The 140,120-nt window shown below is 39.5% G+C and overlaps 14 protein-coding genes across 25 annotated transcripts; 11 read left to right on the top strand and 3 right to left on the bottom strand.

The window, feature by feature from the left end:
- Positions 1-5,353: 5,353 nt before the first annotated feature.
- LOC115752412 (laccase-14-like) lies at positions 5,354-8,554 on the bottom strand. Of its 2 annotated transcripts, none has more exons than XM_048276064.1 (7): positions 8,452-8,554; positions 7,491-7,645; positions 7,187-7,428; positions 6,943-7,068; positions 6,246-6,831; positions 5,698-6,047; positions 5,354-5,589 (listed from the first exon to the last, which is right to left on the bottom strand). In XM_048276064.1, exons 1-7 carry the CDS (start codon positions 8,533-8,535, stop codon positions 5,450-5,452), a joined length of 1,683 nt encoding a protein of 560 aa, XP_048132021.1. In that variant the 5' UTR covers positions 8,536-8,554; the 3' UTR covers positions 5,354-5,449. The 2 variants fall into 2 exon arrangements, with proteins under 2 accessions (XP_048132021.1, XP_030546438.2); XM_030690578.2 differs by having other exon boundaries at positions 5,359-5,589; positions 6,246-6,837.
- A 20,936-nt stretch (positions 8,555-29,490) lies between these two features.
- On the top strand, positions 29,491-32,561 carry LOC115752411 (laccase-14-like). Its single transcript, XM_030690573.2, has 7 exons — positions 29,491-29,654; positions 30,188-30,342; positions 30,421-30,662; positions 30,775-30,900; positions 31,034-31,622; positions 31,822-32,171; positions 32,281-32,561. The coding sequence occupies exons 1-7, from the start codon at positions 29,571-29,573 to the stop codon at positions 32,418-32,420; spliced, it is 1,686 nt and encodes a 561-aa protein (XP_030546433.2). The 5' UTR covers positions 29,491-29,570; the 3' UTR covers positions 32,421-32,561.
- A 3,431-nt stretch (positions 32,562-35,992) lies between these two features.
- On the top strand, positions 35,993-38,061 carry LOC115752417 (protein NRT1/ PTR FAMILY 2.3-like). Its single transcript, XM_030690592.2, has 3 exons — positions 35,993-36,111; positions 36,652-37,081; positions 37,161-38,061. Exons 2-3 carry the CDS (start codon positions 36,675-36,677, stop codon positions 37,384-37,386), a joined length of 633 nt encoding a protein of 210 aa, XP_030546452.2. The 5' UTR covers positions 35,993-36,111; positions 36,652-36,674; the 3' UTR covers positions 37,387-38,061.
- Positions 38,062-41,890: 3,829 nt separating this feature from the next.
- LOC115752418 (cyclin-D3-2-like) lies at positions 41,891-43,120 on the bottom strand. Its single transcript, XM_030690593.2, has 2 exons — positions 42,577-43,120; positions 41,891-42,473 (listed from the first exon to the last, which is right to left on the bottom strand). The coding sequence occupies exons 1-2, from the start codon at positions 43,048-43,050 to the stop codon at positions 42,039-42,041; spliced, it is 909 nt and encodes a 302-aa protein (XP_030546453.2). The 5' UTR covers positions 43,051-43,120; the 3' UTR covers positions 41,891-42,038.
- Positions 43,121-57,889: 14,769 nt separating this feature from the next.
- On the top strand, positions 57,890-61,908 carry LOC115752436 (subtilisin-like protease SBT5.4). The gene is given in 11 exon segments (XM_030690619.2): positions 57,890-58,145; positions 58,268-58,377; positions 58,463-58,560; positions 58,641-58,805; positions 58,901-59,009; positions 59,286-59,933; positions 60,030-60,275; positions 60,385-60,499; positions 60,606-60,695; positions 60,697-60,820; positions 61,227-61,908. Coding segments are annotated over 11 exon segments (2,346 nt in total). The 5' UTR covers positions 57,890-58,055; the 3' UTR covers positions 61,778-61,908.
- A 1,199-nt stretch (positions 61,909-63,107) lies between these two features.
- Positions 63,108-68,917, top strand: LOC115752404 (probable galactinol--sucrose galactosyltransferase 2). The gene is made up of 14 exons (XM_030690556.2): positions 63,108-63,869; positions 64,024-64,265; positions 64,589-64,679; positions 64,855-64,903; positions 65,003-65,094; positions 65,363-65,470; positions 65,559-65,687; positions 65,907-66,317; positions 66,734-66,875; positions 66,964-67,031; positions 67,472-67,606; positions 67,690-67,904; positions 68,015-68,103; positions 68,186-68,917. The coding sequence occupies exons 1-14, from the start codon at positions 63,547-63,549 to the stop codon at positions 68,462-68,464; spliced, it is 2,373 nt and encodes a 790-aa protein (XP_030546416.2). The 5' UTR covers positions 63,108-63,546; the 3' UTR covers positions 68,465-68,917.
- Positions 68,918-71,650: 2,733 nt separating this feature from the next.
- On the top strand, positions 71,651-74,168 carry LOC115752410 (ras-related protein RABB1c-like). The gene is made up of 6 exons (XM_030690571.2): positions 71,651-71,855; positions 72,121-72,260; positions 72,667-72,749; positions 73,229-73,433; positions 73,541-73,609; positions 73,829-74,168. Exons 1-6 carry the CDS (start codon positions 71,810-71,812, stop codon positions 73,916-73,918), a joined length of 633 nt encoding a protein of 210 aa, XP_030546431.1. The 5' UTR covers positions 71,651-71,809; the 3' UTR covers positions 73,919-74,168.
- A 1,506-nt stretch (positions 74,169-75,674) lies between these two features.
- On the top strand, positions 75,675-85,341 carry LOC115752402 (enhancer of mRNA-decapping protein 4-like). Its single transcript, XM_030690555.2, has 12 exons — positions 75,675-76,750; positions 76,988-77,037; positions 77,114-77,270; positions 77,394-77,612; positions 78,590-78,718; positions 78,896-80,506; positions 81,862-82,221; positions 82,364-82,483; positions 83,317-83,487; positions 83,735-83,899; positions 84,043-84,168; positions 84,756-85,341. The coding sequence occupies exons 1-12, from the start codon at positions 75,986-75,988 to the stop codon at positions 85,062-85,064; spliced, it is 4,182 nt and encodes a 1,393-aa protein (XP_030546415.1). The 5' UTR covers positions 75,675-75,985; the 3' UTR covers positions 85,065-85,341.
- Positions 85,342-86,529: 1,188 nt separating this feature from the next.
- On the top strand, positions 86,530-90,714 carry LOC115752407 (APO protein 1, chloroplastic). Of its 2 annotated transcripts, none has more exons than XM_030690561.2 (5): positions 86,530-86,656; positions 87,011-87,104; positions 88,019-88,092; positions 88,918-89,282; positions 89,409-90,714. In XM_030690561.2, exons 2-5 carry the CDS (start codon positions 87,050-87,052, stop codon positions 90,241-90,243), a joined length of 1,329 nt encoding a protein of 442 aa, XP_030546421.1. In that variant the 5' UTR covers positions 86,530-86,656; positions 87,011-87,049; the 3' UTR covers positions 90,244-90,714. The 2 variants fall into 2 exon arrangements, with proteins under 2 accessions (XP_030546421.1, XP_030546422.1); XM_030690562.2 differs by having other exon boundaries at positions 86,555-86,656; positions 88,002-88,092.
- A 183-nt stretch (positions 90,715-90,897) lies between these two features.
- On the top strand, positions 90,898-93,852 carry LOC115752405 (pentatricopeptide repeat-containing protein At1g09410, mitochondrial-like). Its single transcript, XM_030690557.2, has one exon. The coding sequence runs from the start codon at positions 91,046-91,048 to the stop codon at positions 93,044-93,046; it is 2,001 nt and encodes a 666-aa protein (XP_030546417.1). The 5' UTR covers positions 90,898-91,045; the 3' UTR covers positions 93,047-93,852.
- A 520-nt stretch (positions 93,853-94,372) lies between these two features.
- Positions 94,373-99,535, top strand: LOC115752408 (protein PHR1-LIKE 3-like). Of its 6 annotated transcripts, none has more exons than XM_048275836.1 (6): positions 94,373-94,438; positions 97,975-98,051; positions 98,139-98,193; positions 98,349-98,427; positions 98,512-98,599; positions 98,887-99,535. In XM_048275836.1, exons 2-6 carry the CDS (start codon positions 97,995-97,997, stop codon positions 99,343-99,345), a joined length of 738 nt encoding a protein of 245 aa, XP_048131793.1. In that variant the 5' UTR covers positions 94,373-94,438; positions 97,975-97,994; the 3' UTR covers positions 99,346-99,535. The 6 variants fall into 6 exon arrangements, with proteins under 6 accessions (XP_048131793.1, XP_030546424.1, XP_030546423.1 ...); XM_030690564.2 differs by lacking the exon at positions 94,373-94,438 and adding an exon at positions 94,447-94,919 and having other exon boundaries at positions 98,358-98,427; XM_030690563.2 differs by lacking the exon at positions 94,373-94,438 and adding an exon at positions 94,447-94,919.
- A 2,284-nt stretch (positions 99,536-101,819) lies between these two features.
- On the top strand, positions 101,820-107,833 carry LOC115752409 (myb family transcription factor PHL7-like). Its single transcript, XM_048275837.1, has 7 exons — positions 101,820-102,026; positions 104,053-104,285; positions 105,857-105,933; positions 106,030-106,072; positions 106,188-106,245; positions 106,578-106,647; positions 107,118-107,833. The coding sequence occupies exons 2-7, from the start codon at positions 104,066-104,068 to the stop codon at positions 107,565-107,567; spliced, it is 918 nt and encodes a 305-aa protein (XP_048131794.1). The 5' UTR covers positions 101,820-102,026; positions 104,053-104,065; the 3' UTR covers positions 107,568-107,833.
- Positions 107,834-108,492: 659 nt separating this feature from the next.
- On the bottom strand, positions 108,493-114,350 carry LOC115752406. 3 transcript variants are annotated; one of them, XM_030690558.2, is made up of 13 exons: positions 114,214-114,350; positions 113,264-113,349; positions 113,058-113,181; positions 112,624-112,750; positions 112,418-112,512; positions 112,144-112,267; positions 111,706-111,786; positions 110,935-111,033; positions 110,675-110,860; positions 110,171-110,311; positions 110,046-110,099; positions 109,584-109,712; positions 108,493-109,007 (listed from the first exon to the last, which is right to left on the bottom strand). In XM_030690558.2, the coding sequence occupies exons 1-13, from the start codon at positions 114,252-114,254 to the stop codon at positions 108,795-108,797; spliced, it is 1,500 nt and encodes a 499-aa protein (XP_030546418.1). In that variant the 5' UTR covers positions 114,255-114,350; the 3' UTR covers positions 108,493-108,794. The 3 variants fall into 3 exon arrangements, with proteins under 3 accessions (XP_030546418.1, XP_048131792.1, XP_030546419.1); XM_048275835.1 differs by having other exon boundaries at positions 110,073-110,099; XM_030690559.2 differs by having other exon boundaries at positions 113,058-113,161; positions 113,268-113,349.
- A 16,964-nt stretch (positions 114,351-131,314) lies between these two features.
- LOC115752415 (uncharacterized WD repeat-containing protein C2A9.03-like) lies at positions 131,315-137,266 on the top strand. 3 transcript variants are annotated; one of them, XM_030690587.2, is made up of 10 exons: positions 131,315-131,495; positions 132,496-132,648; positions 132,856-133,023; positions 133,124-133,210; positions 134,167-134,301; positions 134,407-134,517; positions 134,946-135,037; positions 135,236-135,341; positions 136,196-136,282; positions 136,472-137,266. In XM_030690587.2, the coding sequence occupies exons 2-10, from the start codon at positions 132,511-132,513 to the stop codon at positions 136,883-136,885; spliced, it is 1,338 nt and encodes a 445-aa protein (XP_030546447.1). In that variant the 5' UTR covers positions 131,315-131,495; positions 132,496-132,510; the 3' UTR covers positions 136,886-137,266. The 3 variants fall into 3 exon arrangements, with proteins under 3 accessions (XP_030546447.1, XP_030546448.1, XP_030546450.1); XM_030690588.2 differs by having other exon boundaries at positions 132,450-132,648; XM_030690590.2 differs by lacking the exon at positions 131,315-131,495 and adding an exon at positions 131,588-131,604.
- The last annotated feature ends 2,854 nt before the right edge of the window (positions 137,267-140,120 follow it).

The raw sequence follows: 140,120 nt of genomic DNA, 5'->3' as shown, positions 1-140,120 counted from the left end.
GAGCTAAAAAAACCTTATTTCTCCGGGGACACTCGATGATATCGGGTGTAAGTATACCGCTGAAGGTGGAGTGTTGAAGATCTCTCGAGGTGCCATAACAAGAATGAAAGGGAATAAAGTAAGTTCTCTATATCATTTACTAGGAGAGACCGTGACAGGAGCTGCTGCGGTTTCATCGGGTGAGTTAGATTCCGATTTAACTCGTTTATGGCATATGCGTCTAGGACACATGAGTGAGGCAGATATGATGATACCGAGTGATAGAGGATTGTTAAAGAGTCAGAAGACAAGTAAGTTAGACTTATGTGAGCACTGCATATTTGGAAAGCAATGCAGAATTAAGTTTGCTATAGGTATTCATTCGACCAAGCAACTAGTAGAATATATTCACTCAGATATCCGAGGCCCGTCTCCGATTCCTTCTAAAGGAGGTGCTCGTTATATGCCGACATTTATCAACGACTATTCTAAGAAGGTATGGGTATACTTTCCGAAGCACAAATCTGATGTGTTTGATCGGTTCAAGATATTTAAGGCATTAATTGAGAAACAATCGGATAAACGGATCAAGTGCCCGAGAACCAATAACGGCATGGAGTTCCGTGGAAAAGATTTACCGAGTTTTGCAAGAGAAAAGGGATTGTGAGACACCGCACAAGACCTGGGATACCACAACAAAATGGCGTGGTAGAATAGAAGAACAGAACCTTACTTGAGCGGGCTCGGAGTATGCTTTCGCATGCTGAAATAGGCAAGGAATTTTGGGCCGAAGCAATGAACATGGCTTGTTACCCGATTAATTGATCTCCATCATCTGCTATTAAGTGAAGACTCTAGAGGAAGTATGGTCGGGGAAACCCGTTGATTATTCCGAATTACAAGTATTCGGATGTCTTGCGTATGCTCATGCGAGTGATGGTAAGCTTGAGCCGAGGTCGAAGAAGTGCATATTTTTGGGTTATGCACATGGAGTAAAAAGCTACCGGTTGTGGTGCACCAATCCCGCATCACCCGGATTTCTAATCAGTAGATATGTGATCTTTGACGAGACCGTAATACTTTGACAGAGGAGTTCTGAGATACAACCAGCAGAGCGGATGCATCATGGTGTTAGTAGTGAGGTGGAGCTTTAGGTGAAGACTCCGGAGATCTCAAAAGTACTAGATGTTGAGACCGCAGATGAGACCGCAGTTCTTGAATTCAAGGATGTTGAACAACCAAGATAGCCGCAACGTAGTATAGCCGTAGACCGATAGAGAAGGTAAATTAAACCACCGGTACGTTATGCTTATATAGATTTTGCTTATGCTTTGACTGTAGATGACGATGTAGAGACAGATGAGCCTTCGTCTTACTCTGAGGTGATGACTAGTTCCGAGTCGTCGCAGTGGCTAGGGGCTATGAGTGAAGAGATAGAATCACTCCATCGAATCAGACATGGGAGCTAGTTAAAGTACCCAAGAGCTAGAAAATTGTTGGAAGTAAATGGGTCTACAAACGGAAAGAGGGCATTCCTAGTGTCGAGACAGCAAGATATAAGGCGATGCTTGTTGTGAAAGGGTATACCCAAATGGAGGGCATTGACTACAATGAGGTGTTTTCTCCTATGGTAAGGCATACTTTTATTCGTGTTTTACTTGCCTTAGTTGCTGCACAGGATCTCGAGTTGGAGCAACTTGATGTAAAAACGGTGTTCTTCATTGTGAGTTAGAGAAGCATATTTACATGAGGCAGCTAGAGGGATTTGCTATTCCGGATAAGGAAGACTATGTTTGCTTGTTAAAAAAATCATTATATGGGCTGAAACAATCTCCTAGGCAATGGTATAAAAGTTTTGATGCTTTCATGGCTAATCAAGACTATTCAAAAAGTCAGATGGATAGTCGTGTTTCTTTTAGGAAATTGGAGGACGGTTTTTTGATATATCTACTATTATATATTGATGATATGTTGATAGCAAATAAAAATATGTCCGATATTGATGTGCTCAAGAGGTAATTAAGTGCTGAATTTGAGATGAAAGATTTAGGTGCCGCAAAGAAAATATTGGGTATGGAGATTTTGTGTGACAGATCTGCAGGATTATTACGTCTATCTCAAAAGAAATATATTGAGAAGATTGTAGCACATTTTAATATACGATCTCCGAAGTCTGTGGGTACACCATTAGCGAATCACTTTAAACTTTCGGTTAAGTTATTACAGCAAACCGAGGAGGAGGAGAAGCATATGTCTCGTGTTCCTTATTCTAGTGCCGTGGGTAGTATTATGTATGCTATGGTATGCACTAGGCCCGATATTTCACAACCTGTCAGTGTAGTTAATCGTTATATAAAGCATCCAGGTAAAACTCATTGGGAAGTCATGAAATGAATCCTCGGATATCCGAAGGGGACAATAGATGTTGGTATAGTATACCGGAGGGATATTAATGGTAGTGAGACTACTGGTTTTGTGGATTCCGATCATGCAAGTGACTTGGATGAGTGCGGATCTTTAGCCGGATACGTATTTACGCTTGCGGGTGGTGCAATTAGTTGGAAGGCGTCCTTACAGGACTACGTAGCCCTGTCGTCGACCGAGGCGGAGTACATAGCACTAACCTTTATAGCGAAAGAGGCGATATGGTTACAAGGTTTGATCTTGGACTTTGGGTTAGAACAGAAAATTGTTAATATATACTGTGATAATCAAGGTGCGATATATCCGGCGTATAATTCGGTTTATCACGAGCAAACGAAGCATATCAATATCAAGTACCACTTCATCCGAGATGTCTTGGCGAAAGGTAAAGTTATTGTGAAAAAGATTGCTACAACAGAGAACCCAGCAGATATGATGACTAAGCCTGTTCATTTGGCGAAACTCACGCTCCGCTTGAGCACTATTGATGTCTCTAGAAAGTGATCGCCCAATAGGGCGATGGAGAGCAGCATGGATAATGAGTACTATTGATTTGGTTTAAAACATCGAGTCAAAATGGAGAATTGTTAAATATGTCTCGAGTTGAAATCGATTACGGATATATATTGGTTTGTTAAATTGATTTGAAAAAAAAAAAATCTTTAACGGATCAAAAGTTGAGACTTAGGCGTGCACGGAAAACTTCTGCAGATTTCACATTGGCACTAAAAGACAAAATAAGGGGTGCACTTATTTTGTTTATGTATTTACTTGAGAGGGCAAGAAGGTCATTGCCAAAGAAAAGGGTTTTCTTTGTTTTCTTTCTCCCTTGCGGTAGCCGCATGCTATAAGAGGAAAAGAAGACTTAGTGGGGCCATGCTCTCTCTTCTTCTTTATTAATAGCCGCACAGTGAGGTAAATAGAAGGAGCCGTGCAAGTTGAAGGGGATGAACTGCAAGCTCTTAACGTATCCACACAAAGCAAAGGAGGCGTATGTTCGTGTTGTCAGTCATCCGTGAAGCTTTAGACATAGGCGGATTTGTGCGTGAGTTTTATGTATATCCCATCAAGTTGTTTTATTTGTAAACACTTTGGGTTTGGGTATAATCTAGGTACGGAAAACACGAGCGTATTGAGCGATTATAATTCTAATTCTCCGATATATTAGATTATTCGTGCTGGCTCTCCCGTGGATGTAGGTACCGATATTCGGACCGAATCACGTAATCTCTGGTGTTCTTTATCGTTCCTCGTTATTTTTCCGTGCTTTTGTATTGACTTATTTGCAAGATCCCGATTAGTTTCTGCGCGTTAATATTGTAACACATATCTTTGTCAAAAAAGAAAATTGCACGTGGTATAAACAAATAAGTAATTAGTTGTCGGTTGTCAAGATTTATGTACATTCAGACGTGTAGATGTCTTGGACATGATCTAAGATATGTCCAATTGATTGCATGAGAAGGACAGTCACGGGCAGGAAAATAGTGCACGTATTTCATTGATTTATTGCAGAGTGATAATTATATGATAGTATATATTAAATCGGATGCCATTTACTGTGTAAGTAATACTATATGTCTCTGTCATAAATCCTAAACAGAAGTTTTTCAACCCACGTTACTAAAGTTTAATGAAGTTTCTCTAAACAATTTATAAAGGAAGAGTCGATCGGAAATCTCTATAATCATCTTAAGTTGTAAGTATCTGAAATAAACTATAGTTCTTATTACTTGCAAGATATGATTTTGAGTAATTAATTATCGTGATTAATTTTAGAAAGTCAAGTTCACCAATCCACTCAATCTCATATATATGTGTGTGTGTTGGAAAATTACCGGGAATGTCTTAAACTTGTTGCACTTTTGTCAATTTAGTAATTTGACCAATTGAGTTTTAAAACTTTTGACAATTTGTCAATCTAGTGCATTTGGCCAATTTTGGCCAGAAATCGCTGACGTAAACGTTAGTCATCCAACGTAGCACGGCCGACGTTGATGTGGATAATTCTCACAATTTTTAGTAATTTTATAAAAAAAAATTCCTTTCTTTTCCTATCCATTTTCATTTTTCCAGTGACCGATCGTTGGCCATCGATGAGGGCTTGCCTCGCTTAGGCAAGGGTAAAGGTAGCCCTAGCGGCGCTCACCCTCACCTAAGCCAAGGTGGCGTCGCCAGCAAAGGGGAGCCCTCACCAGCACTCGCCCTTGCCGAGCATGTCCTATGTTCGGTGGCCAAGGACCAACCATTGGTAAATACAAAAGGAAATGAAATAAAGAAATTAAATTCAGAAATAATTTTAAAAATTATAAAAAAAAATTATCCACGTGAGCAGCGTCTGTGTCACTCTCTGTCTTGGCCTGATGAATGATCCCTTGCTAGACTCCTTATCATCGCATGTCCATCGTCGCCGGCTCTCTCGTACAAAGTTGCTGCCCATCGCAATTCTTGGCCTCGCCAGAGCCTTGTCAATTGCCGCTGTGTGTACCCCTCCGCCGCCAGTCACATTGCAATCGAAGTCTAATTTCGAACCTCTGTCTCGTTGGATAGTACAAAAGCTTCGCACTTGCATAATATTTTTGAAATAAAGAGAAAAGGTACCAAAAGGTCTTTAGAGCTATCTGTCGTAGCCAAATCCCCGTATCCATGATCGGTTTGTAAAAATAAAATATTGTCTCACATTTTACATGGGTTCCTAATGGATCCATAATAGATTAGTGGCGACTCATGAATAAACTGAATTGCACGTTTAATTGATACAATTAAAAATCCAAAGTTGTGATTGGTATTGGCTTGGAAGAACACGGCAAGCAATTACTTATTAATCCTTTGGTGTCCACTTTTAGGAAGGTCGCAACACACTATCCGTTAAGTTTCTCAACTCATCATACAAATGCATTTCAAATCACTTGTCGAAGAAAATTACATTATTCTGAAGGGAGAAAGAATTTCTCAGAGTGTGATAATTGAAACTTATTAGAATGATCCAACATTTCCAATCTTCGATGAAATTGTAAGAGTGAACTAAAAGCAAACAACGTTATGATTATAGCCCAGAACAAGGAGGCATGTGTTCGGGCGGCGGGAGCATCTTCTGATCCTTGTCCGGCCCTTCTCTGACGATGAGGACTGTGTCCATTCCCCAGCTCGCATGGCGATCTAAGTGACAGTGCATGAACCACACCCCTGCAATCACTCAAAAAAGACCAATCTGTCAACTATGCATGCATACATAAGGCTAAATCCATTCAAACTTTATGTTTCTTTGCCTTTCAATCGAGGGAATCATAGTACCTGGATTGTCGGCCTTGAATCTGATTGCTGTCCACCCGTTTTTGGGGAGTCCGACAGTGTTAACATAAGGCGGATCCACTGTATTATACTCTGATATATAGGTGTCATTGAAGTTTCCATCTCCCATTCCGACGACATAAAAGCTATAGCCGTGTAAATGCATGGGGTGATTCTCCGCTGCTCCGAAATTGGTCCCCTGAAATCTTATTTCGACCTCCTCGTTATAGTTAATCATCAACACTTCGGTACTCACGTTGGCAGCTTCCCCTAAAGCCGAAACATTCCCTGTGTAGTCGAACACGAAAGGAGGTTTATCTGGAAAAGTTTCGTTGTAGACTCCTTTTAGATTGCTGCACACACCAAAAACATATTGTTACAGAGACATTTAGATGTTATTTATGCTGTCGCTTTAAGACAATGAAGGTTTTAACCGGTTAAATTGGTTCGATTTGGAGGATATTTAAACCTGAATCAACTCTATTGGTTTGAGAAAGATATTCAATCTAAACAAATAGGATCGAGATTTGTAGGTTGAGCGATTTACGTACTTGTAGTATGCTTGGAGAATGCTAATCGACGGAGCCCAAAAACTTATGTTGTTCAAGCTTGCCGAATGTATTTGCCCTTGTGGACCGGCACATGTTTGATTAGCAGGACATGGCTGCTGATTCACGGACACCGTGATCGTAATATTCCTAGTAATGCTGGTCGGAACCGTGGAAGGATGTTCTTTGCTGTTCAAACTCCTCAACCGGATAGTGAAGTTTCCGGCGTCGCTCTTGTTGGTAAAACCTGGAAGCTCAGGTAGCGCGGGAGTCTCCGAGTGGTTATAATTGCGGTTGTATTGGAGTATTCCCCTCGTGACATTTTCGTTGGACGGGGCATTGGTGTCCACGAATGGACTGAAAACCATGTAGTAGCGACCGGGGGTTTGGTTCGCGGTGACCAAAACGTCCATCGTTTGACCAGGAGTTATCATAAGGTAATTGGTATTAAAGGGCTTCAGATAAGCTCCGTCCATTCCGACCACAGTGAGATTATGCTTGGCTATGCCAAAGAACATCTCTTCGTTCATCCCGGAGTGGATGATCCGGAAGAGATACGTTTTTCCTAGCACAACCGTTATATTGTACGCCGAACCTACAAAAGAAAAGCTAAAAGCTTCACTACATATAATTGATGGAGATATTAAATTTACATGTACTATATAATAGTTTTGATGGTAGAGGCCATCAGAATTAGTACCATTAGAGCAAGTATAAGTGTCTCCTGGTTGACCATTGATGGTATAGGCCACGGACAAGTCTGGATCGCCTCCGGAAGCAAGAGCCTCGTCGATTATGTCCTTTGTATCTCTCGCATACCATTCAGCTGCATCATGCCAAATTATAATTTTGGTAAGAAAACCAAAACAAATTGTTATTTGTGCGTGTGTTTGACCGAGTAAAATGCTTGTTCCCGTCATTGAAGTTAGTTGAAAGTAGCATACCGATCACGATTGTGTGTTGTTCGTCAAACTTGTAAGGGTAGTTGGTGTTGCCGACAGGCAAAATGATTATAGGCCCATGTACAGTGGCACGTGTCCGGTCGCTGTGAGCGTGCCACCACAGTGTGCCTTCTTCTTCGGTGAGTATGATTTTCTGAAGGAAGCTTGAGTTGGTAGGGATCAGGCACTGCGTGACGTACTCCGGGCCGTCCGACCAGGGATACCTTATTTGTCTCACTCCGTGCCTGCAAGTGTGTACAATATTAGAGAGAGAGAGAGGGGGGGGAGATGATGGATTTATTATTACCAATGAATGGTGACTCCATAAGGTCCTATGTTGGTGACATTAACGTAGATGGTGTCACCCCTGTGAGCACGGATCTCCGGCCCAGGAAACAGACCGTTGACGGTCAATATGGTCCGGTTTGTCTCGCACAACATGTCGATAGGTGTCTCCCTCACCTACAACAAATAAAAAATCATCCTATAAAACTTTGACCATTATACATATGAAACAATCTCTCTTATTAAATCGATGCAGAATCATTTTGGCGCATCCTTATCTGCTAGTAACATTATTTAAGCCAAAGCCACCGGCTGAAGTTTCTTATAGAGTAAAAGACTCCATTTGGGGTTGGAAGCCATATCCGAAATGAATAAGTTGATAAATCATGTAACTGTACAAATTGCGATATCACTACTAAACTGTCCAGAAGTTGAAATCTTCGGAAAAATTCATGTAGTTTGGTATTTAAAACCAAAAGTAGTAATACTCGGGCTCAAGCCTAGTCCAGGACTTAGCTAGCTGACGACGTTTATGTAAAGATCGTTTTTGAAATAAGGATATTCTTACGTTGAATATCCTAGTATGATAACATATGATCTAAGGATTACGAGATTACAGTCAACTGTAATACGTCTAAACGAGCCTAAAACTTATAACAATTGTCCGAGAGGTCACTAAATGTTTTATGGCATGAGAAAGACACACTTAGGGCATGTTTGGTGATGCTTCTGTTTTCCTATTTCCGTTTCTTTTTTTTGGTTGCCGAGAACAAAAAAAAATATAAATCTGTTGGGTTACGTTGGTTAATTTTTCTGCTCCTGAAAACACATCAACGGCCAAGAAACAAATTTGGAACAGAAAAAAAAAAGCAAAAAAGAAATTAATTATAAAAAAATCATTTCTGCTCAGAAATTATTTTCAGAAACAGAACTGTTACTAAACAGGTATCTAATGTGCTAAAATAGCGGATGTTGATACTCACCAAGAAATCATAGCGGAGGACTTCGCCTTGAGCCATGCAAAAGAGCAGGGTCAAGGTGAACGCAAACCCTAGAAATGTTCCCATCGCTTCTCTCTCTCTCTTCTTGTGACCTTCCCCTTCCATGGAAAGGGGCTATTTATAGGAAACTTCTTCCAATGTTTAGCAATGGTTGCTTCACTAACGAAGCCACCGTAGTGCCCACAGAAACGTGTCCTATGATCTTACCACATTAAACGTCTCTTTCAAAGGCTCGAGCTCATTTTTCCCTTGTTCTTTTGTCAAATGAAAGCATAAGAGAAAAGTGTTTTTTTTTTTTTTCAATTGGTTCATCGAAAGTAGAAGAGAAAAAGAATAACTCGTGCACATTTCTAGTTAATGTTCTAAGTGCTCCAGCGAAAAAGACAATGCAGACACCTTGCACATGATGTTTTCTCTTGTTTGAGGAATCTTTTGAGGCCATTTGTTCGGTCAGCTTCGGCAACCGAAAAAAGGAAACTTTTTAACTGTCAAAGAGGTGACTTTCCTAAAAGCAGGGAATTGGCTATGTAACGATATTTGCGTGACTGTTATGCTCACGGTTTATTTTTTGTCACATAAAAATTATTTTAGGGTCCGTTTTTTCAAAAATTTGTGGATCACAACATATTTTTTGCTCTAGAAAAGATCGCCAACTCCCTCCTAGCTGCCTACCTGATCGAGGTATGTAGTACCGAGGCATCCTCATCTCTACTCCTAGTTTTCTAGAATATTAGTTCTTTTTAGTCGGTGTGTATTTTTAAAAAAAAAACTTAAAAATTTGTTAGCCGATTGAGCGATCCGTTAGTCCGGTCCTCTCTAGAATCGGGAACCGCACCGCCCGTCATAGAATGTGCAAACGTAATTGGACCAAACACCTGTGGTCAACCTTTTTTACAGCATTTAATGGACGCCCCGACAAAGCCGTGGATGTTCTAAAGCAAGGGAAAGCTTCAAAGAGAGCACTTTTCAACAAGGCATGCCTAAAAATTTGACCGTACTGTTGTTGGAACACAACAAATAAGACAAGAAAACCAATAGGATACTGAATTTAACGTGATTCAACTAGATAGGATCCACTTCACGAGAAGAGTGGTAGAGCGGCATAAGATTTTACTGTGAACCAAATGATACAATGAAAATTTCAACCATACTCGAAAACTCTTAAGGTACTTGATTCAGCATCCCCAAAGAGTTTTGAGGCTCTAATGTTCTTTAGGCAAATGCAAATAAGGTTTGGTTTATTTTTTTGGAGTATTTTGGGGAAATGCAATTTGCATTTCCAAAGACCTTTATCCCAAGGCAAATTTGGAGGTGTTTTGGAATGCTGCATTTTCGATATGTAAATGAAATTATTTTTCCTTCCAATTTTGCCATCGCCCATCATTAAGTGAAACAGATTTTGCTTTAAGTAGACCTTGTTAATCATAAAGGGCTCTTCGTACATGTTCGACATGACATTAATCAATGCCACTATGGTATGCTCTTTCACAATGTTAAACGCGATGTTACAAACCAGCATCAGCCGAATAACATCCAAAGTTTATATATCTAACAAACACAAATCAACTTGCTTCATCAACTCTAGTTTCTTCCCAGACATGGTATGCGTAAAAAATCATCCGGTTCAAATAACCACAATCTGCATTTTTCAAAAATCAAAATCCTACCCATCATACCTATCGATTTTTGTTTGGCTTTCTTTTGTTGCCATCGATTTGCTTCAACACAACTAACTTGACTCTGATACCAACTGTTGAAAAAAAAAAAAAGTGATAAATAATAACATGAATTGAACAAGGAAATAAGTCATAGACCAAATTTATGTGGTTCAATTGACAGGAGCTATTCCACATCGAAATGAGCACAAGATTCCACTATAGAACAAGCAATAAGATAGAGAATACAATCACATTCAAATCACCCGACGCTATCAATGCTTTCATCCGTCAATTAGACTCAATAACTTACACAATGTTTGGTCGTCACAATTCATCAGAAAATAATATTCTGGTCTTAGAATTGTATACGATCTTAATATTAGATTTTCACGATTTCAAACACTCAGGATATAATCCATGAGCATGCCACACCATTGATTGTTGTGGCCAAAAGCTCGTCTTGGAGGCTCTTCACAAATAAAACTCTCTTTTTATATAGAAAAGATTTAAATCAAAACTAGCAAATCTACTTTAACTAGAAAACTTACTTGAGTTGGGTTTCCTTTATGGACTCAAATACGAGATATATTTTCGAGACACTGCCTTGTCTACATCAAAGACATTTTTTTAAGTAATTTAGTTTACATGAACGTGGTAATATTATTATCCAAGAAAACTTTGAACCATCGCGAGAGTAATCCATTGTTACGAGACCTTTTACTTGGAAACTTTGTGAAGGCCCTAGAAACTCAAGCCATGAAGGGATAGATACCGACTGATTCTGAAAATTGCTCATCAAAGCATGACTTATTTTGGTCGGCAGATTGACCAATAGAGACGAAAGGAAAGGAAATTGTGTGATCACATATTGAGGCTTTATATGTTTCTTGAAAAATGGATGATTTGAAATTTTTTTTTTTTTAAAACCTCACATATTGAGACACCATTTCAATTGACCATCCTATCACATGATGATAACAACGTTAAAACAAGCAAAGTTACTCGGGAAGATTGAACATGAGCTTTCGTTGTCCTATTGATGAAGCTTGTTCAAGTGGAAGTATCTCATGTAATTGCCAATTTAATCATCAAAGTAGGTCATGTGGGGGCTATTGGAAGATAAGCGTAACATGGCCAATTTGTTAATCACCACAATCGTGGACTAAATTAACTAGTCGCATGCATTGCGAAGACCTTGTTCTTTACATTTATTACAATATTCAGTGGACCGACTAGGTACAATGGACAAGGTTCTGTTTCATGTGATGGTTATATTTTCTATAATGACACATTCCAGGGTAAATAATGTAGAATCAGACAACATAAACGAGCTTATCCTAGTCGAAGAGAAGCCAATGATCAAGTCCTACGTTTTCCTGGCCAAAGAGCAGAAAGTTCCAGTACAGATTCCTTTCTTATTTGTGAAAAGCCCAAAGAGAATATGACTTTGACAAGAAACGTTGCGTGCATGAAACGGATTCTAGAAGGAAGTTTCAAATGCCGAAGCAGCAGCCTTCCGGTTCAGGAAATTGACGAATTAGGTAGTGGACCGGCTCGCTAGTCACGACTAGGATTTTGCTTCCGAGCGATGGGTGTGAAAAGATCACTTTTACTCTCTCGCGACGACATATTACATGACTTATATACAGGCCTTGTAGATCAAGTCCATCTCTATCATTGATCATCTATAAAAATATGCATGCGATGACTTTTCTAGCATTACCACTAATCGTGACGTGTAATATTGTTCACGTATTGTTCCACATCGCTTCACAACGGATCTTAAATACTCTTTATATTCATGTGATCTCTATCCACCTAATGGCTTAAAGTTTTGGGATTAAACTTTATAACATGCTATCAGAGTTAGTGTTAGTCTTTTCACGAATGTGCGTCCATCACCCATTAGTCAAATTCTATGTGCCACTTATAATCCTATTTGCACGTGAGAGGAGGTGTCACGCATCTCTTGACAAAAAGCTCTAAATGTTATTTATATTCATATGTTCTCCATCCACCTAACAATTTAAGCTTTTGAGTTGAGTTTTTCAATAAATAGAATAACAAGATAAGCAACACGACAAACGACGTGCAACATATTAACAAGATAAGCGATCTCTTTAGCCTCACTAGATCCACCCCTTTAAGGTGGTAGCAAAATAAACACTCGTTCCATCACAATTGCAATTCAAAAGGCTGTGATTCTTCCTATCAAATTTAAAAGAGAAGACGTGCCCACCCGCTATAGATAACTGGGAATCACCTTTTTCATGGACAAAATACTTTTGCGAGTCTCACGTTTACAAAAGAAGACCCACGTCTTATATCGAAAAGATTTGGATATGAAATAGGAAACTTAGTTTTAAAAGGGAAATGCTTTCATGACATTTTGACAGTACTGTAAATTATTTCTAATTATAGATTCACACACCATCACCGCTTGTTTTGCATAAAGCACTCACTGATTAAAAAATACTTTGGTAAAAAATAATAACAATACTGTTAGACTGTCAGGGTAGCAACTCCCGTTTTAAAACTTACTTGGATTGAATTTTTTTTACGGACTCAAGCTCGAGATATATATTCAACACATTGCTTCGTGTATGCCAAAAACAGTTTTTTTTTTAGTAATTTAAGTTAATGTCATAAACGTTGTTGCCTAATACTATCATCCAAGAAAAGTTTAAATCACGAGAGGAATCGATTTTTACGAGGCCCTTCACTTTGGAACTTTGTGATTGCGTGGCGTTGTCCCAACAAAATTGCCTAACATGCACATTTGTACACGTAAGATAATGCTTGGCTAGAAACTGTGTCGGAAATGTAAATCTTTGTTGTAAATATTGGTCAATAATAATTCCAAATATTCCTAAAGAAAGTAACAATGAATGCCGAAATGTCGCGTCCGTAAATCTTAAGGGCATATCTTTTTACTTTTCTGTTAATAATCTGCGGAAATACTTGGGAGCTGGGCTTGTTTTCTGAGGAAATTTTCCAAAGGATTTGATACCATGTAGGATGAAGGAGGATCTTTGGGTGAGGATGGAAGTGGTGGTGATGATGGGACTGTTTCCTTTGCTCTAGTTATTTTGTCTCTCTCAAGTTGTTTGAGACGTTCTCGAAGAACCAAAGGACTTGCTTGTGTGGCTAGAGGTTTGGAAGAACTTAAGAGATCTGCAAATGAGGAAGAGGAAGGAGCAAGAGATGCTGGTTGCAGAGCTGGAGTAGCAGAAGGGAATAGAAGAGATTCGGACAAAAGGGGTTGTTGATCTTGAAGAATCTAGATTTGTCTTCCGAGCTTTTCGATCTCGGGAGCTTGGTCTTCCAGATAATGATCGGTGGGAATCTGCTTAGTTTCTAGCGGATAAAGCCTTTTCTGGAAATCTTCTAACATCTTCTTGGACATAGCAGTTGTGTTATCGACTCGTTCAAGTCGAGTGTCTATCCTTCCAAGGACCACGTTCCGAGCCAAAGAATTTTCTGTTTGCCGCTTAAGACAGGTTTGAGAAGGGGTCGGTCCTCTTCGTCGCCCTTGAGCATCCACATCATTGGAGGCTGTAATCTTTGGAGCATGATAATATCTTTGTGATGGATCCGAGAATCTTTCGGTGGGAGGGAATTTAACACCGCTGGATTCGGGGTTCGAGACTCGGAGAGGAGGAAAATCTTCAGCTGAAACATACGAGATAGCGTGGAGAACTGGAGGTGGTTTTGGTTTGGGAACACGAACGGATGGTTGGGGAAGATCAATGGGATAAGAATGCTTCTTTACCCATTTCTGGATTGGTTTATAAAAGGGTGAGGTAACAGATTGGCTTGAGGATGGAGGTGCAGGAGGTGAAGGTTGTTTTTCCGAACAAGAAGGAAGTGGAGCAATGATATGAGGAGATTTAGGGGTGCCATAACCGACCATGAACTGCCATCTTCCATCATCTTCACCTAACGGTCCGACAGTGGAATCACCATAAAGATATCTCCGGTAGAGGGAATCTTTTTTCTTCTTCCTCTTGGAAGAGGAAGTACTACCATCATCTTCTCGTTTACGGCGGGAAGAGTAGGAACAATCAATGTCCCAAAAGCGGTGGCCATCGGGATCCTTGAAGTATTGAATCGGTCATCCTTTCGTATCAAACGAGTTGACGAACTTCTTAGGATCTGGATCTTCGCTCTTGATCGGATCAGTAGTACATGGAGTGAAACACAAGATGGTAGGAAGTGAAGGAAAAATGGAAGTAGAATCTTCGTTTTCCTTTGCAAACTTAATAGTGACAGTACCATCTTTCTTTTTGGTAAACCGGGGTTCAAAAGATTGAACCGGCCTGGTGTTTTCATGCGGTTTCTCGTAATTAGTGACCCAACCGTCAGGGAGAAGTTTGACTAGCTGGTCTCTAGGGATCTGACGAGGAACATACGTGCATGAAGTTTGGTCGTGATCAACAAAGATAAGCAAAGCATCTTCCGAGGTGGGAAGATTAAGGTCTATGGCATGGTTTTGAACTCTGCAGATCATCCGATAGTAAAGAGTAGCGGCTATAGCACCAGGAGCTTGATGTGCTCCTGTAATTTGCGATTGAACCTTAAGGGCAGAAAGTAAGTTCGGATCAACAAGGGCCATGTTAAAATTTGGGAAAAGGGTGACAAAAACAGTGCCGGCATTCAAGGTAGTCTGAATGGTTCCGATGCAAGCATGTTGATAGTCAAGGAATCGAGTGTCAAGAAGAGCAGCTCGAGCAACCACCGGTAACCCTTTTCGACCATGAAAGGAAAGAGCAAGATGAATAGCCCCAAAATGAAGATGAGTGTATCCATGTTGTGCCCACTAGAGAGGGAACTCAGGACGAATCTGAAGAGTGACAAACTGTTCTTGTTGGGTAGAGAATATATGGTGCTGATCAAACTTGGAAGACCGAACATGCTCCTTAACCGTACGAGGGGTATGTTTGATAAGATGTTTTATGGAATGGATGGGAGAAAAGGAGGAAGGCCTGGAAAAGGCAGAGTAAGGGTTCATGAGAGGGAGTTGAGTTTCGAAATCTTACTTGTCTTCGTTGAGGTAAGAAACTTCATAGAGGTCATCCATACGAGAAGCGAGAGATTTTCTTAGTTCAAAGGGAGGAGAAAGAGACACGGGAGATTGAAGTTGAACAGGTGCAATTTCTGAAGGAGATGCCATGAGGTTTGCAAGGTTCTTCTCTCCTTTCAAGAAGCTCTAACTTAGAATCATAATCTTAATCTGGTCTTGACAAGAATGGCTCTGATACCAAGAAGGAAGCGGAGACGAGATTCGATTAATGACTTTTAGAGAGCGGTCGTCACACCTAGTAGAAATTTTTAGGGCCTGCATGGTAACCATTCTCATTTTCTGATTCTCATTCCGATCTAGAAAACCTGATTCCGGTTCAAATGAATTTTTTTATTCTCATATTGAATGAGTTTTAGAGAATCAGAACGTGTTTGATAACTACACAAAATTTATTTTTCAAAAAAATGATTCTTTCCCTACTTTTTTTTCATTTAAGTCAAATAACTATGCAGTTAATTTATAAAATTTTATCCTAAATTAAAGACTAATTTTCAATGCACACTCAAATAATTTAAAATACATTTATTTTTTAGCATGTCATGAATGAAATACAAATTTTAATACATGATGTTTAAAGTTCTTTAAATGTTACGTTTTCTAAATACATAGAAACATCTTGTGATGCACGGCTACCAAGATGCATGTTGGATGCCCTCATCCTCTGCAATATTCTTTGTAGGAGAGTGAAATCTATGAAATTTATGAAATTTAGGCCCAACTTTATGAAAATAAGGTCAAACTAGCATAATTTAAGCTTTTTCTATTTTTTAGGATTTTCTAAATTTTTTGTTATTTTTTTAAAAAATTTATTTTTATTTTTATTTTTATTTTATTTTTATTAGGTAGAGGGGAAAAAATGACGAGAAAATTACAAGAAAAAAGTGAGAGATGTGAGACTTCATTCTGTTTGCTATTTTCAAAAGTTATTCTTTTCCCAGAAGCAACTTTTTTTTACTTACGGATTTTACTCTAAAACCGATTTTGATTCTCCAAAACTAATTCGGGGAACGTAATCAGAATCAGAATTATTTACGTTACCAAACAACATTCTCATTTTTTACTGTTCTGGGATAGAATCGGAGAATGAGAATGGTTATTATGCAAACCCTATACACTCCCGATTGCACAACATCAATAATAAATCCAAATGAATAATCACATATTAAGACTATATGTTTTACAAAAAATGAATAATTTAAAAAAATATCTTCTTTAAAATCCTCGAGTATTAAGGCACCGTTTCAATTGGCCATCCTATCACATGATAATAAGAACATGAAAACAAGCAAAGTTACTTGGGAAGATTGAACACGAGCTTAGGTCGGCGTATAGATCGAGCTTGTTCTAGTTGGAATTACCTTGCGTAATTGCCAATTTAAATCATCAAAGTAGGTCATGTGGGGGCTATTGGAAGATAAGCGTAACATGGCCAATTTGATAATCACTACACCCGTGGACTTAATTAACTCGTGGCATGCATTGCAAAGACCCTGTTCTGTTCTTCACATTTGTTGCAATATTCAGTGGGCGGACTAGGTACATTGGACCGTGTTCTCTGTCATGTGATAATTATATTTGCTATAGTGAGACGTTTGAGGGTAAATAGGGTAGAATCAGACAACATAAATTAGATTCTCATGGTCAAAGAGAAGCCAATGATCAAGTCCAAAGTATTCCTTAGCAAGAGAGCAAAAAGTTCCAGTACAGATTCCTTTCTCCTTTATGAACTGCAAAAAGAGGATATGACTTTGACAAGACAGCTTGCGTGCATGAACCGAATACTAGAGGGCCGTTTCAAATGCCGAAGCGGCAGCCTACCTGTTCAGGGAATGGACGAATTAGGTTGGGAACCGGCTCACTGGTCACGACTAGGGTTTTCCTTCCTAGCGATGGGTTTGTAAAGATCACTTTCGACTCCAGCAATTTGAAATATTTTTGCACGACTTATTTGCAGACCACATAGATCAAGTCCCCACTAATCACAATGTGTAATATTGCTGGAATATTATCTCATATCGCTTGACAACGGATTATAAATACCTTTTATATTTATGCAATCTTCATCCATTTAACAGTTTAAGTTTTTGGGTTGAAATTTCTAACATAATACTAGAATTAGCTATATCCCTTTAGCGAATGTGCGTTTACCCTCCATTAGTCAAATTCCACTTGTAATTCGGGTTGCACGTGATTGGAGGAATTGAAGTATTGTCTCGCATTGCTTGACAACAAGTGCTAAATGTTTTAGTTTAGATTTTTTAGTTGGACTTTCTAATAAATAAGATGACAAGATAGACAACACTACCGCAGCATATTAACAAGATGGGAGATCTCTTTAGCTTTTCTAGATCCACCCCTTTAAGGTGGTATCAAAATCAGCATTAGTGAGATCTCAATTGGCAATTCAAAAGGCTGTGATATTGTCTATTAAATCAAAAAAGAGAAGGCTTTTCCACCTGGAAGGCTGCAATAAATAACTAGGAATGACCTTTTTGAAGGACAAATTACTTTTTGACCCGCTGATGCACGGGTGAGACGTGCATCAATTAGCTTTCCTTAGAGAGTGATCAAAGGAGAAGTCTAGCTTTAACACGCTAGATGAAGGCTAGGGCTGTAACCCGCTCATGGTTGATTCCAACCAGGTAGATGCAAACAAAAGTAAGACAGATAATTAAGTCAAAAAGGACTAATCAATTGGTTAAAAAATCTCCGTCGTCTTGCCAAAAGGATCTCCTCGAACTCAGCTGGTCATGGACCACACCTTTGTCTCCCTCCAAATTATTACGTGTTGACTAAATTGTCAGACGAAAGGGATTGCACGTGCCTTAAAAAAAAAAAAAATTCATGTAGCTTTTGGAAAAAGGAATGACAGGCATTTGATCTTGCATTCATACGGCACTCATTTGAGTACCGTATAATTATTTTGAATCATTTAAGTGTCATAACTTTTAAAAAAATATTTGCTCAAGTGCTATGACTCTCAATTAATCACACAAGAACAAAAAAAAAAAAAAATTATGACATTCAAGTGAACATCGTATATAAGTTATGATACTTGAGTGAACGTTGTAAGAAAGTTAAGTTATTTGTGATGTTGTATTTCCTTTACATACATAGTAGAAGAGTAAGAAGAAGGTTTTGTGTGCCAAAAAAGAAAAAGAAAAAAGAAAGGTTGATGACATAGAAATAATGGAGGATTGGCTTATTGGAGTTTATGGTGGTTTTGGCACTGTCCCACTGAATGGAATAAGTGCAATCACTCCAAACGCATGAGACGTTGACCGACTTAGATGAAGATAGACATCCTTGTAACAGAAGAATTGAATGGACTACATAGAGCTTAAAATTAGAAAAAATTACCCAATCAATCTTATTTATTATAAGGATATCAATTCAGTTTTAAACTTCTCAATTTTAGCGATTTCCTCTCAAAATCACCGACATGGCAGCAATGATTGGACTTTCACACTAAGAATTCCTGAAAAAATTGACTAGAAGGACTACATTGGATTTTGCAAAAAGGAATATAACTAAATTGAAAAAATAAAAATTTAGAAATAAATTAGCTTATGTACAATATTATTTAGGACTGATTGGATAATTTCCTCCTTAAACTTATGAAGGAAAAATTGTCAAAAAAAGTTTTAAATTTTTTGCATTTTTATCAACTCAGTCATAAGCCTCCTAAACCTTTTAACATTTTTCCGATCCTATTGAATGGAAATCGCTTATGAAGATGCTAATCATCCTACGTGACACCACCGGCGCTGATTTAAATAATATTTTAATAATATTTTTATTTTTTCAAATATCTTTTTTTCTTTTTTTACTGTTTTTTTTTCCCTTCCCCCTTTTTCTTTCTTTCCAACAACCGCGCCGCCCACCCCACCACCACCACTAGCACCACCACCACGAACCCCCTCCCTCTTCTTTCCCCTCCTTCTTTTCCCTCCGCATCTTTTAGCATCCAATGATGAGGAAGCCTGCTTTAGGCAGATAAACCGGACACGTCAATTTTTCCTCCATATCAGTTGCACAAGATTAGAGTTCATAAAGAACAGTTTACAAGCAGAAGGAAGCTTGAATTCACTATTCCGGTGCTAACATGCAAGACTAACGTGATATAACAAGTGAGAAGCCCCAGCGCACAATCTCATACATGCAATCGAGGTTAAGTTTAAGAATTATTCTTTGGTTTTAATTTTAGCAGATTCTTTTGGATAAATATTCTCTATATGAAACTATTATCCCATGGAAATAATATTGACAGCACACACCCATCAACATATATGTCGGACAAGCTTTGAATCTCGTTGTATGTTTGTGATCACACCCTGCATCTTGTGTTTAGAAACCTAAAGCATTAGTTTCACGCATCTAAGTTTCGACTAACATTATTCTTGGTGATGAATCATCTAAGCATCATAACAAACTGAGTTTCTAAGAGCCATATTGCATCTAAATAGCTCACAATTACAAGCTTCTTTCCTTCCGCTAGCTCGAATGTGTCGAGTCGCGATATGATTAGTCACTTGCACATGCGGTTAGAAAAGTCTATTTAGATTTGTTCCTAATTATATCATATCATATTATATATACTTTTTAATTTCCTTGTTACATCAGTTATGCACGAGAAAACTGTAGGCAATTAATTATCTAGTTATACAAGGAATAGAAATAATAAACTATGAAGGAAACTAGGGCTCGCACGTGAAGATCTGCCCATCAAACTCAAATATGTAGAAACATTAATGGGCTTGGATCCATATCTATACAAGACTATAAAAGCCCATGCTTATTATATAGTTATTTCACTTTTCTTAGCAAAGAGTTTTTAGTGAACTTGACTTTTGATGTGAAGTATAGTTTATTTCAGATCTTTACAAATTTAATATGGTTATCAAGATTTTCCGTCCTCCTTTTGTAAATTGTTTTTTAATTTAATTTAAATAATATTTGAAGAAGAAAATAAAAAGAAACGCCACGTAGCAAAGATAAATTAATTTACAAATGTCACATCAACATTTTTTTAAAAATAAATTGTCTGTGTTAACGGAATGATTGATTATACAAATTTGACAAGTTTTATGATGTAATTGCACTCTTTGAAAGTTCTAAAATTTAATTGTATTTTCGCAATAAGATTTAGGACTTTCAGTGTACTTATCCCTACAATCAATTGCTTCTTGTGGAGGAAGGAAAATATCTTATTTCCATGGCAAAATAGTTTCATTTTAAAGAATATACGACAAAAGAAATTGCTAAAACGAAAGAACCATCCGAGGATAATTCTTAATGTTCTTGAAGAGGGACCCTCAAATCAAGGGATGTTGACCATTAAGCTAACCATGATGAGTTAACTAAACTAAAAGATCTTGAGGATGAGGACCCATCTTGAAGGTGAGGGAACGTACATTGTACTTCCTGGTACTGTGTTCCCAAAGGTATGAGCATGTACTACTTAGTTTTCTAGTGAGATTAAAAGCAATGGAAGTGTAGATCTCCTTCATACTCTTCTTCTCTCGCTTTTGTCATGGCACATCATGCTTCTCAATTATCTCCCATCTCATTTATATGTGCGAGGTCTCTCGAGTTAACACATATCGATCCTCTAGTTTGTATCTGACGGAATCAGAAGGTAAGCTTGTTGTCTTGTTTTTCACCGGTTCAATTTCTTGTGCTACCCCTATCTTGCTTGTTCATGTCGGGTGGTACAGCTGATACGTTCTTAATTGACCATATGGTGCAGTTTATACTACTTGCTCATCGCCCACATAGACAAGCCAATAATGCACGTCCCGGACCGTGTGCTGTGGCTCCTCACTCGTCGTACCGCGTGAGCCTCATGTAGAGCCCGCATTGAATTGTGACTTGGACATGAATCGGATGCACTCAATTCACAAATCTCTTGTCTTTAGGATATCTATCTTCATCGGCTAAAGTACATTGCAAGTACCAAAATTTGACCTTAGTGCCAAAACTTTCAAAACGATCACTTAAGTGCCAATTTTTTTTTAAAAAAAAAAACTCAACTCGCCGGAGTTAATATTGAAGTGAGCGTTTTCCAAAAAATTTAGAACTTAAGTGATTATTTTAAAAGTTTTGACACGTAAATGATCATTTTTAAAAAAATTTAGCACTTAAGTTATCGTTTTGAAAGTTTGACACTAAAATGAGCATCATACATAAGTTTTGGCACTTGTAGTATACTTAAGCATGTATTCATCTAAATCAACACACTGGCAGTGTATCGAATTCAACATCATTCAAAAGGGCTTAAGCAATTAATTTATGGTTCTATATTCTTCACTTTCGCCAAGTGGGTCGATGTCTAATGCGTTTTGAGCGAATATACTATTCATTCCATATGCTCTTATTCAATTTGTAATTGCATGTAAGATTACACTTCTTTTGTGAATCGATTTTTTCAGATCATCAACCTTTCTGTTGTCTCTCTTCTTGGGCAGACCCAATCAGCCGGTGCATTTTATTCCTTTGCCAAGATCTCACGCAAGCTTTTTCTTTGTCATGTGCAATCCCTTTTGTCAGACAAGAAATCAATTATTCAGCTCTAGGCATGTCTGAGTTGATAATTGTGTTACACATGTACCACGTGCTTACATAATGAAAAGTGGAGTATGCCAAACATTTTGGTCATGATTTGGGCACTAAGTGATTAGGAGGGAAGAAAAAGGCGGTCCATGACCAGCTGATACCGAGGATATCATTTTAGGTAAGAAAAGGAGTTATTTTAAAAGATTAATTAGTTCTTTTTAATTATGTATATATAATATGAAATTGATTTGGTGTGGAGCAGTTAAGATACCTTAATTAGTTCATAACTCATGAGCTTAAACTTTTGAGTGAAGGTAGGTTCACCTAGTTTTATTGACGAGCTCGGATTTGGGCTTCCTCTTAGCGTTCTTCCCGTCTTAAGGTATCGGGCTTTTACCGTGTACTCTCAAGTATTAGAATGGTTGATTGGTGACCTACTCCCAATATGTGTCGGGTTTGATGAATATCTCCGAGAAGAGATCCGATAAGAACGGCAATATGTTAACGGTTATCTTGTTATTACGTCACATGTCATCATTAATGATAATGCTGCAGAAGTCGTTGCATGCATGTTTCTATAGTTTCTATAGATCATGTAGACCAACATCATCTCAACCATTGATGGTTGAGTCCACATAATCAATGGTGGAGGTGGAGTTGATCTACATCATAAGTCATGCAATATTTCATAATGTTAGAGTCAAAGGGTGGAAATATTTGATCTCTACACACCAAGTTGAGCAAAACCCTAGTTGTGACTAAAGAGCCGGAAGGCTGTTGCTTCCACATTAGATCTGCCCTTCTAGGATTTGGTTCTTTCACACACTGTTTCTTGTCAAGGCCATTTTCTCTTTCACTAATTCATACATATCATTAAAAAAAAAAACAAATATAAAAAGATCTTTTTCTTTCCGGCCAATAGAAACTTGGACTGAAATTCATTGGCAAATGTATAATTACCACACGAATCGAACATGGTCAATTGTACCTAGTCGGGCCACGGGATATTATAGTAATCAAATCAAAGAACAAGGTCACTGCCGTGCATACGACAAGTTAACCTCGTCCATGATTATAATGATTAACAGGTTGGCCATGTCGCGCTTATCTTCTTTTGCCCCCAGATGACCTCCTCAAATAATTTGATTAGCAATTACGCAAGATAATTCCACCAAAACGAGTTCGATCGATATGACAACGTAAGCTCGGTTTTATTCCTAACGACTTTGTTCTTGTCTTAGCGTTCTCGTCATCATCCGATAGTAGCATCGGCAACGCAATTGAGGACGACGGACCTCAATAAACACGAGATTCCGATTAAGTCGTAAAAACATAATTCCTCGTGAGCTTAAATAAAAATAATAATTCCTCGCAAATGATAGAAACTAGTGGCATTTGCGCGAAGATTTCTATTTTAGTCGAACTAGTTGAGTGGGTTGCTAAAGACGTTTTATTATTCAATAGACTGATGTAAGCTCCGGTATATTTTTCTTTTTCCTTTTTGCCATGATAATAAGTTCCATTGGTCTTCCGCTACTTTTGAATTTCTTTTCTGGTAGTGCGGTGACTAATTAAAAGCTACACCACTGTTTTCCATCTGTATCTAGAATATTATATATAACCAAGGATAATGACATAAATAGTTCTTAAATTTTGGATCAATATATAATGTGATCTCCACACTTTAAATTTATTCAACGTGGTTCCTAAACTGTAGCCCATTGTGCAGTTTGGTCTATAGACTTTTGGTACATGTTCAATTTAGTCATTAGATTGTATGAAAATGTTCAATATTGTCATTCCATTATTTCCAGTTTAGGGTCAAGACGGAATATTTTCGTACAATCTAAGGTTTAAATTGAACATGTATAAAAAATTTAGGAACTACATTGAACAAATTAAAAGCTCAGGAGCCACATTGAATAATTTTAAAGTTCAGTGATCACATTGCTTATTGAGTCAAAATTCAGGAATCATTAGTTTTATCTATCCGACTTTTAATTAGGACGGCTGTAGTGTGAAATGAGTTCGTGTGCTGTGCAGGGGAGATGTCGATTGAAAAAAATGATTGCTTAAGGAGTGGATGACAGGGCAATGGAATGGTGTCCAAACGCGCTAGGAAACTTCCGTAAGATAGGGATCTTCTTCCGGTTAAGGAGGGGCTGCCGTGGGAATAGCATCAATTTAAGTAAAGTGTCTACACGCCTCGAACGTACTCATTCCATTTCGTTCTTCCTGAATTCTTCCGTCGATTCGCCGGCGGAGGCAAATCTCCGACGAGGGAGGTAATTTGGTATGTAACGAAAGACGTTCCCGTCCTCCCAAACCGATAGTTTATTGTGTCAAAGTTCGGCTCGTTAGACGAAAGAGAAGATGCGCAATTAGATAATCTGTGACGATTCATTTGGAAGGATTTATTGATGTCGGGCAGTGGGGAGTGTATAAATTGTTCTACTGGATAGGGGCAGAGGCTGTGATGACCGGCCTCTAAGGCTTTATTTGTTTCGATCTAGAAAATATTTTTATATGAATGATCTTTTTTATCACTCAACATAATTAGCCAACGAAATATGTATTGACATCGATAGAAATTTATGTCTAAAAATGTTTTATGGACGACAGAAATATTTTTCACTCGCTCATTTTTAAAAGCGAAATAAGCAACTGGTTTTAAGAAAAATATTTTCTAAATTATTTATACTTCGCAAATGGACGGATCCTAAGAACCATTCACTTTTGGATCTATAGATGTGGCGTCCTCTCAAGGAAAAAAGTAATTTATTTGTTCCCATTCACACCTATGTTTTCATCAAGATTTAAAATTCCGTCCATGACATATGAATTTGACGGTTCACTGTCTATGCATCAATCATGCGGATCAATACAACTTTTCGTTTCCTTTCATATTCAATTGTCAATCGGCTGTCCCATGTAGGGTCATGCAATTTTCAGAGTCCCTTCGTGGATTTTTCTTTCTCGAATCTGCTTTTCTTTGGGACTCTTAAGGATTGTTATACACCAATATTCACCGAAAATTCGCGTTTTGGTCGGAAATTGCCCACGAGATCGTCGTAAAAACTGATTATTTTCGCGACGGGTTCGTCGGATGCTGAGATTGCGCAACGACGTTTGTGTCATTAACTTAAATTACTCGGAAAAAAGACCAAATCTTTAGAGTACATGATGCAAATGTTAAATCAACATCGCTCTCCATGTTTTTGGCATGTTCCGTTGAAAAGTGTCTCGAGGGAATCATCCCCAGCTGTAGAACGTCCACGGCATGTCGGCGAGGGGGGTCCGCTTAATTTTCGCAAAGAAAGTTGACAACGAGACTAAACCCTAATCAGATAATGATTATCCAGACAGCGTGCTTATCAATCGAATACTGTAATTAGCTTCTCGAACACATTTTAAATGAGCTTTTTCTGAGTCTCTGATCTGGATCTACTTCCTATGCTTTTATGCCGACAGTAATATAAAAAAATAATATTTCGCCTTAAAATTACCCAATCCATTCTAAACATATTGCCCGAGTACTAACTTAGTTGAAAATTTTCAAATCTTATCAATTTAATCCCGAATCTTTGCGTAAAATTCAAATGCAGTCATTTCCTTTAATTTCTCTTGGAAATTGCTGACCTGTGTTGGAGTTGGCGAATGTTTCTTGGAAATGTTCCAACGACAAGTGACCAATGCGCACGGAATGCGGGAGTTCGAGGGCAGCGCCCGACACGGGGTCCTTTACGCAGGGCACTTTTATTTAAATTGGCTCATTTATTGAGGGATTAAAGGTATTTCGAATAGGTTTAGGTTTTGGGCTTATTTATGGCATATATATTTACTCATTTTTGGCTGATTATTGTAATGAGTTGTGCGGTTGTAAACCTAAATCATAGTGAAATCTCTTTACTGAACGTAGCCCTATTTTGGGGTGAACCTGGATAAACCGTGCAGCGTCTAATTTTCTTCTATTATCTATGTGATCGTTTTGAATCGGTTTGTGATACGACCCTTACATCCTGAGGGCCCAGTCATCGTCGGGGATCTTACGAGGCACACTACTATATCAGCAATTTTTTACGAAAACCGATTTGAAGGCCCAAATTGACAAAATTAAAAAGATTATGACTGAATTTGCATCCAAACAATAAATTTCGGATTGATTGGACAATTTCCCTGATTTCCTATACGCTGTTGTTTTGCGTAGGAATTGACACAGTTTGGTCTTAGCTTATATCCTACTGTATAGACCTCACAGGAACAATTGGTAGAAGTAGCCAGGACTGTAAAGCCATTATTTCACATCGGAAAAAATAAACCAAACATGCTTTTACATTCCTATGTCTTGCAATTTGCAAAGTGAGAAGAAAAACTGAAGATGGTTTTCCTAATTTTCTTTCTGATTCATTTTCGGGAGAATGGTGATATTCGTGCTTTATTTTTACTTCAATAATTTACGCATTCTTAGGCAAAAACGAAACAGTGTCCACGCAATCTAAAAGATGGTCAGGTCAAAAGAGTTAAAGTCAGACATTTTAAGGAATGATTCAATTTGCAAAACTTTTGCTTAAGCTTTTTAAAAGAAAGCTTCGTTTTTTGACCGATGAACCTGACCCAAACAGATGCTCCGAAAGGCTCCTCTTAAACAAGAGAAATCATCATAGTGTAAACTAGTTCCCGTAAAGATTAGGAGTGATTGGTTCCCGATCGGATCCGGTCCATTCTGGAATTGTGAACCGGATTGCGAGGACCGGTTCTAGAGGTTTCAATGACCGAGAAACGGGCCGGATGGTCTTGGAACCGGATTGACCAGTCCGGTCCGGTTCTCGGGCAATCCAAATCAGAACAATTACGTTTCATTTTTTATTTGTCGTTGAATTTTTCTTGTTAATTACATACTCATTGGACCACCTCTCGTTAATTGTGTCGCATTGTTGCTAAACCAAAAAGTCATACTAAGCATCCTAAGCATCTTAGGTTTAAGTTTAGGTTTACATTTAGGAAATATTTCTTGTTAAAAAAAAAAAACATTAGTCGGTCCGTTTTCCTCCTAGAATCGGGAATTGGACCGGAACCCCCCGAGAAATGGACCGAACCGACCAGATCGATCGGTTCATTATGCTCAGGCCCATAGTAAATATCCCATGATTATTCATTCGGCTTCAAGGCACAAACTTGCCTTTTGGACTGGGCTACCTATAGAACATTATCAAACTAGAGTTCTCTACGAGTTATGGGTTTTTTCAATCAAAAAAAAATATATTACCGTTTAGGGAAAAAATAATACCGTTTGGGGTCCGGACTGGCCGGCCAACCGCCTGGCCCTCCCGCCGCCCCAACCCCCGCGATTGCATTCTAGCAAATTATCTTCTAAAAAAAATTATAAAAATTCTCAAAAATTAGTAAATGGCGACAATCAACTGGCCATGGACGATCAGGTATTTTCGCCAATGACTTTAAAAATGACGATTTGCCCTTCAACAAATTGTCTTCAAAAAATTTAAAAACTAAAAGGCCATAATCAACATGTCAGCACGATGATTTGACGAACTTTAAAAATAACGGTTTACCATTCAAAAATGTCGCAAAAATTAAAAAATCAAAATTAATAAATGCCACAATCAAACCATAGACATTGTATTTTGATGACTTTAAAAGACGGTTTGTCCTCAAATTGTCTCCCAAAAAAATTTAAAAATCCAAAATAGTAAATGGCCACAATCATGGCCGACTAATTTTAACCTTAAAAAGACGATTTTGCCCTCCAAATCTTTCAAAAAATTAAAAAATCTCAAAATTAGAAATGACCATAATCAACCAGACATTCAGATTTTGCCACGACTTTAAAAATGACGGTTTGCCCTCTAGCAAAGTTTCCAAAAAATTGTAAAATCTCAAAAATTAGAAAGCCACAATCAACCATGGACGATTAGTATTTGGCCGACGACTTTAGAAGTGACGTTTGCCCCGCAAATTGTCTTTCAAAAAATTTAAAAAAATCTCAAAAATAGTCAATGACCATAATCAACCTAGGACATATTTGCGACGACTTTTAAAATACGGTTTTCCCTTCTAGTAAATTGTCTCCCAAAAAATTTTAAAAAGAAAATCCACAATCACGGCCAGATGATAGTTTGTTCCTCGGCATTTTTAAAAAGGAAATCATTATTTTGTTAAGTTTTTAATAATAATTATTTTATTTATAAATTGTTTCTTTGAAGCTTATTTTATTGGGTAATTAATAAGAATATTGATAAAAGAAAGTTAGATATATGAAAAATATGTTATTTTCATAATAGATAATAATCGAACCAATACATGTACTAACGATGTCGTCTCCTACCGACATCCCGTTGCAACGGGCCTCTTGCTCGCGGGTCTAGTATGACGACGAAGAGGGAGGAGGAGGATGCGACAGGAGGATGAAAGAGAAGGCATATCTTGGAAAAATACCCCAAACATACATATCCTCTAGAAGCCCAATAAAAAGTAGGAAATCGGACCAACGAAGAGAAAAAAGAGATCCCCGGAAAGGGGAAAAAAGGACGAACCGCAGGAAACCGTCTAGTCTAATCATTGTATGAACGAAGGAAGCACAACACAGAGCAGGAGTCCTCCGTCGAAAACTGTCATCGAGGCCCAACGGGTGTCGCGTAGGGTGGGGTGGGGCATCACGTTAGCCGCCTCTCCTCATCGGGCATATAGCATGCCCAGCTAAACGAAATCAAAGGAGAGATGAGCTTTGGAGGGCGAAACGAGGAAGACCATGGATGCTTTCAACAGAACCTCGGCTCAAGCAGAGCCGAAGGCTAGGCTGTGAAAGGCTATACACCTCACGTCAATTAAAGGGAAGCACCCGAATATAACGGGAAAAAACCCGCCTTGCTTGCGCTTGCTCGGCACTATAATGCCGAAGAACCCCGCACCCAGTCCGAGCCGGTCCTAGTCAGCATTAAGACTACCGAGCGGGTCTTGCTCCACTAAGACGCCGCGACCTCAAAACGTAAATAAGTTTTTCCCCAATTTGGTAAATTTTTTTTTTATGCAATTTGAAAAAAAGCCCACGAGTTATTCTTTCTTATTTGTTTGCTGTATTTGGTGAATCACAAGGAGAACCACTTTTCTCTTGTGCTTCTTCTTCTTCTTCTTTTGTGTGTGTGTGTGGAAAGATACAATTTTTCTGCTGAGCAGAATATCTTGACTAACTAGTGGCTCTGTTTACCGTAGTATCATGGGACAGGTCGACCTGTGTCCACGAAAGAACCACATGGGAGGGGGTCGGGAAACTTGTTCGGAAAACGTTGACATCTAGCGTCTCCAGAAGAGAACAAAACAGGAATCGATAACGAGTCTTGCAGTAGTTGATGAGCGCGTAAAGAAAATGTTTTCTTTCAGACTCTCTCTTTCTTGGCGGTTGTGACTAAGCAAAGGCAAGAGAAAGTTCAACCGCTCCTTCCTCTGCGGTGCTCTTCAGCCAATCTTCTTCTTCTTCTTTCTATTCTTCGTGGAGACACGAGAAAAATGAGCGCGAGCCTTTGAAAGACGAATGCTCGTTCTTTTTTTTTTCTTCTACCTTCTTTAATTTTTATTCGCTGTGATGTCAGAGGACACGTTGTTTTGGTGGCAACACGACGACGCCGTTTTCATGTGGGGGCAGACGGGGAGCGTCTCGGCAGAGACCACCAAGCACCGACAGAAGTTCCCTATAAGAAGGCCCCCCTTCAATGGAAGGTGAAGGTCACACAAGAAGAAAGAGACTGATCACAACACAAGTTTAGAGAGAGAGAGAGAGAGAGAGAGAAGAGATGGGAAGACTTCTAGGGTTTGGGTTCGCTCTGACCCTGCTGTTTTGCATGGCTCAAGGCGATGTCCTCCACTATGATTTCGTGGTGAGTATGAACGTCTCCTTCCTGTGCTCTTTTAAGTGCGCCTTTTCTTGGCCAGACGGATCATTTGTTACAAGTTTTAGACTCCTTTGGAGACGCTACAGTCGAACCACGATCTCATAATTCGTAGATGATCGTCTTTTTGCGGCGATGATCGTCGCATCTAAATCTCTTAGCTAGCTAAATCTTGGACTATGCTCGAGGCCGAGTGTTACAGCATTCATATACCAAACTACATGCGTTTTTTTTTTTTTTCTTGATGATTTCAACTTATTGAATGTTTGGTAGTAATCCCAAAATGTCTAAGGGTGCTATGATTTATTTTACTTATTCTTCTGGGAGAAGGTTTCCATTTCCAACCAACCCCATCTGGACTCTTCCTTCCAGAAGAAAGTGCAGACGCGGGCCTTTGAATTGATTGATGTTAGTCGTAGATAGTGGCGCACCAAAAGGGCTCTACATCAATTTAATAAGAGAGATTGTTTTAGATGTATAACGGTCCAAGTGACATGGGAGGATTTCTTTATTGGTGGCAGGTGAAGGAGACACCTGTGGAGATATTGTGCGAGACGAACCGGACCGTATTGACCGTGAATGGTATGTTTCCTGGGCCGGAGATCCGTGCTCACAAGGGCGACACCATTTACGTCAATGTCACCAACACAGGACCTTATGGAATCACCATTCACTGGTAACAATAATAAATCCATCCCCCCCCCCTCCCTCTCTCTCTCTCTCTCTCTCTCTCTAATAATGTACACACTTGTAGGCACGGAGTGAGACAAATAAGGTATCCCTGGTCGGACGGCCCAGAGTACATCACACAGTGCCCGATCCCCACGAACTCAAGCTTCCTTCAGAAAGTTACACTCACCGAAGAAGAAGGCACGCTGTGGTGGCATGCTCACAGCGACTGGACACGCGCCACTATCCACGGCCCTATAATCATTTTGCCTGTCAACGGCACCGATTACCCTTATGAGTTTGACGAACAACACACAATCGTGATCTGTAAGCTATTTTCGACTTACTTAAACAACAGAAATAAGTTTTTCACTCGCACACGCACAAATAACAATTTGTATTGGTTTTCTTACCAAAATTACAATTTGGCATGATGTAGCTGAATGGTATGCGAGAGATACTAAGGAAATAATAGACGAGGCTCTTGCTTCCGGAGGCGATCCAGACTTGTCCGTGGCCTATACCATCAATGGTCAACCAGGAGACACCTATACTTGCTCTAATGGTACTAATTCTAGACTTGAGTGTGATGATATATGCTATTAATATTAAAAAGAAATAGTCTTAATCAAAGTTAATGAAATAAAACTTTTTTACCTTATTGATTAATCCTTTTTTTTTTTTTTTCCCTTTTGCAGATTCGACGTATAATTTAACGGTTGTGCAAGGAAAAACATATCTCCTCCGGATCATCCACTCCGGGTTGAACGAAGAGATGTTCTTCGGCATAGCCGAGCACAATATCACTGTGGTCGGGATGGACGGAGCTTATTTGAAGCCGCTTAATACCAACTACCTCATGATAACTCCCGGTCAAACGATGGACGTTTTGGTCACGGCGAACCAAACCCTTGGTCGCTACTACATGGTGTTCAGTCCATTCGTGGACACCAATGCCCCGTCCAACGAGAACGTCACGAGGGGGATATTCCAATACAGCGGCTATAACGAATCGGAGACTCCCACGTTACCCGAGCTTCCGGGTTTTACCAACAAAAGCGACGCTGGAAACTTCACTATCCAGCTGAGGAGTTTGAACAGCGAAGATCATCCTTCCACTGTTCCGACCAGCATTACTAGGAACATTACGATCACGGTGTCCGTGAATCAGCAGCCATGTCCTGCTAATCAAACATGTACCGGTCCAGACGGCAGTATGCATTCGGCAAGCTTGAACAACATAAGTTTTTGGGCTCCCTCGATTAGCATTCTCCAAGCATACTACAAGTACGTAAATCGCTAGACCTACAAATCTTGATCCTATTTGTTTTGATTGAATATCTTTCTCAAGGCGATAGAGTTGATTCGGGCGTAAATATTCTCTAAATAGAAGCAATTTAACCGGTTAAAACCTTCATCGTCTTAAAGCAAAGGCGTAATTCATCATCTAAATGTGTCTATAACAATATGTTTGTGGTGTGTGCAGCAATACAAGTGGAGTCTACAACAAAACCTTTCCGGATGAACCACCTTTTGTGTTCGACTACACCGGGAATGTTTCGGCCTTAGGGGAAGCTGCCAACGTGAGTACCGAAGTGTTGATGATTAACTATGACGAGGAGGTCGAGATAAGATTCCAGGGGACCAATTTCGGAGCAGCGGAGAATCACCCGATGCATTTACACGGCTATAGCTTTTATGTCGTCGGAATGGGCGACGGAAATTTTAGCGACACCTACATATCAGAGTATAATACAGTGGATCCGCCTTACGTCAACACCGTCGGACTCCCCAAGAACGGGTGGACAGCGATTAGATTCAAAGCCGATAATCCAGGTACTATGACTCCATTGATTGAAAAGGCATATGAACATGTAGTTTTCGTGGATTTAGACTTGTGTGTGAATGCAAAATTGACAGATTAGTCTTTTTCGGGCGCTTGTAGGAGTGTGGTTCATGCACTGTCACTTAGAACGCCATGCGAGCTGGGGAATGGACACGGTCCTCATCGTCAGAGACGGGACGAGCAGCGACCAGAAGATGCTTGCGCCTCCCGGAGATATGCCTCCTTGTTCCGGATCGTAATCAGGATGTTGTTTGATTCGAGTTCTTAGGACAAAGGCTATAGATATCCTTCTGGGAATAAATCATCTGAATCTTGTATCGGACTTTGCAGTAAAGCATCATCAGTCTAATAAGTTTCGATCGTAACATTTGTTTTGGCAAGGCAAAAAGTTTTTCTTCGATTCCATGAGTGATTTGAAATTGTATCTGTACGGTGCCGACGATGAATCCAAAAATAATTTATAGAGGCGAAATTTTCAATGATCGTTTCAGTAAGTTTGTAGGACAAATTCAGCATAGTTAAATAAATTTATTATGTAAACTAACATATGTGTTCCACAATGTCATAGCCAAAATGCATGCAACTTTCAATCTTGACATGAAAGAGTCAATACAAGCGGAATCATTAATGACTGGATCTGTTATCCATTGAGAAAGTTTTAGGTAGTCCTGTCCCCATCATATTTGCATAGTCCTGAACCACTCAGTGATTCGGTAGGCGCCTCTAGCGGAGAAATAAGATGGGTTGTGTCAAACCGTGGATGAGAGTTTGCGATTCTTCCGGTTCCCCGCTTCGCTAAGGTTTTTCGACTATAATGCCACTAAAATATCTAAGTGTGTGTATATGGATAATTAAATGAAATAATATTTAGTATTCTAAAAAAAAAATATTGTACAAAGTAGGTTTATATTGGTTAAATTAAAAAGTTTAGAATTTAATTTACAACTAATTGGGTAATTATCTCATCTTGTGCCCATGTATTGGCCAAAGCCCACACAGGTCTCTTCATATTTGAGTTCAATGGCCCAAATCTTAAAACACTTGGCCCATGTTAAAATTCTACACTCCAGTCAAATTACCCACACTGAGGTCGATTGTCATTTATTCAACTTTGGAACCAACAGGCATGTTAGCTCGCTCGCGAGATATGGTGGCAAAGGGCCTATTATTTATTATTATTTTTGGATTGACCGGAGCAACAATACAATTTTTGTGGCTCAAATTTCATCAATGGCTCATATTATTTTGGCCCATGAGAAAAAGAGGAGAGAGATGACCACCGGGTAGACCGCATGTAAAGTATAGTTTTGAACTAGGCTTTCGTGTGTAGATGACAATTAACGTGAGCACATTTCAAAGGTAACATGATCTCTAGCGTTACCCGGCATTCCTTCATATTTATACTGGGCTTACGAAATGCCAAGCCTGCATTGTTTCGGAGAATCATAGTTATGTCAGTTACTGTTACTTGCGCTTGATTGAAACATGATAGTCTATTTTTCCTATTGTCCCCACAATGTAGGGTTTGGACTATAATGCCACTAAAATCTAACACCTTGTATATGGCATGTTTAACGAAATAATATTTAGTATTCTAAAATGCAAATTTCATCCCATCGTAGGTTTATATCTGGTAAATTTAAAGAAGTTTAGCTAGATTTAAGTTACAAGAAGCTTGGGTAATCTATAGACTCATCTAGATGCCACATGTTGGCCCAAGAAACTAAGATTGTCATGCTAAGCATGCTTTAGGGTTCAATGGCCCAAATCGTGATGCACATGGCTGATAAAATCTACAAAACTCCAGTCAACTTACCCTTACTGAGGTCGATTGTACATGCTATTCAACTTTGGAACCCACAGGCATGTAAGCTCGTGAATTTGGTGGCAGAATCGGACCCTTTGTCGATAGTACGATGTTCGAGAACTATGCAACACGTTGGTTAGACGAAGATGGCCGGTGGCCCTTGCCCAGAGAAAGAGAGGAGAGAGATGACCACCCTCCCTCGCGCGAAAGTATAGTTTTGAACTAGGGCTTTCGTCGTGTAGATGACAATTAACGTGAGCACATTTCAAAGGTAACATGATCTCTAGCATTACCCGGCATTCCTTCATATTTATGTTAGACTTACGAAATGCCAAGATTCCCTATTTCGAAAAAAATCATAGTTATTTCACATGTACTGATACTGAATTTGTATGAAAATCAAGATTGTCTATTTTATAAAGGCTGTCTGATCCCCACAATGTAGGGTTTGCAGCCCTTCACCTAAATCTAATACCTTTCGGCCCATGTCTAACGATAAAGCATCGAGTTAAAATCATGCAATCTGGTCACATCTTAACTCTAATTTAGTGGGCTAGTCAAGGAAAGAAGCTTGTAACTTAGACTAATTAGATGCGACATGGCCCTAAAAGCAACCTAAGATTGTCATGCTAAGCATGCTTTAGGGTTGTCGAAACACGTGATGCAGGGTGTGACGAAACACAAACCTTAGCTTTCATGAGCATTGAACCACAGTTCTTTTAATTTATAATTATGTTAAACTTCTTAGTTTTAAATCCTTTAAAAAATATGAAGAGCATATGTCGAACGAATCTTGATATCAAAAAAATAAATACCTAAAAAAAACGTCCGATCCCTTCTTTGCGGCCTTCACCTAATTCCAATACCTGGGCCATTCTCAAAAGCATTGAGTTAAAATATGCAATTAGTCACCAATATGGGAGATGAGTCATCAAATTATACTTTTTCAGACTCATTTCACGAATTATGGAGAGTAGAATCGATTTACAATGCACGAAATTGTGTTTAAAATGCGTTTTTGTTATGGTCTCACGTTTTCGGTTCCGGGATTTCTTGATATATAATTGACTTGATTTGATAAAACGAGATTTCGGTAATTTCCGGTGTAGATTTCCTTTATGCTTTTGGGAATGCTCCCCGCAATAAGAGCTGTTACCATCACTTCACAACTCACTACTACCATCCATCACTTTTATTCTATATCAACAGCCTAAATTTCCCGAATTTACTTGCACACATCAAACCTGTCGAAATGGCGAGCTTCGACTTGAACATAGAGAAGCAGGATGTCGATGCAGAAATCTCATATTCTTGGAGCAACAAACGAGCTGGTTGGATCACTTTCCCCTTCCTCGTGGGTTGGTTTCTCTCTCTGCGTGTGCATGCGCACTAGATTTGTCACCAACATTTAAATCTCATTTGCAGAGTTATGCAAGGGGTTCATCCCATAATAATGCATGCATTTCACATATTATATCGTCCCTGACAATACTGTTAGGAAATTATTTCCCTTTGTGAAATTGGACTTACATCTGAAGCATTAACAGTACATTAATCTCAAGAACTGGAGTCTTCACACCAAGTTTGACTATACATTTCCTTTTTAGTCAGAAAACTTATGAATTTGCCATTTGTGACAGTCTTAGATCGAAAGTTTGACATGGCGGGTTAGTTCAATTTATGCAGGGGCATTGGTGTTCCTGGGGGTAGGTGGAACGGGGTGGCTGATGAACTTGAACGTGCTTCTCATCGAAGAATTCAACGCGAAGAGCATCGACGCGGCGCATATTTTCAATGTCGTCAATGGTTGCATGAATTTCCTTCCCCTTCTTGCCGCGATCGTCGCCGACTCTTTCCCCGGCTGCTTTTGGGTCGCCTCCATCTCATCTTCTATTGCCGTGATGGTAATGAATCAAATCCATAACAGCATTTGAGGAAAATCAAGAACATGAATGCGTTGTGATATCCCTAATTGATCATCATCTTTCTTTGCTAACATTGTAAGGAGTACTTCTTTTATCCCTAACAACGACCCTGGCTCCATTGAGGCCTGACCCCATACGTTGGCAAATCGAGCTCCTGCGCAACCCCATCGAAGCTTCAATTTGGGGTCCTTTACGCGGGTAATGTAGGAGCCAAAAGCGTTGCAGAAATTTGGAGGTTTCAATGCGAGAGAGAATTCGAGTATGCAAATATGAGAGTAGTATTCAAATAGCCTTTGCTAAGGCTTTACACAAAGAAAAATACAAGCTTTGCTCTAAGCTTGAGTACAAATTCACTCTCTCTAACTCTCTCCACTCTAAGGCTACACTATTACAAGTTTAATTCTAGTACCTATTTATAGAGGAATTCCACCCCCAAGGGACTCCAAAAATTTGCCGACTATAATGTGAACACGAGGAAGCTCCACCGGCTTCAATTTCAGAACAAAACTGCCGCAATTTTTTTTGTTATCCCATCCACTTGCCGAACTTCACCGCCGAAGAGTGTGAACGAAGAAGATGCTGCCACATGTTTCCATCCAAAGTCCACTTGCATGCGAGTTTGACAAGTCAAACTCCCTATCCACCGCCAATAACAAGAGAAAGTGAACTTTGGTGCATCTACTTTTTCTTCTTCTTTTTAATTTTCTTTCCAAAAAATCAATTTTATATTCTCAACAGGTATAGCCCTAGCGACTCTCGGCATGTCGGGAACGAGGCTGACCATGGTGACTTTGGGAGCGAACCAATTCCAAACCCAGCAAGACCAATCCACCTTCATCAACTGGATCTTGGGCTTCCAGTTTGGGTCTCTCATCGTTGGGAGCACGGTCATTGTGTACATCGAGGACAGCGTGAGCTGGGGCCTAGGGTTTTGGCTATGTGTCGCCGTGAACGTTATTGGCCTCGCTATTTTCTTGCTCGGAAGCCGGTTTTACCGCCATGGCAAGCCCCGGGGGAGTCCGTTCCTGACCTTAGCTCGCGTCGTCTTTGCTAGTATCCGGAAGAGGAAGATCACGGTCACATCCGACGATGCCGACAATTACTACTATGGACAAGACAGAAACAGTGAGGCAAAGGTTGTGCTCGTACAGCCTCGAAAGAACTTGAGGTAAAGACATGAGAATGTTAGACGTGCACTTTCTGAACTCCAGTGAAAAAATTTCGTTTTCCTTTTGACCTTTTGGCAGGTTCTTCAACCGCGAAGCCTTGAAAACCGAAGGAGACGCCAAGTCCGATGGCTCCGAAGCGAAAAGCCGGAGGCTATGCACGGTTGGCGAAGTGCAAGATCTGAAAACCCCAATAAGTGTGCTGCCATTATGGTTAACCGCCATATTCTTGGCCACTCCAATGGCTGCCCAAAGCAGCTTGACAATCCTCCAAGCTCTCGCGACCGACCGCCACTTAGGACCCTGATCCGAGATCCCGCCCGGGTCGGTCCTTGCCTTGACCACCGTCGCCGCGGTGCTGTCCATCGCCATCACCGATCGCTTCCTATGCCCCATGTGGCAGAAGCGGATGGGCTCGGCCCCGTCTTTGCTCCAGCGAATTGGGGTGGGCCACATTTTGAATGCGCTAGGAATGGTTATATATCTGCACTAGTTGAATCACTCAGGCTCCAATCAGCCCCACTCCAGTAACCGTCCCATGCCGGCATCAATGTCTGTCTTGTGGCTATTCCCTCAACTTGTGGTTGTTGGGTTTGGTGAGGCGTTTCATCTGCCCGGACATGTCACGTTCTATTACCAGAAGTTCCCGAAGAAATTCTTTAACAACGCGACCACTATGATCACCACAGCAGAGGGGATCGCCTACTACCTGAGCACCGTACTGGTCGATCTGGCCCATCGGCACACGGGATGGTTGCCGGAGAATTTGAATGACGGGAGGCTGGACCTTGTGTACTAGACTCTGGCTGGGGTTGGGGTGGTGAATTTTGGCTATTATTGTACAATTGCTAGGTTCTACAGAGATGGGGATGGCAGTAACTCCTAGCTAGCGTGAAATTTGTAAAAACTAATAATGTCACTTGCAATGAACAAGAATGAGAGATTGGACCCGACAAGCTAGAAATTCAGCGTTATGCTTACCAAAAAAGGGAAAAATTAACATGTATTTGATTAATTAGTGACAGTTTTCGTTGTTTAGGTATCAACGCTCTGAAATTATTTGAACGTTGTGGGAATTTCCTTCGCAAAGTACTTGAATTTTGTGTCATCTTGAAAATTATTAATAAGTTATATTTGACTATTCATTAGATGGAGAGCAAAATTTTATTGCTCGGACTAAATTGGTACTAATACAATTGTTTTAGGACTTTTCTTATACTTTTCCCTAATTTTCTAAGACAAGTCAATTGGCTAATGTAATATGTCGGAAGTAATTTATACTTACCTACATTCGTTAAATTCACAATCTTTTTAATTGGGATATGTAAATAAAAATCGTTTCCACTTGGCCGGGAAAAGCACTTTAAGGAAATAATATACTTTTTTTTTGGTCCAAGGAAATAATATACTTAAAAAGGTATATAACTTGTTATTGCAGGTTATGAGCTGGAATATGGTACACCATTAGTACTTCAACCTCACCCAGGATGGATCGGTGTACTACGATTGTAATGAACAAACAAGTTATATTCGTTCTGCCGATACTAATTCATTCCTAAACCTTTTTAAATTTTATCAATTTAGTCCTAATCATTTACACAAAATGTCAATATAATCCTTTCGATGAAGTCTCAATAGAAATCCCTAACGTGGCGGTTCATTCATCGTTGGCCATCTTACGCCACACACTGTTACCTCAATGATTTCTGATGAAATTTTTTTTAAAGGATAATATTTATAAATTTCGTAAAGGTTTATGATTAAATTAATAAAATTAAAAAATTTCATACTAAATTGATATTCGTGCAATTGATTTGACAACATTTCATAAATAATATACGTCATGTGGGTGGGTGTATATGAACTCTACCTCCACGTTACAATTTATGGGTGGGTTGACGTACAAGGTGTATTAATTCACTGAGGGAAAGTCATCCCTCTGTCAAGACATTGGAGCACTTGTACGGTGTTAATTTACATGTCCATGTGTGTCTCCATGTTAATCTCGGAATTGCAATAGTTGAAGTCACGTTTCTTATATGCAAGATTTTTACCTTCTCATCATATACCTATATAAACACAACAAGAAATAATCACAACAATAATAATTTGATGTCGCCTTTCTCTTGTCCGCTCTTTCTTCTTCTTCTTCTTAGTGGATTGATTAGCCGCAATGCCGATCGGCGCCCTCTTATCTGCGCTGACGCTAGCCTTGCCATGCCGTCACCATTGCCGCAAAGCCCTCACGAACACCTACCCATAAGTTCAAATTAGCTTAATATGCAATCTATTAAATTTGAATTGTAGTCGAAATAATATGCCAATTAAACAATCTTTCTTCATGAATATAAATATCATTTGTCATCTTGAAAAGGAGACTAGTGTTTTGTGGTTTAAGTTTTGAAATGAATTGACACTAGCAATATTCTCGTGCATCCCCAACCTTTTCTATAAAAATAAAGGCAAAAGGACATCAAAAGTGCTAAATTTTATGTACGACACTCGGTTTAGTGCCATTTTTTTTCGAAACACTTAAGTGCCAATTTTTTTTTTTAAAATGATTATTTTAGTGCCAACTCCGATCAACCCGACTGGAAATTCTACGTGACATTTTTAATGGCTCACGCTTTTTTCACTTCCTTTATAGCTTTGACACTCCTTTTTTCATATGTTTCGATCATTCTATCATTTGTGTGGCCCACCACTTCTGATATAATTTTATATGATTCCCTTTTATTTTCAACTCTTTTGTTTCGTTTTTTCTATTTTTCCCTTGCGGTTCCACTTTCCTCCTCCAATATTACCTTCCATGGCGCAAGAAGTTCCGATCTTTTGCTCGTTTCTTTCATAATTTTTTTTTTTCCATTTGTTTCGTTCGTGGGTTCTTCATCTGCATCCACATGGGTTTTATTTGCCACCACCCAATTGTGTCTAATACTGTATGTTGCGATTCTTGAATTTGTTTTCTTTTCCCTTTCTGTGTTTCTTACTTCTTCGCCTGCAGCTTTGATGGAGAAATTTATAGGGAAGTTTTTTTTTTTTTTTTTTTGCTTCTTGTCGAGAGAGCACTGAGTGTCAATTGACTTTTAGAGTTTTCTTGGTACCAAGTTCAAATCATGGCTTGAGGATGACGATTTTTTTATGCCTCTCTGGCACAACAGGGCTCTCTTCGTATAGAATTTTCTTGATAGCAAGTTCAATTCATTGCTTCAGGCTGAAGATGATTAATGCCCCATCCATGAAAGGTAATCTCGGAGGAGGAAAGGGGCTCACGCTGGGGAGGTCATCGGTGAGCCCAATGGTGCCGACAAAAGTGTGGAGGAGGACGGAATTGGCATCGTAGATAATAAATAGAGAACGTCAAGAGGGTTTTTAGGAGGAGTGATGATGCGGATGTCATTAGTAATACGTTTCTGGATCGATTGGATCAACACAAATCTAATCGGAAGGCGAAACGGTGATGCAGCTAGAACCAGCGGATCGGGTCGACGATGTCGGATTAAGCTCAAATTCGGTAGGCTAAAGTAAAACGGCGTCCTGATCAATATTCATGGCCTTTGGCTATGACTAACGATGAATTTTGGCCGTTCGAGAATGTCTAGATGGGTTTTCCTATTTTTTTTAGTATTTTTCGGGCTTAATTTTATTTCAGTGGCACTTTTGTAATTTTCCGTTTTTTGATATTTTGATTCCTAATTGGACTAGGGTTAGAATAACACCCTATAAAAGATGTTTATCATGTTTTTTGAAGTAGATGATCAATAATATTCATAGAATTTTCGAGATTTCTCTCCTTTAGCAAGGATTTTCTTGCGTTATTCGCTGAACGCTGCGTCAAGTGAGAGGCGTAGAAGGGAATCTCGTGCAAGAGAGAGACAGAGGAGGCTTGAGAAGGAAGGAAGAAGAATAGGAAGAAAGTGGCACCCGTAAGGGCAAAAAATGTAGAGACAAAATAAAAGGGTCAGCCAAAAAAAAAAAAGAATTTTATAAAATTATACCGGAAGTAGTGGGCCGTGCAAAGGATAAGATAGTCAAAACACACACAAAAATACATGTTAAAACCATAAGGGGAGTGAAAAAAGCGTAAATCTTTTTAATTAATAACATAAGCCCGCATGGCTCACCGGAGAATTCAATCAAAATTAAAAAAAATTATAAAAATATATAAAAAATTAAAAATTAAAAAATAGTTAAAAAAGCAACACCAAGATTTGCAGCATTTTTATCTGCAAAATGACAATCGCCGGCAATGGCAATCTCCAGCATCTCTGTCTGCAAAAACATCAGCGAAAAATTTGCTCGCTAATTTGTATTGAAAAAAAAATAGAAAAATAAGCTAAAAGAAAAAAAAATGAAACAAAATAAAGGAGGTTACATTGGTGAGGACTTTCCCACGTGGATTCATTTTTTATTTATAAATTCCATGTCATTAAAATGTTTTAATTAAAAATGCCATGTCACTAAAATATTTTAATTATAAATGTAACGCATATTTTTTGGTCGGAATCTTTAGTCGTTGGCATTCAAGTGATCGTTTTTTTTTTCTCCAATTTGGCATTTAAGTGATTCGGCGAAAAATTTTGGCACTAAAGTGAGCGTTGTACACAAACTTTAACACTTCCGGTGTTCTTCTACCTAAAAACAAAATGAAAGAAAAACGCACATATATAAATCCGGATTTAATACGTAGTATTTGGAGAATCTAATTTGTGATCATTGGAGCAATCATAATGTTTGCGAGAACATAAACTATCGTGGACGACCGACCATGCGAAATGATGGCCCGTCCAGCTCTTGGACGACCCTGGCCACCAAGCGGGCCCCTAACCAAGAAGTGACCGGCCTGCCGGCCAAGACCTGGGTGCCTGGAACTTGCCCAGAAGCTCACCTCGTGTCCGACTCGATTCATATGACTTGTAAATCCTATTTTGAAATCTTTGTTCTACACAACTTGGAATTCTATGCCTCTATCGTGCGATGACAATTCAGATGGGCACTTTTAAATTGCAGTTCACTTACTAACTCATAACACTCCTCGAATGTTCCCCCAGCCTCGCTCCACTTGAGACTATTGCAAAGAGCATTCCGGTACCGACCGATCTGACCGTCCTCATATCGCATCTTCTCCATCGAACGGCAAGTCACAACTGCTGCGATCACTGAAGGCCGGTGATGGAGAAACCTCGAATCGGAGACGAGGGCGAGGAGAGAGAGCTCGAACAAGGTCAAGAATTGATCCATCTGCGAGCTGGTGTGGAAGTGAAGCCTTCCAATGATGTGATTGAGGAAGGAAAATGGAGTGACCGAGTTCATCCTCCACTCGAGCTTAGAGAGCACTAGGAGCTCCATTCTTTGGACCGTCTTAGGCTCAAACTTATAGCTTGGCCCCTCAACCTGTGGGAATAGTATGGTGTTGAATTATTATTAAAATTACTAATTTTTAAGGCAAGCAGAATGACGAGCAAAAAAAAAACAAATTCACAAGATTTCAACATACTTGAAGAGCTGAAAGAGTTGGAACATGGATCTCATTAACTTTGGCAGCCAAAGAGAGACAAGCAACAGCCACCAACTGCACCATCCACGGCTTCATTTCCGCAACCCGGATGTTCGCGAGAAGCCGGTCATAATAGTCCACTGACAGGATCTCCGTCGTGCAAGAAAATGCGTAGTGCCGACACACTCGATGCGTCCACTTTATCGCCTCTCTACGAGCCCTGTCGAGAGCCGAGCCCTCTTGAAGATGTTCTCGGTAAATGCAGAATAGCTGCGCGGAATGTGCTTGCTCTTCTCTGGACAAGAGGCTTTGAAGCTCGAGGCCGTCTTCTTCTTCTTCTTCCTCTTCAAGCTTCTCTTGTTTCATGAATCGGTCGTGCCAACATGGCGACGATTCTTGGTCGCTTTGTTCTTTGGTTTGCTCTTCCATGAACCAATGTTGCTCACTGCAACGAAGATTCGGACTATCACACATGAGATTGGCGTGTTCTGATTCGGCTGTGTGATTCTTTCGAGCCCTTGTCTCTTAGATCTAGCTTTTCTAGTCAATACCTTTTGTGGGTCAACCTTCGTTAATAGATATAAATTCGTAAACATGAAGTAGATATTATATCTTTTAATTAGGTGGGTACAAAGAGACTTGTGGCTGGGAAATCATTAATTGAAGAGTTGATAGGGGTACCACACACGTGAAACCCAACGACATATGTAAGTGATAGTCGAGCCTTTTATCAACGTGGTCCATCGATCGACACATGTTACGAGCGCATAACGTTGACGAGAAAAAATATATAAGAAGACACATGGAAAGTCCTTTCAAAATCAGAAAGCGAAAACCCACGGTGTCGCATCAGGCAATTTCTTTCCTATCAATTTTTAGAGTTACAAGTTAGAGCTACAAAATATATTACCCCAATATATAGAAGGAGTCTTGGACATACAAAATTGTGATGGCAATTACATGTATGTGATTAGCAATAGTAATTTTCTTCTTTACATTAACGTGGATAATAATTCAACTCAATGTGTTTTGTCCTTAAGTGAAATATCGGATTCTTTGCAAGTCAAATAACACTTTAACTGTCATTGGGGAAAAAAAAAAAACCACTATCTTGCTCCTTGCCTATATCCTTCATAAAATTCTTTAACCAAATCATCTTCTCACTAGTTTCGGATATAGCAATATACTCTACTTCAGTAGTTGAAAGGGGCACACACTTTGAAGTCCAATCATCCAATCAATTGCAATGTCACCTAAGGTAAAAACATAACCCGAGGTACTCTTCCTATTGTCCAGACCATTATTAAGATCTGCATCGACAAAGCCTTGTGAATTTACACTGCATTTATAAAACAAAGTGTTGTACTTGAAATGCCTCCCAAGTGTCTTAATAGTAAATTTACAACTTCAAAATGCTTCATTCCTAGATTAGTCATATATTTGCTTGCAACTCCCACTACATGAGGTATGTTTAGTTTGGTATACTCCATAGCATACATCAAACTGCCAACAACTAAGGCATATGACACCTTAACCATGAACTCCCGCTCCTCATTTGTCTTCTGTCTTCGGAAAAAGTGGGAAGGGGAAGGGGTCGCAAGAGAGGATTATGAAATGGTGCAACGCTGCCGCCGCCTCTCCCCCAAAAAAAAAAAAAACTTTAGGGAAGGTTGCCTCGCCTGGTGGTACCCTTTGCCTTGCTAGCCCTTGCATGGCAGTCGTAAGGGCCACTACTACCACGAAGCAAGGGCTACAAACCTCGCCAATAGCTTGGCGGGGGTAGCCTACCCTTGCCGGCCACAAAGAGTGCGGCACTCCTACCCATCACCTTCGATAAAAATAATGCCACATCGGTTCTGTTGAAAAAATGAAGAATTGGTAGAATTATGTCACATGGATTTCCTGTTCATGAAAAGTAACAAAGTCAACCGAATGACCAATTTTGAAAGATGACAATAAGTTTTAGGTTTTACATGACCCAAAAGAATAAAATTAAAATGACGAATCTGTACAGTCATTGGAATTCCTACGGTACTTGTTGCTAAAAAATTTGACCTACATGGGGAGGAGAGGGACGAGGAGACAAGTGAGGGGCCAAGCATTTAAACGGCAGACCGTGGATTCTGTCCCACATGGGATCTATCATCTAACTACCAACTATTTGTATTTTTGTTGCAGCATAAGATTCCTCTCCAATGAAGATTTTAATGAGCTGAGTACTAAACACTTGTTAAATCAATAAATTAACAAACTGCAAATTTTGATATAACTATACTCTAAATAGCATCGACACCAACACCAACACGTCATTTCTTAAAAAATAAAGAATTTCAGTACATTACGACACATTGTATATTAAATATATATTTTATATATACTTAATAAATTGTCACGTATATATAAAAAAAAAATCAGCATTGAGTTTCTTCTTCTTCTTATGTTAGGAATTCATGATTAGGTTTTTTGGAGTTGGCTGGATATATTAATTTTGAGGTGGTCTAGTATATGACCTAAGTATATATATTTTTAATAGATTTACATTTGTACCCCTAATATATTGAAAATACTAAAATTGACCCATGCGTGCTAAAATAGTATGTCGAAACGATGGGCTCGTGTATTGCTGGCGTGTCCGGAGCGCCGACAACATGTTGGATGTCCGATATCTATTAACTACTTGTCACTAGAGTGTTGGAGAGTGTTGGACATGTATTGGACACCAACACGATGGAGGCCTCTTGAAAGTATCGATACTTACTAGATTATAATGCAATAAAAAATAAAAATAAAAATAAAAATAAAAATGTATTAAATGCTTCTTAGGTTAACTCGATCTTTATAATTTTGTTTTTGTCCCATGAATAAGACCTTTTCAAGTTCCGATTACTCGTTCTTTCGTTCACAAAGAGCGGGAAAGATTTATTCTTGGGAATCGTGACCTGACATTTCTTTTTGTCCTTTAGATTTTGGGACATTATTACGTCATATGCGTGACGATCTCTCCCCATTAACCCATGACCTCGGACTCACCGAACTTTTTTGTTTTTTTGGTCGAGACACCTAACTTTTTTTGCACGAGTGAAAAATTGTCGATTCCAAAAAAAAAAAAAATTCGTCAAATGAGTGGCTCTCCCTTTTCTTTTCTTTTTTTTTGGGTCATAGACTTGCTCTCCTTTTTTCCGATGACAAATATATGATTTCAACAGTAAGATTATTTAAATGACCGTTAATACTACAAAAAATCTTAAATTGATACACATGTGAATAAAAAATTCAAACAAGTATAATTGTGACAAATCTATCAAAAACTATTTTTCGACCACCAAAAATTTCAAAACTAATATACTTATGATAAATTTACCTTCCGTTAGTTTCATTACATCTTTACCGTCAAATTATTGAGATGGATGATGCGTGGCGGTTGACGGTGCACTAATTTGGGATTTTTACCATATGTTTATTACGGATATATCAATTTGGAGTTTTTGGTAGTACTAATCAAAGTTAACGGAAACTAGTGGATGGTAAAATTTTCTCGATATACCAATTTAAGGTTTTGGGTGATCAAAAAATTAATTTTGGAGTAAATTTGTCACATGTGTACCAATTTAGCTTTTTGTTAGTCAAAAAATAATTTAAAGGTAAATTTATTACAATTGTACTAATTTGAAATTTTTTGTGGTAAAAAAATAGTTTGGGATAAATTTATCACATGTATATCGGTTTGGGGTTTTGATGATTAAAAAAATAGTTGAGGTAAATTTGTCACGGATGTACTAATTTGGGGTTTTCGTGGTATTAATACTTAGATTAATTTTCGGTGTTAAAAAAGTTATACATTCACTTCGTGTAAATTATTTTTATTGCGCAAATAGTAGATTTAATAAAAATCTTAATCAATAAGGGTTGCAACATTTAGTAAATTTGTGTCTATCTTCTCTACACGTATTGATCCTGGTGGCTTTGTGGAACCCACAAATATAGGAAAAATATAAAATAAGGGCTTGAAGTACCATTGTTTTTTCAAATAAAGTCATAAAGTAGACATTATTTCAAATAAATGTCCGAATTCAACAAATCGTCTCAAATAAGGCCCTAAAGTGGCCAAAGTAGTCTCAAATGAGAATTTTTAGTCAATTGATGAGCATGTGACTATTTTGTCATCGAAATAAGGGGTATTTCATAAAAAAAATTCTAAGTATATAATTTTTTTAATCTTTTGTTTTCCATTACTTTCCTTTTCTTTTATTTTTTTCCTTCCCTCCTTGGTCAAAGCCAGCCATTGACAGCCTTAGGCAAGGGCCACCCTAGCTAGCTCGGGCAAGGGCAACCATCGCCAAATCCAATGAGGGCAACCCTTACCCCCACCATCCAAGCAAGAGCCATCCTCGTTGGATTTAGCAAGACCAACAAGGGCAGCCCTCACTTAAGTTCAGCAACCTTTGTCGACCCGGCGGAAGGAAGTGGAAAAAAGCAAAAGAACATAAATATAAAAAGGAAAAAAATTCAAAAAATTAAAATGATGAAAATGCCCTTTGACCTACAAGGTCAGACCTTTCTTTGATATTGATATGACCATTTTATGTCCTTATTTAAGAAAATTTAGCCATTTTAGACTCTTATTTGAGAAAATAGAGGCATTTCAAGGCCTTATTTGAAATTTTCCCATAAATATATAATCTCCTTCTCTCTCTTGCACAAACAAACAAAATCAAATTTGCCCATTGACGCCCTTATTTATTTGAGGGAGAAATTACCTAATTAGTTTTAAACGCACTGTATAAATACCAATTCATTTATAAGCTTTTCAATTTAGTTAATTTAGTCCTATTCCTTTGCATGAAATTTCATTATAGTCCTCTCAACAAATTTTTGCTGAAAATCATTGATATGACCATCCAATTATCGTTGATGGTCCTATGTAGCACACCATCACGTTAACAATTTTCAATAAAAATTGGTCGGAAGAACTACATTGAAATTTTACTCAAATATTTAGGATTAAATTGGAAAAATTGAAAATTTTGTGACCGAATTGATATCCGTATAATAATTTAGGAATAATTGGACAATTTCCCCTTTATATGAGTGGTGTCTTGATCCCATTCAATATTTTTTCATTTACTGTTCAAACAAATATCAATTTTATGCTACTAATATTTTTTTTTTTTGTTTCCGACCAATTAAACTTGTTAAATGAAAAATGGGACTCGAATTAGTCATAAAAAGCCTAGGTCACAACAAATAAACATTTCCAAACGATGAACTATTATCAATTTCAGTTACTTAAACGACAAAAAAAGAATAATGCAACACTAAATTCCAAGGATTTTTTCGGCTTATTTATTTTTTGCAAATAATAAATATAATTCCTCACAACCGTTGACTATTGAAGCCATCGTAATACAAATATTAACAAAATTTTGTTATTATCTCTAATGACAATAACAGTAAAGCAGGAATGCTCTTAATTACGAAAGGCTATGTGATTCAAAAGAAATAATGAAGTCTATATATAATGATTCAATCTTGAGGGCTGTTACCTGTGGCCAAATGTTTGTATTAAGTTTCTCTTACAAAAGAGGGGTATTTTTTGTAAATGAGAAGCGGTGAAACTTTCTCCTTTTAATAAGTGGGGAACATAAGTATTAGAACAATCCAAATAGTTAAGCTTGAAACTACGTTTGGTAGATAGGAAGCCAGGATTTTATTATCTTATGTTTGGTTGATGTCCAAAGATAGGATAAGGCAATATATAAAAGGGATATAATCTGAATTAAATAATTTCATGTAAAGGTGGGATAAAAATTGATAGGATATGTCGCGTACTTATCTCTCTTCTCTATTCCCTCCTCCGCCACCCATAACTTTCGCAATCACCCACAGCCTCCCACCGAACTCCATCGCATCACAACCAATGTGGCTCGTCATGGTGACAAGCTCAGCTTGATCTTAGCCATAGAGGAGCTCTATAGCCAAAGAGGAAGCTCCTCCATGCCTGACCTCGACTCGACCTTGGCCATGGAGGAGCTCTAAGGCCAAATCTAAGGCACCAGCTAGCGTGCCCTTTCATCGTCACACCGCCCCACCCTTCCCAGCCAAATCTAGAGCAATAATCGGTGTCCCCCTCTACATCGTGCACCTTCATTGCATGAGCAGCCACACCTTCATCTGCCACACCTTCGTGCGCTGGCCTCGACCTCAGCATCGGCCTTGAAGTAGGGGTGGCGACCAAACCAGTGGTTGTTGAAGATTGCAGGCAAGTGATGTAGATGGAGGAGCGACTGATGATTGTTGAAGACTTTCCATTATGGTAATGACCGGGAAACTTGGACGTTGCGAGGGCTCGAAGATCTGAACAGTGCACACTCAATCCGTGAAGGGCGAAGAGGAGGAGGAGGAGGTGGAGGACGGCAAGGAGAGTGTGGTGGGATTTGCCAACAGCAAGAGCCATTACGTCTGCATTTTATTCGTCTGGATGGTGGACATTCAATTCAGCTTGGATATCTGTATATTTGTCCTACATCACATAAGACATTAGAAATCCATATGCATCTGACCTGTATAATGTCCGCCCTAACCATCTTCGACAACATAAAGTATTCAGATGACTAAATATAGTCTAACTGTTATTTGCCGGGTACCATGCTATTTAGTAACACTTCTTTTTCCTTACTACAAAAAATAAAAATTTACTTCATTGGTGACATTTAAAGTTCTCATCTTGTGATAAAAATCATGAAACTTACGGTTTATGTTCTCTCGAGAAAAGAGTTACTTGATGAAAGATTATTGATACGTTGGGGATCAGGTTCTTCCCTAGACTTTATGGTTGATAAGATGCCATTCATACATCAACTTCTTGGGAAAATTACCTACTTAATCATAAACTTATTGTATGGATACCAACTCAGTGCTAAACTTTTTCATTTTGCTAATTTAGTCTTGAACCTTTATGCAAAACTCTATCGTAGTTCTTTTGATCAAATTTCAGCATAAATCATTGACATGGTGGCTTAATTATCACTAGTCGTCCTACGTGGCACCCTTCTACGTTAGCAATTTTTATAAAAAAAAAATAAATAGCAATTTTGGGTACTTTTAGGTGGTGATTTCACGAGAAATAATCACCCTTTTAAATGTGTAATATGATCATAGAAACCTTAAAGGTGTTCCATTAAGAACAATTTAAGTGATTACAACAATCTTCTCTATGTTTTTTTTTCAACTATTGAAACCTAATTAGAAATTCAAACTCAAACAAAACTTTATAGAAACCCTTATGTTCTACTAAAAAGAATGATAATTCGTTTTTAGTACGTAACCTAAGAAACTCAAAATTATGTGAAAATTTTGAGCTCGACGCGGAATACATTTCATAGCATAAAAACCACTATCATCGTAACAAACACATAATAGTACACAGAAGAGGTTTCAGAGGAATAATCATTCCTCTCATTTTTCGTCTTTTTTTTTTTTCAATTAATGATACTCAAGCATATTTTAAGAAGAGACCCCATCCTAGGCTAAATCTAAGGTTGTCCTTACAAATCAGTAAGAATAACAGGTAAAAAATCATTCTACAAACTTCCTATATATGCTACAACATACAACTCATGCCAACACTCCCCATCAAGTTAGTACATAGATGTCTTTGATACCCAACTTGTCAAGTGAGTTGTGGAAGATCCTACTTGAGACAGCTTTTGTAATTATATCAGCCAATCGGTCTTCAGATTTAACAAACGAAAATCGAATTATCTTGACATCAAGGTTTTGTTTGGTAAACTATCTACCTACCTCATTGTGCTTAGTACGATCATGCTAGATTGGATTATGAGAAATATCAATAGATGCCTTATTGTTGCAAAACAGATTTTTTTTTTTTTTTTACTTGAAAGCAAAGCCAATTTCCATTATCAATCTCTTAAGCCAAAGAAGTTCACAAAGTCTTTGGTCGTTCACTTGAGCTCGGCCTCCGCACTTGATAATGCTACTACTACTTTAGCTTTTTCCTTCTCCATGTGACTAGATTTCCTCCTATAAAAGTAAAGTATCTTAATGTTGGTTTTCTGTAAAAAAACAAAATGCTCCCTGCCCAATTTGTATCTACGTAACGTTCTTTGAGAACTAAAGTCCTTTCCATGGGGCAGACTTTAAGTAGCAAGAATCCTAACCACAACGTCCATATAATCTTTACTAGGTAAATGCATAAACTGACTTACTATGCTTACAGCATATGCAATATTTGAAAGAGTATGCAATAAATAGATTAGTTTACCTATCAACCTTTGTACCTCTCCTTGTTTTTTTTTTTTTTTTGGTCGAAATATCTCTCCATGTTGGTTGTTACTGATCTAGACATTCTCTGAGCTTGTGATTGTGAGCAATTGGAGTATCGGTTGGCTTACTATCTAGCATCTCCATTTGTAATAATAAAATCAAGCACATGTTTCCTTTTAAAATATATATTTATATATATACATACACCTTCTTCCAATCCAGCTACTTCACTTCCTAATAAAAACTTGAGTCCCCCAAGATCCTTTATTTCAAATTCTGCCTCTAATTTCTCCTGGAGTTTAGAAATTTCTTCCAAATCATCCCCTATTATAATCATGTCATCCATATGCCCCTATTTATGTGAAAATACAATAGATGAATAGTGATTCATCATTAAAGTTGATACCTTTCCTTGGTGTTGCCCTAGAAATAGTGTATGATTTGAGTTGCTTTGAGAGTAACCATATTTCATCGTAGCCAAGCTGAATTGACCAAACCATGCACAAGGTGATTGCTTTAATCCATACAGAGAACGTTGTAATTTACATACATCATCCGATTGTGAGGGAATACTGTATCTAGGTAGAATATCTATATAAATATCTTCTTGAAGGTCGTAGTGAAAAAAGACGTTCTTGATATCAAGTTGGTGCAATGGCCAATCTAAGTTTGTAGCAAGAGACAACAAAACTTTAACACTGTGCTAGGCTTTGCAACTGGTGAAAAGGATTCTTGGTAATCTATTCTATATGTCTGTGTTTACCTCTTTGCCACTAGCCTTCGCAACCCAAAAATTAGATTTTTAGGTTAATGGATTATTAGGTTAATTAGATGAATTAACTAACCTAATACGGACTCTCCCAAGCCCTACCAATTCGCAACTTAGGTTTGATTTTCAATTTAGGAGCCCCACTAACTATTTTTGGTAGGTAGATTAGATACCTAAATAAAGTACGGGAGAATACTTTATTTTCCGCTAAACGGAGGTTTAGGGTTCGGGATTTGATTATGTTAATTTTTAATTAACACCATTTCGTGCCAAATTTCATGAAAATGCCTTTTCTTGATTGATGATTTGTGATTCCGATTTCTTTTTTTATTTTCGGATTTTCCTTCTTTTTTTTATTTTTGAATTGAAACAGATTGAATTTGAATAAAATTAAACAAAAATGCCCATAATGTCCCTTTAAGTTTTATTTTTTTGCTAAATGCTTCTCTTCCCCAAAGTCCGGGCCAAAACGAGATTTTATCCTACATTCTCGAGGATTGGCCGTATAATATATAGAAATAAAACCACGTCCTCTCCAAAGGGAGAGTCGAGTTTCTATATTCTAAGTCTCCATCCCATTCCATTTGTTTGTTTTTTTTTTTTTTCGAGGGATAGGTCCGGGGAGCATACCTTATCAGGAACATGGTTTAATAGATGTGCAAATATTTATTGAATTTTTAAAACCCTTAAGGGGTTACTGAAATTTTCAAGGATATAAGCTCCTATCCACAAAGGATTTCATATCTTTTAAAATAGGAAAGATTATCTCTTGAGATTTGAGAGGAATTTTTAGATAATTTCCCAGATTTTAAAGATATGTTTGAAATCAATTTTCAATCGGGAGGATCTTATCAAAAATATTGAGATTCCCAAAAAATTCCAACCATTCGAAGATTATCCATAAGATACACCAATTATTTTTCCCTAAAGAATCCGAAAATATGCTCAAGATATGCATAATCATCCACAAGCCAAAAGATATGCGGAAAAATTCAAATTCGATATGCAAAGATCAATCATTATCCATGAACAACCCACCAAATCTCAATTGAATATCACTAACTTATCTTGCCAAAATCGCTTTTATCTAATCAACTTTAGAATATGCAAGATAATCCAAAATTTGAAAATCATGACAAAATAGGGTTTTAATGCAAGCACAATTTTCAGAAAACCAATGATTCATGCCCAAAATCAGCAAAAGAAATTACCATAAAAAAGCAGTAATAACTTACCCTAATGCCTTCGCAAAATTCTGCATGGTTAGATCTCATAAAAGATGAAAAAGGGGCCTTGATTCGGCACACCAACAATATAAACATCAAAACAGCATGTTTTTAACATCAATTTAACCTAAAAGTGTATCGAAATTACCTTGTTTCTTTCTCTTTAAAATCTTCCCCCTTCAAAGCTTGAATTTCACCTTAAGATAGTCTCTTCTTGCCTTGATTCTTGCAAAAAACCTAACACAATAACAAATCCAAGTTAGACCTTCAAAAATTGGTGAAAAGGACCATCGACCTCAATCTGAATGGCGCAAAGGCTGTGAGGATTCTTGTCTTGATTATTTGCAGGTTCGCAAATCCTTCAAAGACGATGAAACAGCATCCCTTCGTGGCATCAAGATGTGGCAAGGATGATGGACGAACTAATGGTGCTGCCATCCACATTCCCCTCTCCTCTTTTCTCATGTGAATGCTTTTTTGTGCATCAAAAAATTGCCATCCCTACCCTAGGCATCAAGATGTATTTATATAGAAGAGTAGGGCTTTGAGTTGCGGGGTTTATTTAAACCGTTATATTGCAAGCTCCAATTAGATGTCGATAGTTTGATCCAAATTTCGGCCTATTGACTTACTCTTAAATTTTCGGCCAAATGAATGAGGAGGAAATGGGCTATTTTTTCATGTTTTATGGGCTCATGTTGTGACTCACCTATACCTTAACTAATAAAATGGGTAATTAATTAAGGCCTTTTTGCAATTTTAAGATCTCAAACGGGCGTTTTGAGTCCAAAATCATAGTAAAAAATTCCGCACCCTCCCTAATAACTTTCTCGATTTTAACTCGGTCGTCCGTTGGAATCATGCTCAATTGACTCATCTTTGGACCTTACCAAAAAAATTAAATATGCAATGCACGAAAATTTATTTTTGGGAAATTATGAATAACTCTCATTTTTATGAATGATTTTCTAAAAATCAAAATTTAGGTGTCAACACCTTCCCTTGTATCGCTCAATGGACCCATTCGCCTAGTGCTTAATGCCACAAGCTCCTAGGTTTAATTTTTTTGCAATGCTTCGATTTCCTCTTTCATTGCCCGAGTCCATTTCAGGTTTTCTAAGGCTTCTATTACCCTATCAGGAACATGGAATAGGGACATATTGAGTACAAATGTCTTGAGAGATCCTAACAATCTCAACGTTGATACATAGTTTGCAATAGGACAATTTGAGTCCCTTCCCCTTTCTTCTACATTTGGTGAGTTTTTTTGGGTTTTTTTTCTCCTTTTTTTTAAAAGGTGACTTAAATCCAACAATGATATCCGAATCATCAAGAGAACAAAATGGGTAGGAGAAACATGGTGCAGCAGAACCTATAGGATGGAGTCTGAAACTCCAACACATCTGTTCAGGCATCTAGTCATCAAGAGATGGATTGTTGTACACTAGGAGCTCATTCATTCCCACCAATTATGTCTTTCATCTTGCATCTCCCAATCAAAGGGAACATTGGATACCGAAAAAAAAGATTCAAACTTCACGAAGGTCACATCCATGGTGACATATATACTCTTAGAGAAGGGTTGTAACAACAATATCCCTTATGCTATGTACCATACCCAAAAAAAAATGCAATGCACCACATACGGATCAAGCTTCGTACGCTGATTTTTATGGAGATGTAAAAAGGCAACACATCCAAAAACTCTAGGGAGAACCATCAAAACAAAATGGTAGAGAAACATGGTGCAATAGAACCTATAGTGGAGTCTGAAACTCCAACACATCTGAAGGCATCTAGTTCAAGAGATGGATCGTTGTAACTGAGCATTATCCCAATACTTGTTCAAAACACGGCCACCAATTAATAATGTACGAGCTGTTTCAAAGATATGTCTATTCTTTCGTTCAGCTACCCCATATGGTGTTTGTGTACAAGAGGTCTCATGAAGAAAACCATGTTGGTGGAAATACACTTGAAAATTTTGATCAACATATTCTTCACCATTGTCAATGTGAAGAATTCTTCACCATTGCTAGTGCCAAGAATTTGACCGTTAGTTCCAAACTATTTTTGTATCATAGTATGGAAATTACGATACACATCCAACACTTCATCTTCATTTTTCATGAAGTATAGTCAAGTCATTCGAGTACAATCATCAACAAAACCAATAAACCATCGAATTCGAGAAATAGTAATGATTGGAGAAGGTCCCCAAACATTCAAATGGATTAAAGAAAAAGGAATTTCACTCTTATGCAGGCTTATTGAAAAAGAAACATGGTGACTTTAGCCAAAATGCACATATCAAACTGAAAAAACTAAATATGATAGACTGGAAAATAAATCAGGAAGCAAAAATTTCACATATAATCAAACGATGGATGCGCCAAGTGACGATGCCATGGCCAAATCTATTTCTCCCTACTACTAGAAGAGTGTTGTTTGTGATTCACCAGTCCGAGACTGAAACCATCTATGTAGTACAACCCTCCCTCTTTTAGTATCACGCCTAATTATCTTCTTCATGAGAATATTCTGAAAAAGACAAAAAATGTGATACATTAGAGCAACACAATTAAGCTCTTTGGTGGCTTGTCCTACTGGCATTAAACTATTTGATAAGGATAGAACTAGCAAGGTATTAGGTAAAGAGAGTGAGGGTGAAAGAGCAATAGTGCTAGCTCTTGTCACAGGATAATTTATTCCATTAGCAATGGCAACACTATGGCATCTTGGTTGTGTAACTTTGACGAAGTTGTTCTGATTGAAGGTCATGTAATCTATAGCCCCTAAATCAACAATTCAGGCACTGTACTCATCTTGATTAGAGATAAATAATGCATAGCCATGATTACCTTCGTCAAGTGTAGTTGAATTATGGGAAGGTTCTACTTGAGAAACCAATGACAAGTGAGGTTCTGCATTTACAAAGGAATCTTTCCCCTTGCCGCTGCTCGCCTCAACTTCGAATTGCTTTTATGCCTTGAGTTCTTTCTACCAATTTGAATACCCATATAGCTTAAAGCATGTCTCACGAGTATTTTCAAGTTCCCACAGTGCGTATAACCACAAATTGGTTGTGTTTTTTGGCTTTGACGCAATATTGCTCTTTCCACCACCTATAGAAAAAAACTGTTTTAGACATCTGCAGCATCAATACATGCTGGGGTCCTACCATGACTCCTTTTGGCGCCATGAAAGCAACATGTGTTGAATTTGTTCCTAACAACGTCACTACTTGTCATACATCCTCCCTTCTGACATGAGTTGTAGTTGAATTACCGAAAGATACATTTTATCTTCCTCGGAAAAAGTACACTAGAAGTGCCATAACTTGTGTACAGCGTTCACTTGAGTGCCATAATTTTCAAAACGTTCACTTAAGTGCCACAACTTTAAAAAATCGTTCACTTGAGTGCTACGTCGGAGCTAAATCGTTCACTTGAGTACTACAATAACTTTTCCGGCGTGCCACGTCAGCTTTCCGGCGTCTACAGTAACTTTTCCGGCATGTCACGTCATTTTTTCCGGTTGCCCCGTCAACATGGTACTCAAGTGAACGATTTTTTAAAGTTATGGCACTTAAGTGAATGTTTTGAAAGTTATGCACTAAGCAAAGTATGGCACTTCTAGTGTACTTTTCTCATCTTCCCGTATAGACAAGTTGTTTCTCTCTATATCAGCAGCACGTACCATAGGATTTGGGCGACGAAAATCAATCTCCCTCCACAAGCCTTGAAGACCACTATAGTAAGTTTCAATGGGTCCTCCAGCTTGTCTCATTTTCATCATACATCTCGTCAAATCATACACCTGAGAAGCATTTGGTCCATATAAAAAAATTGTAGTAACTGAATCCCACACCATCGTCACAATAGAAAAACAGATGAAATTACCTATCAAGGTTGGGTCCATGGAATTAATCAACTATCCATTCAGCGTAGAATCTTCAGTTTTCCACTTTCTAAAGGTTGGGTCTGTCGATTGTGGTTGGGGAAGATCCCCACTGATATATCCCAATTTGTATTTGCTTGAGATACACACCTCAATAACTTGGTACCACAAACCATAGTTGGTGCTGTCCAACTTGATGGCAATCTCTGCTACATAAGAGTGTCGAGTTTTGTGTCCAAAACTGTTTCATCTTGGTCGTCAAGGATCGCTGCTGCAGATGAAACAAATTTTGACACAGAAACTAGACAAGGATCACTGCTGCAGAGGTGCTCTCATTGCATTTCTGGTGGGTCACTAAACCGGTTTGTTCTGCCATGGCTACTGATCACATACAAGGTGGATCACTGCTCTGACACCTTGTAGAATAAAGGAGGTTTCAAAGGAATAATCATTCCTCTCTCTTTTTGCATATTTTTTTCACTGGATGATACTTAAGCACGTATTAACAAGAGACCCTATTCTAGGCTAAATTTAAGATTGTCCCTACAATTAGGGAGTATAACAGGTAACAAATCATTGCACATTTCCTATTTCTGCTACAACTTACAACTCACACCAATAATAATCTCGTAAATTCATATTATAAGCTTCAATTAAGTCTGTTTCCTAGAACTAATCTAGTCTAACCATTGTGGGATTGCTTCAGTGGCTAATCTTCCCATTCGGGAAGAGGGAGGTGAGGGTTTCAAATCCCCATTTGACTTGTATCCTAGAAAATGATAGAATAGAACCAAAAAAAAAAAAAAAATTTCTAGTCTTCTACAGTTCAACAAAAAATACACTAATTGTTTTGTTCTTTTACACATTTATTATTTTTCTACACGTACTCTTTTTATGACAAGAATAAATAAATATTTTTCAGAGATTTTTTAACCATTTGGAAAATCTTGAGTGAAAATACCAAAGCGAAAAGAAATGTTAGGAATCACAAATTAAAGGATAAGCAACAGCATTAAGGAGTGTTATCTGGCTTTCAGTTGCATGTATCTCCTTTGTTGCTCATCCAATTCGATTCTCAGCTGATTTAGAGATCTTTTAGGTGCAAACGAAAATCTTCCAAAAGATAAGAGCTTTTGCTCTTAAATTTGATGAACCTGAACCCTAGCTACAAGTCAGCTATGTTGCTTCTCAAGATTGCAGAAAACCCATCATAAAAAAAAAAACCCAATAAAAAAAAAAAAAAAAGGAAAATTAGAGTCAAATATTTTGCTGCAGAAATTCTTCAGGCCAAAGAGAAGAAGATGGCCATGGGGATCCCTCAGCTACCAATTTTGCTTTCTGCGTTTGTACTCTTCTCTGTGTTTCAAGCACCTGTTTTTGCAGCCAAGAGGGTATTCTCCTTTCTGTTCCTCATGAATTATCAAGTCAGGATCATATACTTGTTCCAAAGACGATGTTTTTACCGTTAATCTGATGGAGTTTGTGTTCTTTGTTCTTCGCCTGCGACGATAAGTCTTATATAGTCTACTTGGGATCGCATGTGCACGGCAAAGAACTGACGACAGAAGTTTTCGATCGTGTGACCCGGTCTCATCACAAGTTCCTTGGTTCGTTTCTGGGTAGGTAAGTACTGTGATCATGCAGCGAAACCTTTGCGGATTACATGTATTTTTTGGTTTGCTTGCCTTATTTTTCTCCTGTTATGCAGTCATGAGAAGGCAAAGGAAGCAATATTCTACTCTTACACAAGACATATCAATGGTTTCGCAGCCATCCTTGAGGAAGAAGATGCTGCGCGAATTGCAAGTACGTAAATTACGTGTACAAACATCAAATAAACAGATGTGGATTTGAATTGAGACGTGAAATAAAATGCTGAATGGCAGAGCATCCGAGGGTTATTTCGGTGTTTCCGGACCAGGGAAGAAATCTGCACACAACCCGTTCATGGGACTTCATGTTGCTGGAGAAGAATGGTGTGATTCACCCAAGTTCTTTGTTGGAAAAGGCCAAGCTCGGCGAGAATGTCATCATCGGAAACCTCGACACTGGTACTACTAGCTCGCCGTCTCTGGTTTCTCCTTCTGAGAGCTAAGTAATGGACTTCCATGCGACTGCATACCTAAATGAATGAGATTTGTTGCAGGTGTTTGGCCGGAAGCACAAAGCTTTAGCGACGACGGTTACGGACCGCCCCCGTTGAAATGGAAAGGGACTTGCGAGAACAACACTGCTGCTGGCGTGCCTTGCAACGGGTCTGCTCTTATACTAGCCTTCGACTACTGATATCAGTAATTATAAGTAATCTAACATCTTGCCGGTAAAGCGAAAGCTTCAGATATTTGCTGGAATACTAGTAAAATGACATTAGTTTGATTGTGAGTAAATGTAGGCAAGTCTTCAAAGTTCACTGTCTAGCATCAACTGTTTATTAAGTGTCAGATCCTCCAACTAACAACTGATGATGAACACGATAATGTACTTTTCCCTTTTTGATTGATTTTGATGTGAAACCTTGTTCATTGCTGCAGGAAGCTCATTGGAGCAAGATACTTCAACAAAGGCTTCGCGGCCTATTCCGGGATCAAGAAGTTCAACGCTTCTTACGAGTCGGCGCGAGACCTCGAGGGCCACGGGACGCACACACTATCAACCGCAGGAGGGAATTTTGTCTACGGAGCCAATGTCTTTGGCATTGCCAACGGGACCGCCAGAGGAGGATCACCCAGAGCCCGTGTGGCCTCCTACAAGGTGTGCTGGACACCTGTCAACAACAGTGGCGGGTGCTACGACGCAGACATCCTTGCAGCCTTCGACGCCGCAATCCACGATCGCGTGGATGTCCTGTCCGTGTCCCTGGGAGGGCTCCCAGGCGAATACTTCAAGGATGGCCTCTCCATCGGCTCATTCCATGCGGTGAATCAAGGGATCGCCGTGGTGTGCTCGGCTGGAAACAGTGGGCCTATTGCTGGATCCGTCACCAACGTTTCGCCATGGGTTCTCACGGTGGGAGCAAGCACGCTGGACCGTGAGTTTGAAGCCTCTGTCGAGCTCCAGACCGGAGTGCAGGGCACACGCCTCAAGGGCACAAGTCTTTCGAAGCCTTTGCCCGAGGACAAGTTCTATCCCCTGATCACCGGCGCACAGGCGAAAGCAGCTAACGCCTCCATGAACGACTCGTAATAATTGCGAAACAAAGTTTTAGATTTGTGATAGACTTGGCTCCCAAGTTGAGTGGTACTGAAATTTCTTTCCATTTTTTGTACAATGTGAAGTATGCTGTGTAAGCCTGGGACTTTGGATCCAGAGAAGGGGAAAGGCAAAATCATGGTGTGCCTCCGAGGCGAGACGGCGAGAGTCGACAAGGGTCGACAATCCTTGGAAGCTGGCGCGGTGGGAATGATTCTCTGCAATGATGAGCTCAGCGGCAACGAGATCATCGCCGACCTGCATCTCCTTCCTGCATCTCAACTTACTTACAGAGATGGCCTCCAAGTCTTTGCCTATATCAACTCCACAGAGTACTCTTCTCTCCCTCAAACATCTTTATTGTCACTTAAGACGTGCTCATAATCCAAAGCAAAATCTTACCAAACACTAGCGTACCTCTTTGTTAATGATTTGGAACAGCAATCCAGTCGGATTCATCACTGCTCCGACGGCACAATTGAACACAAAGCCTGCGCCGTTCATGGCAACTTTTTCGTCAAGAGGGCCAAACATGGTTACGCCGGAGATCCTCAAGGTTCGAAAAAATACTGTCTTGCCTTTAATTTGACAGTAGCATTTCCACTGATATTCTGTGATACAATTCAGTGTTCACTATTGAAACTTTCTGCTTCTTTGTTCAGCCTGACGTAACTGCTCCGGGCGTCAACATAATAGCTGCATTCAGCGAGGCGGTAAGTCCTACGGATTTGGACTTCGACACTCGCAGGGTTCCCTTTTAACACCGAGTCCGGTACGTCGATGTCTTGTCCTCACGTCGCAGGAGTCATCGGCCTTCTCAGGGCACTCCACCCTGATTGGAGCGTGTCTGCAATTCGATCGGCAATCATGACCACTGGTAAATTTTTTCATTGCCTTTAATCTGCAATTCGTACCAGCGAATCGATGATCACATGAACAATGATAGAATACCAGCTCAATATCCATTTGAGAATCAAGATATTAACTTTGTTCTCTACTGTCCTAGAGTTATTTGACAGAAACAATTACTTGAAATCCACATTTCACCAACTGCCAGGAAGCAAAACAAGGGACTAAAGAGATTGTAATAGTGGTCCTGGAAGATTATTCAGTCCTTCATTTTCTTTTATCTAAGCCCTAGAACTTCCATGCTTCAATCATCGGCACCACATGCCGATGGTTGCTGATCGTATGCGCGATCTCAAGACAGAACTAGGATGATTTCACTGTTTTAGTTAAGTTTGAGGAGAGTTAATACTTTCCCATTGTTGTGGTCTTAACAGCTAGGACAAGGGACAACACTAACAAAGCGATGCTGGACGGGTCGAACTTCCTCGAGGCGACACCATTCGACCACGGATCGGGCCACATGCGGCCGAACCGCGCAATGGACCCTGGCCTAGTCTACGACTTGAGCACAGATGACTACTTCGACTTCCTCTGCGCCTTGGGCTACAACCGAACCCTGATGCAGTCCTTTTCCAAAGACCCTTACGAGTGCCCGAAGTCGATCAGCCTCCTGGACTTCAACTACCCCTCGATCACGGTCCCCATGCTCCACGGCTCGGCCACCGTCGCCCGCCGAGTGAAGAACGTCGGCTCTCCGGGCACGTACATGGCGCATGTCATCGAGCCGCCGGGAATTTCTGTCTCGGTCGAGCCGAGGGCGCTAACGTTCGACCGGGTCGGTGAGGAGAAGTGCTTCAAGGTGACATTGAAAGCCAAACATGCTCGTCATGCGGCGGAGTACGAGTTTGGAGCACTGAGATGGTCTGACGGACGCCATTACGTGAGAAGCCCAATTGTGGTTGGTTTTCCTAGTAAAAGAACATGATGATCAGATCACCAAGAAGCAAGAGGAATTAGATATGGAATTAGATCGAATTGCTACTTAGGTCGGAGTAAAATAAAATTATTAGGACATTAATTTCAATTTTCCTAGCTTAATTTGGTGTAAATATGCAATTTGAGATAATTCTTCGGGAGTTGCTTGTAAATTTCATTTATTTCTTCCTATTGTTGCTTAATTCATAAATTAGCTGATTAATGGTTTTCTCTACATAATTTAACCGATTCAATCGAGTGATTGAAAGCACGGGTATGATCATATAGAATTAAAGAGAACGGGATCGGGTAGATTTTCAATCGAGTGGCCGAAAGGACGTATTTGATACGATCAAACAGAATTAGCATCGCAACTAGAAACTTTTGAAAAGAAACGAGATCAGATAGGTTCCATCCATTTCCCAAGTAGAACAGGCAAATTTAGAGGGGAAAATAATCAAAAATATTTTAAACTTATTGTAATTGTGCTAATTTAATCCTCGGTCTTTTTTTGTTGCGAATTCAGTCCTAAACCTTTTGTAATTGTGCCAATTCAGTCCATCTAGTGAATTTTGACCGGCCAACACTAGCATGGATGGCAGCCGGTGACCTAATTTAATATTTTTTTAGTTGTTTTATTTTTTATTTTTTTTTTTTTTCCTTCCCTTTTCCCTCACCTTTCCCCTTCCCTATTCTACCTCTAGCCAATCACCGGACCTCGTTGGCCTTGCCATAGCCGGGTGAGGTGAGGCCATCCTTGCACGTTGACGGTGAGGTCGAGCCTTGCCATGGACCGGCGAGGTCGGTGTCGCCCGGCCAAGGCAAGGCTCGGCCTCACCGGTCCCCGAGGTCCGGTGATCGGTTGGAGGTAGAACAGGGAAGGGGAAGGGGAAAGGGAAGGGGAAAAGGTAGAAAGGAAAAAATAAAAAATATATAAAAAAATTATTAAAATATTAAGTCACCCTGGACATCGGCCGGTCAAAAAATTCGCTAGATGGATTGAGTTAGTGCAATTACAAAAGGTTTAGAACCGAATCAACAATAAAAAAAATTATGACTGAATTGACACAATTACAATAGGTTTATAAATTTTTTGGTAATTTTTTCCGAGAATAGAACCCGGGAGCCGAATTAGTGAAAGGCACTTTTCAATTTTCTTTATCCGAGCACCACATCGGGTCGGAAAATACCTGTTCGATCCGAATTCCAAAGAAACACGCCCGGCCCGGCCCGGCCCGATTGCTCACCCCTTCCAAAGAGTACCACAATTGTCGGCATCGCGCATGTCAATCTCGTGTGAGCACAACCGGAGGTCCAACGAGAAGCTCGGACAGAAGGATGTGATATTATGGGACTGTCGACGTTCTTTCTCTGCTCTTGGAGATGGTTGGCGAACCTCGTCTTGGTGGTATCTGTAATGGCGGGTGGGTTCGAATCAATTTCACTGTCGGAGCATGGTCCCCTTCGACCCTTTGGAGAGACTCCATTGAAGTCCACAATTGACAGTTCAAGGTAGAGTTTTCAGATATTTTGTTTTTAGTCAATTTTTCGAGTTGGAAACTTGTGGACATTGATCAATGGCGGAGCGCGAAAATCATCTTCTTCGTCGTCGTCGTCTTCCCTTCCCTATCAAGTCGCAACCCACTTGCGTCGCAATGTTATTTTTATCTCTCTTGTTTGCGGTCGCCGAATGCTTTCAAGGGTCGGAAGCAACGGACCGGGCAAGACGTTGTAGTAGCTCGCCGAGGACAACGTGGGGCTGCGTGAATTGGGATTGTGATGGTTCAGGCAATGGCTGCGTTCTGTTCTCCACTGAGTTCTCTGCCCCTCAATGCCCGGTTCTCTTCGTTCACGTGCTCCTATCGTCGGAGCTGGAAGCCGATCGCGGGCAGCCGGTCGTCGACGACGACATGGAAGCATTCAATGTTCGTCTGCACGAGGCCTGCGTTGAAAGACGGGGCTCTGAGCGTCGATGGCAAGGAGGTGTTGACGGAAGTGCCGGAGAATGTGGTGGTCACACCGCTGACGAATTCGTCCGTATTTGTCGGAGCTACTTCGAATGTCGAGGGCTCGAGACATGTTTTTAGGCTAGGAGTTATTGAGTAAGTGATTTTGCTTCTTTTCTTGTAACCGAAATTCAGCTGCGTGTGAAGCATTGTAGATTCTAGTTGACTGCATTGAATTCGAAAGATTTCAAGGGTTAATGTAGTAGGGAACTGATGTGAATTCCGTTGATTTTCGTGAATGATGATGCAGGGGCATTAGGCTACTGTGCCTGTTTAGATTCAAGATGTGGTGGATGATACCTCGAGTTGGTGTTTCGGGGAGTGACATTCCAGTAGAAACTCAGATGTTGCTGCTGGAAGTAAGGGAGGAATCAATTTTGGAACCATCTGATGAGCCCAGTTACATCCTCTTCTTGCCGGTTTTGGACGGCGAGTTCAGAAGCAGCTTGCAGGGGAACTCAGCAGATGAACTCGAGCTATGCATAGAAAGCGGTAACTTTTCATCCTCACCTTTGAAGCCATCGTTGCTTTCTGCTTGCAATCCAAAGTAAACTATTTTCTGTCTCTCCAGTCAGCACTCAGCAGGCTCACGTTAGGACATGTTTATATGGATGTATGTATTAACAACTATCACTAAGAAACTATGGAAGAGAGCAATCAGACCAGGGAGCACTCGGTGGGGCCTCGTGTTTCTTTGATGGTGTACATGCTTTTAAACAATGAACATGAAAAGTTTTTCACGTCAGCAGCTTTTTTTTATCTGAATTTATTGCTCTTTTAACTCTAATAATGTTGGGTGTTACAATTCTTGTTAGGTGACCCTGCAATAGTTACTTCACAGTCCCGAAAAGCTGTTTTTGTCAATTATGGAGAAAATCCATTCAACCTGATGGAGGAATCGATGAAGTAGGGCTGCCCTCTGAGCAACCTTCTTGTTTGTACGGGGAATCCAAGTTTTCAAGGAGTCTGATTCATAATCCATAAAGTTGAATAGTGCATAAATCTTGTAAATGAGACCCTTTAAGTTCCAGGACAACTAATTTCAATCTGAGTTAGTCATTGCAAATTGGTTCTTGTGCAGGTTCTTGGAGAAGGAGATGGGAACATTTGCGGTCCGAGAAAGGAAGCAGGTAGTTTTCGTTGAACAACTGCATAGTTATATCAAGTTTGGAAATGGTGGGAAAAGGGTGATCAAATAACTTTGTCTTCTGATTGTTTGTATGATGCAGATGCCTGGAATTCTGGATTGGTTCGGTTGGTGCACCTGGGATGCCTTTTACCAAGAGGTTAATCCTAAAGGAATCAGACAGGGGCTTAAAAGGTCAATGATGCAGATGCCTGCAAAGTTGATGTTGATGTGTTTTGAGGACTTCAGTTTGCTGCATCTTTTATATATAAATGGCATGGCTGTGCTTTCAAAAGAGAGGGGAAATATACCTTTTAAATTGCTTCTCCGAAAGACACTTCCATAAAGTTGAATTGTTGTCCCTTTTCTGCCCTTGAGGAATTTTAATTCTAGGCAACGAAGTTAAGTTTTTAACTTGATAAGTTAGAAGAAAAATGGCCCTTACAAGTTTCCCTCCTTGCAGTTTATCTGATGGAGGCACACCAGCAAAATTTATCATAATAGATGATGGCTGGCAAGATACAAGTAATGAGTTCCAAAAAGAAGGAGAGCCATTTGTTGAAGGGTCCCAGTGAGTAGTCATGCTGTTGTGATGTTGTATGATTAATTGCAAATCTGGAAACTACAACAATGTCCTTCCACTGCTGGTGAATTCGCAGGTTTGGTGGCAGATTAGTCAGCATCAAAGAAAATCAAAAGTTTCGAAGAACTGAAAATGGATCTCTTAGCGAGGCTCCTGCAGATTTAAAGGAATTTGTTTCGGACATTAAGGGAACTTTTGGTCTTAAGTATGACTCAAACTGCTCTTTCTGTTCTTTCTCTATATGTACTTAAGCAAATCACAATATGAAAAGTGAGGAGGTGCCACAAATTGTTTCCGTGATTTAGTGGCCCTACATTTGACGATTGTGATGTCTACCCCATGGTGACCATTTCAGTGACAATGTCGTGTTTGTTGAAACCGATAAATTGAGAGATTTCCTCGCATAACTTTCAACAAATTTCAGGTATGTCTATGTATGGCATGCTTTGATGGGATACTGGGGAGGCCTTCTTCCTGGAGCAGAAGCTACGAAAAAGTATAATCCAGTTTTAAAGTATCCCATACAGTCATCTGGCAATTTGGCAAATATGAGGGACCTTTCTATGGATGCTATGGAGAATTATGGCGTAGGTGCAATTGATCCCGCTACAATATCTCAGTTCTATGACGATCTACATAGCTACCTGGTTTCTCAGGGTGTGGATGGAGTGAAGGTAGATGTGCAGAATATTCTGGAAACAATATCAACAGATCTAGGAGGTCGTGTTTCCCTTACCCGACAATTCCAAGAAGCCCTTGAGGAGTCCATAGCTGCCAATTTCCAGGATAACAGCATCATCTGCTGTATGGGTCAGAGCACAGATTCCATTTACCAGTATATAACTTTGTCGCTGCTATTTCCAATCATATTTTGCTTCGAAATTGGACATTGCTTTATAGCGGGGCAATGACTAGGATGCTTATTACTGATTGAACTAAACTAAGTCCAGAGATGTCCTGACTATGAAAATTGGATAATCTTTCGGTAAACTCATAGATATATCCACTAAATTCAAAAGAAAGTTTATACTTTTATTAGAATGGAAGCAAGTGAATTAAGTACAAACCTCGATGATACTATTTAATTTATACATTACCAGAATTTAGTGAAATATGCTCTTACTCTAATAGATCGCTCGTCCAAATTTTGTGGCGTGGCATGTCTTGGACACTAGTTATGAAGTTGGAATAGAAATACCAGGTATCAGAGACCTTTAATATCTTATTTCTGCTTCATATTTGCCCATGCAGTTGTCAACAAAGTGCTATAACACGAGCATCTGATGATTATTATCCCCAAAATCCGGCAACCCAGACTCTACACATAGCTGCTGTGGCGTATAATAGCATATTTCTTGGAGAAGTAGTTGTTCCAGATTGGGACATGTTCTATGTATGATATCTATTTCCTCTTTGCTGCTACAGTACTGTCTAATGCTTCTGATATTCGCAATAACTATCAACTCTTTTTACATCTTCAGAGCCGCCATGATGCAGCTGAGTTCCATGCTGTAGCTCGAGCAGTGGGAGGATGTCCTGTCTATGTAAGGTGTGCCAAAGTTCTCTTGTAGAGACAGATGTACAAGGCATCAAAACATTGCAAAGTCTCTGTTTAAGATGACAAACTTGGCTCTTTCTGGTCATGCTAACTCCGTACTCTGTCTCTTTCGAAATGTATTTAGCAGGAAGCCTAGGACCTCTTATTCCTTTGTAGTAGCCTAAGAAGCCACATCCGTCATATTCTTAGTTTATGGAATCTTCATTGCTTTGTAACTAGATGATTCCCCTGATGAACATCTTCATGCGTGTGCTAAAAGGTCATGCCTTTTTAATGTATGCATCAAATGTTCAGAAGCCCAATATTCTCATGTTTTAGGAACTTAGAAAGATACAACTCTTGATGTTTGATGGTGATGCATATTTACCACTGCATGATCCGTACTTTTTTTTTAGGTTTTTCTTATTCATATTATCACCATTTTATGCCAGTGATGAACCTGGAAACCATGACTTCGAGATACTTAAAAAGCTTGTGCTTCCTGATGGCTCAGTGCTTAGAGCAAAATACCCTGGCAGGCCATCTCGAGATTGCCTATTCATCGACCCAGTTATGGATGGGAAAAGGTATCTTGATGTTTTTACTGGTAAGATGGACCTCAGTCTCCATTCATTTCCAACCTCTTGATGTCTCTAAGTCTGTTATGCAGTCTTCTGAAGATTTGGAACTTGAACAATTGTACCGGTGTTCTTGGCATTTTCAATTGCCAAGGAGCAGGAAGCTGGCCTTGCACTGACAAGAAAGTCATTGAGGATGCTGCTTCTGAGATATCTGCATCAGTTTCTCCATCTGATGTAGAGTATTTGGAAGAGGTTTCTGGGGATTCATGGGCCGGAGATTGTGCAATCTTTTCCTTCAAGACTGGTATGATGTGACTCCTTTTCTACCTATCTTATATGCAGTAAAAATAACACGAGTACAGTTATTGGCAATGTCCCATTGCTCATGCTCCGGCCTTATATCAATGTGAACAGGCTCTGTACGTCGATTGTCCGTGGAAGAGTCGATGAATGTCACCTTGAAGGTTTTAGAGTGCGACGTCTTAACCGTTTCTCCTATTAAGGTATCTATAGTTGCACCTAGATATAATATTTTGGTGGATCCTTCAGAATATGCACACTCTAAGATCTAATCTGATTATCCAGGTTCACAATCAGAAGGTTCAGTTTGCTCCAATCGGATTGATAGACATGTACAATTCAGGAGGAGCCATTCAAGCAGTCGATATTCGCAGCAAATCTTCTGTTTCTGGAATAACAATCATAGGGAGAGGACCGGGCACATTTGGAGCATATTCCAGCAAAAGACCCAAATCTTGCACTGTCAACTCGGGGGAGAGAGAGTTCGAATATGGAGAAGACAAGTTACTGAAAATAAGAATTCCAGCGAGAACTAGCTCTTGGGACATTGTCATCTCTTATTGAGGTGAATTCCTTTTGGTCCCGCAGTCTCGGAAAGTCTCGGAAGTACATTATCACAGATTCACATCCACCTCCAGCTAGTATACAGATTCGTGCTGGCAGGAAGAAACTTCGAAATAGATGGCCGGAATGACGGGTGCAATGGCAGCCGCCATGGCATAATGAAACTTATGGTGCTATGGAATAGAGGGATTGTGTTGCAGTTGATCAGAAGAAAGTAGATATTGCATATGATGAAGCAGTCTATACAGAATTTACCCCTCATGGAATGGCAATGTTCATAGTGAGGTCATATGGTGCTTTTTTTATTTTTTGGTTAACATTATTTTAATTTAGTCATCTACAGTTAATCTCATTGTCTCAAGATGTGATAATCTGTAGAGGCCCCCTCTTTATTGAATGATCATAGCAGGACTGGATTCTATCATCTTTATCCATTACTTCTAGTTGATTTTTCATTCAAATTTATAATTTGATGTTATCAAAGGCCAAGTAGCACCCATAAACGACACGGTACAACACGATGATACGTTATTTCTCAAAAAATAGAGAATTCTAAGATATTGGAACACGTTGTATATTAAATATAAAATTTTATTGTATATGATAAAATATTGGCAATGAGTTTCTTCTTATTCTATTAGAGATTCACGATTACGTTTTTTTGGGATTGGTTGAGTATATTAATTTTCGGACGGCTAGGTATATGATTAAAGTATATATATTTTTGATAACTTTATATTTTGACCCATAATTTATTAAAAATATTCAAAATTGATCCGTGCTTGTCGAAATGCCTTGTCGGGACATTGGACTTGCGTGTCATTGGCGTGTCCGAAGCGCTAATCATGTGTCCAATGTCTAACACCTGTTGACCACACGCCGAACTCGTGTCGGTGTTTGACACGACACGGGAGGTTTCGAAGAGTGTCCGTGCTTCCTAGATCAAAAGACAAGCATAAGGGATCACTTTGCCAATTATGAAAGGGAAAAGAGTTAATTTCCCCTATCCTAAAACTTTCAATAGATTTCTCCTTTTGTAGATCGAATTTTGAATAAGTCTCGTGCAGTCGATTTCATGCTCACTTGCTCGGAAGGAATCATATATGTTGATAATTCATATGTGTTGCCAACGTAATATGAGGCAATTCATCCATCCCCATACTAAAATTTGGAAAGATTTCTTCTTTTGACCCTTTCGTTTTTATCTCGTCCCCTCTAATATAAAGTTTTTACTTTAGTCAAAATGCTCAATGAATATTTGTACGTATCGTTCTAGACATACTGACAAACGTATTTGTATCGTGAGATGTGCTATGTCCATAAGGAATAATTTTTATAAAACTTTGTATGTTCATTAGTCCGTTTATTTTGTAGAAAATGTATAATTTGATAAACATTTTCCTAAGACATGATCACTTGTATCTATCAAAATAGTTAATCAATTAATAATGTTCAACAATTTAAATCTTAATTTTTTCATGGATGATGAAAATTATTATCTTAAGGTGCGTTTGTTTGAATGAAAATGTTTTTCAAGAATTAGTTCTTTGAACTTTCACCCATTTAGTTTACCGAAAATATCTTAGTCAACAGAAAATTGATGCACAAAATTAAGAAAGTGAGTTCCTAAATCTAAAGAGGTAAAAACACTTTGTGGAATTGCACCTCTCAGATTTTTTTATTTTTCAACTTTTTAATATTTTATATTTAAGTGAATATCATGAAAAACTCCAAACTAGTATACATGTGACAAATTTACCCCTAATTATGTTTTCTATCATAAAAAATTTCAAATTAATACGGTTATGATAAATTTACTCCAAACTATATTTTTTCCTACCAAAAATTTCAAACGAGTACACCCGTAATAAATTTATCATGAATTAATTTTTTGATCACCAAAAACCCCCCAAATGTGTATACTTACGATAAATTTACCTCAAATTGATTTTTTGACCACTAAAAATTTCAAACCGGCACACCGCTGAAAAATTTACCATCCATTAGTTTTCATTGAATTTTACCATAAAATTGCTAAATTGGATTAAATATGGCGGTTAATGGATGTACCGGTTTGGAGTTTTTATCCTCTATTTATCATAGGTGTATTAGTTGGGTTTTTCATGGTATTAACTCAATTTAACGGGGGTAAATTTGTCACAAGTATATTGGTTTGTGGTTTTTGACAATCAAAAAAATAAGTTGTAGTAAATTTGTCAAAGGTGTACCAATTTGAAATTTTTGATTATCAAAAAAATAATTTGAGGTAAATTTATCATATGTGTACCAATTTGAGACTTTTGGTGGTAAAAAAATAATTTTGAGTAAATTTATCTCATTTGTGCTAGTTTAGGGTTTAGTGTGATAAGAAAAATAGTTTGAGGTAAATTTATTTTAGGTGTAGAGTTTGAAATTTATTATGGTTAAAAAAATAGTTTTGGATAAATTTATCTCATGTGTACTAGTTTGGTGACATTTTGGTAAAAAGATAGTTTAAGGTATATTTGTGACAAATGTACTAGTTTGGGGTTTTTAATGATATCACCCCTTATATTATATATTTTTAATTTTATAATTAATTTAATTTGTAAATTAATTTAGTTTTTTACTTTATTTATTTTCTTTTTTTCCCTTTTTTTTTTCTTCTACCCCCATTCACCGGGCCTCGGCGTCGGTGGTCAACCGGAGAACTTGAGGCTTGCAAGATCTTGACGAGCTTGAGCTCGCCTCGAGGCCAGCGAGTGCGGATGAGGACGATGCGAGGAGGAAGAATGGAAGAACCAAGAAAATACAGCAAAAAAATTAACAAAAATAATAAAATTTTTGATAAAAAAATTTAATTTATAAATTATAACTTATTTTTTAGATTAAGATAAAATCACGAGATCGAAATCATTTTCCAAATGAGAGGCAAATATCATATAACAATTTCGACCACATATCATCAAATATCGTGAAATTATAGGCGAAACAAACGCACCCTTGAATTTGAATAATTGAAAAATGGTAAATTCTAGAAATTAAATTTAGTTAGCGCCCCCGTTTTTTTTTTTTTTTTCACTATTCCCTCCCTCGCCTTTGGGGAGCGGAATGGCGGAGAAGCAGGAGAAGACAGCGAGGATCTACGCGCGGAGACACCATCATCGTTTCCTCTGCTGGATCGGAAAACCCCGTCACGAAACCGAGAGGCGACCCTCCTTCGACTCTCTCTCTCTCCCCTTCAAGTACGCGACGCGCGCTCGCAATTCAACTTCGTAACGATCCGAGCTTCCGCTTCTCCGATTTGCGCGCCGGCGTCTCGTCCTCTCTCGCGGCTTGCGGCTCGTGATCTGCTGGGGTCGAACGATGTCCTACGCCTACCTCTTCAAGTACATCATCATCGGCGACACCGGTAATCGTCTCTTCCCGGTTGCGCTGTCCGTCGTGTTGCCTTCGCGATGAGGAGGGGGTTAGGTAGCTTCGGTCCCTTTGTTTTTCAGGTTATTCTGATTGGCGCAACGTGGAGGATGGATTGAGAACCTCTTGATGGCTCGTCGTCCTTGCTTGGGTTAATGATGGCGTTTGATGATTTCTGGGAGTTTGGTACCGGTGAAGTTAAAGCGTCTTTTCAGCATCTCCCGTGTGTTTACTTTGTCGTTGCGCTTTGTTCTCTGCAGGCGTGGGGAAATCATGTCTTCTTCTCCAGTTCACCGACAAACGTTTCCAGCCCGTGCATGATTTGACAATTGGGGTTGAATTTGGGGCGAGGATGATCACTATTGACAACAAACCGATTAAGCTGCAGATCTGGGATACGGTCGGTTAGCTCTACTCTGTGTATTGCTGTATTTGCATAGCACCGTGAATGAAACTCCAGGTGTAAAAATCGTTTTGCAACTGTGGAAAATTTGACTTTTGTGCAGCTGAATGAAGTAACTTCTTCCACTTCAATACAAAGAAGGACCGGTTTGTGAGGGGCTCCATTAAGATTTGAGAAATTGCTGATGCCCCACTGGCTTGTTTGCTGCTGGTTTTTTGTTGGCTCTTGCATCATTGTTGCTTTCGTCAAGCCCCCATGTCCTTTGTCATATTTTGTCTCCCCATCTAATAAAATTGATAACACGGTTAAACTAAGTAGGGAATTCTGTATTGTCATGATATATTTCTCCAGTGTCTAATTCTTGTTATGTTATCTCATGTGAAAATTCAAATACTTTTGCCAGGCAGGACAAGAATCCTTCAGATCTATCACACGATCATACTACAGGGGGGCTGCCGGTGCATTGCTAGTCTATGACATCACAAGGTGTCTTGAACTTGTCTACTTTTACTACTTCTGTGACTGAGCAACTTCTCAGAGGAGAGAGTAATTCTGATTAGTGTCCCTTTCTAGCTTTAGTTTCCGTTGCATATGGACAAATATTGTTAATAGATTGGGAGGGGCCGCGGGAAGGAGCGCGTAGGGGGTTGCACGTTAACTATATCACTTTTAGCCACTCTAGCTTTTCAGAAGCCTTGCATTGATCTTTGAAAGGAAAATGAGAGGAAAAGAGGCCTTCTTATTGGTATTTTTATCTAGTAAGTATAAGGAATGGATGGAGTGCGAGGATGCACGTCTTCTTGAGTCAGCTGACAACTCTCAGCAAAATATATTCGTAGTATATAAATTCAGTGGGGTAGTGATGCTTTTAGTCTTATGATGCCCTCTATTTGGTAGGTCATTTATCCTGACATATCACAGATTGAGGGTTTGGACTTCACAGTACTGCTTGTTGTACTGTTCAGGCGAGAGACTTTCAATCACTTGGCTAGTTGGTTGGAGGACGCAAGGCAGCATGCAAATGCCAATATGACGATTATGCTTATTGGTAACAAGTGTGATCTTGCTCACAGAAGAGCTGTAAGCACAGAGGAAGGTGAACAGTTTGCCAAAGAGCATGGATTGATTTTCATGGAAGCCTCTGCCAAAACTGCTCAAAATGTGGAAGAGGTGAGAAATGTCCTGATTTTACATTGTAGAAAGAGAATAATATTTCCTCATGTATGTCCGTTCAGATGCTTCTTTACGATGACGACTGATTTGAAGAAATTTCGTAGGCATTTATCAAGACAGCCTCGACAATCTACAAGAAAATCCAGGATGGTGTTTTGGATGTCTTAAATGAGGTAAACTCTCTCCGAAATTTGGGGAGACTTTGGAGGTCTAAGACTGTACCTATGTTTAAAATAAAACATCAAAAGAAGTAATTATGTCCATTCAGATCATAGAATGAAAATATCTGCAAGGACCTGGAATCGTTGCATTTACATTGTCAAAGTGTCTTGAATTTCATTTCTCTGCTTTGCTGGTTTTAACTTATTTTGCTTGGTTGGTCCTTGTTGTAGTCTTACGGAATAAAAGTTGGATACGGCGGAATCCAAGGACCTTCAGGCAGCGGAGATGGTCCACCTCAAAGCGGAGGTTGTTGCAGTTAGATGTGACAATCCGATGTGCGCATCATTGCCTTCTTTTAATTTCAATCTCTTATCTCGAAGTACCTTGAGATCATCTGTCATCTGAGAACATAACTTGTAAAGTTGTTCTGGCTCATTTTCTAATGTTAAGTGCAAGATAGTTGAATTATAGATGATAAACTCTTCATCCATTGTCCGTTCTGTTGTAAATGGACCTTCTTTTTTATATCACATATTATCTTTTGAGTTTATTGCACTTAGTTCGAATGGAGTATTGCTTCTCTTTTTATTTTCAACGGTCTATGTTGACTGGTTCCCGTGGAAGGAGTTTTTCCGGGTGTGGTTGTCGATTTGGCTGCTTCTACTGATAAGGCAAGACCTGGATCCATAAGCAGGACCGAGACCAGGACGTTGAGGTCTGGTATTCCTAATTTAGAACTCCTTGTCCAATTCTATCCATGATTTCTGTATGGGGCATGAATGGTTCTGTTCTGGTCTGATTGGGACGGCTAGGCAAAGAAGAAATTAGTTCGTCAAAATTTACCCATATGTGGCTCATGTCTTACAGGTCTCGCACGCTCAGTCAGACGCCATGCTCATGATCATCGTTTATCGTCTTCAAGAACATTAAAACGAAACACGTCCAAGGCATGTGACAACCATTGCAAACTCTTGACAGGGTTAGACAGTGGAAGCCACTTGTGTCTTATGTGGCTTGGCTCCTGATCACATTTGCTGTTCGATTGCCCCTTCACGAAGACAGCCTAGAATCATCTTTCTTTCGTCTTGCTGGTGCACTTCGTGTCATCGGGGATTGTAATTCAGAGTTGGATTGGACAACGATGCATTTGAAAGGCGACTTCCTTTGTTGGAGGAACCCACGTATGTTGAATTCCATGTACCTCAGATTTATTTCGTCGAGCCATCTTAGCTTATGGGTTTACATTGATGGCGGAGGCTTATTGTGTTTCGGGTCCAGGTAGAGTCCAAAGGTCTTGAGCGATCGAACCGGAAGCATCATTAATTTCTGCATTTGCTGATATAACTCGCTGAATTTTTGTCCAGCTTCGCAAAGTTATTGAAATTGGCCTTGAATATTTTTATCCACTTCCCTCGGAGAGCCAGGGGAAATACAGCTATTTTTACGATGATGTTGCTCCTCAATTTGATAGCATTCTCTTCGCTGTCTCCATGTCGGTTCAATGCAAAAGCTTGAGCTTGTGTCCCTTATGTCGAAGCTCTTTGTGTGGTTTGGTTTTGATGCTGTTCCGGTTGAATCATTTCTTTCACGAGCCCCCCCAGCTGCTAATTCTGGGTTTGTATTGGACTTCCTCTGTTTCGTGCCGGCAAACTAAAATCTACCGAGAAAGGATAAAAGACTACACAGAGACTTACAATAGCCAAATTGCTTGTTATAGAAAATGTTCGAAGAGGCGCCAACTCGAGAATTCGTTAGACAACAGAAGTTTATCACACACGGCATCTGCCCTCTACATCGTGTTCATGCAATAGAATCGAAAAGAAAAGAACAAACATCTGAAGCTATAATGTAATGATGTTCACATTATGTTGCCCGATACGATTCACGAATAATATTACTTATTTCGACAAGAAATATGATGTCACTGTTGGTCGATTGAAAAAATGAAAAGAAAGAAAGAAGGGGAAAATGACGATAATATCATCATTGGGACTTTCCATTGTCTTCTCTTCTGCCATGGCCCCCACCCAGTCCATGCTCCACTTCGCTCTACGTCTTCTCTCCAACTTCGATCCAAATAACACACGCACACACACTCTCTCTTCCCCCATTTTTATATACTCTCTCTCTCTCTTCTCTCTCTCTATTTCTCTCTGTGCGAGATTGGTCACTTGGCTTGGGTCACCGAGACACAGGCGAGAGGAGTGATAAAGGTGACTCCTTTGAATCCGATCTCAATCGCCGGATCCCTGTTCCCTCCTCTCTTCCTTGAATCTCTCTCTCCGTATAAAAAACGAGAAACCCACCTCCCAATCCTTGGTTTTCGCCACTACCCACGATTGGCAGGACTCTCTTCTTCCTCCCAGTCATTTCATCGAGCACCTTTCATGGCATCGCCCGGTAACCCCAACAATCCCCAGCAGAACCCGCAATTCGAGCTCCAGAAGCTGTTCAGGCCCTCCTCGAACCACCCGGTCATGCCGTCCTCCCCGCCTCCGTACCCCACGTCCTCGTGCTCCTACCCGCCGCCGACCGGCCCTCTCCCGTTCCACTACTTGCCGTACCCTCCGCCGCAGCCTCCCCCGCAGCAGGAGCTCCATTTCTTCCAGCACCAGCTCCACCAGCCGCCGCCCCCGCGGTCGCCCATCTCGTCGTACGCTGCCCCGACCTCGCCGTCGCCCGACCCCAATTCGAGCGGCGCCCGGTTGATGGCTCTCCTGGGCACCCAGAGCCCTAACCCTAATCCCCCCGATTTGGCGCCGCAGTCGGCGGCCTTTGCCCCATCGCCGTCTGCTCCACCTGATTTTGTGGTGCACGCGAACCTTAACTTGTTGGCTCCTTCGGCCCCGCCGTCCGGTTTTGCAGCGGCTCAGTGCGGCACGCCAGTTCGGATGCTCAGTAGTAAGCTGCCAAAAGGTCGGCATTTGATCGGTGATCATTTGGTTTATGACATCGACGTTAGATTACAGGGTGAAGTTCAGCCTCAGCTTGAGGTCACTCCGATTACTAAGTATGTGTCGGATCCGGGTTTGGTTTTGGGCCGTCAGATTGCCGTCAACCGGAATTATATATGCTACGGGTTGAAGATGGGGAATATTAGGGTTCTCAATATAAATACCGCGCTAAGGTCTTTGTTGCGTGGTCATACACAGGTGCGATCTCCCTGCTTCCTTGTATTGGTGTTCAGTTTGTATGCTCTGTATTGTTAAGAGTAGTTGTAAGTTCTCTTGATGCCATAAGTTCTCATGGATTGTTTATGCAATGCATCACTCTCCCTCATGTGAAGAGTACAGGTTGAATGGAAAAATTGAACTTTCCTCTTTGTCCCTTCAGTTTTGCTCGGATATTGTGTTTTGATTAGGTTTTTGTTGTTCGTTTTTCCCTTTCAGAGAGTAACAGATATGGCTTTCTTTGCTGAGGATGTTCACCTTTTGGCCAGGTAATTTGTGACAATCATAAGAAAAACTGCTTTATCGGGTATATATTGAAGTGCCGCTAAATTTTAACTCTTGCAGTGCGAGCATTGACGGGAGGATCTTCGTATGGAAGATTAATGAAGGTGCAGATGAAGAGGAGAAGGCTCAAATCTCGGGGAAAATTGTCATTGCCGTTCAGATTGTGGGAGAGGAAGAACCTGTGCATCCACGACTATGTTGGCATCCTCACAAGCAAGTAAGAATTTGGTTATAAGTTTTACAAGAGCTATCTGCTATCCAGGTCCTGTTCTGTTGGTTTTTGTTCTAATCTTTTGACTTGCTAGTTTACTTGTCTTTTTTTGTTTACTTAAAACTGCAGGAAATTTTAATGGTTGCAATTGGAAACCGTATACTGAAGATTGATACAACAAAAGTTGGTAAAGCAGAATCGTTCACAGCTGAGGAACCTCTAAAGTGTTCCATGGATAAGCTAATGGATGGGATCCAGATTGTTGGTAAACATGATGCAGTAGTTACAGATTTGTCAATGTGCCAATGGATGACAAGCAGACTGGCCTCAGCTTCAGTGGATGGAACGGTTTGTATATTTCTTTACTCCTGATTATGGTCCTGCATTGTGGTATTCTAGTTGTCTTTGTGGTGAGCTTGCTAGCTTTGCATGGCTTCGGGGACCTTTGGATTTTGAAAGAGGAAATTTTTTGTTGGTTTTAGAATAGAAAGATACCTACTTCATCTAGATTGCTCGGAGAGATTCAACCAAAATGATTCTAGTGGTTATCCTGATAAACAATAACAAATCTTTATGTTGAATGTCTGTTATGTTTTGACTGATTATGCACCCCTGGTTGCTGATAGTGACTCTGTCCCTCTCTTGCTTATTCTGTAAGTTGTCAAGAGGAATAATATCTGAAGAGACTCGCGTCTTGGGTTCTTGTCTGAATGGATGCTGAATAGCTGAGGCAGCTAACCTGAAAATGGAATGACATATGTGTTCTTACCCTCATAAATGTATCATCTTAGGCAGGTTTAACTAGCACATACGACTATGAATTACCCTCCACTACTTCTAACATGCAATTTTTTTACTTGAGAGTCTTGTGGTGATAGAAGTGATGATATTAACGATACTGGTGTGATAGATCCCTGTTGTTTCTAGAAGCTGCGCATATTATTTGGGATCGAAAGAGATAGTAATGTTATCAAACCTCCTGGACGAGAAAGACTTTCTCATGTTTTTTGGTGAATGACGAATTGAAGCACTCATTCACTTTTTCAGAGAGGAGAGGCTTTTATATGCTAGCAATTGTTGCCTCATAAAGAAAATGTTTTAACAGAATAGTCTCTGTTCGGTAATTTATTGACGTAGGTGCAGTTTGGTTGCTATAGCACAGTGTTTTTTTCCTAATGTTACAAGGTGATTAAACTGGGCAGGTATTCTATCGGTTGACCTAATTAATGGGCTTGGCTTTTAGACTTGTATGTGTGGGTCATCAAATCATGTCGCGGATTTTTCTTGCTATATGAGATTTGCTTACGGAAGCGCTTTGTTTACAGGTGAAAATTTGGGAAGACCGTAAGCCATTGCCACTTGCAGTTCTGAGGCCTCATGATGGTCATGCCGTCAACTCTGTCACCTTTTTGACTGCTCCCCATCGACCAGATCACATCGTTCTCATCACAGGGGTGAGCTTATCTTTTATTGACATTATGATCCCTGCTTTCATTCTGCCTCAATTGTTGGTTTCTTTAGAATAAGTTCTAATTTTGACAGAATGTGTGGCCTTTCTTAAATCAGAATTCCAAGTTAATGCATTCTCCTAAGATTTGATTACATCTTGCACTACTTTATATCATTTGCAGGGTCCGGTGAATCGAGAAGTCAAGATATGGACCTCTTCCCTCGAAGAGGGATGGTTGTTGCCTAGTGATTCTGAATCTTGGCAATGTACTCAGACCCTGGAGTTAAAGGGTTCCGGTGAACTCCGGGTTGAAGATGCATTCTTTAATCAAGTTGTGGCATTACCTCGTGCAGGGCTTCTTTTACTTGCGAACGCAAAGAAGAATGCTATATATGCAGTGCATATAGATTATGGGCCTCATCCTGCTGCAACCCGCATGGACTATGTAGCTGAATTTACAGTTACGATGCCCATTTTGAGTATCACTGGAACTAGCGAGAGTTTGCCAGATGGGGAACACATTGTGCAGGTTTATTGTGTCCAAACACAAGCCATTCAGCAGTATGCATTGGCCTTGTCACAATGCCTGCCGCCACCTTTGGATAACACCGAGTTGGAGAAGACTGAATCTAATGTCTCTCGTGTATTTGATGCTGCCAATCCCGATGGTTTTGCTAACTTGGAAATGTCTCATGGAACTAAGCATTCTGAGATAACATCAGGGAATGCCACTTTGGTTCCATCTGTGCTTTCGAGCAGTGCTGGTAGTGCCCCTGGAGCGGCACCCCCTGTAAGAGTGCCTTCTTCTCAAATTACTACCTTGCCTGAGACCCTTTCTTCTGGCTTAGAGACAAAGCTAAGTGCTTTGCCATCTCCAAGAACTGTTGAACAAATCCACAGTGCTTCTCCTCCTCTTCCTTTGAGTCCTAGGATTTCTCGGATGTCCTCTGGCTTCAGAACTCCAGTAGGTAGCTTTGAGCCTGGTCCTGCATTCCCTAATCATGCTGGCGATCTGCCGGTTGTTGAATATTCATCTGATAGGATACTGGAGACCGGTGCCGATGGACCGGCTCCATGTGATGATTTGAGGAAGGATGACAAAAGTGTTGTCTCAAATGATATACCAATGGTTCCAGATCCTCCAATGGTTTTTAAGCATCCAACTCATCTTGTGACTCCATCGGAAATTTTATCCAAGGCTCCATCCTCCTCTGAGACTCAAATTAGTCAAGGTATGAGCATGGGAGAGGCAAAGGTTCAAGATGTGGTCGTCAATAATGACACAACAAGCACAGAGGTTGAGGTTAAAGTTGTTGGGGAGACAGGAATTGATCAGAATGATGATTACAGCTTCCATGGAGAATCTCAAATAACTATTGCTGAACAAAAAGAGAAGTCTTTCTACTCTCAGGCTTCTGATCTTGGCATTCAGATGGCGAGAGATTGTCGTGTTGATAATTACAGCACGGAAGGAGCTCATCAGACTAATGATGTTGGTGTTAGTGAGCCTCCGGATCAGTTTCCCACTAACAGTGATGAAGGAATGACAAACAATGCTTTTATGAAGGTTGGTGAATCAGAAACTCCAGCGGCTGTTCCCCAGTCCTTAGCCCCAACTTCTAAAGGCAAAAGACAGAAAGGAAAAACATCTCTAGTGTCCGGCCCATCTTCAACATCCCCAAGTCCTTTCAACTCCACAGATTCATCAAATGACCCAGGCAGTAGTTCAGGTGTCCCATCAGCAGATGTTGCATTTTCACAGTTTTTAGCTATGCAGGAGTCCCTTGACCAGGTAATCAATTCTTGTTCCATCCACTGGACTATTCTGAGCTCATCCTAATGGGTCCTATGCAACATGGATAGTTACCGATTACATGACAACTACTTCCTGCATTTTTTATTTTAATTCTTATGCTATATGAGTCCATGAAAGATTCATACTTTACTTTTTTCTGCGGTATGCCAGAGCTTCTCTCTTTGTTTGTATTGGCTAGGTTTTGGGATGGATTTTGATTTAGTGTGCTTGTGATGGTTTTGCATCTATTTTAATTTTGTGTTTTGCTTGTGATGACTTGATATTTATTTGTTGAAGGTCCTTTGTATCCTTGTAATTCCATTACGTGATTGAGATTGATTTACCTGCTGATTTCTTATCTTCTCTGAAATTTCTGTCCTTGGTGTGAGCTATCAGCTCCAATATTGTTATGGTGATAAAAACTGGGATATATTTATAGCTTCAGCTGGCATTGGCCTGTTTGCAAATGCAAGCATATGCAATGGGCTTTCAGTGCCTCAAAAATTGTTTTCATGGTTTGTAGTGTATCATGATGTTGGTGTGACATCTTCAGGTTATTAAATGTCTCACATTTAACGTCTGCATTTCAGGGGAAGCTGATTTCTTTGTTAATACATCTGCCTTTATGATACTGTGGTGTGACCTTTAGTGTATAAACTTGTAGTAATTCCATTTTAGGCATTTGATATGCATAACAATTTACCCTCTCTGCTGTTTTGCACCGTTTCTGTGGTAGTACACCATACCTGCCCTCCTTTTTCCGGCTTATGTCTATTTACACATGAAGTTTCTGTGTATAAATCTCCATTTCCTTATTTCCCAAGTATAAGTTAAAATATTGAGCAAAAGTTCGATGCTTCCTCGAAAATGAAATGGGGGAATTCTGCTGATAGTGGAAACAATCTGTTAAAGTTAAAATTAATACATGAGAGAGTCTCTGACATCTGTTCCAGTGATTGGTTTTCCTTTCAGTTTTCCCTAAAGAAGAGTTAGGTACAAGGGAGGAAGTCTGGATATTAACGAGTTACAAACTTAAGTTGCTGAGCTTTACCAGTTACGTTGGACAGAAGGGAGCAAGTTCGGATATTAACAGATAGAGACTTCATTTGCGGAGCTGTACAAATTACGAATATGAGACAGAGGAGTCTACTTTATAGATGAATCTTTAGTAGCTTTTGGACTAGCCAAACACTATCAAATTAACATAGATCATGTCTCATTCATATGGATACTATTTTCCACTTTGCTGCTATGAGCATATACAACCTTGCCAGAGCAACCACCCTTTTTCACACCTAGAAGGGAACGTTATTCTAGATGGCTGATTGTGGCTGCTTTTCAATATGAAACAGTTAATAAGCATGCAAAAGGAAATGCAGAAGCAGATGGCAACAGTTGTGTCTGTCCCATTTAACAAAGAGAGTAGAAGACTGGAAACATCTCTTGGACGAAACATGGAGAAAGTTGTTAAAGCAAATGCTGATGCTCTGTGGGCTCGTTTCCAAGAAGAACATGCTAAACATGAAAAATTGGAGCGCGACCGAACCCAACAAATTACAAATCTAATCACCAACTCTGTGAACAAGGATTTGCCGGCGATGCTGGAGAAAACTATAAAGAAGGAAATAGCAGCAATTGGACCATCTGTAGTTCGTGCAGTCACTCCAAGTATTGAGAAGAGCATATCAGTGGCCATAACGGAGTCATTCCAGGTATGAGCATTTTTCATGTCACCAGAGGCCATATAGCAACTCTTGCCTTACCATATTATTTTTATTTTTGTGGTGAAAGGCATCGATTGCCACGAAGCATTAATTAGGTCTCTAAATTTGCTTTATTGTGCTTTTTATTCAGAAAGGAGTGGGAGATAAGACAGTTAGCCAGCTGGAGAAGGCGGTCAACTCCAAATTAGAAGCTGTATTAGGGAGGCAAATTCAATCGCAATTTCAGACTTATGGAAAGCAGGCTCTCCAGGTAATTGCAATTTAAAACTCTTCCAAGAATCTTTTGCAGTGCTTGCAAGTTTTTTGCCGTTATCAATCTGTTCTTTGCTCGTCGCCTATGTTTCCTTTAAATAAGTCACCATTGGCATGATTTTCATTGCTTGAGTTAAAAGTATGAGCTAACCTTCACTGCGAGCGTAAGGTTCTCAAATGTTGTGGTCCAGTTGGGATTTCAACTACCCAAAAGTTCATTTTTAACAGCTTGTGTGTGCTTGTGTTAATAAAATTCGGCCAGTATCTACGTTGACGGGGAAGCTATTTATATCTTCTATGAGGTTCTATGTGAAACTAGTTGGGAACAAACTTGATCAATATAACTAAGGCTACTACATCTCAGTGATGATTTGCGTTGAGTTACCTGGCTTCTTGTGGTTAAAGAATGAGGAAAAATCTATGTGGCCTGAAATTGATATTACTACTTCATGTATGGAACTTTTCAAGGATAGATGATTGCTTTAAGAAAAAATACTGCTCTTTTCTCTTCCCTTGAATGCTGATATGGCTGTGATGTATTGTGTGGATTTCTCTGCTGTTTGTTTCTAATGTACCAGAATGGTTTCTTTATTTTAAGAAATGATTATATATTGTATGACCAAAAAGTGTTATGGTCTGGATTTTAGATCATGTGATAATTTATCTGCATTAATTTTCTCAACTTCGATGGTAAATCATTTCTGGCACTGGTATCTATCGATCTATCATGGCTTCTGGCTTTGGTTTCTTAGAGAATTTTGTGGTTTATCCTGATTTCCAAATTGTCTGCAATAGTATTCTAACTTTGCTAAATGAACTTTCTTCTTTCAGGAGGCATTAAGATCCAGCTTGGAAGCATCCATAATACCTGCTTTTGAGTTGTCATGCAAATCAATGTTTGAGCAAGTTGATGCAACTCTTCAAAAAGGGTTTATGAAACATATCACTGCCACTCAGCAGCAACTTGAGTCTACACACTCTCCCCTGGCCATTGCTTTAAGGGTAGGTATTTTCATATACGTAATTCGCCATTGTTTCTGTTTTTGTTGTGCGTTATAGGAATATTTTTCACTCGTCTATCTTAAGTTATCCTTCTTCTTGTGTCATCATGGAACTTTCTCATTGATACGTACAGAATTGATAGGAAAGAAACCATGTTTTGTGCTGCGGTCTTCATATGGCTATGTTTTTGCTAGTACTTTTATTGTATAGCATACACCGTTTAAGTGGTGTGGGTGTGGTACTGCAGGATGCCATCAGTTCAGCTTCCTCGATTACTCAGACATTAAGTGGAGAATTGATTGAGGGCCAGCGCAAGCTCTTAGCTATTGCAACTGCCGGTGCAAGTTCTAATGTTGCAAACCCCTTGGTTACTCAGTTGAGTAACGGGCCATTGCCCGGTCTGCATGATATTGTATGTTCCTGGAAACCACTCTCTCCTTAAATAGGCACCAAAATGAGTCATTTTTTACCTGATAATTATCTATAAAGCATGTGGTGCTTCCGTATCTGAAGTTACTTTCATTCCTGACAAATATTTAATATGTTATGGAACAGGCGGAGGCACCAATTGATCCAACTAAAGAGTTGTCCAGATTGATAGCAGAGAACAAGTATGAAGAAGCCTTTACTGCAGCCCTACACAAAAGTGACGTATCAATAGTATCCTGGCTATGTAGTCAGGTATGTTAGCATCTGCACTGTTGGGTTGTCTTCAAACTTTCGTCTATCTTACTTTTTATGCTATGTATACTCTCGAGAAAGGACAAAAAGCAAACTGATGAGCAGGCACACTGCTGCTTCTTTGTGTCAATATTTAATACAGGCGAAATGATTAGGGGTTTCACTCATACTTCTTTTTTCAAGTGATCCCGGTCGGCTTGTACAATTTCTTGTTTTTATTTAGTCTTTGCCTGATATCCTTTTCATTTACAAAGTCCTCCATGAAGTTCTCTTTACCTGTTCTATAGTTGGGTTTTACACCGTTTCCTTACGAATCAAATGTAGTAAGCGAAAGGATTATTGACGAGTTTACATGTTTGGCTTGGAACTATTAGGTTGTCTGGTTTTTGGTGCTTTTCTGCTAATGACGCTGGATGTGAAGGGTTTTATTGGGCGTCCTCATATTTTTCTTATTCCATGGTCACATTTTATCGATAGCCCGAAATAAGAGGCAGTGACTACGAGTGCCTGATTCGTATGGTGTGTGTTTGCTAAGAAAATGAGTCGGAAGCTATATTATATGGTTGACTCTACTCTGGGATTGCCAGGTTGATCTGCAGAAGATCTTGTCCATCTCTCCGTTGCCATTGAGCCAGGGAGTGCTTCTTGCTCTTCTCCAGCAGTTGGCTTGTGATATGAGCAAGGAAACACCAAGGAAGGTGAGCTGGATGACAGAAGTTGCAGTCGTCATCAACCCAGGTGATCCGATGATTGCAGTGCACGTGAGACCGATCTTTGAACAGGTGTACCAGATACTAGGACATCATCGAAATCTCCCCACCCTCTCTGCCTCTGAAGCGAACAGCATCCGCCTTCTCATGCATGTGATAAACTCCGTGTTAACCAGCTGTAAATGATTTTTCGCTTGTGTCGCCGTATAGTTTGCCAGGAGGGAAAGATACTTGTAGTTTTGGTTGTATAGAATTAGAAATTTGGACAGGAGAGACTAGATAGATCTATTTGCCCGTGTGTTCTTGTGTCTGCTTGGATTTATCAATTTTGTATAACAACTTCAACCCCTCTCCCTTTAAGCACTGTAGTGTCAATTTTGTGCTGTGGATTTGGCTTTTGCCATTTTAACTATGGATGTAAGAATTTTGTTAAATTGGAAGATATGTCATACCTTTTTAAATATATCTAGGAGCGGAAACGAAAATATAGCTTTTATTCGGTTTTTGTTTTTTTCGTCGTAAAGCTTGTATTCGGTTAGTTGCATAATTTTGGGTGATCTAAGAGTTTCAACTCCTTTTGAGTTCCCTTTGGCCTTCCACCAAACGTTGCCTATTCAACTAAACATCTACATCTATTGTAGTTGGTAGGGTCTTTCTATGAGGTGTTTGATAGACTTTCGCAGCTACTATTGGAAAGCTGTACCTGTCATGGCGTTGCAATTTTATATGGAGAAAATCCAACATGTCGGGGTGAGAACGACAAAGATTAATGTCCTTTATTGAACAAAAGAAAATGTGTTGTTGTTTGCATTTTGGGTGGTCTCTCTTACCATCTTCCCAGGATGGTAAAGATGGTCATGAATTGGTTTTGCTTGGCTCGAATAAGACTACATTTGTAAATCTTAAACTCAAGTTCAAGTCCAATAAAATAACATTGTGGTTCAAATCAGTCGAAAACTTTTCGTTCATCTTGTGGCGAAAGTCACATGGCTCTTGTCGGAACATGATGGGTTGCCATGAAAGTATAAACTGCACATGAGCTTGCAGAGCAGGACTACAGCTCAACAAAAGATGGGCATGCTTGTGGATGAGGAGAGGCAGTTTGCAAGTGTCACGTCGCTAGCTAATGTGGTCAGCTTCCTCAAGGGTCGGAGTCGTCGTGGCGGCGGCCTCCGTCAGGCCAAGCAATTCCCTCTATTTTCCTGTCAAGCTCGCGGTCTCCTTCATGAACATCCAAGCTAGATCTTGAGGCATGAGGGAGGTGCGGCAACCAAGGCAGAGGGAGAAAACTCGTGCTAGCGTAGCACCATGGCGGGGTGGCTGGGCGTCGAATGAGGATGGAAGAGCAAGTGGTGGCTGGATGGAGGAGGAAGACGAAGAAAAACAAGATTTTCACTTTTTCTTTCATTTGAGACACGTGTCAAATTGTAAGCGGATTTATTCGGAGAAATGCTCACCACATCAGCTAGTGACATGGCGGTCGCAAACCACTGAATATTTTCCCTTCCTTCCCCGAGCATACGATTTCTTTGGGTGACGGTGTTCCTTGGGCTGGGCCTGAACTTGGAAACCGAAACAAGGTTGTCGGCTTTTCTTGAAACTTTAATAAGGCCAGCAAAGACAGGCCTCAAGAATTTACCCATTAAGTAACCATCTTCACTTCGCATCGCTCTCCCATTCACACCCACACGAAACTAGCGATATTTCACTTCCTCTGCTTCGGCTTCGCTCTGAGTCTCGACTCGAGTCGACCAATACGCCACGAGATCGAGCAACAGGTTACCTTAAACCTTGTTCTCAATTTCCTTTCTCGCTTTCTCTGTAATATCTCCCAACTTGCTCCGTCCGATTGTTTGGGATGATGGTCGTGCTTTACTTGTCGAAAAGGTTCTTCCTTTGGACCTGTAGCTCTTGTTACGAGTTTGCAGTCCGTTGTTTTTTCTTGTTGATTTCATTTCATTAGTGTCAAAGCTTGATGGGCATCTTGTGTTTTCTCCCTCTGTTCTCGGGAGTACGTTTATGATGATCATCACCAATGTCTTGCTAATTGGGTTGCAATAGCGCATTTTGGTGCATGAGAGTGTTTGATTATGCCTTTCAGCTAAACTTAGAGTTCAAGTTTTGTTCTTCAGCATTACAGGAATTGGAGATACTAAATTTTTTGGATATAAATGCTCCAGCAGTGGCCCTCGACGTCCTCGACTTTATGGACTCTATCTCAGGGTGGTGAGTTGCGAAGTTAAGAGTTCATTTTTCATCAGTGGAGAAGTAGACCTCTTGCTTTGTTTTTCTTATGTTTTCTTGCATTTATTTGTTGGAGACGTCTCTGTCTATTGCTGTGGAATTTCGGAAGTTCTCCAATGACCCTATCCCTTTTTTCTGCAATAGCAAAAGATTGTTTATGGTGTGACTTTTTCTTTTGCAGCTCATTGTTGTGTAATTATGTGTTGTTGGGTTCTTTTTTCCCTTTTATAATTGAACTGCCACTGGTTTGATGCTTAGTTTTGCTTAAACGGTGCTGCTACTTCACTTGTTGTCATCTTGTTGGTCGTTCAAATTGTGAAAAGTGCGTGCACACTATCTGTTCAATGCGAATACTGCACTGACATAACATGGTTGCTGAAAATAACTGTCTTTGCTTTTTGAGGTCCACTCCACTATACTTGATTGGGGAGCAATATATAATGGTTGTTTTGGTTAGCTTCTTGAGAAAGCGAAAGTGTGAACCATAAATGCATGAAAACAATTATTTTGTTTTCAACTACATCTGGTGAATGGCTTATTGTGAACGGCGTGTTGATCACAAACTACTTTTGTTTCTATTCTTTTTCTAAATGCAATCGGTAACCTCTCTGTCCAATGAAGTTAAATACTGAGTGGAAAAGGAATAAGCTTTCCAATCTGTAGATGAAAGCTCTTGCATAGCTACTTATGTTCCCATGCAGTATCGTTTTCTTTGGACTTCATTTCTCGGCAAAGCAGATGTGACAGATGATTTTCTCTGAAATTGTGCAGTAGGATTTACTAGCCAAGAATTGTGATTGAGCTCACCTGACCAAAATTGTAGAGCCATTGCTTTTGACTTTTTATTCATTTTTTATTTCATACAATAACAGAGAGCAAATGGTTTTCTTATGTAGGTTCCTGCCCCAGTCTGATGGAGCATAAGTGGCTTAATTTGTCAGTTTTAAGGTCATATACTCTTGGGTTGAAGGTTTACATTCTTTCTTTGCCGTTCTTCCATGTTGTGTTTATTTTGCCAATAGTATCTCCTCTATGTGCTTAGCTTCAGAAAATTCCTTTTCCAATTGCTCAGTTGTTTGCTCTGACTTGTACTACCTATTCCCCATGTTTGGATAATTTCTCTACAATGGAACAAATTTAGGATCTGCTGAATGTATCTAGGTAAATTGCCATGTTTTTTTTGCTATGATTGGCCGCTGCTGTTACTTGTCAATACTAGGTCATCTAAGCATTTGGCATTTATGGTATTATGACCGCCAGAATATGGGCTGTTTAAGTTTAATGTCATGTATGGAAAGATGCACTTTTTTGCCCAAGTCTTATGACAAAGTATGTTTGGGACTTTAGAAGTTAAATAACATGAGATCGTTTTCCAAGTGTTAGGGAGCCTGCAAGCTGCATCATCTGTTAAATAAGGATATCTATCACTTCTACATTTAAGTTCATATGGTCTTTATATAAATTAATATGAGACAGCTTCTGTTGATAATCCTGTTCATACTGAATGTTGCAAAGATGTACGCCAGACTCCCAGGTCTTCCTTAGAATTTGAAAGGCCAATTTAGTCTCTGTTAGTGTGAAAGACAAAGTGAGAAATAATGTATAAATGCATAACTGGATAACCAGACATAGGGCCTACCAGGGAGGTTATTATGTTAAATCTTCCTTGATGAATGAGCAGTTTAATTCGTCAGTATGTTTTACCCTATTCATGAGTTTCGACAACGACTCTCTTGAATAATCTGATGGAGGTTGACTTCTCATACTCATACCTAAGTTTCAACTTGATCTGCAGTTGGAAAATGTACAACACAAAATTTTTGGTCGGCGAATCAAGAGAACGTGCCTATGTGCCAGTCAAAGGCCTAGACAAGATTCATCAGTCAAGAAAAAAGCATTACCCCAAAATGTCGATCTTCCACCCGTACTGCCTAAGAAAAAGAAGAAACCCTATCCGGTTCCTCTGAAAAAGATTCTGCGGGAATCGAGAATGAACAAAAAGCTTGCTCAAATGGGCATAGAGAAGCCCCTTGAACCTCCGAAAAATGGCTTGCTAGTACCTGGTCTGATTCCAGTGGCTTATGATGTCCTGAATGCCTGGAAAGTTCTGATCAAAGGCGTTTCACAGCTCTTGCATGTTATTCCCGTATATGCTTGCAGGTAAGTACCTTAGCCTGTAATTATTATGGAGTTGATGGTCTTCCAGATGAATGTTGCATTTGCTAAGGAACTCCACTCAAGTAAGTCGTCTATATTGTGAAAATGATTTTTTCTATGTTTCAACAGTAAATGCCCGGAAGTTCATGTGGCTGAGACTGGCCATAAAATTCAGGACTGCCTAGGTTCAGCTAACTCAAAGCGTAGAAGCTTCCACTCATGGGTGCGGGGCTCCCTCAATGATGTTCTACTCCCTGTCGAGTCATATCACCTCTATGATCCTTTTGGAAGGCGTGTCATGCATGAGACTCGTTTTGATTATGATAGAATTCCAGCTGTTGTTGAGCTATGCATCCAAGCTGGCGTGGAAATACCGGAATACCCTTCACGTCGAAGAACCAAACCGATCAGAATGATTGGAAAGAAAGTTTTTGATCGAGGTGAGTATGTAGAAGAGCCTAGGCCATGGCGTTCTGCGGATCTGTCTGCACTTGTTGCTTTCGATACTCATGGGGCTTGCGAGCGATTCCCACCTCCTTTGTCGTCAGAGGTGCCTAGGATAGCGCAAGAGACGATTGATGCATATCAGACCGTCCGATCTGGTGTTAAGAGATTGATGAAGAAATACACAGTCAAGGCTTGTGGGTACTGCTCAGAGGTTCACGTGGGGCCTTGGGGCCACAATGCAAAGCTCTGTGGGGAGTTCAAACACCAATGGAGGGATGGTAAGCATGGCTGGCAAGATGCCATACTGGACGAAGTTTTCCCTCCAAACTACGTGTGGCACGTGCAGGACCCGAAGGGACCTCCTTTGACGAGCGCCCTCAAGTCATATTACGGTAAGGCTCCAGCCATCGTCGAAATATGTATGCAGGCAGGTGCACAGATACCTGTCATATACAAACCCATGATGAGGCTTGACATTATAATACCTGAGTCCGATGAGGCTCGCTTTGTTGCGTGAGCGAATTAGATGTTCGGAACTTCCGAAAAGTCAGGGCATAGACACTCCTATGGTTATTGCCGATGTTGTCCAAGCCTCCAGTTGATCTCAAGAGGTAGGGAAAGCATGATCAATTAACCATGTTGAGTCGAGATCATGCGTCCCTCGGCTATATTTCGAGGATCAGTTTGGGACAAGGAGGTGGTGATTTAGGATCAACCCGGATTGTAGTGGGGTTCTTTATCGGCGATTTTCGTCCATGATATTCATGATCGGCGTTCGAAAGTCGAAACTATCGACTTGTGATCACTCTTGGAAGGAAAATTTCGATCAAGGGGGCATCTCTTAGCATTGGACTGTGCTTGTTTATGTAAAACAGTGCACATTACTGCTTCCTGTATTCACAAGCTACTGTATGTGTATGAGATGCTTTTTGTTCTCTGTTACAAACAAAAAGAGAGCTCCTATTTGTTAAGGGTTTTATATTTTCCTCCAAAAATTCCATTAACAAATGAATTTCACTTTGAAATTAAATAATATATTTGACTAATTTATTTATAAATACATCAATAAATAAAACTAATCATGTCGTTAATCATATATAAAAATAAATAAATCTCGTCTTTACAGAATGGTCCGGATGGCTCAAAATGGGCATCAGTACAACATTGGGAAAGCTGGGAAATAGCTCAGAACTGAACTCCCTCTGCCAGAAGCCACAAGCTCTGGCCAAAGTGTCTTCGACGCGGAGAATCTAACACCCTTCGAGGATCGAAGTGGATGATTCGAGCGTATATGGAACATCGTCATCACCGTTATCACCATGCATTCCGTCAGAGCCTGCCCTGTTCGCTGCCTGAATTTTCTCAAGCTTCTTGCCGCAAATCATTGCATAGGCACGAGGCCTTCGCTTTCTTCCCCAGCGAAAGTGTTCCTCCGAAGGTACACGAATAATAGGATCTTGATTCCCAGAGCTCTGAATTCACTTCCGACCTCGACCCAAGATCCCGACATCCGTGACTGCAACGTAATGATCAAGACACTGGGTCGTTGTGGCAAAGTCGAGGAAGCGAGGAAGGTGTTCGATGATATGCCTCGGCAGGATGCTTTCTCTTATTCGTCCATGATCAAGGCATACCTCGAGGACAATGATCTTCCCAAGGCTGAGCAGCTCTTCTGGGAAATGCCCGGGAGAAATGTGGGAGTCGATTCAGCGATGATAGGTGGGTATGCGAAGGCTGGCCGTATGGGTGATGCCCAGAAGGTCTTCGACGAAATGACAGAGCGGAATGTGTACTCATGGACTAGTTTGGTTTCTGGGTACTTTAGGAGCGGGCAGGTTGACAAGGGTCTTGCACTTTTCGAACAAATGCCGGACAAGAATGTGGTTTCTTGGACTACTGTTGTCCAAGGTTATGCTTGCAATAGTTTGATAGATCGAGCTCGTAAAACTTTCGATCTGATGCCTGAGAAGAACATTGTTGCTTGGACAGTGATGATCAAGTCTTACATTGAGAATGGTCGATTAGATGATGCAGAGCAGCTCTTCAAGATAATGCCGCAGAAGAATACTTATTCTTGGAATGTCATGATTCATGGTTTGATGGATGGCAATAGGGTAACTGAAGCCATTCAGATGTTTAATATGATGCCTCAAAGAAATGAAGTTTCTTGGACTATTATGGTTACTGGTCTAGCACGGAATGGAATGACTAAAAATGCACGTGAATATTTCGAGAAGATGCCTAATAAAGATATCACTTCATGGAATGCTATGGTCACAGCATACGTTGATGAAGGGCTTATGGTTGAAGCTAATGAAATTTTCAGCTCAATGCCGCGAAGGAATATAGTCACCTGGAATGCCATTATTGATGGTTACGCAAGACATGGCCCAGAAGGTGAAGCCTTACGCCTCCTCATTCACATGCGGCGATCTGGATTTAGGCCAAATGAGATGACTATCACTAGTGCCTTAACCTCGTGCGAAGGCACATTAGAAGTCATGCAAGCTCATGCACTAATTATACCTCTTGGGTTTGAGCTTGATATGCCACTTGCCAACGCCCTTATTACCATGTATTCACGAAATGGGGATCTTTTCTCTGCTAGGCTAGTCTTCGAGAATCTCAAGTGTAAGGATGTTGTCTCATGGACTGCGATGATATTATCTTATGCAAATCATGGACATGGTCACCATGCATTGCATGTGTTTGCACGCATGCTGAGGGCAGGAGCCACACCAGATAATATCACATTTGTAGGGGTTTTGTCAGCTTGTAGTCATGCTGGCATGGTCAAGAAAGGTCGGATGCTTTTTGACTCGATGGTTGCTGCATATGCTTTAGAACCAAAAGCAGAGCATTACTGTTGCCTTGTGGATATGCTTGGTCGGGCAGGACAAGTAGAAGAGGCTTTGGAGGTTTTCAGTAAAATGCCTCTGTCGGAACAAGATGGTGCTGTCTTGGGCGCACTTCTTGGCGCTTGCAGGTTTCAGGGATATGATAGTCTAGCAAATCTCCTTGGGGAGAAGCTAATAGAGCTAGAGCCTGCTGCCGCGGGGCCTTATGTGCTATCGGCTAATGTTTTTGCTGCAAGTGGCAAGTGGAGCGAATTCGCACGAGTGAGGAAGAAAATGAAGGAACAGAACGTGAGGAAAGTTCCGGGCTTCAGTCAAATAGAAGTAAATGGGAAAAGTCACGTTTTCTTTGCCGGGGACAGATCACATCCAGAGATGGAGAGAGTCTATAGATTGCTCCAGGAGAAGCTTATGCCCCTACTGCTTGAAATGGGTTCCACGAAAGAGAAACGACCCATGACATGATGGTATAGCTCATAAAGAATCTCATACAAGTTATCAATGCATGCAAATGGGACACGTTCTTTTGGACAGTGTCAGATTCAGTTCATTCGTGTTGGCTTTGGATATTCTGGAGAGTGAAAGGTTCCTCTGTATCCAAATTATAGTGCTGCCGGGGTTATGAGCGGGTCAAGCGACGTTATTCGAACCCTTTGATTTTTCCAATCAAATATTACTTTACCGAGACCGTGTTCCAATTCTGCCGTGTTTCTCCAGAAGGCTGGATTGTTGTTAATCGTTCCCCCACTTCGGATGAGCAAAAGAGAGTGATTTTCTCTGGAGTTTGGTTGGCTGAAGCAGGATATGAAAGCGGGGACTAGTCGAGCTAACAGCTATCAGCTCAATATTTGAATGGCTTCAACAGATTAACGTTCCTCAAGCCCCGTTCGCCCGCCCAGTAGCCAGCTAATCAAGAGCTTCGTCCGAACACGATCGACATTGTGTTCATAGTAGCTCGGGAATCCTGTCCCCATCGTGTCGGTGGAGTCTTACCCGGTTCACAAGTTTTATCGGCCCGGGGTTCTCAAATGGGAGAGACTGATGATGTTTCAAGCCATAAACTATTCCACTTTGAAGAGCAACCGAAACTACGGTCTATTCGAAGGGCTTACTTGGTCGGCGCACTTACAATCAATGTACCCCATTCACAACAAAGCAAACAACTCCCAATAATGTAGTCCTGATTGGTCTTCAACTCCAACTGTACCACCACAAGAGAAAGCAACAGTCTTGGGAAATAATTCATAAACAGATGAACTCTGCCTTTCATCTCCTTACTTCCACATCGACTAAGTTCTATTCACATCGGAATTCCCGGAGCTGTAGGACAAACACAGCAATTTGAACTTGGCTTGAACTTTACGTCGGGAAGGACAAATTAAAAACAAGCGAACGCGACTGAAAAAGCACGTGGAAGTATAGAAAACGAAGGGTAAAGCCTTTTTTTCTTTCGTAATTCTTCCCAAGAGCTATCCGATCCGACCACTGACATCTTATACATAAATTCATGCGAATCAATGATCGTGTTCGAAGTCCTTTTGCGATGTAATGAGGTACGGCAATGATCGAAACGGCTTGATTTACTATCGTACCTTGCTACATCGACATGGGTCTCGTTCTATCGATCACGGATTTTCGAGGTTGGATTTCTCGAGAAACAGTTGTGCTTGGCCGTTGCAGCATATGAATTGCAAAAGAAGGAAGCTTTTTTGATCAAGAAGATAACGTGGGAATGAAGGAGGGGAAATCAGTCGTCCTCTTCGACCCCTGGGTGGGGGCATGATCAGAGCAGAGCAGAGCAGACAGCGCAGAAAGCGACGAAATCTCGAAAAGTAGCGCCGCGGACCAGCCATTTCTGTACGGACTCTCTCTCTCTTGCTTTTCACCTTCTTTTCCATGCGTGAACAAAATGAAAAAGATGTGTTTTTTACGCTGCGAACAAAAAGCAGGTCATGATGTTATTTACTGTTGCTGCCACTTGAGCTTTGAGCTCTGAGCTCTCTGCTCCACTTCCTTTCTCACCCTTCTCCTTCTTCTTCTCCTCCTCCTTCAAATCCGCCGATTCGCCGGCGGTTCGAGCTGTTCTCGAGCTCCCGAGGGCGGTTCTGTCGGGACTCCCGGTCCGGGTCCTCTCCCTAGGGTTTGGAGCTGATGTTCCCACCACTGATTCAGCCCCACGAGGGGCTCATCGGCCCCGACCATTTCGGCGGCGGCAATCCCGGCCACCGGGGAGATCCGTGCCTCGTGCTGACCTCCGATCCCAAGCCTCGCCTCCGCTGGACGGCCGATCTCCACGAGCGCTTCGTCGACGCCGTCACTCAGCTCGGCGGAGCTGGCAGTGAGTCCTTCATTTCTCTGATTCCTTCTGCTTTTTTTTGCTGTGCAGTTCGTGCTGTTTTGATAGGATTAACGTGCGTGATTTTCTCAGTTTTATTCCGCTGTAAAGGTTTGACTTTAGTAGCTCAGCTGAGACGGAGAGCGTTCAGTTAGTTTAGTTGTTCTCCTGCGATCCTCAATTTCGGCTGCTGTCGGGACTTGCGCAGTGTTAAGTTAGTCAGGAAAATGCACTTGGTCTTTGGTACTTCTTAGGGTAAAATTTGACGCAGGGAATTCGTGTTTCGCTGAGAGATTTTGTTTGGGCTCAAATGAGGTGGCTTTTTATATTGATCAGTGAGTTTTCTGAACTACCAGAAAACTGCTGCAGGTTCCTCTGCAAGAAAACGAGGAATTTGTAAAAGTCTAGAAATTGCTTATTTAGCAGGAAATTTACTACTCGCTCAAAATGCCGGTCGCATAACTGTTGAGAAAGCTCTCAACCGAAAGATGTGAGTAGTTCTCTCCGGGCACTCAAATTAGGCTAGTGTTTGCCTGATACTGGAGTGATCTATAGAGTCGACAGGCTGAGGCTGTAGAGCAAAGAGGAATTGTAAGGACTTATACTGCGAAGCAGTTCGTCTTGGAATCTTGCTTTGGTAAGAACTGGAAGTCAATCTGACAGAAAATCTTAAGCAGTTTGTTGAGTAGGGAAATAATTGTAGTCTTTCCCATAGGAGGTTCTGGTATGAGTTAGTGGTTTTCCTCTTTCTTTGGCCCAAAAGAATGATTTGGTTTTACACCCAATAAAAGATAGTAATCATGAGTATTTCCAAGTCCATTGGGCTTGAAATCGGGTACTTTTAGCGATTGAGGGGAAGCTTCCAGGTCGTTTTCCTGTTAAATGAAGTTTTCAAGGTCAATTTGCGAATTGTTGCTTCTGATCCACTCATTTTTCAAAGTGGATGATATACAATAGGTAATTAATGGCCAGAGGTCGAGGCCTTACCCTCTTCCTGATATGGGAAGAGATTCAGAAATAAACAGAACTCCCGCTTAGGTCCCCAGCCAAATTGTGTAAGAGGCTTGCACGTTTTATTGCGTGTTAGCTCTGCATGAACTTGAGTGATGACTTCCTCGCATTGGTGGACGCACTTGATTTTGTGAGAAGATATGCCACTTGCATTTTTGTATTGTTAGCTTCACGGTGTCCGTGTTTTCTCAATCTGATCTGTAACTGAGAGAGATCAACGGGGACATGGCAGAAAATCTCTGGCTTTTGGTTGACTGCTTGAGTAGTTCTCCTATTTTAGTATTCATTTGAAATTTTCTGAGAATTTACTTTTCCTTCTGTAATGCCTGGCTTTCAGAATTGTGCTTGGGACATTAAGTGATGTTTGTAGCATATGTATTCTAAAGGAAACTGAAGACACAATCGTTTCTCTCTGGATGTTTATTTACGTCCCTCATTCTTGAAAATAACGGAAAAATGCTTGGCTCTCAATTTCTGGAAAGCTAAAACCTATGAGTGCTCATTATTGCATTCTGAATGCGGTTTATGTTCTGATTGTTTTTGCTATGGGTTTTCAAGAGTCACTGAGAATCTGCAAAACTTTCACACATTGGGTTTCTCAAGGAAAAAAAATACGGATAATTGAGCTGAGGGGATTTTTTACACGTGCAATCAAATAGAAAAAACAAGTAGCGTCTAGCAACGCTTGATACTAACGTTGCTAAGTTGCTACCAGTTGAGAGGTATTGGTATAGATATTTCATCCTAGTGTATGGTTTTTTCTTATTCTATATATGCTTGAGTCGATTGTATTTAATGGTTTTGCTGATAGGAATGGGTTATCATATCATGATTCCTTGGTAAGAATCATGAGGTTTTCCTTTTGGTTTTGTGAGATTTAGTCAAATGCCAGCAGCTGACTAGGTTACACACGATATCATAGCCAGGTAAATATTTACTTTCCAGGAAAGAACCAGCTTTTTCCAGCTTTGTGACTTGTAAAAAGAAAAGGTTATGTGAAGATCCTTAATTTGTTCATGGTCGTCCGCCTATTAAATCATACAGGCTCTGTACAGCAGTATAACTAAGAAGTTGGTCCACATCTGTAACATTCACGACCACCGAGGCTTTTCCCGTTAGGTCAGCTACACGAATAATTTTACACCATTTTATTTTGTTATGAACTGTTATCTCCATACTTAAATAATGGAATCTTTTGAAGAAAATCCGCCAACGAAAGCAACAATAAGCCTTATTTCATTAAGTGAGTTGGCTACAGGAATCTTTAATGCCATGTCTTCTGAAGGATCTAGGTTCTCCATATCTTTCTTATCCTGTTGTAAAAAGGATCCAAACGTTATTTGCGATTTGTTTGTCACCACTTTATATATCCACAAATGAAAGCAAGCTTTTGGCCTTTTCTTTGCAATTCTCCAGTGGTTTTATTTTGGTCCAAAAAGAGTTGAGGCTGCTATCGTGGTGTCTCATTTAGATGCATGGTGATGTTGAATCTCACACTTCAATGAATCGCATTTAATAGCCTTCTCAAAGTCTTGGAGTTCAGAAATCTTGTGCCATCATTTGCATCTAATGCTGCAGGATCTTTCTTTAGGCTCTCTTGTTTTCTTGCAGCATTCTGTAGCAATTATAGGAGAGACAGGGGGGATTGGGAAACAGATAGTCTTTGCTTTAGCTTTGCTGTCTCTTGCATTCGATAGTCATGCGACATAGTCATGATTAACATTGACTTGGGTGAAGCCACATCTTATGGGTTGCATGAAGATTTAGACTCGGTGTGTTCTACGTTTGGTTTTGCCTACCCTGTTTCTGCACCCGGGCATTCAAGCCCAATGTACAATTTGGATATACCGTGAAAATAATTGAGGAGTAGGACTACGACTGAAGTCTCCCATCTTTTCTTAATTGGTATGAATGTAGGTTGTGAGTACTTTGTTTTTGGTGCTTACCTGCATGTTTCGAGAGTCACCTAAATTTGTTGTATCCGGTAAGTTGGGAGTTCTCCATTACTGTCCCATTAATTTTATGAAGGTGTGGATCCAATTTGCAGAAGCTACCCCAAAGGCCATTATGCGGACAATGAACGTTAAAGGGTTGACTCTCTTCCATTTGAAGAGTCACCTCCAGGTTATAGCATGTTAAATCACTAGAATGTCTAATTGACGATGGAGTCTGGTGATCAACAACTAATTATGGTGTTTCTTTTTCATTCAGAAATACAGACTGGGCAAGCAATCAGGGAAAGATGGGGCGGATGCACCCAAAGATGGTATTACATTGTTTGTCATTATTTGATCTATCCTTGACAGAAATATACTGGGTTAATGAAGAAAAGTCAGATTTTATCCTCTGTTTTAGTAAATGATTCTATTCACTCCCAGATTTTCCATCTTACACATTTTGTTTTCGCTATTTTGTGGTAAGGATTGTCAGGTTCTTACCTTTTAGAAAATCCTGGTAGTGGTAATTCTTCCCCGAGCTTACCATCATCTGATCTGAATGAGTAAGGCTGAGTTTTTCTAATCTTCCTTCTCCCTGTGGTTCTTCTTCTTGCGTGTGCTTGTGTCATGAAATTTTAATTTTCCAGAATAATGGGCTTTCGCAGAAATCACGAAGTCAAAGAGGCATTAAGAGCACAAATGGAAATGCAAAGCAAATTACATCTTCAAGTTGAGGTGATTGATTTCCCCTATGTTAAATAAATACATACTGCAGTTTCTTTCCTTTTGGGCTGTTGTAAGGAGACTTCTGTGATCTCTCTCAAACTGGACTTCCTCATAGAAGTTCTGGACTGTCATTTATGTTATTCTGATTTTTCTGGTCATCTTCGGAATGTTAGCACACGCTCCACAATACGAATTACTAAATGATTGCTGGCCAAGAACAACATAGTATATTCTGGGACTTGACAGGAAATCTAGATCGATTATTCATGTTATCTGATCCTGGGTATATAATGTAGGCTGAGAAGCACTTGCAAATACGCCAGGATGCGGAGAGAAGATACATGGCAATGCTTGAGAGGGCTTGCAAGATGCTCGCAGACCAATTCATTGGGAGCACAATCATTGATACTGAAAACCAAAGATGCCAGGCATATGGGGTTAAGATGCCAAGAAACCTGTCCATTGATCCATTTGGCTTTTACTCGCATGAGGTGACTGCAGTACATGGCACGGAGGATGAAGTTCCACCGAGCCTCCATTCACAGCGGGGCGATTGCTCTACTGAAAGCTGCTTGACCTCGCATGAGAGTCCCAGAATTTTGGCTCTTGAAGAATCTCCAGCTGGAGGAAAGAAACGACCGATGGGCATCGACTCAACGAGCGCACCTCTTATTTGGAGTGAAGCTAAGTTGAAGATCCAGGATGTCGCAGTGCCCCAGGTAAGCCCTCATGGACTTGCTGGCTTTGGGATGTAGGGCTGAATATTCTGTATTCAATTAATCTGGCTAATTGGCCTAGCTCCTAGCCCGCCCTGCAATTTCAAGTGTAAAAAAAACGCGGGTTCTCTTATTGTCCTCTTTCTCATTGGCAGAAACAGTTGAAACGACTGCCTGAAAAACCTGTAAATTATTGACGCTCGGAATGCCTAGACTCTTTAGTTTTCGACTTCTGGATCATTCTCTACCAACAGTGAGATGGTTGGCCAGCAGATTTAATTTCCTTAAGAGATTGTACACGTTAAGAGGGATTTTCGGATGATGCATATGTGGCATTGGTGAAATAACTGTAATCTAGAAAAAGAAAAACATAACTATAAACTAAGAGCTTTACAATTATGGTTGCCATGGAAAATGTAATCATGGTGGAATTTATAGGATGTTGCTTGCAAACTATTCAAGAGGACAAATTTTGGGCAATAACATTGTTTAAGTTGGCAATTGTGGAGAATGAATTTATTTGTGCTGTTCCTGGAGTTAAAAAGCTCGTTCATTGCAGGAGGCAATGCCAAGGATGAGAAATCAAATTACTCCGTCTTTGCACAGTTTGATAGCTCATCAATCATATATCACAAGATTGAACTGCATACTCTCTCTCTCTCTCTCTCTCTCTCTCTCTCTCTCTCTCTCTCTCTCTCTCATGAATGGATGAATGAATGAATGAATGAAATTGGATATGGTTCTTTGTTTGGCCGACTGATATCAAGAACAACCGATCATTAAAAAAGAAACTGCGAAGGAAGGTATGGAAATCAATTCAAAAGGCGACAGTCAGGTCGAATTCTGCCGGGAAAGCCGACTACAGTCATAAAACTAAAGAAGTCTCTTCATTCGCCGATGCCGGCTCTGCTGCATCGTTAGCTAACTTCCATCGGTGGTAGCTTCGGGAGTACAGTCAGGATGGTGGTCAGGACAACACAGCATACTTTCCTCTAGATGCATGCAAAAAAGAAAATGCACCAGAAAGTCCCAAAATTGCATTGCTATCAGGCCAGCGAACAAGAAAATGATGTTTTTGTTCTGACGAGTGCCGGAGTCTCTTCAATGTTCACCGGAATATGACTCGTCGATTCCCCCGGACCGGCGCGTGCTTGCTACCGCCAAAGTGGGCCCACAGCTGCTAGTAAGACAAACGTTAGTTTTAGTCGTCTATGTTGTCTCCATCCTTTCCTTCAGCATGTACTTAGACAAGTTTTCCTTTGTCTCTAAGATAAAATTCTTCACGAATTAGCATTCTGTGCGGAACTGCCTATGCTTGATGTTCGCTGGGGATTAGACATGTAGCCGTGCTTGCTTTTGGCTCTGTCTTAACAATGCCGTCATGCGGCCGCATCCGGTAGATTTGCACGCGAGTACATTGAATTCACCGCGACGAATATGTCCTATTCCATGTCGAAATTAGAAGATTCGCGCGAAAATGTTTCCCCAAAGAGAGAATAGTTTTGAGTAAGATTTGAATGTTAAATGCGAGGCGTCTTAAAGACACTACATCACGTCATTTCACCAATTTTGCGAGAATAATGCCGGGTAATGTTTCTTACCTTACTTCGACCACAAAAAAAAAAAAAAAAACCGTCTCTTACCTTGTGACTTTTTTTTAATTCTGTCCTCACGAAATTACTATCCTTAAAAAGTGTTGGAAGTGCAGGTGAAAAATGTTCTGATATTAAATTCCATTGATCATACTTGAGTTGCAAAGCTCGACACTTTGCCATGCATGTTGTGTTCAGAAATGAAGAGCAAAATATGGGAGAAAGCCAATGAGGCATCGAAAGAGTTGATGAGATGCCTGGACATTAGATAATTAAATTGACGAGGTCCTAGGTTCAACTCCCAGCGACCACATCTTGGAGGATTTACCTGGTGGTATTGGTAAAAATCCTTACCATCCGAGAAATAGTTCATTGCACGTGGAAAATCTCGATTATAAAAATATATATATGAGAGAATAGTGTCTTCCAAACACACTATTTCTAAAGAAAATCATGCAAAATGTAACTAAAATGAAATTAGCCTATGAGGACTTCCCCACTCGAAATTGTGAAAATAGCCACTTTACCGGCCTATATTATCGTGACACCCGTAATTTCTTTTTCTTCTTCTTTTTCCCAATTTTATTTTACCGTAATGCCGTATTATTCTTTCTTTTAATTTTCTGTTCGAGCTAGATTCGCCCAATATAGACCGTCGCTCTATCCGGTAAAATCGATCTTGATTTTCACTAGCTCCTTCGAATCCTCTGTTTCGATTAGTTGTTCCTTGATTTCACCATTTTTTAACTTTTAAAAAGAGTTCTATTTTTAATTCGAGACAAAAAAAATATCTTTAAATAAATATAGAATAAAATTAAAAAAAATTTAAAAAAAATCTGAAAATTCGTGAAATGAGATTAATAGGAATTAGAGGTGAAAATGAAATGAAAGCGAGCAAGAGGACAAAAAGTCACTGGAACCTGAGAACCAGCCATAGAGAAAAAGAGAGAGAGAGAGAGAGAGAGAGTTGCAGGCTTCCGTGCCCGAACAAAACCAGGTAGAAACAGAGTTCCCGAGAAGGAAGTTCGCGCGAGCTCCGACCAAGTTCGTCTCCTTCGACTCTCCTTCGATTTTCATTGGTCGCTCTCTTCCGTTTGTCCGGGAAACCCTTGGTCGATCTGATTCCAGGTACGTGTCGTTCGAGCTGACTCGCACGGAGTCGTGCGTGCCCGCGTGCCTCTCTTTCGTTGTTGTGTTGTTGCCGAATTGGGCCGATCACAGTTTCCCACGAAGAAGTTTACGTTTTGCGGCGGTGAATTTTAGTATGTCCTGAAGCGTCTGCCTTTTATAACCCAGTTGCCTTCTTCGGGGTCTTCGCCTTTGTTTAGGCTTGGAGGGTGAGGGATTGGGCGTGGTAGCTATGGTTGAGATTGAGTGGGATTTACGACTTGATTATCAGCTATTGCGAACTTGATCACGTGTTCCGCGCGGGTTTAATTGTTGTTGCTGAAAAAGGGGGCAAAAGTCGGTAGCGTTTGCCGATGTTCTAATTATGTTTGTTGCTTGATGATTCCAGCATTTGCCACTTTTGGAAACCCGTCATGCTGCTTTTCGACATAATTGAGCGGTTAATTGTGAATGATATCGCAGAGTGTTGTGTGTAAATCTCTGGGAGAAGTGGGTCCTGGATGGAGTGGCTTGCGTGAGAATTTTTGTTGTTTGATTGCAGATATGGTATATGCAGTAAGAGCATGCTGAGGTTATGATGGGAATGGAGATATTGGTGCACTGGCCTGGGAGCCTCACTTGCACAACTGAATGCCCTAGTGATCGTGTCAATATCAGTGTTAACCTCGAGTACTAAATCCATAAAGGAACATGTTTTCTTGGTAAAATTTCCAGCAACAGCTGTGTTGTCTTGACTTAGAGACATGTCTATTATGGACTGCACCTAGCATGCTAGCCTAAACAATAGATATACAGAAAATCAGCAATGTAACGTTGCATGGATTCTTTGGGCAGGAGCAATCATCATCAAGAAACTATACCAACCCTACCACTCCTAATCTCACCCCACCCATTATGAAACAAATGGGAAGAGGAAAGCAAAAGAAAGACCCTTGTCCTCGCATTTGATGATTCATGTGGTGGCTCTCCTAATATCTTAACTGTCATGATGACCAAAAAATGGTGAGAGGGAATCCAAAGGTTTCTCCCTCACCTGTGAGTGTAAAGGGCATAATTGTGTTCACTTACACTCACCAACACTAGGAATGTCTTAGTAGTATCTGCTGTAACCGCCAAAAACCTCCCATGAAGGAAATTTCCTATATCTGTTTTTGTAGTGCGTGGGCAGTGAAAAGATTATAGTTGTCTCACATTAACTCCTGCCAACTGTTTGATGTGTTGAAAGTTTCTCAACATTTGTATATATGGGGAGATTAATTTTTAGTTTCTTCTGTTCAATACAAAAAGAGCTGACTTCATTTCATGCACAATTTCGTAGTGAAAATGACAAATTTTGGGTGTCTTCCAATGATACTTAGATCATGGTATATTACTGGTCATGGTCATTGGGGATGCGGTGTGTTGCTTGTCAAGAAAGCGATACATAAGGGGTAGTCTCTATTATTGATTAATTTGGATCATGGTATCCTTTGACGCATTTGTTGAGATTATTTTCTAATATGGGAAAGTCACAGTTTAGTCATATTTGCTTTCTAATGAGAAGTAAGATGCAACATTGACTTTTATTGATCCAATGACGTAAAGCACTTCTTGTCTAAATTAGTTTCTGCGAATTCAAAAGCATGAATTTGTTTAAGAATGTGCAATATTATCTTCTAGAATGAGCTGGCACCATTAGTTTTATTTTGGTATCTTTCAATTGAGTGAGTTTTCGGTGGGGTGCTCCTTGGATTGCCAATTTGGCCATTTGGAACAAAGCATGCCCAAATTTGGAATGTCGTGCCATGACTGTACCTTGCAGGGAGGTGTAGCAATCCCGGTAACCATGGTTTACCCCATGGTGGCGAGATTGCTAATTCAAGGAAAAGAAGAAGAGAAAGGACATTTTCAGTTACAAATTTTCTTAACTACTTCTGTCTAGTTATTACCAACTACCATGCAGCTGTACTATAACACTTAAAAGTGCATTATGTGGATAGCATTTTCGGTTTTAAGGTAGTCTTTGAAAAACTTGTCGTCTTTGTACAGGTAAAGGGTAAATGTATCAACCGAGAAGTGTCCCTAGCTCAAGTCTAGTTCGCAAGGACTCTTTTACTGATGACCAGCAGTTAGATTGTAGAGCCAGTGCTATAGTACCTTTAAATGGAGGAAATAGTCTCAGCAACAATTCTAATCTCGCGTCAAAGCAGCGGCTTCGTTGGACTCATGAGCTTCATGATCGTTTTGTTGATGCTGTGGCACAACTCGGGGGTCCTGACAGTGAGTTCCCTCATGCTTTTTTGTTGCAAAGCTTCTTTTTAACACTTTTGTGTATTTCCTCTCTGTGTAAGCATAAAAATTTATTTTCTTTACTGACCCTTCTTTAACCAAAAATTTTCAACGTGTGAAAAGTCATTTGCTGCATATAGTTAATTATCACAGTTTTTGAATGTTCCTTTAATGCTTACATTATTTTTTGAACCAACCTCTTTTGCGTAGAATGAGATGGAACATGAAAGTACATTTATGCATGGCCTTTTTTATGTTGGTTAAAACATGATATGAAACCCACCTAAGTGATAGGTGGGCATATCAGGGCTGGTGAGCCAATGGCTCGGGCCCAAGTGTCACTTCGGAAAAAAATAGAATGCCATGCTAATTGTTTTAATTGTTCTTGATGCTTACAGAGCATAAATCATTAAGCAGTAATGCTTGATCGGCACCATGGAAAGAATTAAATACCATGAGACTGCATAATTTGCCTTTCCATTCCTTTGATGCACAAAATTTTCTTGGGCTCTATTATCAGTCTTATGTTGCAGTATTGTTCTTGAGGACATACTAGCAATGTGATTTAAATACAATGAACAAGCAATAAGTGGTATACAGGGATTGAGGCTATAAGTGTTACAAGTACAGGGTTATAGGTGGTTTTGTTGGTGGTTCGTTTCCTCAAAATTATGCTCATTAAGGTTCACTATAAATCACTCTCTTTGCATTTTACGTATATAACCATGTTGTGAGGTGTACCAGATATTCATTCTTCATATGAAAGTCGATTTTCCATCTTGACATGTTTTGTATCATGCTATGTCATTGTGAGAAATTCAGGGGACACCCTATTAATCACTAATTGGGTTTTGTAATTGAATTCGAATTTTAAGACAAGCCCTTTTTTATTTAATTTGTTCTGAAGCTCAGGATTTGTATTCACTAAACTTTGCTAAGTGAATGAAATTTGCATTTGCGACTCAAAGAAGAAGAAGAAGAAGAAGAAGAAGAAGAAAGTTGCTGTGCTGAATGCTTTTACTTCGTTTTATTCCCTCCTAGGAGATACTCCCTTATTTTATGAATCTTGTCCCTGTTACCGCTAATTAAAAGTTAGTTAACTAGTAGTGTGCAGGAGATACTCCCTTATTTTATGAATCTTGTCCCTGTTGCCGCTAATTAAAAATTAGTTAAGTAGTAGTGCCCCATTAGTAAGAAGTTGCAGTAGCGATATCCGTTGATTGCCTATTGCTTTGTCTATAATCTAAAAATGCTTAGTCCTGATAACTGCTATACAGTCGACATTACAGCAAGGGAGCTAGTGATAGAGTTTTTCCTTCTTAGACAGACTCTGTTATGGGGTACCTCATATAATTAAATGGGTTATTGATTATTTCTTTTTTGATTCAAATCGCTGTGGTGCAAGAAGGGTAACAGAGGCTTGAGTGATATATTGGTATCTCCATGGATGGGCAGTTTAGTGAGAGCAACACAGATTACTAGTAATCCTTTTATTATTGCCACAAAAAAATCAAGTGGAATCAGATGGATTCTTATGCAAATTTCTGTTTGTTTCCTTACAGGGGCCACTCCGAAAGGTGTCCTTAGAGTGATGGGTGTTCAAGGTTTAACAATATACCATGTCAAAAGTCACTTGCAGGTTTTATGACTTTATTTTTCCTGCGGAGGCTATTTATCATAAGCACTGTCATTTCCTCTTGCTTACTTTGTTTGCTTCCTTTTTCCCATAATGCAGAAGTATCGACTTGCAAAATATCTACCAGAGTCTTCTACTGATGGTAGGTGGTTGTCATATTCATCTTTTCAATACATGAAATAGTAGTTAAGTTTATTTGAAAATAAAACCGCATGGGAAGATAATGATTGGTTTTTATGCTTAATTTCTGTTTGAAGGAAAAATTGCCGAGAAGAAAGATTCAGCAGATATTGCTTCAAATACAGATGGTTCATCGTAAGTAGAATATGCCTAATCTGTCATTTATGACTTAAGTAGATATTATTTATGAGAACACAGGCACACGGACATCTGTGAGACTTTGTTTTATCTCTCTCAGAATATTCAATTTTCTTCGACCTATCAAAATATTCATTCTTCTCTGAGTTTGAAGTCACAGTTATACCATCTTCCTTTCTAAACGGCTCTTGGTGTGTCTTCCTCTTAAGAAATTCATATTAATGGATGAGATGAATTTTTAGCGCCACATGTTCCTCAAGTTTTGTGGTTATTTCGTTTGAGGTCTCCGTATTACAAAACTGATGATATTTCTATGTTCACATATACAGTGGAATGCAAATTACGGAAGCTCTCAAGCTTCAGATGGAGGTGCAAAAGAGACTGCATGAGCAATTAGAGGCACGTTTTCTCTTCATAAGGAATAGCTAATCTTGTATGCAATTAATGATTTTTGTTTGGGTAAATCTTGTACATTCTCATGCATTCAAGAAAGAGATTTGCATTAAATGGGGTGCAACTATTGTGACAGTCCTTAGTGTTAAGTAGATTGTTCCTTGAGAAAGTCCTGACTATTATGGCTAAAGCTTTATCCAAGATTCACATGATGAAAGAAAGGCAACTTAGTAGATTGGGGATAGGTTAAAGTTTTGTAATCGCAATGCAAGCCTGTGAGACTTTGGACCATGCTCTCTGCATTTGGGTATGGTATTGGTATCTTTGTTGGAAAGCTGAATCAACACTGATGAGCGAGTTTTCAGAGACAATCGTAGAAAGATTCAGATGAAACCCTAGTACTCCTGAATCTATGAGCCATATGCAGCATTGCTGGCCAATTGCTTGCTAGTTAATTTCTGTGCTCGAATTAACAGGTTCAAAGACAGCTACAGTTGCGGATAGAAGCGCAGGGAAAGTACTTAAAAAAGATCATTGAAGAGCAGCAACGCCTCAGTGGGGTTCTTGCAGATGGTTCTGGCTTGGGTGATGATTGCCTGGAATCTGATAAGAAGACCGACCCAGCAACCCCTGCACCGACTTCTGAATGCCCACTTCAGGAGAAGGCCTCCAAGGACCTTGCCCCAGGAAAGAGCCTCTCAATTGATGAATCGTTGTCTTCTCATCATGAGCCACAGACCCCTGATTCTGGGTGCCATGTGCGATCTATTGCTGAGAGCCCTGAAGGAGAGAAGCCAGCAAAGGAACAAAGGCTAGCAAAAGATGTGCCATATGGCACAGAAGAAATGTTTCCCCCACATCCCATACTTGACTCAGGCTTGAACTCCTCCTACCAGCAATCGCATCCAGCTTTCCTGACTAGCTAGCCGTTTGATCCCTCACTGGGGATTTCAATTGCAACTGGTGATCAACTGAGGAAAGTCTCCAGTGGTAGTCTATAATTCTTTTGATGCATGGAATATGCATCTTTAGACCTTTTCTTTCAGCCTTGTACGTGTAATTTATACCGAAGAAGTCTTTGAACTTTTGTTGAAATAACAGGTTTAGAAGCTTGTCTTAGTCTGACTGGTTCTGGAAGGTCTGTCTTAATAACTGTTTTGGCAATGAATGACTTCAGCTTACATTATCTAGACACTTTCTTTGAACCCATTCGAAGAAAAAGGAATCACAGCTGAGTGTTACCCATTGAATGAAAGAATCACAGACGATGTAGCATGCCAAGGATTGTATCTTCCCAACCACCTGTGCCAGAAACAGGTCTAATAACAAAATTATTGTCGTGTATGAATTGTTCTGACTCAACTCGATTGTTCTACACAGAAAATAAAGCTTCAAGTCGTGAGATTTCTCCTGTGAGGGCAGACGAGGAAACTTTCCATTCATCCGGCGGCATAACAATTGCTTCTCCTGCAAGGTGATGATATATATAACCACGCACTTTCTTCTATGGCAATCATATCATTTTCAGTTTCGCAGCGGCCGATGCTTTACACTATTCGTGGCAGAAATAGATAGTGAAGGTTTGCAGATGTCTCCATGGAGAGCTCATCCCCAAACAAGCATGTGAACAAAACGCCAAACATTCTTTGAATCCGTCTCAAATGTCAGGACTTAGCTTGATTTGAATAGTGCCATATGCCTAGGCTTCGAACATCAGAAAAATCACATAAACACCTCCAAAAGCTTTTGGTATTGTTAGAGGGGAGCACAAAATGGCATCACAATTCTCTGTCTCATGAGAGGCTCAACTTGCACTCAACAGAGGGATGGTTTTGGATAACACAACAACCCTGAACATATCACAGTTAAATCCATTTTCATCTGACACAATGTTTGGTCGGTATAAATTTACCACGTTGTTTACATATGCGTGTGCCAAATGGGAAGCGGAGAAAGGGAGAGAATGGTAATAATCGACCTCATTTGTGATGCTCTAAGTTGAAATGGCTGCTAGATATTAATGCACACCTCACTAGGGAATAAGGAAAAAAGGACAAAACCTAGAGTACGAAAACCTGCAGATACAAAATTAAGGAAAGAAAACAACTACATTACAAACAACAGCCTAAAAAATCTTTACAGCATGGACGGTGTCATGATGATTGGTGTCTCTGATGGTTGACTCCTTTTAAAATGCAAAGGCGCAATCGCTGGCTCAAGGCTTCAAGTTTCTCAAATTTCTCACGCTTAGGCTTTTTCTCAGCTGGCTCTGCTTTCTTTTTCTTCTTCTTCTTTTCGTCTTTTGGGGTCTCTGGGGATCTTTGTTGCGAGCTTCTAAGTGGGGTTGCAAGAGCATTTAAAGTCATCTAAAATTTAAACAAGAAATTACCTTAGATGTGTTGCACAAGCAAAGGACAGAGATGATAGTGAAGTTGAATTAGAAAATGTGGAACATTTTTAGACTTAGTAAGTCTTAAACTAAAACTCCAGAAGCAAGGTATGATCCGGCATAACTGTTCATGGTCCACTAACACAGCTACATTTGGCTTTTAAAGCCCATTTTGGCTCTAAAGAGACGAAGTTTATTTAAAGTCACAAGGAGATAAGTTGGTCATTACTCATCAACAAGGTCAGGGAGAGAATTGATCTGTTTTTGTCGCCCAGACACGAATAAATCCAGTAAAACAAGCTGAAATTTAGAGGTTGCTTTTTGACCGACCAACCATCCAAGAGAGAGAGAGGGAGGGGGAGGGGGAGGGGGGAGGGAGCACCAGATAAGTTGGTCATTACTCATCAACAAGGTCAGGGAGAGAATTGATCTGTTTTTGTCGCCCAGACACGAATAAATCCAGCAAAACAAGCTGAAATTTAGAGGTTGCTTTTTGACCGACCGACCATCCAAGAGAGAGAGAGGAGGGGGCGGGGGGGGGAGGGAGGGAGACCTGGTGCCTGTCATTAGCGCATGCAGAAGGTTCATCATCACTGCCTCCTAGAGACGAGCATCTTCCCCAGCTCTCTCTGTTTGAACTTGTAAATGAACAACATTCTTCATTCTGGCCATTTTCCTTGTCCTGCAAACAGTCCAAAGAAGTCCATCATATTATAAAAAAGAATATTCCACCCTCCCAGGGTCCCACAGTATCCGTTAACTACAAGGGTATGTCTTATGCAAAACAAGGATGCCACAAGTCAAAAGGATGAACCCCAAAAAAAGAAGATTTCTAAAGTTTAAAACATGGGGCAGCAGTGACAAGATGGGCTGATGTATTACCCCTTCTTGCATGTAAAATCACCTATAACAAGTAAGAATGAGGCACCCCATAGTCCCTTGTCTATTAACTTAACGAAAGAGCAAATTTGTCCCTTGTGTTTTTCATTAAATTCAGAGTACTTGAATTGAAGACCTGCACATGGGATGGCTCGTCACTCACAAATGCATTGCCTTGACGAGTGGAATCCTGCAATATGATACAAACAGACGTCAAACAACAATTCAAAGGACTAAGCTACACCCAGGTAAGGTGGATACCTCAACCCCGTTAACTGTTGAAATGTCGGAAAGAAGCTCATCGACAGATCTTGTGGCCGAATTGCTAGGAAGAACTGATGATGAACTCGCAGAATCACTACCCATGGAACGAAGACCAGCGATGATGTCGTATAAAAGATTCTAAATGCAAAGCAGGATATAACATAGCATCAGCAACTTACTGCTAAATTTGAATAGCAATCTTTGTAAGGTCATTGCTGCATTAGGCAGGATAAATCTTAAAAAATTGTGAAAGCACCAAAGATCACATGAGGCACATAAGAGCATAATATGAGATCATCACACAAGTAGCTTCGTTTGGCTAGCAAGCTGAAAAAAACTTAGAAAGAAAGTCAATAATGTCAATTTTGTTAGGTTGCTTTTTCGTGTCACACATTCATACACCTCTGATCCAAAATCCTACATAGGCCAAAAGCTTAAGCCTATCAAGTAGATAAAGAAGTAAAGCATCCTCCAAAAGGAGATATTTCATCCAAACATTACCTCGTCCATGCCTGCACTGAGCCTCATGTTCCCCAAGTCATAATACTTGTCTGCTTTATTTGTATAGGCAGGGGAAACTTGAGGAGGATGAAGCACATTGTAGAAGAAAATGGAAACTGAATCATAATAAAACTGTGGCCGAGAAGAGTTGTGATCACCGTCAAACTTTATGATGTTTTTGTCTCCCTGGTAGAATAGGAAATGAGTTTGATACACATAAGCAAGAACATAGAGGCAGAAGTTTCAGGACTGCATCATACCGCATAGGATTTGAAAATGAGGTCAGAGTGGCGGCATTGGATAAATTTATCCTCACTAGCATGTCCAAATAAAGCAGGTATGAATGTTTTAGGGGCAACCTGTACATTTTAAAGAATATGTGTATGTTAACAGTGACATAGAAGTCCTTACCAAAAAAAAAAAACAGTGACATAGAAGTAGAACAACGATGACAAATTGCCTAGAGAAAGAGCACATTCATGGTTCTGCTGTGTGTGACCTTAAAAATTGTGAACTGACAATTGATTAACAAGAACAAGAATGACTTCACCGATAATTTAATGATAACTAACCAGCAAATTTAAATACGTTAAAAAGACTCTAGGAATTGTCAAATGACAACATATGAATGTGAGGAAGTGACCATAGACGACTTTGCTTACTCATTATGGGTATTTTCTTATAAAAGATAAGAGAGACAGCTATATTAGTTTACATTGTACGAGCAGATAGTTAATTAGTTTGAACCAGGACAAAGACCTCATGAGGAAAGTGGTTCCATGACATAGGACAAAGCGGTGGATAAATGTATCTGCCCTCACACGTTTGTTAGTGAAGTCAATATCCTAGAATAAGGTCTACAAAACAATAACAATCTCAATAGCCCAAGCCCTAATGCAGTGTGTTGACTTGACGTGACGCTGCCAAAGTTATGGGGGCTTTCTTTTCAAATGAAAAATTTGGACAATGATCGCACCAACATAATAGATCAGAGAAATGGATTGCAAAAGCAGAAACCACACATGACGAACCTGCAAACAATTAAGATCCATGATATCAAACTTGGCCCGCTTTTGGATCACCCTCCTCATGTACTGAACTGCCATCTTTACCTAATGAAGGAAGAGTTCCGACAAAGAATAAGAAAATAAGGCTTCAAAATAACCAAATACACTTTAGGTTTCTTTTAACCCCAATTAGGCAAGAATATTTATCAAAGCACACAAATCTTCAGTTAATGACAATAACCCTTCATGAGTTCTATAAAGTCAAATCAAAGTGGATTTGGAACACAATGAGACAATATTATGGCATTATGTAATTGCAGAATTCCATCAACCATGTATATCCTGTCATAGAATGTTTATGCATAACTACATATACTGCATAGGTTTTTGGTGGCATGCATCTGTCATTCTGTATTCTTTAGTTGCATTAGTGTCTCAATAGTTTTGGACGATGACACATACTGTAAATTTAGGAACACGAATTTTGTACACATCTGCGAGCTCCAACATGAGATCAAACAGATTTGAGAAGGCACTATCCAACACCATTCCAGCAATCGAGGGGTCTTCTGCTCCACAAAGGATGCTGCATCAAGTTCCAGAAAGAGGAAGTTTATGACCGATGTTCTCATTCTACCAAAAATCCAGAGCAAATAACTCCTCTAAATTAACACAATAAACAATAACAGGAAAAAACGATGATCAGATAAGGCATCAATAGAGCAAAAACATGTACCTAGTTACTGCTCCCATGGACCGTCCCCACAGACCTATTCTTGATATTTGCTTGTTGCTTCTTAAATGTGATACCACAACCTGAAGGTCATTTTTCTGGGACAAAGAGAAGAAAGACCTAAAGCTTAAACATGCATAAAGTTCCTGCCTTTGCTTTTAGAAAATATCTTCCTTGTTAAGGTGAAAATAGGTACCATGTGTACATACCTCGTGCCAACCCAGGCTGACATATTCGCCATCAGATAAGCCAGATCCCGAAAAATCAAGCGTGAAGACAGTGATATTCGATGAAAGCAGAATAACAACAGCTTCATTCGCATCTGCTCTACACCCACTGCATTAATTACTAGAGTAAGACAGTGAGATTTTACATGTTATTTCTAAAACAATTCATATGGATATCCAACTATTCCAAACAGCCATCGAGGTTATTTCCTTAAAAAAAAAATATGAATCTTTATCTCCCCTTAATGATTCCTAGTTAAGAAAAAGCCATGGGACAGGAGACAAGCCAACTTAAAAGTAAGCGAAAAAGGGTGTATGAACAGGACAACTCAAAAAGTCCTTCACAACTCGAGAGGCAAACTAAATACTCATGGTTCTCTTGAGATAAAGACTTCAATTTTTATGACATTTTCTACCTGTTCCCGTGGCAGTAAATAACACAAGGAAGAGGTGTTTCCTCCGGGAAAGGTGCAGGAACATAATGACTACACTTCAGAGTATGGCCTCTTTTGTTGGTAAGCTGAAATGGAAGCATCATGACTTAAAAGATCAGAAAGCAGTGGGAAAATGTACGTTAAATTATATAGAAAGCGCAATAATTGGTTGGTATTGTTGTCCATACTTGCCTCCAAATCTTGTCTTTTGTATGACCTGCCTGCCAGAGTAAAATCTTTTTCCCACAAGTATTGGTCAGGGTTGTACTCTGCCCTGTATATAGAGCAGTACGTGAGGTAACAGATAGGGCACGTTAACCGTCAACATGGTTTTCAAATTAACAAAGAACATGTGCACACAAGCTATTGATTCTAACAGAAAAACAGCCATAAGAGCTTTTTCTATTAAGACAAACCCGAAAGATGCTACTCTATTCAATGTGCAGACAAGGAGAGATGGAAAGCGTTATGAGTTTATTAGACCACAGACTGCAAAGTTTTGATGAGAGGGGTTCCACGAGGAGTAACCCAGTGAAATACGATAAGAGCAAAATGAAAGGATCTAGAATTCATTGAAGTATAGACTTTCAGAGGGGAAAAAAAACAGTTGGACGGCCTCATTTTACTTCATGTCCATAAGTTAAAGTATTCAGCATCAAAACGAAGCAAGGTCGTGCTTCAGCAAAATCCACTAATCAAAAGAAAGGCAATGGAACGACAAGCTATTTAGAAACCATGATAGCCTTTTAGCCCTAGAGAGAAATTATATGATCCTCTTCCAGAAAGATCGAATGTTCCTTTCTCCTATTGGCCCCAAAAAAAAAAAAAAAAAAAAAGAGCTGTTCTTTTTCCCTTTTGAACTCCGTTTCTCTTAAATCAACCCCTATTTGACAATAAGGGAAGTCAATGAGGATAGACATCAAACAATAGTTGCCATACTGTAACAGTGGTCAATACAAATGAACCAGATCCCCGCCACTTAAATAACATTTGACAGAGCTAAAGAACATTCAATGGGAAGTTAAACCCCCAGTTCCATTGCATCAACAACAAAACTAAGCCACGAGCTAGAGTCCACGTAGTAATGACAAGATTGACAAAAAAAAAGATGGCGGAGACAACAAGAATGACAAAGTACCTGGGAGGCCGAATCACGAAATTGATGAACTGATCAATCATGATTACGTTTCCTCTTCAACTCCCCTCGTAAAACCCAGAGACAAAACCCTCTCTTTTACGAATTCAAAACTCCGACAACAACACCACCACCACCACCACCACCAAAAGAGAGAGAAGGAAAAAAAAAAAAGACTCCTCCTCCTTCAGCCCCACTACTAACTACACCTCTCGACGACGAAAAGCCACGCGTCAAGTCAACATCTCGAGGAAAGCGCCGGATTCAAATCAACAAACCGGCCGTCACTCCAATCCAGCCAGCCCCCATTCTCGGATCTCAAAAACGACACCCCAACGGAAGCTCCGAACCCTACACGCCCCCCACGCCCGCGAACTCGGCAACATTTCTCAGCGCATTGCACCTCACGGACCGACCCTCAAGAACCCCACTGAACCGAACAAACTACCACCCGGATGACTCCAAAAAAAGAAGGAAGAAGAAAAAAAAAAACCGATCATCCCCCCCCCACCCCGGCGATTCGCAGGCGGATCAGCAGCAGCAGCTCGGCCCGAGAGAAACCACAGCTTCGATCTTCTTCAACCTTCCGCGGGCTTGACTCAACAACGCGAATCCCCTCCTCCCTCCCTCCCTCCCTCAATCTCAGCACACCTCAAAAACCTGCACGACCAACGAGAAATCGCCGAAAGAGAAGCGCCCCACCTCCCACCACGGGAAGAAAAGCCAGATGTTCTCGTTTGCTAATTCAGTAATGATCTGTAACTTTTTTTGTAGCTACGTGTTCTTTTATTAGGAAAAAAAAACCCACTTTAATTTCCATTTTTTTTTCCCCCCTACCTTATTTCTATTTATTTTATTTTATTTTGAATAAAGTCTTGTCCTTTTCCCCCGTTCGTCCTTTCCATCCGTCTTATTCAATTCCATCCTCCGCCGGAAGGCATCTTTCCATCCCCGGGGGTATTATTTGCACGCGAAAGACGGATTAATTTCGATTTTACCAGCTTCACGACCCTAACTGATCCGATGGTAGACATCCGAAAATAACGTGGAGTCTACGTTCCTCACCATCACCCTCCTTAAGTTGAGAAAAAAATATTCTTCTTCCCTTCATCTCGGGAAATGCTCTCGAATTTCACGCATCAAATTTCAGACGAAGCAGATTGAGGACTTTACTTAGGTCCAACATCACGCTGTAATATTTGCACGCAAAAGAGGGATTAATTCCACCCCCCCAAAAGAAAAAAATCATTGATTGATATATTTGTATTACATTTATTCTTACCAACTTTTGTGGCATAAAAAGTCTCGAGCTGGTAGACGCATTTATCCCAAGCTAATGATTTGCTCAACAAAAAATGCTTTCATTTTGGTGCCGCAGGCGAGAAATTTATGGAATTCTTGAAGCAAAGATGGGACCTTGTTAGGAATTTCGAAAACCTTAGAGACCTCTTAAGTAATAATATTTCGTTCCGGTGCATCGGTGACGGATCCGCAAAAATATTGACGCGAAAACGGTACCAGATTAGGTATTTAGAAAACCTTATGGAGGTCCTTAAGTAAAAATTAGTGGATTTCTTAGGCTCCCAGGAAAAATAACTTCTAGAAAAACGCTTTGCGAATTTTCTGGCATTCGGCTCATGAAAAATAAATAAGTCAAGGAAAATATTTTACACCCATGCAAAAAAGCACCTTCGAAAGTAAGGGAAAATGACTACATCTTTTTAAAGAGGGGAAAACATTTTTGCTCATCTTTCCTCCCTTCACTCCTTCACGTTCATTTTATTTTAATTATTTTTTATTTTTCTTTTCTTTGCTTTTCTTTCTTTCTTATTTTGTATAATTTTTTTCTATTCTTTTTTTCTTTCTTCCTCTACCGGTCATCGGCCATTGTGGCCGGCGAGCAAGGCCGAACCTCACCAAATCTAGCAAGGTGAGATCCGAGCTTGCCTCGGGTCATTACCGTGGCCAACGACCAACCAAAGAAAAAGGGAAAAGAAAATAAAAGAATATAAAAAGAAAAGAGAAAAAATAAAATAAAAAATTATTAAAAGGAGTGCATGAAGAAAAATCAAATCCGATTTTCCATACCAAACTATGAAAAATATTGTTTTAATTCATTTTCTAGTTTCAAATAAACACCGAAAAATCTTGTCATTTTCCTAAAAAATGATTTCTTAAAAAATATCCTCTAGAAACACATCATTTTTCGCAAAAGGAACGAAACCTTAATCTCGGCTCATTTTCTTAAGGCGTATGATGTAAAAATACATCGGTAGAAGAGGGAAGCACTCGCGATATCGGGAGTGGACGAAGTGGAGGCAAGAATGCCGGCTTGAGTGGCTCAGTTCATTTTCTTCAAATCCGGCTTCTCGAGACGATGTCATTTAGGAGATCTATTCATGGCAAATTTTCCACAGTGAATCCACATCACACACCGATCATTCAAGTTGTTTGCCCGTGTGTTTCCCCGCGCTAGCATTTTAACACAAAACAACAGGAGCTCACGGAGGTAGACTTGTCCCGGATTCATCGATTAGAGATATTTTGTGCCAAAACTAATTCAGGATAAACGTGGCGCGGGGCGCATCAATAAGAAATTTTAAAGCGGTACCAGCCCCAGAAACAAAGAAGTCGATGAATATACATCTTTACGGATCTGGATAACAAGAGTATCTTCTTTTATTTCAGATTTATCAATTGGAACGCATAAATCCGGTTTTGATATAAAATGAGGTTAAAGAAAAAAGGTGCTTCCTTTATTTTTATTTTTATTTCCGGTCGAATCTTATAAGATAAAACAAATTAGAAGAATTTAAATTGAGACACAAATCAAAGGAGATTCCACATGCATGATACTCTTAAGGGCCCCCCCTCACATGACATCGGCGGTCAAAAGACAACTACACCCCTGCCCAGCCGCCGAAATTACAAGCCGGATCGATCCTCGGGTTGTTAAGGCCCATTCATTGCGTGGGGCCCACGCGTGACGGGCGTCGTTACCAAGAGAGCTCGGCTCGTTTGACGTGCTCGCGCGGGCAACGTCTTTTCCCCCCATATATTTTTTTTTTATTTTGTTGTTTTGTTCAATTTTATGTGTTTTTTTCACGTGCAATATTTTTGCAAGTGGATAGGCCATTTAATTAATCATCAAAGTTAAATCTTTTAGGCATCTCGAGGAGCATAATCATTCGATTGCCCGAGACATTCGGGCACCATTTGTTTCGCGAAAAATAAAAAATTTGGGATACCTTTTCCTAAGAATGATCTCCTGTCTTGTTTGTAGATATGAGATGTTGTCGATAATGAAAACATCTTTAGTTAACTAATTATTTCAAACGATGTGAGCGATTATTTTTTACGACAACAAACGGAGTCTTCGGCAACAATCGAGCATTCAACCCACATGTTTGTTTTGTGTTTTTTTTTTTGGTTGACTCGCTCCCGAAAGTACTGATTGATTACATGGATACGGGCATTTGGTTCGCGAGCGTTCGGATGGATGACTGTTGATAGGGACGGGATGCCTAGAGGGAAGGACGAGCGGGGCATATTGTAGCTCTCTTCTTCGAGTATAGACTGATAAAGAAGGCGAAAGGCAAGTGATAGACTCGCCATCGATGGTTTTCTTCCTCAAAAGAAAAGAAAAGAAAAACAAAAACGAAAGCAAAAACGATGACATTTAACTAGCTCTTTAATTATTATCTGTTTCCAACAGCTTGTTGGGAGGTAGAGACATGACATAAAAAAGAGGTAGAGATAGAATGTGGTTGGTGTTTCACCTCTTCCTTTAAAATATAGGTGGGGTTGAGGATCAAGACTTTTTGCCACGGAGATAATTGCACTTGTGGAAAAAGGAGAAATTGGGGTAAAAAAAAACAAGTAGGTACACTTTTTACTAATTTAATTAGAGTAAAGGAGTTATAGTTGTGGATCAATTCACCACATAACTCAGCCGATATATTGCTCTCCAAACTTTACTGACCGCACATTGGTTTTCTCATTTTAATTATGCCACTCGTTATTACCTTAGGATATCGGAATTCGATTGCGCTGGATATTATCTGAAGTCCAAATTTTGGGAAATGTTCACGCCAATGCTTACGGCGTAGCAATTCATTTTGCCCTTGTGATTACCAAGTGACATGACACGGAGCACGGTTTCGCCACATGATGTGCATTCGACTAATAATAGCTTGATTGCTCGGTCGCCAAAGTTACGCTGGAAAATGGATATAGAAATGTCATGACTTTCGCATGAAGCTCACTTTAGTTTCAAAAGCTTTTGATGTCAAAGCTTGGGCTTTGTCTGTCGATTTAAGTTGAAGTTGTATGATTGTGCAAGAGTGATCGATTCAGTAAGCAAGTTGTTGATTTCATGGTTGTTGATTGACTACCTAGATGTCGATTACGAGATTATTAATCGACTACCTAGTGATCAGAAGTTGTTACGGATGATTTCTTTGCTACTCATAATGTTACAAGATGTAAATTGGGCTACCCAAAATGGTGAACAAATTTGAGTCCAAATTTTTTGAGTCTTAAGTGTATTGTAGATTTCAAGAGTCAAAATTAAATTCTCTAGGTTTTTTTAATGCATTTTTTAGTTCCTAAGTCTTTATGATGTTTATAGTTCCTTCTTGTGTCTTTAATATTTGTCTATTTTCGATGTAATAGTCCCTCTATAAAAAGATGCGAAATCTCAAATGCAAGGGAGAATGACTTAAACACTAAGAGTATATGAGATTTGTTTCTATGTGAGCAAATATCTATTCCCAACATCTATATTCTTGAAGTTGAATCCTTCCTTGGTGGTGGGCCAAGAAGTACCGTATCCTCGGTTGGTGATATTATGTAGGCCTTGACATGAACTTCGTCAATCCCAATCGCGATCCTCAGTTAGTGGTGCATCATATGTTTTGGTTTTGGTCGTATTCTATCACACATTAATATTTACCCATTAACATCCATCCAATACAATGTGACATCATCGATAATCACTCAAAACATCATTAGCCCTTTCCGCACACGCATCAATTTGATATAAGAGCTCGTGGTTGAACTCATTTTGAGTTATTCCATCCGATAGTTCCATTAAAAAAAAAATGGTGGATCATCGTTGACATAGACCTAACATTGAGTCTTCTACCACTCGAGAAAGATACTACAAGACATGGAGGTAAAAAATTTAAGGAGATAAGTGCGGTAATTGCGGGAGCATTTATTACACTTCGAACTTCGACAAATGGAGAGAGACCTCACTCTCCTAGGTCTTTATTATGTTTTATAGTTCCTTTTTTTGTATTTAATATTTATCTATTTCCAATTTAATAGTCTCTTTATAAAAAGAACATTGACAATATATGATATTTGTCTCTACGTGAGCAAATATCTATTACCAAGATCTGTATCCTTGGAAGTTGGATTCTTTCTTGGTGGTGAGCAAAAAATTCTTGTATCCTTGATCGGTGATATTCTATAGGCTTTGGTGGTGAACTTTGTCAATCCCAATTGTGATCCTAAGCTGGTTGTGTGTAATGTATGCCTTGATTTTGATCGTATTCCATCCTACATTCGTATTTACCGATCGACATCCATCTCATACAAAGTAACATCATTGATAATCTCCGAAAGCAACATTTGCCCTTCCCGAATACACATCTATTTGATATCAAAGCTCCTGGTTGAACTCATTTTGAGTGATTCCTTTTGTTCCCATGGCAAGATCTACTTTCAATCTTGGAGATGAAGCCATGACAAGATTTGGGGATAAATCTTCAACAAATCGGGGCGATTGATGCGATGGCCTCATGCATTTTCCATCGGTTCAAGTTAAAGCTGTCGATTGTGCAAGAGAGTTATCGATTTAGTGGATAGGTCATCAATTTCATGGTTGTCGATTGACTACCTGTCGCGACCCTCCTCGGATGATCGAGAGGAAGAGGGCTCATGGGTCGCCCTTCCGGCCCAGTTGCATGTGGACTTTCGGACGTGGGCCTCTCCCAAGGCCCATTACCCAAATCGCAACGGAGGGTAAAATCGGATCGATCTTTCGGTGCGGTTTAGTGGCATGTGCTACGTGTGCATGCCTCGAAGTCACCACCAATCGTTTCATACAAGGTACGATTGGAAACCCTATCGAATAGTCGGGGGCTTTTACTCGATTCTGCGAGAACCACGTAAATGAGATTGGAGACTTTGTTACGCCAACTATCAGAGTTGACGCCCTTTCGGTACCTAAGTTAACCGAATTTTCTAACCTCGGGATTTCATGCGGATGAGTAGAGTACGAATCCTAAATCTAGGAGTTCATGCGGATGTGAGTGACTATTCTAGCAATCACAATCAATCAAAGTAAATGCACAAATTAAGAAATCCATAACATGTGAATAAATCGCATTAAATCGGCATGGCATTCCTAGTATAGCTTTATTAGCTTAGGGAAGGGACATTCAAAGCATAAAAAGAGATCATGAGTGATTTGGAAGTGATTCGCCCATGAGAGGCAAAATCGTAATTTTGAGAAAATGCGGGGATGATTTGCCAAAAAGGGCAAAACCGTCATTTCGGAAGAGATCTGGAGTGAGAAATGTTGAAAATAGGATTGGCCACCTAAACTAACCAATTTCCTAATTTTCAATATTTTCAAGAATTTTCTGAAATTTTTTGAAGACAAATTACTCCTAAAGGGTAGAAATGTCATTTTGGAAAAATCGGGAAAAGAAATCTCAAAAATAGGATTGGCCAGTTGATTGTGGCCATTCCTCAATTTTTGAGAATTTCTAGAATTTTTTAGGAATTTTCTACAATTTTTCCTAATTTTTTGGATTTTCTATGATTTTTCCAATTTTTTTTGTTTTAAAAATCATTTTTCGAATTTTTTATTGAGAAAATTATCCGGGTCGGGTCGACCCGGCCCATGACTCACGAGCGGCCGGCCCGGTCCACGTGGATCCGGATCGGTCTCGGCCAAAACGACGCCGCTTTTGGAATTTCGTTCGAATTTTCGAAAATTTCAGATTTTTTAATTCTATTTTTAATATTCCCGCCCAAATGAAATGTGCGTCCCAGATTGTGCCACGTGGCTCTCTTTGGACGCTCCAATCAGAAATTAAGATATATGGATCAGGACGCGCCACGTAGCGAAATTTCGATGCTCTGATCAGAGGGAGAATCTAAGGTCAGCAATGGGCCACGTGGGTATCTCACGGCCCTCTGATCCGGCAATCAGATCTACGGTCAAGATCGGACGACGGGGCTAATCCACGGCCGTCCGATTAAACTGATTAATATAAATTCCGAAAATCAATTTTCTATTTATTGATTTTTTTTTAAAAAGAGAATTTTTTATCCTACGATCCGAAACGTGACACGTGGCCAAACCCGAGCCACCCGATCACAAAACATTTTTTTATTTTTCAAAAATGGAATATTTTTGAAAAAATGATTTTTATTTTCGGAAAATCCGTGATCTCGACACGTGGCCTATTTTGGACCGTCGGATCAAGGTTGTTTTTTTGTTTTTCTGTTATAACCGTCGGCTGATGTGGCTACCATGTGGCCGCCACGTCAGCGCCACGTCTTCGTTGACCGGGTCAACTTTCGTTGACCAGTTAGAGCCCGACCTGAGAAGATGATTGGCGCCGGCGGTCCCTCGCCGGCGCCTCGTCGGATGGTCTTATCTTGGTCGTCCGATGTTCAAATCACATGAAACCAACTCCAAAAGACTCCGTTTGGCCTCCTCTACAACATATCCTAACCTCTACACAGCAGAACGACATTTCCTAAATCTACAACTTCCGTAGAAACCGAGCTCCGACGACTACCCGCCCTAGCCTTTTCTAACGTCGCACAAACATCTTAAGCTATCAAAATGCATCTGCAGAGTTGGAGAAAACTTACCTGATGCCTGCGATGGCTCGGTTCGGTCTAAACCGAGCTCGCGAGTTCAAGATCGGTCGGAGGAGGTTGGGGGTCGACTCGGCGGTTCAGACAATGAAAACGCACCAAACAAATGCAGAAATGGTCAGTGATGCACGGGGAGTGATTCTAGATCGATAGCTCTTAAAATGAACCAGCGGAGCTCAAGATGCCATTAAAGGCCGAGGTATAGCTCAGAAGCGTGACTCACCGTTTTTTAGGTGAATGGCCGAACGGAAGAACTCGAAAGCTTCTCTGAAGCTCAGGAAAGTCGAGAATGATGCCCGCCGATCTTGGTTTCGCCGGCAATCCTTTGGCGAACGCTTGACAGGATCGGTCCAAACCCAGCTTCAATGGCCGACTTCCTCCTCTTCTCTCAATCCCTTTTGTTCTGTTATTCTCTTCTTTTTAACTCCATCCCCCTGTGCGAGCACTCCCTCTTTTGTCCTCTTCGTCTTTCTTCTTTTCTGCTCTCTCCCTTTTGCGAGCCCCTCTCTCTCCTCCCTCGTTCACTCTCTGCTCTCTCTCCCCCTTCCCCTTCCGATCTCCTCCTTTTTGTTCTGTTATGCTCCTGAACCGAATTAGAGCCTCCCTTCTTTTTTGTTCTTTTTCCCCATCTGTTCTGGAGCCCCGGTTGCTGGAGTCCTTTCTTGTTCTATAATTTCCACCCGAAGACCAATCTGCAGAAACGCCATAATGGCACTTCTTTGGGTTAGCTTGGTCAACGAAGTCAACGGGTTGACCAGGTTGGTCAACCGACCCAATTTCAAATTTTTGGTCTAATTAACTGTCCATTTGACCAATTCGCATGAAATTAATGTCAAAATTGAACCTCACAACATGGATATCATTTATGAATGTCAATTTCGAAACAAATTGGTACAATTTCATGCAAAAGCCCCAAATTTCAAATTCGACCCGAACATAAAATCTGCTCAATTAGGGCCTTAATTGATCGGTTTTTGTCAATCTAACCTCACCAATGTGTTTAGAATGCTGAAAAACTTATGGGTCAAGGTTCACATGTGCATGGGTTCACTTTTAAAATTACCAATTTGACACTAATTGAAAATCGGGGATTAAATTGGAAATGCAAAGAAGCACAATTTACAATCTGCTCAAAAGTTGAAATTTATTGGACTAAAATGCAATTAAAAGTGTAGGAATCAAATGTCATAACTGATTCAAAGTAATAAAAACAATAGAAAGACCTCAAATGATTTTTTTGGCTCAATTTAGGTCCACATTTGCAAAGACTCATGTGGTCCCAAGTTGAATTTTCCAATTTTTCAATGGCCAAAATGAAGAGGGAGTTAAAATAAAAATATTGGATATTTTCCAGTATTTTTTAGGCCAAAAATGCTATTTTTTGTAATTTTTGGGTATTTTTCTAATATACCAAAAATATCAAAAATTGTGAAAAATATAGAAAAATATTTTTGTGTTCAAAAATGGATCCTTAAGCTTGGCCAAGGCTTCCATATTGATTTTTCAATTTTATGAATTTTTATGGATTTTTGAAAATTTTTCTAAAGAAAAAGCAGTTAAAAATCGGGTGTCAACACTACCTAGATGTCGATTTACAAGCTTGTTGTGACATTCTAATTTTTCATTTTATTTATTGTGTAAATTGTGGTATATATATAAATAAAATTTTAATATTTAACATGATTCTTGTCGTCTCTAATAACCACAATTCATTAGCCACTTGCCACTATTTGGTTGCTTCATTCATTAGTTTATCACCTAGTTTCTTACTTGTAAATTGCATCCTTCCTTACATCACTTTTTTTAATTTAGCCTTTAATGCTCTTTAAGCTTGCAAGGTAAGAGTCCTCGTTCATTGTGCCACATCCCTCTCATTTTCAATCATAAATTTCACATATAGAATTACATCATGCATCACCTCACCATTTTAATTCAATAATTACAAATCAAATAATGGTTCTAATTCATGCATCTACTTGGGTGATTTTATGCCTCTCCAATCATTTTCTTCATTTAGCTACTTAAATTATGCCACTTATAATATTTTAATTTTGTACACATCTCTCTTATCCTCCACCAAGTGTTTTTAACCCCAATGTCATCATAGTTTTTAACCTTAGTTAACTACTATCTATTGTTTTCAATTCATGAGAAACCTAAGTCAAGGTCTTCTCTATCTCTCTCATTAATTCTTAAAAGGGTTAATACCACGAAAAATCCTAAATTGGTCCAAAATGACAAATTTACCTCCAAACTATGTTTTGACTACCAAAAACTCTAAATTGATACACCTGTGACAAATTTATCCAAAATTGGTACACCTACGATAAATTTACCCTTCGTTAGTTTTCGTTAAATTTTCTTGTCAAATTCTTGAGTTGGATTACACGTGACAATTTACGGATGTACCGGTTTAGGGTTTTCATCGTCTTATTATCACATGTGTATCAATTTTTTATTTTTTGTGGTGTTAACCCAATTTGACGAACATAAGATAAATTCGTCACAAGTGTACCAATTTGAGATAAATTTATCGCAGGTATACCGATTTGAGGTTTTAGTAGTAAAAAAAATAATTTGGGATAAATTTATCACGGGTGTACTAGTTTGAGAGTTTTTGTGGTAAAAAAAATAGTTTGGGATAAATTTATCACAAGTGTACCAATTTGAAATTTTTCGTGATATTATCCCTCTTTGAAATTATTATAACTTAATAATGCTTCCTCATTCATGCATTTTACTTGGCCAAAAAGGAGCCATCTTTCATTTAAACCAAAATTTCTCGTCTTAGCTACTCTTAGTAAGCCATTTGTGCACCCTAGCTAGTCACTTAGGGCTACATGAAGCATTTCTATTAGAACACTTATTATTCTAACTTTTATACCTAGCATTTTGACCCAAGATCATTTATTACTTCAACCTTCATTGCTTGATCCAATTAGCTCTTGGCTATATAAATGGTTCTTTCGAGGTCTTCAAACTTTAAGGCAGGAGTCTCCACTTCATTAACTCCCAACTACCAACTTCATTCTTTAACTTTCTTTTTCGACTTTCATTTTCAAATCCTACAAGTAAAAGCAAAGGTATTACACTTGTGTTATTACGTTTCTATCTTAAATCTTTTAATTGTTAGAAGGTTTGAGTTGTGAAGTTTTTGTTCAAGATAAGTGAAAACTCTAAGCACTAAGTTATATGGATCTACTTAATACTACTGACTTGGTTGAATGATGTTTATTAATTTAGTTTGAATGTGATGGTAAGTGAAACTCTAGGAGTTAAGTTAGATTGATCTACTTAGTACTCTTGATTTAGTTGTTTGATGATTGTTAATTTTAGTTAAACTTTGACTTTCGGTGTAAGAAAGTTATAGTGATTGCGTGATGAACGGTTTTGCTTGTGTGATATGAATCGATGAGTTTCTATATGTGGACGTTAGGATTAATTAACTCCTATGGGAATTGGATGTGTAAAAAGTGAAAATTGTGAGATAAATGATAAAGTGATATTTTCGTAACTTGACTAGATGACCCATTTGTTTGCTAACTATTTTCGATTATTTGAGTTGTTAATAATCATGTTATTGATTAATTGAGTTATTCACGTTATGTTGTCAATTTCTTGAGTTATCAATGTTCACATTGGTCCAAGTATTGAGAATAGTTAAATCAACTTAATTACAATATTTACTAGCTAATTACGTTAATTATTTCTAAACTAATCTTAATCTTTGAAATTCGAAAATTAATTAAAGGTGAACGACAAAGTTGGGATTGACCGTTCTCCGGTGAGGGGCCATGGCCAACAGCCCCACCATGGTGGGTGCGGTCTAGCTCGTGCCGTCCTCACGGTGGCGTAGGCCGGCGGTTTACCTCACGCTGGAGGAGCAGCCGACAAGCCATGATCCGACCTTACGCCGACCAGGTGTGAGTTAGTTGGGCATCGTCATCTTGTCGCTGGCTAGGCATCCTCTGCCCTTGGCCCATTGCTTTTATTTATCCTTCGTTGTATAATTTTGCTTATTTTGTATTTCTTGTTTTCCGCGTTCCATTTTACAATATCCTAAGTCGAATTATTAACAATATCTTATCTTGTTAAATTTTCTTACAAATATGAATGCATTTAATAATATTTTGACTTTATCAATCTTACAAATGAGAATTTATTTATGGCCGATGTGAATTCATTTATAGTTTTCTTTGACTTTACTAGTTTTACTAGTGTGAATTCATTTATAATTAATGTGATTCCATTTATATTTTCTTTGACTTTACTAATGAAAGTTACATTGATATTATCTTATCTTTTAATGCTTGAAAGTGATATTCTTATTATCCTATCATTTTTGAAAACGACATCATTCTTATCCTATCATTTAATGTTTGAAAATGACATTATTCTTATCCTTTGGAAAATTGACTTGTCGTTGGCTTAGCATTGACTTCCTTTTTTTTATTTGATTTATATATCGATTCAAGAACTATTATTTCTTTGTATTATATTTTCTAATACAAATTTTTTAGAAAAACATCCTAAATAAGTCAAGTAATAACTTTCTTGAGAAATTTCGGAATGACTACCTCGAGAAGTTATTAGATGGCTTTCTCAAGAAGTTACGAAATAACCTCCTCTAGAAATTTCTTGAGGAACAAGTCAAGAGAATTTATTTTATTTTCTAATTATTTTTAACGTAGGGAAAATCTAGGATGTCACATCTTCCCTCTTCCTCCTTTTCTCGTGTCCCCCTCTCTCTCTCTCTCTCTCTCTCTCTCTCTCTCTCTCTCTCTCTCTCTCTCTCTCATCATTTCCTCTCCCTCTCTCCGTTAGAGTAGCATCTGTCTGATTTACCCTTCAAAGAAAAAAGAACCATTCTCTTCTTCACGAAGGGGTCATTGTTACTCTATGCTATATATTTTCAGCACTGGAATTCATGAGGCATTAGAGATCTACCATTTACCAATACAAGAAATAGGGTATGCAATTATCTATAGGACATTTGTAATTAAATAGGTCGGGTTTCATCCTACATGACAAAAACCTTGTACGATTTATATGTTTAACCCATATAGACACGACTAACCCGACAAAATAGGAATTGCCAACCTTAGAAGGAAACACACTATTACGCCGGTCGTGTTCGAAACGGTAATCTCGTTTGTGGAAAATGAACCCATGCCATTAGGCCACCACCTTCTGTGATTCACACAAAAAGGAAATTTAAGTTAATAAATGAAAGACAAAATTTCAAATAAGGACCTGAAGTGCCTTCATTTTCTCAAATTAGACCGGTTCGGTCTGATTTTGGCCGATTTCTATCGAGATGAATGTACAGTTTCGATCCAAGGTGCGTTTAGAACTCTATCGTGGCATGACCTCGCCATATCGGCCTTGAATTTTGCAAGAAACCTCACATTTTGGTACCACTTTGAGTGCAACTTGGCTTATTGAGACCCTTAATGGAAAAATTTTACAAATCCAACCTCACTTACAAGTTACCCATGGTCAAATATGCTTGGCTAGTGGTCCCATTTCAAATGATAACGGCCAATTAAATACAAGTTCAAAATGATAGACTAAACTGAAATTTCAAGTAAGTCCAATTTTCCAATATGCTCAATTCAAGAAGTTGGTTCTCCTGGAAGGTAATTAAAGGTATCTAAATCAAATGGAATAGCTGACTCAAAGAAGGAAAATGACTGAAAAGACCCCAATTTGGGATTTTGGTTCGATTATGGACCTAAATGCAAGAATTTTGAAACTCAAGGACCCGAATCCAATTTACTGGATTTAAGGCTACCAAAATGAAACTGGAATTAAAATAAAATTATTGACTATTTTTTCATATTTTTCCAACCACATTTCGTTTTTTTTTTTTCTAATTTTTGGCTATTTTTAAATGAAAAGAAATTCCAAAAATTCCGAAAAACTCCAAAAAATATTTTTTATTCAAATTGATTTTTTTTCCTTGGCCAAGGGTACCAAATTTAATTTTTGAATTTTATGATTTTTTTATTTTTAATTATTTTCTAAAAATTAGGCGTCAAAAGTAGTGCATCATGTATGCCTTTGTTCTAATCCTATTCTATCATGCATTTGCATTAAGCCACCGACATCCATCCCATACACTTTAACATCATCGACAATCACTCAAAACAGCATTCGCCATTTTCACACATATATTAGTTTTTCAAGCAATCACTTAAATGCCAAATCAATGAAAAACATATTTATTATGTGTATATTGCAACGGTTCATCCTATGCAGGTTTTCAAAGTGAATTTTGACTCCAATGTGGCTTTAAAAAAGAAAGAAAGAAAGAAACTCAAATTCCAAGGGAACAATCTTAGACTGACATGGCAAAAAAGTCCAAAACAACGCTTTTCTGTCCCTTAGTAAATGCAACTTAATCCTAACATAGCCACATTTTGAAATCTAGGGAGAGGGATCAAGAGAGATGAATACTATATGGTAGCGATGGGAAATTCTTTAGCATTGAATCGGGGTATTCAAGAAGAACAAGTTGTTTCGGCTCGATATCTTCAAGAATTCCTAACTATTACATGGCGTTGAGTAGACCTTGAAATGGGCGTTGTCGGGCGATTTTTGTGTTGTAGGCATTTTCATGAGTCGATTTAAACCCGGTTCTCTCCCATGAGTAGATACATCTACGTCTCAGCTATGGAAGTCAGAAGTGATAGTTTTAAAAACCCCATGCACTCTACCTACTTCTCGAAATAGCAAAGTGGCAACATTAGAGAAATTGGTAATGCACTTACATGGGATGAAGTGGGCCATCTTGGAGAACTGATCAACTACCATAAATGCGAAATCATAGCCACCTCGAATCTTAGGCAAACCAAGAACAAAGTCCATTGAGATGTCCTCCCATAGAGTATTGGGTATCGAAAGAGGTTGGTAGAGGCCGGTGTTTTGTCTTTGACCCTTAACCCTTTGGCATACCACACAGTTTTTCACATAATTTGGCACGTCCCTTTGTAATGAAGGCTACTAGTATCTTCGACAAACTGGAGCCTCGATCTTGTCTTGCCTATTCTATAACTCCCCATTCCCGGAGAATATTCACTACCCGAACCATAGAAGATGCTTTTTGACCAATAGCTACATAAACGCATATTGCATTTTAACTTCGTTGATTGAGAATCGTATCCATGAATACTATTGTTTCACCGACCTGTCCCCAATAATTTGGAGATAATTGTATTTTGATTGAGCTATTTTTATTGATAATTGATATCCCTTAAAAATGACAAGAAAAGGTAAGCTATACCAAAAAATTCTTCTTTGAACTCACCAAATCCAAAATCCTTCAAATTTAAAAAAAAAAAAGAATAGAAGAAATCATACTTTATCCACTTTGGTATCTTATTGATAAAAAAATGGTGATATTGTCCCACCATTGATGAATAATTTCGATTTTGGGGAAGTAGCATGATCATCCAAAATGAGATTTTACATTGGTAGGGGAGTGTTTCGCCTTCGAGAGAAGCATCGGCCGGGGCATGGGTGGACAAACCGAAAGCGAGAGTGTCGGCTTGAGTGACGCAAACATTGGTGAGAATCCAATGTCCCGAAAACCTAAGGGTTTCTCCACAAGGTTCGTGTTATTTCTTTATCTCCCCGTGAATTGTATGTTTATAACAATATCGACAAAATTTTCTTAATTCTAATCGACTAGGCGTATCGTGTCTATTCTTTTTAGTAATATATCCGGAAAGACCCTTTGATATATCTAGAAAGACTGTTTCGAACACGATTGGTTGTTCTTGGTTTAGTGTGCCAAGCTGCTGTCAAGCATTACGGCGAGCATCTGTCCTTTTATTTCTTTGAGCTATCTCAACTCTTTGACTTAAAAAAACGAGGATTTTTTACTTTAGTGGAAGAGAAAGAAAACCGTCACTTACATCAACCCTTTGCCATGCTTTATCATCTCGTAAATAGAAATTCGAGATATATGAATATATCCATTTCATGTCAAAACATATCCTTTTTTTTTATTGGGTCCTTTATGTGTGAGAGCCTTTTTTAAAAGATTATCCTTGTTTTTGTTTGGTCAATATGCTTTTCTCTCATGCCTTTTTTTGTTCATAGTTTGATATTCTGGTGTCCTAGGCATAGAGGAACCATATCAATCCATCTTGAACTTGGTGATTAAACTCTATTGCGGTGACGATGCTGTCGGAGAGATCCGGCGGAAAAATAGCTCGATGCCAGGATGATAAAAAGCTTAACACCTCTCATTTTTATTACTACTTTTTCAGATATATTGAAAAAGAAAAAAAAGGAAAATATCATTTTATTCAAAATCCCAATTCTAAAACCCTTTCTCTCTCACTTCACGCCTCGAAATGCAACCTCACCAAAGAAAAAGACGTTTTCACATCTTTTTAATCCGAAATTGCTGGGGAGAGGAAAGGTTCCTTTTGTCAAAGCTTGCTTTAGCAAGCCGGTGAGCAATCCTAATCCCACCATGAAAGAGGCTTGAGGATACCTTGTGAATAAAAAGAGTTCACAGCTATTTTCTTTGACCACAAAGAAGAGTTTCAGTCCCCGAATTGAAGGCTCATAACAACCCCTGACTTTGTATTCCAACCTAATTCTTTTTTATCCTTAGGACAAAAATATAGTTATTTTGTATGATTTTTGCTGATTGAATTTTTATAAAGAGCCACGTCGGCTGATTCATAATAAATTAATGTCGCCTCGTCGGATTTTTCGGTCACACGAACCCCACTGACGGGCATTGAAGTAATCGAATTTTTATCAAGTGACAGGCAAACGATCGCTAAAAAAGTTTTACTAATAAAGTGAGCACCCTAAGAAAGTCATGCCACTCGGTATTGTTCCTTTTCGACCAAAAAAAAAAGGTATTGTTCTTTTCCACACGTCCGACCAAAAAAAAAAAAAAAATCCCCACGATTTTTTCGAAATTAGAGAAAATCGGAAATTGGGCTCCGGGATGCCCAAAAATGCAAGAGGCCCGGCCAGGGAGCAGCGCGGCCACCGACCCGACCCGGCCCGGCCCGGCCCGAAGTTCGAGCCAAGCTTTATCCTGAAAAAGTTGGGGGCATAAATGTAAAAAGCCGCTTCGTCCGTGCAACTCCCTTCTCTTCCCAAAAAAAAAAAAAAAAAAAATCGAACAAGAAAATGAAATATTGAATATAAATATATATAAATAATAAAGCGAGTGTGATGGTGTTGTTGGCTTTGAGGGGTCCAATCAAATCAACGAGCATCGCAGATGCAGCGAAATCCTCCGGATCATTGATTCTTACGAGTAACAACCCGTAAAGGAAATTCACAGAAATTTTTTGTTCAACAAGATTCGATTTCAGATTCATTCGTCTCTCGCCCCTCAATTTCGTGTAAGCGGAGCATTTTTTCTGGAAATTTTTTTTTTCCGGGGGTGTTTCGTTTCGTTCGGTCTTGCTGCTGGTTGGATCGGAGAGATCTTGCTCAATTCGGATTCAATTGGTGTAATTGAGTTAGGGTTTACGATTCCCGTCCCTACGACGCTTCATTTCCCGGTCGTCGATTGGGTTTCATCTGTGTTTGTTGTGACGGAACGCAGTTTAGGGTTTTTGCTTTTTTTTGGGTATGGTTTCATTTATTTTATTTTTTTTTATTTATGGCGTAATTCGGCGTGCGTGTATGTATCTCTTTCAACTTGCTTCTGCTTGTTGTTTGTTTGATCGTTGTTGTGCCCGTTGGTTGCCGGCGGATGAACTGGATAATTTGATAGTCAACTGTAGGAATTGGCCATGGATTTTTTGTCATGTTAATATCGATGCATGCTGTTTTGTAAATTTTGGGGTTTTCCCCCTCCATTTGGCTTGTTAGTAGTTTAAAGAGTGGCCTTTGTTGCTGGATTGCTTGACTGAAATTGGGAGTCTTTTCAGTGCTCTGTTAATTAATTTCATGGGAAATTGTTTATTATCATGGAAAGTATGTTCTGGTGCGTTGTTGCGTTATTGAGCCTTTTTTTTTTTTTTTTAATCATCCTATGTTTGGTCAATCTGGATGTTTTGTAGTAGGATAGGATGCTAAAATCCCTGAGTTTACAGCTTGTTCAAAGATTGTGCTAGCACCTCAATGAGCCTGCGAATGATAATGTTTATACCAAAATTGTAGTTCCACTTGCACGGAGCAACATCTTTGAGCTGTCTGACAAGAAGTACTGGTGTATGACTAGCAACTTGAGGGCTTATACTCGGTGGTTGACATTTCACTGTGAACTGAGTTACATGCATCTCGTTGTTTTCTTTTCTTTGCCATCTCTTTCTGGAAGGCATCTGATTTATATGTTCAATGCTGCTCAGACTATCTGGGTGCGGTCCAGCTGAAGCGATGTTGCTTTGGTTTTAGGGTTGTTAGGGCTACATGTCTCAGCACCAAGAGTATCCGATGGAATACGCAGCAGATGATTACGATGTGGGAGAAGTAGAAGATGATATGTACTTCCATGAAAGAGTAATGGGCGATTCAGACACTGATGAGGATGATGAATATGATCATCTGGTTCGCGTTCTTAACTCTTTAGTTTTTTTCCTCGTCCTCCTCCTGCTCTCCCCATTCTTTGCTTTTCTTTCTTCTTTTGTCTAGCTGTGTGATGATTTCTCCTTGAAAAAGTTTGTGTTTATCAGTGTCGGCTATTTCTGGATCATTGTAAAAATCACCTATATCAGTTGAGAACTGTATTGAGATGGATTGTGTTGGCTTTGGCAGGATAATAAGATAACCGATACCTCTGCTGCTGATGCTCGGAGAGGTAAAGATATCCAGGGCATTCCTTGGGAAAGACTGAGCGTCACTCGTGAAAAATACAGAAAAACTAGAATAGAGCAGTACAAGAACTATGAAAATGTACCACAATCCGGAGAAAGTTCAGAAAAGGTAAATATATTTCAAGTTTTACAGTACTGGGTAGTAATCCTTTTTTGTGGAAATTGGGCTGACTTCCAATGTCCTTTTCTGTGTTTATTCTAATAAACAGGAATGCAAACCCACAAGAAAAGGTGGAAACTATTATGAATTTTGGCGAAACACAAGATCTGTGAAGTCCACAATCCTTCATTTTCAAGTATGTTTATACTCCTGTCTTGTGATTTTGTTTTATGGTTGTTGGGATGTTGAATTGCAAGTCGAGTACTTGTGGTAACTCCCCAAGTTTCATGGAGTGGAATATCCTCTTCTCCTTTAGCAGGTGTACCCTGGTTGACCAGGATTTTCTTTTGGAAACTTATGTTTGTACATTCATTCTTGGATGATAAATTGGTTCAAGGTTTAATGTAATGTCACCAAACTGGTAGTGAGGAACATCTTATAGGAATGGGAAGACTGTGGAACTCATGCTTTTCTAAGCTGTTAACGGTTACTTTTTGGAGTTCTAACTTTGAATAGGTACAGTTATGTGCATCAGGTGCTTAAACTCTAAGCGAGTGAGACTGAGCTTGACAATGTTGCATGAAGTTCTTCGCTGCATGCAACCATTCTTCCTGTCATATCTCTGCACATATAGTCCAGAACATATGGATTTGCTTTGCACAATACTTATTTATTTCACGTGCTGGTTTTTGACATCCAAGTGCAAACGATATGATTTAGGACAATAGCAAGCCATTCTTTAAGAAACACATCTTTTTATGTGCCGTTACGATGTGTTTGCCGACGTGGCTTTCCAAAAAGCATAGCCAGTCTTGCACCATCATGTTAAGCTATTAGAATCTATGTGATTATTGTAGAACGTTAGAATCTCTCTCTCTCTCTCTCTACGTTGTATTTGTTTGTTGCTTGATCATGATGTTTGGCTCCTGTGTTGTCTCCTGTAACTTGAAGTTTGCTTTAGAGTACACCTCCAATTTGGGTTTGCTTTAGAGTACACCTCCAATTTGGAGCTGTTATTCCGTGTTGCTATATGGGCCATGGCTTTCAAACTATTTCTTCTCTCTTTTTATTTCAGAAATTCCTGATGCATATCTTGTTTCCCTGAATTTTCATTGTTAAAACCTTGATTTTAACCATTACCTGGAATTGCAGTTGAGAAACTTGGTTTGGTCCACAACAAAGCATGATGTTTTCCTTATGTCCCACTTCTCGATCATTCACTGGTCATCATTGACTTGCAAGAAGACTGAAGTGCTTGATGTTTATGGACATGTAGCTCCTTGTGAGGTAAAGGAATATTATGTTGCATTATATGCAGAACATGGTAATTTATGCTCTTGGAAGTTCTTATTTAATGAAAATTTCCTGGGATTTCATTGCTTTTCGTTGTAGAAACACCCTGGAAGTCTCTTAGAGGGTTTTACACAGACACAAGTCAGTACTCTTGCAGTACGGGATAAATTGCTGATTGCCGGTGGTTTTCAGGGGGAGCTTATTTGCAAGGTAAAATTTGGGCCAAAGCACCGATAAGGTCATCTCAATACTTGTGTTTCCTTTACATTTGTCAATATTTAATAAGCAAATGTTTATGAGCACATGTATCTAGGGTGATACTAAGCTTTTGCTTGTATAAACTGATGCATGCCACTGGTACAGAGTGTCTTATTTCTTTGTTCGACTTATTCATATTCAGTGTACTCTGTTGTTTTCTTTTGTGTTAGTGTGCAGTTATAATTCTCATTCACATCGAATTCCTGGCTGAGCAAATGTTTGTTCGACCACAGTTGGATTTATTGATACAAGTTCCTTATTTGCTGTTTGATTGTAGATTTAGGTTCTCATGACAGAATTATTCTTTGTTATTCTATTGAAAGTCCAACATTTTTTTATTTATTTTGGTGACTGCTGATGATCCTCTTCTCTGGGTGCAGCATTTAGATCGTCCTGGTGTTAGCTACTGTTGCAGAACAACTTATGATGACAATGCTATCACTAATGCAGTTGAGATTTACGATTCTCCCAGGTTTCCTTCCTGATGCATTCTGTTCTCATCTTGATATATTTAGTAGTTTATTTTGCTCCGCAGATGTGTGTGTCAGGTGTGCACTAAGATATGCGTCTCATCGCTATTCTTTTGCAGTTTATTTGTATTTAAATAATGCATGGTTGAGGTGGAGCCATCATCCTAAGTCCTTAAATTTCCTTGATGTTTTATTGTCAGTGGCGCTATACATTTCATGGCATCAAATAATGACTGTGGAGTGAGAGACTTTGACATGGAGAAATTTATGCTGTCCAAACATTTTTCCTTTCCATGGCCGGTGAATGTAAGTATTTGTCAGTGACTCCTTGCACAGAATAAGATGTCTTAACTTTTATCGGACATAGACTAAGTATTCAGCAGGCATGAAGTGAATATCTTGAATTCATCTCATGTTGCAATTGATTATATGCAATCATTATGCTTCCATTTGGAACTCATGTCTTCTGCTGCCTAGCCATTGTAGAGGGACCCTTCCAATGTTTGTCATCTTGTATTGTTGTAAACTCTGGAGTTATTAGCAAGGATTGCCCTTATCATCTACCTTAAGTGATTCCATGGTAAAATTGTGGGAATGCTGATGATTTGCATTTTTAGAACTAGAAACCATGATTTCCTTGAGACCAAGCTGCCCAAGTACTTACTTAAAAAGGAACTTAGGGACATGGAACTTCTTGTAGTCTCTCTGTTATGCATCTAGATTCGTCGTTTATAGAAGTACAAGATGTTTGCCCCCTTTTTTTCAGGTTTCTCAACTTTTATAATGGGTGTAGAACATCTATGAAGTGAAAACAGTGCCTGCGAGGCCATGAATTGGACATCTAAAGATCCTGTGAATTCCGTGTAGAAGTTTTCATAGGCCTTCTCCACTGTGCAAAACGTGGGAGGGCTCATCAAGCAAGACTCTTTTGCATTGTAACTGAACTTTAACTTTTGTGCGGTAGATATACAAGTGAGGAAATAATGATGCGTTAGGGTTTGTGGAAGACCATACATTATCCATGTAATAGAGTGCTGGATTTTGGTGAAAGTTGAAATTTGCTACTCGTTCTGTTGGCTAATGCTTCCTTTACCCATCATTTTCTTTTCACTGCAGTCTACTTGCTAATGATGCTAATCTTTTGAGGTTCTTGTGAACAGCATACTTCCCTGAGTCCTGATGGTAAGCTTCTGATCATTGTTGGTGACGACCCTGAGGGGATATTGGTGGATTCTCAAAGAGGAAAGGTAGTTACTTTCTTCCCTTCTCTTTCTATCCCTCCCTCTGCCCCCTTAACTGAAAAAGTAAATCTAAATGCAAACCAGAAACATGAGAATAATCCCTGTAAATACAAAGCATGCTCTATTTCTACTTGAGGATTTTGGATAAGATTGTTCCCAATGAGATGATGTAACGTCAAGCTTTTGCAATTGTAGACCATTATGCCACTAAAAGGGCACTTGGATTTCTCGTTTGCATCTGCATGGCATCCGGATGGTCAGATATTTGCCACTGGAAATCAAGACAAGACTTGCCGTATTTGGGACATTCGCAACTTATCAAAGTCTGTTGCTGTACTCAAGGGCAACCTTGGAGCCATCCGATCGATTCGATTCTCATCCGATGGGCGATTTATGGCCATGGCAGAACCTGCTGATTTTGTCCATGTCTATGATGTGAAGAGTGGGTATGAGAAGGAGCAGGAGATCGATTTTTTTGGCGAGATCTCTGGTGTATCTTTCAGCCCCGACACTGAATCGCTATTCATTGGCGTGTGGGATCGCACTTATGGCAGTCTCCTTCAGTATAACCGTTGCAGGAATTATTCATATCTCGACTCCATGTTGTGAGGGGATGCCTGCACCGTTTCTTAACTATATACCTGCGATTATATAGGATTTCTTGCAATATGGCTGTAGCGGCTTGAGCGCATGGTGTACATGTAGATAGGCGATATATCTCTCGTTAATGTAGGGTAAGAGGACAATTATGTTGTTACTTGGTGTACCGTTGTCGTCCTTCTTTAGGTCATAGAACACTGGCTCTTCATCGGAAGGTTGAGAGAGAGAGAGAGGGAGAGGGAGCGAGCGAGCGAGCTTTATGGTGATGAGTGGTTTGTTGTTTGCAGAATAATGGAGATGTATTTAGTAAAGGTTGGTGGTGTTTGGGTGAAGATTGAGGCAAACTCTTCTCATTGCCAATAAGAACCCTATTCACTTTCACTTTCGAAATTCGTGGATGTTTGTGGCTCTTTTCACTTCCGCCAAAACTATATACTGCTCTCTTCTCATTAGCGATGCTCTTGTGCCTCATGAGGATATAAATAGTCAGACTATCATTTCGGCTCATCTTTGTTGGTATGGAACTCATGTGATCAACTCCATGAGATTGAAATTGTCTCTGAAGCCACGGATTTTGGAGAACTCATGTCAGCATGATTCTGGATCAACAGTTTTGGTTATGTGGGAATAAGTTTTGTTCCATGGCATTTTGGGCATTATCATCCCTGTCGGCCGTTGTCGGCATGACTCATGATCTTCAATGGAATTTTCGTTTCTATCCTAGGGGTGCGTTTGGTTCGGCATTTGGGAAATGTAGGGTTAGGATGACTTTCACTTTCAACATGATTTTTTTTTGTTTTTAATTTGTTGTGGCTTCTGGCTTCTGAGTGTGTTATTGAATGCTGTAGTCAACGAAGTTATAATTTATTCACACAAGAATGCATTGATACTGCTTTCGGCTATAACCCACACTATCAATGTATTGAGTTTGACATCTTTCATATACCGAGAATCAGTAAGCCATAAGCTGACAAGGTTGTTTTTAAAAGCTCCTTTTTACATAGTGAGTTTATTTCCAAGAATATGGACGATGGTGGAGGTTGCTTGACTAAATTACAAAAGATTTGATTTGGAGCCCTTAGGGCAACAGTTATGCATTAGCAGCGAAATGCACTGTAATTTGGGAATTCAAAAGATAATTGAGTATAATTTGGTGATGATTATAACTTTAAGTATAGAATATGTAGGTCAAACTATATAGCAAGAATTCATTTCACCATTTATTGCCAACTATGCATCATATAATGCATTTGTTGAAGGTTGTAAATATTCGAATAGTGGCTTCTCAAGAAATTGAGTGGCGCTATTTCCACCCCCATTTTAACTATAAGACACTCATTTCTTCCAATTAACTTACCGAAATACCCTTCCCTTTCTGTTCAATTTATTATTTCTATTTTTATCAGGCTAATCCACATAACTTTCTTTATTTCTATCATGTCTCTTAATTTCATAATATAAATGCTCCATTACACCCATCAAGATATTAATTTACGATATTTCATTATCTTTTTTACTAGAGAATATGTTCAAATGTAATTTGCAGTCTCATATTTTCATTCACAAGAAATTTTTATTTATGGCAGCCTATAAACACACAATTAAGTACATTTTTTTTTTACTAGTGTGATTGAAACTATGTTTCAAAGTTGAAAATTAAATTAAATTTTATTATTTATCCAATCTTGATAAAAAAATTGAAAAAAAATAATTTGCTAAAAGCCTCATCAAATGTCAAATATACTTATTTTAATACCATATCCGAACAAAGGATAATTGCATAATAGAAATAACATGAAACTTCTTATTGTTCAATTCCTTAAGAAAGTAACTAATAATAGCAAGTGGATCAAAACTTTAAAATATGCTTAAAATTTTTCCCTGAAAAAATCTCATGCAAGTTTGAAAGTGCAAAATATGTAAATAAATTTTCAAACCCATCTTGCAATGTATATTAAATCATGAAAAGCTCAAAAGAAAGCACAAATCAGCTATGTTTAACTTTAAAAATCTACATATTTATTTCAAAAAATCACCCATAAGGTCAAAATCTACTAAATAATTAGATTGAGTTGTAGTTTTCAATTTTGAAATAAATTTTCCATCAAACTATTTCATGAAAAAATAAGCAATTAATCGTGTGTTGAAAAGCCATTATAACTAGAAATTTCGAACCTTTCATATAACTTTTGTAATTTAAAAAATAGAACCATAAATTAAAAATAACTACCATTTCTAGGCAAAGTGATAACATGATCCATGATAAGAAGATATTTTATCGGGTGTAGTTTGCCATTTTTATTGTCAAATTGATAATTTAAAAGAGAAAACAGCAATAAATGCAGTTATGTTGGTTAGGATGATAAAAAAAGAAATAATAAATGGAAGAGAGAGGAGAGTATTTCAGTCTGTTGATTGGAAAAAAGAGTGATTTAGCCAAAATGGGGGTGAAAATAGCGCTGCCCAAGAAATTTTGTTTGATAATGTTATACAACTATAACACCATAACCACGTAAAATTAAACAAAGTGTTTGTCTTAAATTAATTTATTAAATAAAAATACCTTACTTAAAACATAGTTCAATTTATTTTTACTCATCAATAGCAATTTGCTGGTTGTTGATGTAATATTTTGTCTATTATGATAAGATAAAATCTAAGATTTTATGTCTAAGAATTATGGGTAAGCATGGTCCAAGTGGGCGGTTTCGAAAATTTGAAGCGAGAAACCGCTCGTTGGTTCCATGGATCTAATTGGGAATTGAACCGCCGATCCGATTAGGTTCCTAGGTGGGTTCATAGAACTGGTCCCACCAAGTAAATGGAGGCGATCTAGAGTGAGGGAGAGGGGCGATGAACAGTCGGAAGCGCGGTCGTGAGTCGATAGGAGTTGAGAGGTGAGGTCATGGGTCGATGGAAGTTGAAGCCCCGAGTCAAGAGATGGAGACGGAGAGATCAAGGTGAGAATGAGAGTTTGTGAGGGGATGCTTGAATTTCAAGTTGAGAATTTAAGATTTTTTTTAAAAAAATTATAAATTAAACAATATATATTATGTATTACTAGTCCAATTCGGGTGTGTGGGTAGGCGGTTCCACACTTGGAACTGAGAATTAGACTGATTCTTTTAGGAATCATCGGTTCCGAGGTGGTTTGGATGGTTCTCGGTTCCTTTGCACACCCTATTAAGAATGAGCGCGACAAAGCGAATAATAATTAAATCAATAAGCACCTCTATGGGTAACT

Source organism: Rhodamnia argentea, chromosome 3, assembly GCF_020921035.1.
Source record: "Rhodamnia argentea isolate NSW1041297 chromosome 3, ASM2092103v1, whole genome shotgun sequence".
NCBI lineage: Eukaryota > Viridiplantae > Streptophyta > Magnoliopsida > Myrtales > Myrtaceae > Rhodamnia > Rhodamnia argentea.
Note: the sequence above shows the minus strand (reverse complement) of the source record. Positions and strands in the feature narration are given on the sequence as shown.

Bases quoted from the DNA above. Each gene is read 5' to 3' on its own strand.
- LOC115752412 (XM_030690578.2), bottom strand. From the start codon at position 8,535: ATGGGAACATTTCTAGGGTTTGCGTTCACCTTGACCCTGCTCTTTTGC. The intron at 6,838-6,942 runs GTACTAATTCTG...TTTCTTTTGTAG, and splicing joins CACTTATACTTGCTCTAATG to GTTCGGCGTACAATATAACG. The intron at 6,048-6,245 runs GTACGTAAATCG...TGGTGTGTGCAG, and splicing joins ATTCTCCAAGCATACTACAA to CAATCTAAAAGGAGTCTACA.
- LOC115752411 (XM_030690573.2), top strand. From the start codon at position 29,571: ATGGGAAGACTTCTAGGGTTTGGGTTCGCTCTGACCCTGCTGTTTTGC. The intron at 30,663-30,774 runs GTAAGCTATTTT...GGCATGATGTAG, and splicing joins ACAACACACAATCGTGATCT to CTGAATGGTATGCGAGAGAT. The intron at 30,901-31,033 runs GTACTAATTCTA...TCCCTTTTGCAG, and splicing joins CACCTATACTTGCTCTAATG to ATTCGACGTATAATTTAACG.
- LOC115752417 (XM_030690592.2), top strand. From the start codon at position 36,675: ATGTCGGGAACGAGGCTGACCATGGTGACTTTGGGAGCGAACCAATTC. The intron at 37,082-37,160 runs GTAAAGACATGA...ACCTTTTGGCAG, and splicing joins CAGCCTCGAAAGAACTTGAG to GTTCTTCAACCGCGAAGCCT.
- LOC115752418 (XM_030690593.2), bottom strand. From the start codon at position 43,050: ATGTGTGATAGTCCGAATCTTCGTTGCAGTGAGCAACATTGGTTCATG. The intron at 42,474-42,576 runs GTATGTTGAAAT...CTATTCCCACAG, and splicing joins CAACTCTTTCAGCTCTTCAA to GTTGAGGGGCCAAGCTATAA.
- LOC115752404 (XM_030690556.2), top strand. From the start codon at position 63,547: ATGGTTCAGGCAATGGCTGCGTTCTGTTCTCCACTGAGTTCTCTGCCC. The intron at 64,680-64,854 runs GTAGGGCTGCCC...GTTCTTGTGCAG, and splicing joins CTGATGGAGGAATCGATGAA to GTTCTTGGAGAAGGAGATGG. The intron at 66,318-66,733 runs GTATATAACTTT...TTGCCCATGCAG, and splicing joins AGCACAGATTCCATTTACCA to TTGTCAACAAAGTGCTATAA.
- LOC115752410 (XM_030690571.2), top strand. From the start codon at position 71,810: ATGTCCTACGCCTACCTCTTCAAGTACATCATCATCGGCGACACCG. The intron at 72,261-72,666 runs GTCGGTTAGCTC...TACTTTTGCCAG, and splicing joins AGCTGCAGATCTGGGATACG to GCAGGACAAGAATCCTTCAG. The intron at 73,434-73,540 runs GTGAGAAATGTC...GAAATTTCGTAG, and splicing joins CTGCTCAAAATGTGGAAGAG to GCATTTATCAAGACAGCCTC.
- LOC115752402 (XM_030690555.2), top strand. From the start codon at position 75,986: ATGGCATCGCCCGGTAACCCCAACAATCCCCAGCAGAACCCGCAATTC. The intron at 76,751-76,987 runs GTGCGATCTCCC...TTTCCCTTTCAG, and splicing joins TGTTGCGTGGTCATACACAG to AGAGTAACAGATATGGCTTT. The intron at 77,613-78,589 runs GTTTGTATATTT...CTTTGTTTACAG, and splicing joins CAGCTTCAGTGGATGGAACG to GTGAAAATTTGGGAAGACCG.
- LOC115752407 (XM_030690561.2), top strand. From the start codon at position 87,050: ATGCTCCAGCAGTGGCCCTCGACGTCCTCGACTTTATGGACTCTATCT. The intron at 87,105-88,018 runs GTGAGTTGCGAA...TTTCTTATGTAG, and splicing joins ATGGACTCTATCTCAGGGTG to GTTCCTGCCCCAGTCTGATG. The intron at 88,093-88,917 runs GTTTACATTCTT...CTTGATCTGCAG, and splicing joins CATATACTCTTGGGTTGAAG to TTGGAAAATGTACAACACAA.
- LOC115752405 (XM_030690557.2), top strand. From the start codon at position 91,046: ATGCATTCCGTCAGAGCCTGCCCTGTTCGCTGCCTGAATTTTCTCAAG.
- LOC115752408 (XM_030690563.2), top strand. From the start codon at position 94,733: ATGTTCCCACCACTGATTCAGCCCCACGAGGGGCTCATCGGCCCCGAC. The intron at 98,428-98,511 runs GTAAGGCTGAGT...TTAATTTTCCAG, and splicing joins CCATCATCTGATCTGAATGA to AATAATGGGCTTTCGCAGAA. The intron at 98,600-98,886 runs GTGATTGATTTC...TATATAATGTAG, and splicing joins AATTACATCTTCAAGTTGAG to GCTGAGAAGCACTTGCAAAT.
- LOC115752409 (XM_048275837.1), top strand. From the start codon at position 104,066: ATGTATCAACCGAGAAGTGTCCCTAGCTCAAGTCTAGTTCGCAAGGAC. The intron at 106,073-106,187 runs GTAGGTGGTTGT...TTCTGTTTGAAG, and splicing joins ACCAGAGTCTTCTACTGATG to GAAAAATTGCCGAGAAGAAA. The intron at 106,246-106,577 runs GTAAGTAGAATA...TCACATATACAG, and splicing joins TCAAATACAGATGGTTCATC to TGGAATGCAAATTACGGAAG.
- LOC115752406 (XM_030690558.2), bottom strand. From the start codon at position 114,254: ATGATTGATCAGTTCATCAATTTCGTGATTCGGCCTCCCAG. The intron at 113,350-114,213 runs GTACTTTGTCAT...CTCTATATACAG, and splicing joins TTCGTGATTCGGCCTCCCAG to GGCAGAGTACAACCCTGACC. The intron at 112,513-112,623 runs GTATGTACACAT...TCTTTGTCCCAG, and splicing joins TCAGCCTGGGTTGGCACGAG to AAAAATGACCTTCAGGTTGT.
- LOC115752415 (XM_030690587.2), top strand. From the start codon at position 132,511: ATGTCTCAGCACCAAGAGTATCCGATGGAATACGCAGCAGATGATTAC. The intron at 132,649-132,855 runs GTTCGCGTTCTT...TGGCTTTGGCAG, and splicing joins ATGATGAATATGATCATCTG to GATAATAAGATAACCGATAC. The intron at 135,038-135,235 runs GTTTCCTTCCTG...TTTTATTGTCAG, and splicing joins GAGATTTACGATTCTCCCAG to TGGCGCTATACATTTCATGG.